The sequence below is a fragment of the Dendrobates tinctorius genome, unplaced genomic scaffold, assembly GCF_039654945.1.
Source record: "Dendrobates tinctorius isolate UK_male_01 unplaced genomic scaffold, ASM3965494v1 ptg000039l, whole genome shotgun sequence".
NCBI classification, from domain to species: Eukaryota; Metazoa; Chordata; class Amphibia; order Anura; family Dendrobatidae; genus Dendrobates; species Dendrobates tinctorius.
Genome location: NW_027361707.1, coordinates 19,543,222 through 19,687,400, shown reverse-complemented (window position 1 = coordinate 19,687,400; position 144,179 = coordinate 19,543,222). Strand labels below are relative to the sequence as shown.

At 43.9% G+C, this 144,179-nt stretch overlaps 2 protein-coding genes and 1 long non-coding RNA gene across 8 annotated transcripts; 2 read left to right on the top strand and 1 right to left on the bottom strand.

Moving 5' to 3' along the window:
- Window positions 1-32,277: 32,277 nt before the first annotated feature.
- LOC141088456 (uncharacterized) lies at window positions 32,278-119,474 on the top strand. Of its 5 annotated transcripts, none has more exons than XM_073574539.1 (21): window positions 32,278-32,430; window positions 39,403-39,475; window positions 43,963-44,114; window positions 53,428-53,581; window positions 57,138-57,307; window positions 61,777-61,930; window positions 70,926-71,104; window positions 71,737-71,887; window positions 82,343-82,387; window positions 89,144-89,191; window positions 91,199-91,258; window positions 93,195-93,254; window positions 94,670-94,729; window positions 95,171-95,221; window positions 97,516-97,629; window positions 108,690-108,803; window positions 109,998-110,111; window positions 114,018-114,128; window positions 115,041-115,078; window positions 116,299-116,365; window positions 118,593-119,474. In XM_073574539.1, the coding sequence occupies exons 2-20, from the start codon at window positions 39,454-39,456 to the stop codon at window positions 116,329-116,331; spliced, it is 1,830 nt and encodes a 609-aa protein (XP_073430640.1). In that variant the 5' UTR covers window positions 32,278-32,430; window positions 39,403-39,453; the 3' UTR covers window positions 116,332-116,365; window positions 118,593-119,474. The 5 variants fall into 5 exon arrangements, with proteins under 5 accessions (XP_073430640.1, XP_073430637.1, XP_073430641.1 ...); XM_073574536.1 differs by having other exon boundaries at window positions 114,018-114,160; XM_073574540.1 differs by lacking the exon at window positions 94,670-94,729 and having other exon boundaries at window positions 114,018-114,160.
- Window positions 119,475-131,602: 12,128 nt separating this feature from the next.
- On the bottom strand, window positions 131,603-132,702 carry LOC141088457 (uncharacterized). The gene is made up of 2 exons (XR_012231956.1): window positions 132,479-132,702; window positions 131,603-132,303 (listed from the first exon to the last, which is right to left on the bottom strand). It is a non-coding gene; the product is annotated as an uncharacterized lncRNA (long non-coding RNA).
- Window positions 132,703-134,959: 2,257 nt separating this feature from the next.
- GRPEL1 (GrpE like 1, mitochondrial) lies at window positions 134,960-142,610 on the top strand. 2 transcript variants are annotated; one of them, XM_073574534.1, is made up of 4 exons: window positions 134,960-135,179; window positions 140,952-141,099; window positions 141,670-141,751; window positions 141,889-142,610. In XM_073574534.1, the coding sequence occupies exons 1-4, from the start codon at window positions 135,106-135,108 to the stop codon at window positions 142,233-142,235; spliced, it is 651 nt and encodes a 216-aa protein (XP_073430635.1). In that variant the 5' UTR covers window positions 134,960-135,105; the 3' UTR covers window positions 142,236-142,610. The 2 variants fall into 2 exon arrangements, with proteins under 2 accessions (XP_073430635.1, XP_073430636.1); XM_073574535.1 differs by having other exon boundaries at window positions 134,961-135,080.
- Window positions 142,611-144,179: the final 1,569 nt, after the last annotated feature.

Here is a 144,179-nt window from a genome sequence, read left to right as displayed (position 1 = left end):
AGGCTCCTTCCAAACTTATAATGCAGCCTTCCTCATAGATTGTAATGTAGCCCCCTCATAGAGCCTAATGCAATCCCTCTCAGAGTATAATGCAGCCTACTCACAATATAATGCAGCCCCCTCAGAGTATAATGCAGCCACACACACAGTATAATACAGCCCCCCAGAGTATAATGCAGCCCCCATACACACATTATAATGCAGCTCCCCACACAGTATAGTGCGGTCCCCCCACACAGTGCAGTGCAGCAGACACACACACACAACACAGTATAGTGCAGTCCCCCCACACACAGTATAGTGCAGCAGTCACACACAATACAGTATAGTACAGTCCCCCCACACACACAGTATAATGCAGCCCCCACTCATAGTATAATGTAGCCCCTTGTTAGCCCCATACTTACCGCTCTCGGGCTCGCGTCCGCCGCAGCTCTCATCCTGCCTTCTGCTCCTCACCTTCCTACTCTGGCGTGCAGCTGCGCGGGCACCCAGCGCATTCCCCCTGTGCCGTCGGCCGTACGCACAGTCTTCTCACGCATGCGCCTTAGGGCCCAGCCGCGTGAGCCCCTGCATCCTTTATCCTGCAGCGTGGCCTGACTCGGTAACACTGCCTGTCCAATGGGGGACAGGCACAAGGTATTTCAGGCCGCCCTCCCTTAGTGGAGGCACCTGATTATCATGTATACTTTACCTATACTTAGGCCCTTTTTTGCTTCTGCCTTGCTTCCATTTAGCTAAGCCTGCTCACTCATTTTGTGTGTCTCTCCGTGTCATTTCAGAGTCAGTTCCTGTCCTCCGTCCTCCTGGTTCTCAGTTCCTCCTCCACCTCCATATACCTTCTGCCTCTGGACCCTCTCCACCTCGTGCCTTCCATCCTCTTTGCCTCCCCTTTACCTACTCCTGCCTTATCCGTTCTCCTCTTCCAGCTCCTTCGGTCTCGTCTACTTTTTGGGGTACCTTCCTCTTGAGCCGACCCCTGGTCCTGACAGCCGTGGTACTCGAGGTCCCTGAGCCTGCCCCTAACGATCCCTTTATAGGGGTTGGTCCCATCTGGTGTACTCACTCGGGGGGAGATTCAGTACCACAGTCCAGAGGGTCCACTCTCGGTACTCGCTGCCTTTGGCGTAACACTTCACATAAACAGTATAGTGCAGCCCCCACCAGAGGCGTATCTAGGCTTTCTGGCACCCGGGGCAAGAATTTGGTTCGGCGCCCCCCCCCCCCCCCAAGTACATATGCGACTTGCACAGTTAGTCATGTACCCACGAGCTGCTCTCCCTAATGCTCTCAATGTTCAGTAAAAAACTGAAAGCAGGAAGAGAGGCTCGTTGTCACAAGACCATAACTATGAAAATCGCATATGAGTGAAGTGTCCGTGTGATGACTACTGGAACCTGTAGAGCTGAATCCTGACATTGCAGCTTCTGAATTCTCACAATGAATGCACTGCACACTTTTAGGATTCTCCCTTGCCGATGTACAGTCATGTCAGCACAAGTATGTGATTTATATACTTCTGGCCACATTCCGACTAGACGTGTCCGGCCTCGCTCCGTTCATTTTCATGGAGTGAGGCCACACATGTCTAGTCAGCATGTGACCGCATGTATGTAAATTTCCGGCACGAGAGAATCCTGACAGCGTTCATTGAGCACTGTGAGAATTCAGAAGTCTGCAGTCACATAGAATGTCTGCAGACTCAGCGCAAACCTGGACAATCCCTTTAATGCTCCTAACAAATAAAAACATGAGACTTGGTCAGTGTCACAAATAACATTTACATCCAGGTACCTTATAGATGATGTCGTCTCTGCAGTCGTTCTCCTTTTCTTCATCTTGTCCAGACCCCGTGATGAGTTTTCTCATCCACAGCCGTCTCTGCAGACTTCCATCTTCTCCGGTCTTCTGCAGCAAATCTCCACACGATGCCCTTAAAGATAGAAGTGTTATTATAATGCTCCCAAATAAAAATATCTGCAATATACTGTCACCTCACACTATTCCCCTCCCTCCTCTAACATCCCTCTGTTCACCATACTGTCTCCTCATATATTTACCCCCTCACTCTCTATACTGTCTGCTCACACATATCCCCGACTCCCCATACTGTGTCCACATACATTCACCCATTCGCACCCCTTACTGTCTGCACCCATCCCCCATACTGTTTCCTCATACTCTTCATTTTGTGTCCTCAAATCTCCCCACACACATTAAATACCATCCCCACTCCAAATCCCCCATCACTAATCCCCCACACACATTAAGTACCCCCCCATCCCCACTCAATAACCCCTCATCCCTACTCCCAAATCCCCCCACACATTATGTACCCCCACTCCAAATCTCCCCACACATTATGTACCCCCACTCCAAATCCCCCCACACATTAACCCCCATCCCCACTCATTAACCCCCATCCCCACTCATTAATCCCCCCACTCATTAACCCCCATCCAACCCCCATCTCCACTCATTAACCCCCACAGTCATTAACCCCATCTCCACTCATTAACCCCCCCAATCATTAACCCCCATCCCCACATTAACCCCCATCTCCACTCATTAACCCCCCACATTAACCCCCATCACCACATTAATCCCATCTCCACTCATTAACCCCCATCTCCACTCATTAACCCCCATCCCCACATTAATCCCATCTCCACACATTAACCCCCATCCCCACATTAATCCCATCTCCACACATTAACCCCCATCCCCACATTAATCCCATCTCCACTCATTAACCCCCATCTCCACTCATTAACCCCCACACATTAACCCCCATCTCCACTCATTAACCCCCCACTCATTAACCCCCATCTCCACTCATTAACCCCCATCCCCACATTAACCCCCATCTCCACCCATTAACCCCCCACTCATTAACCCCCATCTCCACTCATTAACCCCCTTCCCCACATTAACCCCCATCTCCACTCATGAACACCCCCATCTCCACCCATTAACCCCCCACTCATTAACCCCCATCTCCACTCATTAACCCCCATCCCCACATTAACCCCCTTCCCCACATTAAGCCCCATATCCACTCATTAACCCCCATCCCCACATTAAGCCCCATATCCACTCATTAACCCCCATCTCCACTCATGAACACCCCCATCTCCACCCATTAACCCCCCACTCATTAACCCCCATCTCCACTCATTAACCCCCATCCCCACATTAAGCCCCATATCCACTCATTAACCCCCATCCCCACATTAAGCCCCATATCCACTCATTAACCCCCATCCCCACATTAAGCTCCATATCCACTCATTAACCCCCATCTCCTATCTTCGGTGGTTCTTCAGCTCCACAGTGGAGCACACTTACCACCAGGGTTCTCTCTGGGCGCCTGGGAGTGACGTCAGCAGCGTGATCACATGACCTGATCACTCTGCTGACGTCGCTCTGACCCGGCGGTCAGAGCTTCAATTGTACTGGCGTCTATATAGACGCCAGTACAATTGCTGCCTGGGAGTCGGCGCGGCCTCCTTCTCTGCGTCGGCTGTCAGCTTGACAGCTGGCACAGAGAACCGCCGACACACAGGACGGGGGGCGGCAGAAAGCAGCCGCCGGGGGAGAGACACTGCCGACCGCTGCATTAGGCGGCCAGGCGGCCCGACTGCGCCCCCCTGCTGCCTGCGCCCGGGGCAACTGCCCCGGCTGCCCCCCCCTGGATACGCCACTGGCCCCCACACACAGTCTAATGCAGCCCCCTCACATAGTATAGTGCAGTCACCCCACACACGGTATCGTGCAGCAGACACACATGCACACACACATACACACACAAACAATGCTTACCTCTCTTCCTTGTTCCCCTGCTGCTCTGGCTTCTGTAGAGCATCTCTCAGCGTCTCATCCACTCCACTGCTGACACACACTGAGGCAGAAGTGGAGTGACGCTCTCTACTCCATCACTGCTTTCAACTGTATCGGCCTCTAGGCATCTATGCGCGATGCGGGAAGGGGGGCAGCGTGGCGCCAGGCCCCTCTTACTCAGGGGCCCCATAGCGGCTGTGTGGGGGCCCCTGGCGAAACGGCAGCCCTAAGCGGCTGTCCTGTCAGCCTGCCACAAACGCCGGCCCTGCTGGAGGCGGACACTTAGACGCAGTCTTCTATGAAGGGTTCAGATGCAAGTCCCAATCGGACTAGCGAACGTGGAGAAAAGCGCATTGTGAAAGTACCCTAATAAAAACACGTCACCACTTTTGCATTTTTCACCCACTACTGTTTTTTTCTTACAAATACTGATGTAAAATACTGAACGTGTAAACGGAAACCTTCATTTCTCTGCTCCCGAGCTCTCTGCTCTATGGAGGAGATAAAATAGAGGGGGCTTTTAATTAAAGGGCTTTTCTAGGCTTATTATATTGATGATCTATCGTACCGATAGATGATTGATATCATATCAGTTGGGGTCTGACACCCAGCAGTTCAGTTTTTTATTCTCTTCAATAAGAGCTGTGCTGTAGAACCCAAGAACGGACATGGCGCAGTGAACAGAGCTGAAAAAACTGCATTAATTAAGTGTGAGACATGTAATGACAGACAGTGCTCTTCTGATCTACATGTCTTACACAGGTAACACCCCTTTCATCTACAATAAGTCCTGGAGGCAAGTTCTTGGGGAGATCTTTGTCTAGTCCATAGATCCTAACCAGGGCCGGATTTAAGAGGTGGGTGGCCCGGGGCGCATTTTGGAGGGAGGCCCATTTTTCAAGGTGTTGCAAAATGTAATGCAAAAACACAAAATGAAATGAACGCAAGTTTATTTACAAAAATCATTTACACAGAGTAACTCAGGTAAAATGATTCATTTTTTACAATCCAGGCACTTTCCTAGATTTTCGTGCTGCAAAATCACTAATGATGTCACTAAAGTCCAATTCACGCAGTATATCTGACTCGATACTCATGATAGCCAAATTTACAAGTCATTCCTGCTTCATGGATGCCCTTAATCTGTTTTCAACTAATTTGAGTTTTGAGAAGGAACGCTCACCACTGCAGTTTGTTACCATCAAAATTAGATATATCCTTAGAGCTATCTCAATATTTGGGAAAGTGTCCTGCACACCCTTTTCCATGAGAAGCTTGTACATGAAAAGTTCAGTGCTGATATCTTTTGGCTCCTCGTCTGTGAATAAATTGGCTAATATTACAAACTGACACAGTTCATTGATAAATGTAATGTCCAAGTCATCTGAATAAGACCTGACGAGTTGCTCTGCTGTGGCATTAAGCTCGTCTGAAGACAGTTCTTTCAGATGTCTAAAAAAGCTAAATTTGCTTGATATATCTTTATATGCTTGAAGACATTGGTCAAGGGAAGCGATAAACTGATCAATGATAGGCAAGAAAGTTTCTGTTCTGTATTTTTCAGAAGGGCTGAGTTGTACTTCTTCCGTATGGCCATAATCCAATGATTTGAGACACACGTTTCGGCGCCTGTGTCGAGTTATCACCTGAACATACTCAGATGAACCAGACAGCCCTTCGCCTTGTTTCTCATACATTTTGAAGGAGTCACGCTTTGATGCAACATAGTTTTTTAAGCTGGTCAGTGACGCCACAGCAGTGTTTAGTTTGAGTTTTGCGTGTTGTAGATTTTTACTAGTAGCATCTGTTCTTTGCAGGATATCATTCCAGAAGGTGGTGTTAATACCAATTTCAAGCTGATTTATTTGTCTTAAACAGTTCTTCTGCTTCACACAGTACACAGCTTTTTTCTTAAAAGTCATCAGCAATCTGTTTAAGTACATCTTTAATCTGCTGATAGTCATGATTAACCCCTTCCTGACATCCGACGTACTATCCCGTCCATGGGACCCGGGCCCCTATGCCCATGGACGGGATAGTACGTCTACCGCGATTAGCGGCGCCCACGTGGTGAGCGCCGCTGATCGCGGCCGGGTGTCAGCTGATTATCACAGCTGACACCCGGCACAATGTGTCAGGGGCAGTCACGGACTGCCCCCGACACGTTAACCCCTTGCACACCGCGATCAAACATGATCGCGGTGTACCGGGGGTTAAAGGGAAGCATCGGCAGGGAGGGGGCTCCCTCCATGCTTCCCTGAGCCCCCCACGGCAGCGCAATGTGCAGCGCTGCTGCGGGGGGCTCCTTTCCTGCAGGCCCCCGAATCCAAGATGGCGACGGGGGCCTGGAGGAAGCTGGCTTCCTCAGTGCCTGCAAAGCGCAGGCATGAGGAAGCCTTCTGCACTGCCTGTGACAGATCGCTGGGACTATTTAATAAAGTTAAAAAAAAATTAAAAAAAGTGTTAAAATAATTTTAAAAAAAATCGCCAAATAAATTAGAAAAAAAAAAAAAATATTCCCCCAAATAAATCCATTTTTTGGAAATAATAAAAAAACAATAAAAGTACACATATTAGGTATTGCCGCGTCCGTAACTACCCGCCCTATAAAACTGTCCCATTAGTTAACCCCTTTAGTGAACCCTTTAAAAAATAAAAATAAAAAGCGAAGCAAAAAATAATGATTTATTATCATACCGCCAAACAAAAAGTGTAATAACGCGCGATCAAAAAGACGCATATAAATATCCATGGTACCGCTGAAAACGTCATCTTGTCCCGCAAAAAACGAGCCGCCAAACAGCATAATCAGCAAAAAATAAAAAAAGTTATAGTTCGCAGAATAAAGCGATGCAAAAATAATTATTTTTTATATAAAATAGTTTTCATTGCATAAAAGCGCCAAAAACATAAAAAAAATGACCTAAATGAGGTATCGCTGTAACCGTACTGACCCGAAGAATAAAACTGCTTTATCAATTTTACCGCACGCAGAACGGTGTAAACGCACCCCCCAAAAGAAATTCATGAAACGCTGGTTTTTGTTCATTCTGCGTCCCAAAAATAGGAATAAAAAGCAATCAAAAAATGTCACGTGCCCGAAAATGGTACCAATAAAAACGTCAACTCGTCCCGCAAAAAATAAGAGCTCACATGACTCGGTGGGTCAAAATACGGAAAAATTATAGCTCTCAATATGTGGTGATGCAAAAACTATTTTTACAATAAAAAGCGTCTTTTAGCGTGTGACAGCTGCCAAACATAAAAACCGCCATAAATAGTAAATCAAACCCCCCGTTATCACCCCCTTAGTTAGGGAAAAATAATAAAATAAAAAAATGTATTTATTTCCATTTTTCCATTAGGGCTAGGTTTAGGGCTAGGGTTAGGGTTAGGGTAGGGTTAGGGCTAGGGTTAGGGGTGTGTTGGGGTTCGGGTTGGAGTTATAATTGGGGGTTTCCACTGTTTGGGCACATCAGGGGCTCTCCAAATGCAACATGGCGTCTGATTTCAATTCCAGCCAATTCTGAGTTGAAAAAGTCAAATGGTGCTCCTTCCATTCCAAGCTCTGCCATGCGCTCAAACAGTGTTTTACCCCCACATGTAGGGTATCAGCCTACTCAGGACAAATTGCAAAACAATTTTTGGGGTCCAATTTCTCCTGTTACCCTTAGGAAAATAAAAAATTGGGGGCAAAAATATCATTTTTGTGGAAAAAAAATTATTTTTTTATTTTCACGTCCGAGCGTTATAAACTTCTGTGAAGCACTTGGGGGATCAAAGTGCTCACCCCACATCTAGATAAGTTCCTTAGGGGGTCTTGTTTCCAAAATGGGGTCATTTGTGGGGGTTTCCACTGTTTAGGTACATTAGGGGCTCTCCAAAGGCAACATGACACGCGCAGACCATTCCATCAAAGTCTGCATTCCAAAACGTCACTATTTCCCTTCCGAGCCCTGACGTGTGTCCATACAGTAGTTTTCTCCCACATGTGGGGTGTCAGCGTACTCAGGACAAATTGGACAACAACTTTTGGGGTCCAATTTCTCCTGTTACCCTTGGGAAAATAAAAAAATGGTGACTAAAAGATCATGTTTGTGGAAAAAATACAAATTTTTTATTTTCACGCCCGGGCGTTATAAACTTCTGTGAAGCACTGGGGGGGTTCAAAGTTCTCACCACACATCTAGATAAGTTCCTTAGGGGGTCTAGTTTCCAAAATGGTGTCATTTGTTGGGGGTTTCCACTGTTTTGGTACATCAAGGGTTTTCCAATCGCAACATGATGTCCGATCTCAATTCCAGCCAAAAACGTCAAATGGCGCTGCTTCCCTTCCGAGCTCTGCCATGCGCCCAAATAATGGTTTACCCCCACATGTGGGGTATCAGCGTACTCAGGACAAATTGCACAATAACTTTTAGGGTCCTGTTACCCTTGGGAAAATAAAAATTGGGGTGAAAAGATCATTTTTGTGGAAAAAATATGACTTTTTTAATTGTACCGCTGTACGTTATAAACTTATGTAAAGCCCTTGTGGGTTCAAAGTTCTCACCACATATCTAGATAAGTTCCTTGGGGGTCTAGTTTCCAAAATGGGGTCACTTGTAGGGGGTTTCCACTGTTTAGGTACATCAGGGACTCTCCAAACGTGACATGGCGTCCAATCTGAATTCCAGCCAATTTTGCATTGAAAAAGTCAAACGGCGCTCCTTCCATTCTGAGCTCTGCCATGTGCCGAAACAGTCATTCCCCCCGACATATCAGGTATCAGCGTACTCAGGACAAATTGCACAATAACTTTTGCAGTCCAATTTCTCCTGTTACCCTTGGTAAAATAAAAAAAAATTGAACCTGAAGTATTTTTTTTGTGAAAAAAAAGTTAGATGTTCATTTTTTTTTTAAATATTCAAAAAAATTCCTGTGACGCACCTAAAGGGTTAATAAACTTCTTGAAGGTGGTTTTGAGCACCTTAAGGGGTGCAGTTTTTAGAATGGTGTCACTTTTGGGTATTTTCTATCATATAGACCCCTCAAAGTGGCTTCAAATGTGATGTGGTCCTAAAAATAAAATGGTGCTGTAAAAATGAGAAATCGCTGGTCAACTTTTAACCCTTATAACTTCCTAACAAAAAAAAATTTTTGTTCCAAAATTATGCTGATGTAAAGTAAACATGTGGGAAATGTTAGTTATCAAGTTTTTTGTGTGCCGTATCTCTGTGATTTAAGGGCATAAAAATTCAAAGTTGGAAAATTGCGAAATTTTCAAAATTTTCGCCAAATTTCCGTTTTTCTCACAAATAAACGCAAGTTATTTGAATGAAATTTTACCACTAACATGAAGTACAATATGTCACGAGAAAACAATGTCAGAATCACCAGGATCCATGGAAGCGTTCCAGAGTTATGACCTCATAAAGGTACAGTGGTCAGAATTGTAAAAATTGGCCCGGTCATGAACGTGACCTTAAAGACCTTAAAGACCTTAGTAGCGTCAGCTCTGCAGGACCAACACGTTGATGTGACACGTTTGAGAGTCATTGCTGTTGCTGAGTCAATATTTTTCAAGGCCTCAGACAGAAGCTGATGCCGATGTGGAGCGCCCCGCAGGGCCTTAGGTTACTCGGTACCGGGCCCGTTAACTTCAGTGGGGGATGTCACAGTGGCAGTGACCTGGTCCGTGGCCCTGGGCATCCAGTAATAAAATAGAGGAAAGTTGTGTGATGTTGAAGTGTGACGCCACCCGTGGTGTTAGGCAATGAGTGGCCGACGCTGCGGTTTTGGTCCTCTGGGGCTGATGGTGACGCAGCAAAGTATGGTTCAGCTCCCCACGGGTAGAGTGGGGGCCCCAGGGCAAAGATATTTGATTACTGGTTCAGATGACGGTGAATGTTGGGGTGCAGAGAAATAAGAGAAGGACACAGAGAGGTGCAGTTTCTTTACCTTTTACTTGCAAGTCGTTGCAATCCGGGGTACCACATACAGGTGATGGATTGAGTCCGGCTCGCCTGGAGGCATTCAGGGGATCCTGCCAGATGAGGTTTGGGACCTTCCTTCTGCGCTTTGTTTTCGGGTCCCTGCTGTTTGTAACTAAGCTGCGACCCTCTCTTGCGTGATGGTTTCTAACCTGTATGGCAGACAGCGTGAGCCTATATCACAGGTACTGTCCTTTTCACCGTCAGCTCTTGATCTGCTGCCGTACCTTCAGGTGTTCAATGTCCCAAAGAAACTTGCAGTCCCCTGTATTTCCAGATTCGGCTGTCAGGGCATACAGCTCCTGTTCAGCCTAGGACTGTGGCGTCCTCTTTTTATGTCAGCGCTTCGCTCTGGGGTCAGCTATACGCAATTTTAGCTTCCCCAGAGCCTCTTGTTTCCGCTCCTGTCCTTTCCCTCTTCACAGATCAACTCCCTGTCGCCAACTAACTGTCGTGTCATGAGCTCAGCTGCTCTCGTTTCCATGACAACTCCCTGTTTGCTCTCTCAGCTGACTCCTTGCTGACTCACCAACCCCATCTGCTGGCGAGAATTTATAAGGAAGCTCCCCTTTCTGATCTGCAGCAGGAATTGTCATATATATCTGTGTTACCTGGCATGGGGGCCCCCCTCCTGCCTCCAGTCATGACTTTACCCCTTAGAGGGAGGCAATGTCACCCTGACAACCGAACGCTGGGGTGTCACAGATGCATTGAAACTGTGAAGGAGAGGAGCAGCTTTTCAAGGAAGTATAAAAAATGTACAGCGCTTGAGCAGCTTTCTACAGCATTTTTAGCAACCAGATTTAGAATGTGCCGTACAAGGAATCCAGGATGCAAGATTGTTCTTTTCTCTCACTTTGGCTTGCAGGCCGTTGTATTTGCCAGTCATTGCAGATTCATTGTCATAACTTTGACCGCAGCAATTTCCCAGGTCTAGGTCATGTCTCTTCAAAAATTCCAACAAGGCATTGAACATGTCTTGAGCGCTATGACCTTTGTTTGCCATGAATGTTACAAAGCGTTCCACAGGGCAATCTTTCTCTATATACCTCAATACAAGGGTTAGTTGGTCAACGTGAGCTGCATCGGGTGTGGTCCAAAGAGATGGAGTAGTGTTCTGATTTAACTCGAGAAATAATTTCTCTGAGGACTTGTTCGCCCATTACATTGATAATTTCTTCCATAATTGTAGATGACGGGTAGTTTCTATGACCCTTGCCGCGATTGGCTTGAGTTTTGATATGCAATGCAAGAAAGTCGTCGTACTGGGCGATGAGTTCAAGAATGCCCAGAAAGTTTCCATTTCTAGGTGATCCAACCAATTTGTTATCTCCTCTAAATGGTAAGCCACGCTCGGCAATAAACTGAGTAACATTTACTACTCGTTTCAATACTGACCTCCAATAATGCTCCTGAACCTCGACCTGTTGTGTTAGCTCCGTATCAATTCGCCCAATCACTTTTAACCTTGAAGGTAGCTGAACTGAACAAACTCTCATCTTGTCTAATCCGAGGGAGCGATATAGCTGAATAGGTAGCACGGCACACCTAGAAGCTTCTGTTGGGATCGGAGAAGGCTGCCGCATGCCATAAGCTAAGCATTAGGTACAGGTAATAAGGAAGCCTGGCTAGCCAGGTCAGTGGATGTTGGCGCAGGTGCCATGACTCTGCCGCTCTGCGCCAGCCACTGAGATGTAGGAGCATAGCCACGTCCCTACACTTTCAATAGTTTCTCTTTTGTTAAATGTTCCTTAACATTAGAAATGGTTCACAGCAAAGAGAGACGTGTATTTTTCATGTTTCGAGATATTTATCCCTATATTGGTGGGAGGCCCCCGCTTGGTGGATGGCCCAGGGCCCGGGGATCTTGGGCCCCCCCCTAAATCCGAGCCTGATCCTAACAGCTCATTTACATATTAACCCCTTAACCCCCAACGGTGGTTTGCACGTTCATGACCGGGCCAATTTTTACAATTCTGACCACTGTCCCTTTATGAGGTAATAACTCTGGAACGCTTCCATGGATCCCGGTGATTCTGACATTGTTTTCTCATGACATATTGTACTTCATGTTAGTGGTAAAATTTCATTCATATAACTTGTGTTTATTTGTGAAAAAAAACGTACATTTGGCGAAAATTTTGAAAATTTCGTAATTTTCCAATTTTGAATTTTTATGCCCTTAAATCACAGAAATACGACACACAAAAAACTTAATAAGTAACATTTTCCACATGTTTACTTTACATCAGCACAATTTTGGAACCAAAATTTTTTTTGTTAGGAAGTTATAAGCGTTAAAAGTTGACCAGCGATTTCTCATTTCTGCAACACCATTTTATTTTTACTGACCACATCACATTTGAAGCCACTTTGAGGGGTCTATATGATAGAAAATACCCAAAAGTGACACCATTCTAAAAACTGCACCCCTTAAGGTGCTCAAAACCACATTCAAGAAGTTTATTAACCCTTCAAGTGCGTCACAGGAATTTTTTGAATATTTAAAAAAAAAAAAAAAAGACATTTAACTTTTTTTTCACAAAAAAAATACTTCAGGTTCAATTTTTTTATTTTACCAAGGGAAACAGGAGAAATTGGACTGCAAAAGTTATTGTGCAGTTTGTCCTGAGTACGCTGATACCTGACATGTGGGGGGGGGGGAACCACTGTTTCGGCGCATGGCAGAGCTCAGAAGGGAAGGAGCGCCGTTTGACTTTTTCAATGCAAAATTGGCTGGAATTTAGATCGGACGCCATGTCACGTTTTGAGAGCCCCTGATGTGCCTAAACAGTGGAAACCCCCCACAAGTGACCCCATTTTGGAAACTAGACCCCCCCAAGGAACTTATCTAGATATGTGGTGAGAACTTTGAACCCACAAGGGCTTCACAGAAGTTTATAACGTGCAGCGGTACAATTAAAAAATCATATTTTTTCCAAAAAAAATGATCTTTTCACCCCCAATTTTTATTTTTGCAAGGGTAACAGGACCCTAAAAGTTATTATGCAATTTGTCCTGAGTGCGCTGATACCCCACATGTGGGGGTAAACCACTATTTGGGCGCATGGCAGAGCTCAGAAGGGAAGTAGCGCCATTTGACGTTTTTGGCTGGAATTGAGATCGGACACCATGTCGCGTTTGGAAAGACCCTGATGTACCAAAACAGTGAAAACCCCCCACAAATGACACCATTTTGGAAACTAGACCCCCTAAGGAACTTATCTAGATGTGTGGTGAGCACTTTGAACCCCCCAGTGCTTCACAGAAGCTTATAACGCCCGGGCGTGAAAATAAGAAAATCGTATTTTTTCCAAACATGATCATATAGTCTGCAATTTTTTTATTTTCCCAAGGGTACCAGGAGAAATTGGACCCCAAAAGTTGTTGTCCAATTTGTTCTGAGTACGCTGATACCTCATATGTGGGAGAAAACTACCATATGGGCACACGTCGGGGCTCGGAAGGGAAGTAGTGACGTTTTGGAATGCAGACTTTGATGGAATGGTCTGCGGGTGTCATGTGCGTTTGGAGAGCCCCTGATGTACCTAAACTATTGAAACTCCCCACAAGTGACCCCATTTTGGAAACCAGACCCCCCACGGAACTTATCTAGATGTGGGGTGAGCACTTTGAACCCCCAAGTGCTTCACAGAAGTTTATAGCGCCCGGGTGTGAAGATAAAAAAATAATTTTTTCCACAAAAATGATATTTTTGCCCTAATTTTTTATTTTCCTAAGGGTAACAGGAAAAATTGGACCCCAAAAGTTGTTTTGCAATTTGTCCTGAGTAGGCTGATACCCTACATGTGGGGGTAAAACACTGTTTGGGCGCATGGCAGAGTTTGGAAGGGAAGGAGCACCATTTAACTTTTTCAATGCAGAATTGGCTTGAATTGAGATCAGACACCATGTTGCATTTGGAGAGCCCCTGATGTGCCCAAACAGTGGAAACCCCCAATTCTAACTCCGACCCGAACCCCAACACACCCCTAACCCTAATCTCAGCCCTAACCCTAACCCTAGCCCTAACCCTAATGGGAAAATGGAAATAAATACATTTTTTTTATTTTATTATTTTTCCCTAACTAAGGGGGTGATAACGGGGGGTTTGATTTACTATTTATGGCGGTTTTTATGTTTGGCAGCTGTCGCACGCTAAAAGACGCTTTTTATTGTAAAAATAGTTTTTGCATCACCACATATTGAGAGCTATAATTTTTCCATATTTTGACCCACCGAGTCATGTGAGGTCTTATTCTTTGCGGGACGAGTTGATGTTTTTATTGGTACCATTTTCGGGCACGTGACATTTTTTGATCGCTTTTTATTCCGATTTTTGGGACGCAGAATGAACAAAAACCAGCGTTTCATGAATTTCTTTTGGGGTGTGCGTTTACACCGTTCTGCCTGCGGTAAAATTGATAAAGCGGTTTTATTCTTTGGGTCAGTACGGTTACAGCGATACCTCATTTAGGTCTTTTTTTATGTTTTGGCGCTTTTATGCAATAAAAACAATTTTATGTAAAAAATAATTATTATTGCATCGCTTTATTCTGCGAGCTATAACTTTTTTATTTTTTTGCTGATGATGCTGTGTGGCGGCTCGTTTTTTGCAGGACAAGATGACGTTTTCAGCGGTACCATGGATATTTATATGCGTCTTTTTGATCGCGCGTTATTGCACTTTTTGTTCGGTGGTATGATAATAAATCATTATTTTTTTGCTTCGTTTTTTATTTTTTAAGGGGTTCACTAAAGGGGTTAACTAATGGGACAGTTTTATAGGGCGGGTCGTTATGGATGCGGCGATACCTAATATGTGTACTTTTATTGTTTTTTTTATTTCCAAAAAATGAATTTATTTGGGAATATTTTTTTTTTTTAATTTATTTGGCGATTTTTTAAAAATTATTTTTACACTTTTTTTTTTTTTTTTTTACACTTTATTACATTGTCCCAGGTGGGATATCACTGTCCTGTGACAGATCGCTGATCTGTCACATCACAGATCACTGTGACAGATCAGCGATCTGTCACAGGCAGTGCAGAAGGCTTCCTCATGCCTGCGCTTTGCAGGCACTGAGGAAGCCAGCTCCCTGCAGGCCCCCGAAGGTCCCCGTCACCATCTTGGATCCGGGGACCTGCAGGAAAGGAGCCCCCCGCAGCAGCACTGCACATTGCGCTGCCGTGGGGGGCTCAGGGAAGCACGGAGGGAGCCCCCTCCCTGCCGATGCTTCCCTTTAACCCCGGTACACCGTGATCATGTTTGATCGCGGTGTGCAAGGGGTTAACGTGTCGGGGGCGGTCCGTGACCGCCCCTGACACATTGTGCCGGGTGTCAGCTGTGATAATCAGCTGACACCCGGCCGCGATCAGCTGCGCTCACCAAGTGGGCGCTGCTGATTGCTGTGACGTACTATCCCGTCCCTGGGAATTAAGTCCCAGGGCACATGGACGGAATAGTACGTCACATGACAGAAAGGGGTTATTAAAAACATGGATATCTCTGGAATGAGACATCAGATCACAGATACCAAGGTATCATTTTATTCAGCTTCCCATGACCTACAGGCCTATGTAGACGACTTAGGAGGGACAATCCTACTGACAGATACCCTTTATTGGTGTAAATCATCCTTTTAACAATTAACTTCTCTGTGGGTGGGGCTGAATTTTGATTGGCCAGCATTAAAGGTGGTATACACCTAGGTGATATATGCCCATGTGCGCAGGACGTTACTATGACACACCGTGAGGTTATGTACACACATTGAGTATCTGCAGCAGCTAGGAGCCTACCGAAAGTCCCCCGTGTCTGCCATGATTATACACATATGAAGCTAGGAGAACAATAAATAAAAAATGGAAAAACAAATTATTATTTTTTCAATATCCATATCATCCCCTTATATTGGAACATTATTAAAATTCATATATTATATAAGCAGAACAGAAAAAAAATCAAAATGGTAGAATTGTATTTTTTTTGTTCATTTTGTCTTCCAAAACATGGAAGAAGAGATCAAAAAGCTACTGGATGGTAATTGTTATAACTGTCCACCAGAGGGCGGCATAGTACAGAATATGGAATATACTGACTTTTTTTTCTGCTTTTTATGCACATTTTCAGCTGCCTTTTACATTACCAGCTAAGCCTATGAGACGTCAGAAATCTCATGCACACAGCTTGGGTTTTTTGTCCTCAGTATTTTGTGCAATACGTTTTTTCAGAATGCAGCATGTCACTTTCAACATTTTTTCAAAGCTTTTCACCCATTGAAAGCAATGACCGGTGCAAAAAAACACGCAGATATCAGTTTTTGGTGCCATAACCCGAAGTAGAATCAGATTTTTAGGGGGGCACTAAACTTTATCAGCATGCACAAGAGACAAATGTACGCTGACAAAACCTACTTTTTTTTAAAACAAATTTCTTTCTGCCAAGAGAGCATGCTTTGCCTGCAGAAAAAAAAAAACAAACAAAAACCACAATGTTACGAGGCTGAAGTCAGTTTCTTATTCGGCAATTTTTTCTTTTCTGTTTTTTATAGGTTTAACAACAAAAATTAAGCATCACAACAATAAAAAAAAACTGCAGCGAGGCGCCCTGATGAGAATACACTTAACAGCTACAAAAACGATAAAACTGGCACAAAAATGGGAATTAGAGTGGGCACCAAAGGGCATTGAAGAAAGGGTTAATTGACTTTGGACCGCTGATGTCACACGAAGAATACACAGATAGTGATGCCCCGCATCAAACCCAGGACCCTCCAGCCTGGCCCAAATGGGTTCTCTGCATCGTAATTGGCATGAAAGTGGGCAAACAGCCGATTTTCACAGATTTGAATAAGTAACTGATGTTTTTAAGGGGTTAAATGACCTTGGGCCACTAATCTCACACCACCATTACATACACAGTAAGGCTGGAGACACACTAGCCTATGGCAGAGCTGCGGACTTCCTCTGTGAAGCTCCGCCCACTGCCGCACCTCCTCCGGTCAGCTCCGCCTATGTGCATAGGGAGGATGACTGGACAGACATCTGTCTGGGATGAGTTAGCGAATCCTGCTTTGAGCAGGGGGTTGGACCAGATGGCCCAGGAGGTCCCTTCCAACTCTACCATTCTATGATTCTATGACTCATTTGGGTGCACACAATAAATTTTTGCTACAACTGTTGGAGTTTGTACTTTGCCATAATTATTTCTTATTTAACCCCTTACCTACAATGGACGTAATATTCCGTCCATGTGACCCTGGACCTAATTGCCATGGACGGAATATTACATCACAGCGATCAGCGGCGCCCACGTGGTGAGCGCCGCTGATCGCGGCCGGGTGTCAGCTGATTATCACAGCTGACACCCGGCACAATGTGTCAGCTGTGTACCGGGGGTTAAAGGGAAGCATCGGCAGGGAGGGGGCTCCCTCCGTGCTTCCCTGAGCCCCCCACGGCAGCGCAATGTACAGCGCTGCTGCGGGGGTCTCTTTCCCTACAGGCCCCCGGATCCAAGATGGCGACAGGGGCCTTCGGGGGCCTGTAGGGAGCTGACTTCCTCACTGCCTGCAAAGCGCAGGCATGAGGAAGTCTGCAGAACTGCCTGTGACAGATCGCTGATCTGTCACAGTGATCTGTGATGTGACAGATCAGCGATCTGTCACAGGACAGTGATGTCCCACCTGGGACAAGGTAATAAAGTAAAGAAAAAAAAAGTGTTAAAAATAATTTTAAAAAAAATCGCTAAATAAATTAGTTAAAAAAAAAAAAAAAAATATTCCCCAATAAATCCATTTTTTCAAAATAAAAAAAAACAAAACAATAAAAGTACATATATTTGGTAACGCCACGTCTGTAGCGACCCGCCCTATAAAACTGTCCCATTAGTTAACCCCTTTAGCGAACCCCTTAAAAAATAAAAATAAAAAACGAAGCAAAAAATAATGATTTATTATCATACCGCCAAACAAAAAGTGTAATAACGCGCGATCAACAAGACGCATATAAATATCCATGGTACCGCTGAAAACGTCATCTTGTCCCGCAAAAAACGAGCTGCCACACAGCATCATCAGCAAAAAAAATAAAAAAGTTATAGTTCGCAGAATAAAGCGATGCAAAAATAATTATTTTTCATATAAAATTGTTTTCATTGCAAAAAACCAACAAAACATAAAAAAAGACCTAAATGAGGTATCGCTGTAACCATACTCACCCGAAGAATAAAACCGCTTTATCAATTTTACCGCACGCAGAACGGTGTAAACGCACCCCCCCAAAAGAAATTCATGAAACGCTGGTTTTTGTTCATTCTGCATCCTAAAAATCGGAATAAAAGCGATCAAAAAATGTCACGTGCCCGGAAATGGTACCAATGAAAACGTCAACTCGTCCTGCAAAAAATATGACCTCACATGACTCAGTGGGTCAAAATACGGAAAAATTATAGCTCTCAATATGTGGTGATGCAAAAACTATTGTGATGGTTCCCAAGGGTGAACCCACTGGACCGCGGCAAGCGAACCTCCCCTGGGCGAGCGGACCAGGTGGACCACCCCCTATACAGGGAGCGTTAGGGACAGGCCCAGGGGAAACTACTCACCACGGCAGCTGGTACCCGAGGACGGAGGGGCACAACAGGAGATGCAGGGGGCAGGCAGAAGAATGAGCTGGACCGGAACCGGCAGGACTGGAAGCCAGGAACGGAGGCTGAAGGATACAGGCAGGCAAGGCAGGAACGGCAAGACACGGGTCAGACGCAGGCACAGGCTGGACACGGACATGAGATGGCGGGCACTGGGAGGAACACAAGGACCAGGTTAAACAGGGTGCACGAGGAAAGGGAAGGAGCAGCAGGAAATGGCAGGCAGGCTGGGGACAGAGTCACAGTAAGAGACAAGTGACGATCAGGCGGTGATCTGGAGGAAGAGGCTGCCTCTTATAGAGACAGGAGTTCCGGGTCAGGTCAGCAGGGTCAGGAAGGCGGAGAGAAGGCCTGGCTTGGCCTGTACTGGGATCTGGAGCGCAAGGCGCGCATGCGCCCCGGGCAGAACGCCGGGACAGAGCGCGGGGCAGAGGACAGGAGTGCAGGCGAGCGCGTGCCCGCCGCGGGAGCGCGCCGGAGGCGGCGGGCGCTCCCGGAGGCCACGGGCGACGCGGGATCCGACAGAGAGGCGGCAGCAGGAGCCGAACACGAGGCGGGGGCGGCGAGCGCGGAGCCGGCGGAGGCGTAAGCGTGACAACTATTTTTACAATAAAAAGCGTCTTTTAGCGTGTGACAGCCGCCAAACATAAAAACCGCCATAAATAGTAAATCAAACCCCCCGTTATCACCCCCTTAGTTAGGGAAAAATAATAAAACTAAAAGAAAATGTATTTATTTCCATTTTCCCATTAGGGTTAGGGCTAGGGTTAGGGCTAGGGATAGGGCTAGGGTTAGGGCTCAGATTAGGGTTAGGGGTGTGTTGGGGTTAGGGTTGGAGTTATAATTGGGGGGTTTCCACTGTTTGGGCACATCAGGTGCTCTCCAAATGCAACATGGCGTCTGATCTCAATTCCAGCCAATTCTGCGTTGAAAAAGTCAAATGGTGCTCCTTCCCATCTAAGCTCTGCCATGCGCCCAAACAGTGTTTTACCCCCACATATGGGGTATCAGCGTACTCAGGACAAATTGCAAAACAACTTTTGGGGTCCAATTTCTCCTGTTACCCTTAGGAAAATAAAAAATTGGGGGCAAAAATATCATTTTTGCGGAAAAACATGATTTTTTTATTTTCACGCCCAGGCGTTATAAACTTCTGTGAAGCACTTGGGGGTTCAAATTGCTCACCACACATCTAGATAAGTTCCTTAGGGGGTCTAGTTTCCAAAATGGGGTCCCTTGTGGGGAGTTTCAATAGTTTAGGTACATCAGGGGCTCTCCAAACGCACATGACACCCGCAGACCAATCCATCAAAGTCTGCATTCCAAAACGTCACTACTTCCCTTCCGAGCCCCGACGTGTGCCCATACAGTAGTTTCCTCCCACATATGAGGTATCAGCGTACTCAGGACAAATTGGACAACAACTTTTGGGGTCCAATTTCTCCTGTTACCCTTGGGAAAATAAAAAAAATGGGGACTAAAAGATGATGTTTGTTGAAAAAATACGATATTTTTATTTTCACGCCCGGTCGTTATAAACTTCTGTGAAGCACTTGGGGGGTTCAAAGTGCTCACCACACATCTAGATAAGTTCATTAGGGGGTCTAGTTTCCAAAATGGGGTCACTTGTGGGGGGTTTCCACTGTTTAGGTACATCAGGGGCTCTCCAAAGGCAACATGACACCCGCACACCATGCCATCAAAGTCTGCATTCCAAAACGTCACTACTTCCCTTCCGAGCCCTGACGTGTGCCCATACAGTAGTTTTCTCCCACATATGAGGTATCAGTGTACTCAGGACAAATTGGACAACAACTTTTGGGGTCCAATTTCTCCTGTTACCCTTGGGAAAATAAAAAAATTGGAGACTAATTGATCATGTTTGTGGAAAAAATACGATTTTTTTATTTTCATGCCTGGGCATTATAAACTTCTGTAAAGCCCTTGGGGGTTCAAAGTGCTCACCACACATCTAGATAAGTTCCTTAGGGGGTCTAGTTTCCAAAATGGGATCATTTGTGGGGGGTTTCCACTGTTTAGGTACATTAGGGGCTCTCTAAAGGCAACATGACACCCGCAGACCATTCCATCAAAGTCTGCATTCCAAAACGCCACTACTTCCCTTCCGAGCCCCTACGTGTCCCCATACAGTAGTTTTCTCCCACATATGGGGTGTCAGAGTACTCAGGACAAATTGGACAACAACTTTTGGGGTCCAATTTCTCCTGTTACCCTTGGGAAAATAAAAAAAATGGGGACTAAAAGATGATGTTTGTGGAAAAAATACGATTTTTTTATTTTCACGCCCGGGCGTTATAAACTTCTGTGAAGCACTGGGGGGTTCAAAGTGCTCACCACACATCTAGATAAGTTCCTGGGGGGGTCTAGTTTCCAAAATGGTGTCATTTGTGGGGGGTTTCTACTGTTTTGGTACATCAGGGGCTTTCCAAACGCGACATGGTGTCCGATCTCAATTCCAGCCAAAAACGTCAAATGGTGCTGCTTCCCTTCCGAGCTCTGCCATGCGCCCAAATAGTGGTTTACCCCCACATGTGGGGTATCAGCGCACTCAGGATAAATTGCACAATATCTTTTAGGGTCTTGTTACTCTTGGAAAAATAAGAATTGAGGGTGAAAAGATCATTTTTGTGGAAAAAATATGATTTTTTCATTGTACCGCTGTACGTTATAAACTTCTGTGAAGCCCTTGTGGGTTCAAAGTTCTCACCACATATCTAGATAAGTTCCTTGGGGGGGTCTAGTTTCCAAAATGGGGTCACTTGGGGGGGTTTCCACTGTTTAGGTACATCAGGGGCTCTCCAAACGCAACATGGCGTCCGATCTGAATTCCAGCCAATTTTGCATTGAAAAAGTCAAATGGCCCTCCTTCCTACTGAGGTCTGCCATGCGCCGAAACAGTGGTTCCCCCCCCACATATCAGGTATCAGCGTACTCAGGACAAATTGCACATTAACTTTTGCAGTCCAATTTCTCCTGTTACCCTTGGTAAAATAAAAAAAATTGAACCTGAAGTATTTTTTTTGTGAAAAAAAGTTAAATGTTCATTTTTTTTTTAAATATTCAAAAAATTCCTGTGACGCACCTAAAGGGTTAATAAACTTCTTGAATGTGATTTTGAGCACCTTAAGGGGTGCAGTTTTTAGAATGGTGTCACTTTTGGGTATTTTCTATCATATAGACCCCTCAAAGTGGCTTCAAATGTGATGTGGTCCCTAAAAATAAAATGGTGTTGCAAAAATGAGAAATCGCTGGTCAACTTTTAACCCTTATAACTTCCTAACAAAACAAAATTTTGGTTCCAAAATTGTGCTGATGTAAAGTAAACATGTGGGAAATGTTATTTATTAAGTTTTTTGTGTGCCGTATCTCTGTGATTTAAGGGCATAAAAATTCAAAGTTTGAAAATTGCGAAAATTTTCGCCAAATTTCCATTTTTTTCACAAATAAACGCAAGTTATTTGAATGAAATTTTACCACTAATATGAAGTACAATATGTCATGAGAAAACAATGTCAGAATCAACGGGATCCTTGGAAGCGTTTCAGAGTTATGACCTCATAAAGGGACAGTGGTCAGAATTGTAAAAATTGGCCCGGGAGTTAACGTGCAAACCACCCTTGGTGGTGAAGGGGTTAATGGCAAATACTTCCAACAGCTCAGGGGCACTGCGATGGGGAGCCCATGTGCCCCCACTTACGCAAACTTGCTCCTGGGCTGGTGGGAGGATACCGTGGTTATTAGTTATGAGGATGTCGTCTGGTCCCCTAACATTTTGTTTTGGGGACGTTACATCGACGACATCCTCGTCCTATGGGCAGGTGATAGAGAATCCATCAGGTCTTTTGTGGACCTTTTGAATAAAAATGAGATGGGCCTGTTCTCTTACACATGAGATTGGGGGAGAGAGTATTACTTTTTTGGATACCACGATATCAATTGCTGAAGATGGATCCCTGAAAACGTCCCTTTATCGAAAACCTACATCAACTAATAGCCTCTTGAGATGGGAGAGTCAGGGGCGTATCTAGGGGGGGCAGCCGGGGCAGTTGCCCCGGGCGCAGCCGGCAGGGGGCGCAGTCCGGGCCGCAATGCAGCGGTTCAGTGTCCTCCCTGGCCTGAGAGTCGGCAGTTCTCTGTGTCAGCTGTCAAGCTGACAGCTGGCGCAGAGAAGGAGCGCGTGCCGGCTCCCAGGGAACAATTGTACTGGCGTCTGTATAGACGCCAGTACAATTGCAGCTCTGACCGCCGAGCCAGAGCGACGTCAGTAGCGTGGCATGTCATGTGATCACGCTGCTGACGTCACTCCCCGGCGCCCAGAGTGCTCAGTGAACACTCATCGCTGGTGGTAAGTGTGCTCCAATGTGGAGCTGAAGAAACCACCGAAGATGGGGGGTGTTAATGTGTGGCGATGGGGTTAATTTGTAGTGGGGTTAATGAGTGGGGATGGGGTTAATGCGTGGGGGGGTTAATGAGTGGAGATGAGGTTAATGTGGGGATGGGGATTAATGTGTGGGGGGGATAAAGAGTGGGGATGGGGTTAATGGATGGGGGTTAATGTTTGGGGATGGGGGTTAATGAGTGGGGGGGTTAATGAGTGGGAATGGGGTTAATGTGTGGGGCGTTAATGAGTGGGGATGGGGGTTAATGTGTGGGGATGGGGGTTAATGAATGGGGGGTTAAAGAGTGGGGATGGGGGTTACTGTGTGGGGGGTTAAAGAGTGGGGATGGGGGTTACTGTGTGGGGGGGTTAAAGAGTGGGGATGGGGATTACTGTGTGGGGGGGTTAATGTGTGGGGGGTTAATGAGTGGGGATGGCGGTTAATGTGTGGGGATGGGGGTTATTGAGTGGGGGGTTAATGAGTGGGGATGGAATTAATGTCTGGGGGGTAAATGAGTGGGGATGGGGGTTAATGTGTGGGGGATTTGGAGTGGGGGGTACATAATGTGTTGGGGGATTTGGGAGTGTGGACGGGGGATTAATGAGTGGGGATGGAATTTATGAGTGGGGATGGGGGTTATTGTTTGGGGGGGTTAATGAGTAGGGATGGGGTTAATATGTGGGGGATTTGGAGTGGGGGGTACATAATGTGTGGGTGGGATTTGGGAGTGGGGATGGGGGGTTATTTAATGTGTGGGGGGATTTGGGAGTGGGGATGGGGGGGTATTTAATGTGTCTGAGGGATTTGGAGTGTGGATGGGGGGTTATTTAATGTGTGGGGGATTTGGAGTGGGGATGGGGGTGAATGAGTGGGAATGGGGTTAATGTGTGGGGGATTTGGAGTGGGGGGTACATAATGTGTGGGTGGGATTTGGGAGTGGGGATGGGGGGTTATTTAATGTGTGGGGGGGATTTGGGAGTGGGGATGGGGGGTATTTAATGTGTCTGAGGGATTTGGAGTGTGGATGGGGGGTTATTTAATGTGTGTGAGGGATTTGGAGTGGGGATGGGGGGATTTAATGTGTGTGGGGAGATTTGAGGACACAGAGTATGTGTGAGGAAACAGTATGGGAACAGTATGGGGGTTGGGTGCAGACAGTATGGGGAGCGAACGGGTTAATGTATGTGGACACAGTATGGGGAGTCAGGGATATGTGTGAGCAGGCAGTATAGAGAGTGAGGGGGTAAATATATGATGAGACAGTATGGTGAACAGAGGGATGTTAGAGGAGGGAGGGGAATAGTGTGAGGCGACAGTATATTGCAGACATTTTTATTTAGGAGCATTATAATGACAATTCTATCTTTAAGGGCATCATGTGGAGATTTGCTGCAGAAGACCAGAGAAGATGAAAGTCTGCAGAGACGAGATGTGGGTGAGAAAACTCATCATGGGGTTTGGACAAGAAGAAGAAAAGGAGACCGACTCCAGAGACGACGTCATCTATAAGGTACTTGGATGTAAATGTTATTTGTGCTACTGACTTATTCTCATGTTTTTATTTGTTAGGAACATTAAAGGGGTTCTCCAGGTTTGTACGGAGTCTGCAGTCATTCTATGTGACTGCAGACTGCTGAATTCTCACAGTGCTCACTGAACGCTGTCCTGATTCTCTCGTGCCAGTAATTTACATACAGTGGGGAAAAAAAGTATTTAGTCAGTCAGCAATAGTGCAAGTTCCACCACTTAAAAAGATGAGAGGCGTCTGTAATTTACATCATAGGTAGACCTCAACTATGGGAGACAAACTGAAAAAAAAAAATCCAGAAAATCACATTGTCTGTTTTTTTTTTCATTTTATTTGCATATTATGGTGGAAAATAAGTATTTGGTCAGAAACAAAATTTCATCTCAATACTTTGTGATATATCCTTTGTTGGCAATGACAGAGGTCAAACGTTTTCTGTAAGTCTTCACAAGGTTGCCACACACTGTTATTGGTATGTTGGCCCATTCCTCCATGCAGATCTCCTCTAGAGCAGTGATGTTTTTGGCTTTTCGCTTGGCAACACGGACTTTCAACTCCCTCCAAAGGTTTTCTATAGGGTTGAGATCTGGAGACTGGCTAGGCCACTCCAGGACCTTGAAATGCTTCTTACGAAGCCACTCCTTCGTTGCCCTGGCGGTGTGCTTTGGATCATTGTCATGTTGAAAGACCCAGCCACGTTTCATCTTCAATGCCCTTGCTGATGGAAGGAGGTTTGCACTCAAAATCTCACGATACATGGCCCCATTCATTCTTTCATGTACCCGGATCAGTCGTCCTGGCCCCTTTGCAGAGAAACAGCCCCAAAGCATGATGTTTCCACCACCATGCTTTACAGTAGGTATGGTGTTTGATGGATGCAACTCAGTATTCTTTTTCCTCCAAACACGACAAGTTGTGTTTCTACCCAACAGTTCCAGTTTGGTTTCATCAGACCATAGGACATTCTCCCAAAACTCCTCTGGATCATCCAAATGCTCTCTAGCAAACTTCCGACGGGCCCGGACATGTACAGGCTTAAGCAGTGGGACACGTCTGGCACTGCAGGATCTGAGTCCATGGTGGCGTAGTGTGTTACTTATGGTAGGCCTTGTTACATTGGTCCCAGCTCTCTGCAGTTCATTCACTAGGTCCCCCAGCGTGATTCTGGGATTTTTGCTCACCGTTCTTGTGATCATTCTGACCCCACGGGGTGGGATTTTGCATGGAGCACCAGATCAAGGGAGATTATCAGTGGTCTTGTATGTCTTCCATTTTCTAATTATTGCTCCCACAGTTGATTTCTTCACTCCAAGCTGGTTGGCTATTGCAGATTCAGTCTTCCCAGCCTGGTGCAGGGCTACAATTTTGTTTCTGGTGTCCTTTGACAGCTATTTGGTCTTCACCATAGTGGAGTTTGGAGTCAGACTGTTTGAGGGTGTGCACAGGTGTCTTTTTATACTGATAACAAGTTTAAACAGGTGCCATTACTACAGGTAATGAGTGGAGGAAAGAGGAGACTCTTAAAGAAGAAGTTACAGGTCTGTGAGAGCCAGAAATCTTGATTGCTTGTTTCTGACCAAATACTTATTTTCCACCATAATATGCAAATAAAATGAAAAAAAAAACAGACAATGTGATTTTCTGGATTTTTTTTTCTCAGTTTGTCTCCCATAGTTGAGGTCTACCTATGATGTAAATTACAGACGCCTCTCATCTTTTTAAGTGGTGGAACTTGCACTATTGCTGACTGACTAAATACTTTTTTTCCCCACTGTACATGCGGTCACATGCTGACTAGACATGTGTGGCCTCACTCAATGAAAATGAACAGATCGAGGTCGGGCACGTCTAGTCGGAATGTGGCCAGAAGTATATAAATCACATACTTGTGCTGACATGACTGTACATTGGCAAGGGAGAATCCTAAAAGTGTGCAGGGCATTCGTTGTGAGAATTCAGAAGCTGCAATGTCAGGATTCAGCTCTGCAGGTTCCAGTAGTCATCACATGGACACTTCACTCATATGCGATTTTCATACTTGACAACGAGCTTCTCTTCCTGCTTTCAGTTTTTTACTGAACATTGAGAGCATTAGGAAGAGCAGCTCGTGGCTACATGGCTAAGTGTGCAAGTCGCATATGTACTTGGGGGGGGGGGGGGGGAGTGCCGAACCAAATTCTTGCCCCAGGTGCCAGGAAGCCTAGATACTCCTCTGGGGAGAGTCATCATCCGTCTCCCCTGAAGCGTGGTATTGCCAGGGGGCAGTTTTTCAGGTTGAGGAGAAACTGCTCTGACTGGGGTGGCTTTGAGGTACAATCAGGCAATATTTGGGACAGATTTAGGGACAGGGGCTACCCCACTAATGTCATTCAACCTGCGTATAAACTGGCCAGACAGACTGGGAGATCCTCATTGTTGATCCTTAGAGATAGGAAAGATCCTGACAACCTGACTAGATTAATAGGTACGTTTGACAATCAGTCAGGAAAAGTAATGGAGATTCTAAACGAAGCACTGGGCTATACTTAAGACTGACCAGGATATCTGTGGGATGATTTCACCTAGACCCTCAGTGACCTATAGGAGGGGTAAATCTATTAGGGACAAAGTGGTAAAGAGCCATCTTGAACCACATAGGAAGGAGGGAACATGGCTACAAAATAGGCAGGTCGGAACCTTCAGATGTGGACATTGTAGTTTCTGTAAATTTATTACACCTTCTAAAATATTCACCAGTGCCCACACGAATAGAACTTACAAGATGAATTCCTTTGCAAATTGTAAAACTGTAGGGGTCGTTTATTTATGCACATGTTCCTGCCCTCTGGACTATGTGGGTAAAACTAAACATGAGCTCCGTATACGCATTGGTAAAGATTTGGGTGACATTAGGCATAAGAGGGACACCCCATTGGCGCGTCACGTCAACCTTGTCCATGGTGGAGATGAAAAGCAGATTGGATTCCGTGTGATTGAGAGAATTGAGCTCGGAGTGAGACCGGGGGACTGGGATAAGAAAATCCTACAACGGGAGACGCATTGGATTTTCTGGCTCGAATCACAGAGCCCTAATGGACTAAATGAGCAATTGAATTTCACGAGTTTTCTTTAGATGGCACCTGATGGATCCAGCATGCTGTACTTTTCCTCACTACTATGAGCTGTGACATTGTTTCATGATTCATAATATTGCATTAAATCTGTTTTTGTTTGTGGATACATGGATGTGTCTTATGAAGGGGCTAAAAAGGCATTCTTATATTTTGATAGAATTTTATGTGATTAATGTTCCTTTGTGTGGCCATTTTGACCTTCAATGAGGGGATTTTTCCATTTTTTGCGCCCTCATGTGATATCTTTGCTACCTTTTGTGACGTCATTTTACTACTAGATAGAACTCTGAGGAGGTTTTTTGTGTGTAGCAGCTAGGTGTAATACCATGAATATGCCTCTTGGGTTTTTATGTTTTGTTCCCAATTGTGATATTTTGTCACTTTAATATTGGCTGCGTTCCCGTGACGTCACTCTATTATCATACGTAACCTTGATACAGGTTAGTAGCAAGTTGCAATATCAGTAATATGCCTTTTGGATGTTCCTCCCCTTTAACTGACATACTTCCGGTGTTTGGGACATAGGGCACGCCGCATCATGAGCGCGCTCCCCGCTACAGGCGACCGGAAGTGACGGTGCGACTGTGACATGGTGGATAGGAGGCAGAACGCCGTCCATTGAGATTGCGGTTTTCACCACATGTGATCACTGCCTGTCACCGGAAGTGACGTCGCGACTAGGACGCGGTAAATATGAGAATCTGAGACACAGTAAGCACGCCGCACACTGAACTGATCTCTCGGCTGGGGTGATGAGACCCCTTCTTCTCTGCCCCTGATGAACCCTCTGCATCCTGGAGGGGGAAACGCGTCAGGCAGGGCCTCACATCTTCTTATGGCTGATAAGTATTGAGGTTTTTTTTTGCGCTGACAGACTGATGGATGGCAATGTAAATTCTGACTACATGCGGTTATTATGGCATTCTTGTTTGTAGGGAGTGCCTTCACTGCCGCTTTTGCCTTTATTTGGGACTATTATGTCCATGTCATGTGATTAATCAGCGTTTGTATGCCACTTATTTCCACCTGGTGGATTTGTTTATGATGATCTATTTGCAGTGCTTGAATTTTTACTACTATTGCTTGGAACATTGTTTCCTCTCAGTTCTTCCTGTGTAGACGTTTTTTCTGTCTAGGGGGGGGTTTCATATATACAGTCTGTCATTGCATGCAGCATAAGCCCTTTTTACTATGAGATAAGCCATTTAATAAGCTGCAATAGTAAGCATTTTTTACTACGAGATAGGTTTATTAGTTGTGGGCCTAGTGCTCACGGCTCTGCTACGAGATAAGTTTGCACATATAAGAGACGCTATCCAGTCTCTCCACTAGGGTTTTTTTTTTCTTTTTCTGGTATTTATGTGTGTTTTTGTGTTTTTTCTGTGTATCCTCGTCATGGACTAGGGATTTGTAGGATGTTATAGGGTCACCGACGTTGAGCGGGGGCGCCACATCGTCAACAACTAGGGTGCCAACCTCCGCGGCCAGGAAGGGACTTGATAGGGCCAATTAGGACGACTGTAGTTGCCCTGAATATTTTGAACAATTTTCTGCCTGGTGACCTTTTGGTGATTGATTGTTTTGTACCCTTTGAGATGGGATTGTCCAAGATTTTAATCACTGCAAATCTACCAGGACCTGGCCGTCCCTCTAAATATATATACAGGGTGGGCCATTTATATGGATAAACCTAAATAAAATGGGAATGGTTGGTGATAAAGTGGATTGGTCATCGTGGGCCAGCTGAATGGCCACCAAGGTCTCCCGATCTGACCCCCTTAGACTTTTATCTTTGGGGTCATCTGAAGGCAATTGTCTATGCTGTGAAGATACGAGATGTGCACCATCTGAAACAACGGATACTGGAAGCCTGTGCTAGCATTTCTTCTGCGGTGTTGCTATCAGTGCGTCAAGAGTGGGAGAAGAGGGTTGCATTGACAATCCAACACAATGGGCAGCACTTTGAACACATAAGTGGTCATAAACTTGTAAATAACTCATGAAAGAATAAAGTTACATTAAAACCAAGCACACCATTGTTTTTCTTGTGAAATTCTCAATAAGTTTGATGTGTCACATGACCCTCTTCCCATTGGAGAAAATAAAGTTGGATCCAAAATGGCCGACTTCAAAATGGCCGCCATGGTCACCACCCATCTTGAAATGTTTCCCCCTCCCATATACTAATGTGCCACAAACAGGAAGTTGATATAACCAGCCATTCCCATTCTATTTAGGTGTATCCATTTAAATGGCCCACCCTGTACACACACATATATATATATATATATATGATTTGAAGAATATTTCGTTTTAAAATGATAGAGAAATGTTCTAAATCATTTACACATGTAAAAGCTCATGTTAAAATCGCATTGCAGTCTGATGTAAATCGGATGCTAGGTGTGAAAAATCGGATTGTACTCGCATAAAAAACGCATGACCCTCACATGACACTTGTATTACACTTGTCCGACTCTCCTGCATCAAAGTCGGAACGATTTTTAAATCGCTAGTGTGTCTCCAGCCTTAGGCTGGTTTCACACTAGCGTATGGCAGAGCTGCGGAGGGATGCGGACTTCCTCTGTGAAGCTCCGCCCACTGCCGCACCTCCTCCGTTCAGCTCCGCCTCCGTCAGCATGCGGCCTGCGCGTTCCCTCTTTAAGATTGGATACTCAGGCCGTGCCGATGTATGCGGATGCCTCCGCATGCGTCGTTTTGATGGTGCGGCGACCTGCGCCAAACGCATCGTGTTGCATTTTGTTGCGATCGCCGCACCTTCAAAACGGTGCATGCGGAGGCATCTGCATACACCGACACGGCCTGAGTACCCAATGTTAAAGAGGGAACGCAGGCCGCATGCTGATGTAGGCGGAGCTGACCGGAGGAGGTGCGGCAGTGGGCGGAGCTTCACAGAGGAAGTCTGCAGCCCTCCGCAGCTCTGCCATAGGCTAGTGTGTCTCCAGCCTTACTGTGTATGTAATGGTGGTGTGAGATCAGTGGCCCAAAGTCATTTAACCCCTTAAAAACATAGTTACTTATTCAAATGGCCAAAATCGGCTGTTTACCCACTTTGATACCAGTTCTGATGCCCAGAACCCATTTGGGCCAGGCTGGAGGGTCCTTGGTTTGATGTGAGGAATCACTGTGTATTGTTAGGCTATGAGCACACGTAGTTGGAAGTGCTGCGGATTTTTCAAAATCCGCAAGTCAAAATACCTGCAGTTTCACACCTCACAATGGAGAAGGTGTGAAACCGCAGCGGAATCCGCACAAAGAATTGACATGCTGCGGATTGTAACCCGCACGGAAAAATCCACAGCATGTGCACTGCGTTTTTGGTTTTACCATTGCAAAGAATGGTACTGTACAACGCAGCTAAATCTGATGAGGACCCGCAGGGCCAGAAACGCTGCAGATCTGCAGCAGAATCCGCAGCGTGTGCACACAGCCTTAGGGTATGTGCACACATAGTTTTTTGTCTCTGCGGATTTTGTAGAGAAAACCGCAGGAAATCCACAGGACAAAGTGCTGCGGTTTTTCTGCGGTTTATCTGCGTTTTTTCTGCGGTTTTCACCTCATAATGGATGAGGTGTAAAACTGCAGCGTTTCTGCACCAAACAATTGACATGCTGCGTTTTGAAAACCGCAGCAAAACCGCGCGGAAAAAAACGCAGCATGTGCACAGCTTTTTTTTATTTCCATAGGAAATAAAGGTACTGTACAACGCAGCAGAATCTGCTGCGTTTCTGCAGAGCCAAAAACGCTGCGGAAACGCAGCAGAAAACGCAAAGTGTGCACATACCCTTAGTGTGAAATCAGTGGCTCAGTCATTTAACCCCTTAAAAACATCAGGTACTTATTCAGATCTGTGAAAATCGGCTGTCTGCACACTTTGATGCCAGTTCTGGTGCCCAGCACCCATTTGGGCCAGGCTGGAGGGACCTGGCTTTGATGTGGGGCTCCCTGTTCTATATGTCTGCAGTGGGATATCAGTGGCCCAAAGTCATTTAACCCTTTCTTTAACGCTCTTTGGTGCCCACTTTAATGCCCATTTTTGTGCCAGTTTTATAGTTTTTGTAGCTGTTTTTAAGTGTGTTCTCATCACGGCTCCTTGTTGCATTGTGTGTTATTATTGTGATGCTTATTTTTTTGCTGTTAAACCTATAAAAAAAGAGAAAAGAAAAAAATTGCCGAATAAGAAACTGGACGAACAAGAAACCAACTTCAGCCTCGTTGTGAACATACCCTTACGCTGAAAAAAAGCCTCCGAAAATCAGCAAGAACAATCGCTGCTGTCTGAACGAGCCCTTGGGTGTGTGCACACGCTGCGGATCCGCAGCGGATTTGGCCGCTGCGGGTCCGCAGCAGTTTTTGCTGCGGTGTACAGTACCATTATTCCCTATGGGAATAAAAAAAACGCAGTGCAGACGGTGCAGATTTTTCCAATCGGTTTTCCTGCGGTTTTGAAACCGCAGAAAGAATTGACATGTCCGCTGCGGTTTGCCATCTCCTCCATTGTGGAGATGAAAAACCGCAGGGCAGAACCGCAGGGCAGAACCGCAGAGCAATCTGCAGGTAAAACCGCAGGCCTTTTGACCTGCAGATTTACCTGCGGATTTTACAAAATCTGCGCGGCCAAATCCGCAGCGTGTGCACGTAGCCTTCCTGCAGACTGCGGCCGGTGGTTTGTGAAGGGTTTTCTGCAGGCGGGGGAGGTGCACATGGTGGTAGGGAAGGAGGTGTTGATGTGGGGGCTGCTTTCTGTATAGTGATGGAAATAAGGCCGGCAGGACCCCCTCTGTATACACAGGCAGGCTGACACACAGAAGAGACTGAAAGCTGCTCTGGAAGAGAAAAGCCCTGGAGGTCACAGATCTGCTCCTCCCTTCCTGGCTGCAGACACATGACGGCTCTGGAGTTCCCAGGTGTGAGTATACAGCTATATACACTCCTGTAGCCCCCCAGCCGAAGCTCTGAGGGCTTACCTACAATGGTGGTCACTCCTCAGCTGGGGTGTACTTATATTACTGACTGTAAAGCGTGTTGTGGCTCACTGGCAGCGAACATATGTCTTGGGTTGTAACTATAATATTGTATCACTAGAGATTGTAACAAAGAGAATCCTGATTGTTGTGCTTGTATTGTTCCTGTATCTGTGTAGACTGTGGATACATGTCATACCTGATACTATTCTGTTTTTTTTTAAAAATTTTTAATGGCTACGGTCCCACGATGAGTATTTGGTGACATTTTGACATTATCGGCCTATGTGCACACCTTGCGCTTTTTTTTAAGCTGCTGGCAAAAAGCAGGTTTTGCTCATTTTTTTGCCGCGTTTTTATTGTACATTTGTCTCTTGTGCATGCCGACAAAGTTTAATGCATAAAAAAAATAATCTGGTTCAAATTCAACAAGTTTTGGCATCAAAAACGCAGCAAAACCCGATAACTGCTTTTTTTGGGGGGGTGAAAAATGCTAAACACTCTTATGTGCCATAAACTGATCTGCGGTGCGTGTTCAAATCTGCCAAAATGTGCAAATTTTTCCCATATTTGATGTGGAAAAATCCCCAGATAAACAAATGCACAAGACACAAAAACCGCGACAAACACATGTAATAAAAAATAAACACTGTGAAAAACGCATCTAACTTCACATAATAGATGCAGAAAATCTGCAACATCGAAAACTCACCAAATCCTCATCGTGGGAGCTTAGCTTTAGCTAGAATGACGTTATTTAGGTTTGTTTTTTTTTTGCTTTTTTTCTTGTTTCTCAGTACATAACACGTGTTTTTATTGTGGTTTTTGGTATGTCATGTTTTACATTAAGCTGCTTTGTTTTTGATACCTCCTTGTATGTGTCAAAATTTCATTGATTCAGTCGTGTGACTCCGGTCCTGGGAGAAGTTCGGGAGAGAGGTAAAGATAAGCGACGCTTTCTCTAACCCGCAGTCGGGGGGCTCGGAGGTTGGTGCAGTAGAATACGGACGTATTCTCAGAACTGCCCGGCCATACATCTGTAATCCAACATGACATTGTCACCGAGCCTCCGGTAAGGGTACAAAAGAAACTCTACTGAGTGTCAGAGGCGCGAAAGCAACCACCGCAGCTGAGGTGAAACAAATGCTCCAGTTAGGAGTTATTGAGAAGTCCAGGAGTGATTGGGCCAGCCCCATTGTACTGATTCCAAAGACGGACGGATCGGCACAATTTTGTAACGACTTCCGAAAATTGAATGTCCACATTTGACCTTTATCCAATGCCCAGTACTTCACGACACTCGATCTGACCAAGGATTACTGGCAGGTGCCTCTTACAGAGTTGGAGAAAGAAAAGACTGCCATTATAACACCGGAGGCTCTCTATCACTATATCATCTTGACTTTTGGGTTACATGGGGCCCCGCCACATTCCAGAGACTGAAGGACATAGTGGTCGAGCCCCACCGGAAGTATGCGTCACCGTGTTTGGATGACGTTATTATCTTTAGTACCGATTGGCATACCCAATTGTCTCAGGTACAAGCAGCAATGGATTCACTCAGGCTTTATCGTACAAACGGATGCCTCTGAGGTAGGCCTAGGAGCGGTTCTGTCACATGAGGTGAATGGAGAAGAACATCTGAAGACCCTGGAAACTTACCCCAGCAGAAAAAATATTGTAGTGGAGAAGGAGTGCTTGTCCATTAAGTGGGCCTTGGAGTCCCTACGTTATTTGCTCGGGTGACAGTTTCGCTTGGTAATGTACCCTTCACCCTTGGTCTGGATTAGAAATGAAAAGGAGAGGAATGCTCGAATCACCAGATGGTTCCTGTGACTGCAAAATTTTAGCTTCACTGTGGAACAATGGGCTGGGAAGGAGCAAGGAAATGCGGATGCCCTGTCACAGGTACAGACTGGAGCTGAAATTCAGCCCTGGCATTTGACATCACACAGGCCCATGCTGTCCACATCCCGAGCACCAGATGGGATATATTACTAATATTACCCTGGATGGAGGAAAGGAAGATTTACTACAAGATCAATATTTCTAATGATAACCATGGCCTACTGGGGTGAGTGACGGAGTCAGCAACTTTGTGCTCCGTCACAACTCTTAACAGTATGGGTGTCATGAGAACACCAATTCTGTTAACAACACAGTAGCCAAGCGGCCCACTACCAGACAGGCCCTTTTGGCATTTGCCAGAATTGCCAGATGGCCAATCCGGCCCTGACAGGCACCCTTTATAGTGACAGGTGTTCAACCCCACAAGTTTGAGCGAAGTGAGGGGATATGTAAGACAGCAAAGGGAATCATATGCAAGGGTCCTTATGAGCCCCAGGAAGCACATAGAAGCATATTAAAGCTGCTGGAGCGCATTGTAATCCCAGCCGCAGCTATAGTTGCATTGCAAAATAAAAGAGTATGGATTTGGTCAAACTATTTCACTAAGTAAGATTTAAGAAAAACTGACATGGGCTTTTATTTTTGGAGCGATCTGCAGGATGGTACTGTGGTGGGTCTCTCCATCCACTCTGGGTTTTGCGAGTGGCCCATGTCCATGATTCAGAAAAGGTGTGCATACTGACCAACGTGTGACACTTAGACTGGACACGGGTGGACTTCCTTTCACTAAGCATGAGGGTATGTGCACACACTGCGGATTCTGCTGCGTTTCCGCAGCGTTTTTGGCTCTGCAGAAACGCAGCAGATTTTGCTGCGTTGTACAGTACCTTTATTTCCTATGGAAATAAAAAAAAGCTGTGCACATGCTGCGTTTTTTTCCGCGCGGTTTTGCTGCGGTTTACAATCCGCAGCATGTCAATTGTTTGGTGCAGAAACGCTGCGGTTTTACACCTCATCCATTATGAGGTGTAAAACCGCAGGGCAAAACCGCAGATAATCCGCAGATAAACCGCAGCACTTTGTCCTGCGGATTTCCGGCGGTTTTCTCTACAAAATCCGCAGAGACTAAAAACTACGTGTGCACATACCCTTAGACTTATGAAGGGAATTGCTTGCATCTGAAATTTTCAGGGTATGTGCACACGGTGCAGATTCTGCTGCGGATCTGCAGCAAAACTGCAAGTGATGTACAGCACCATTTAAGGCTATGTAAAACAAAAACCGCTGTGCATACGCTGCGGATTTTTCCGCTCAGATTTTCTGCAGATTTAAAACTGCAGCATGTCACTTCATTTGTGCGGATCCGCAGCAGTTTTACACCTGCTCCATTATAGAAATCCGCAGGTGTAAGGCTATGTGCACACGCTGTGGATTCACCTGAGGGTTTTTCCGCGCGGATCCGCAGGTAAAGTGACCTGCAGTTTTCCTGCGGATTTGCCTGCGGTTTTTCCCTGCAGTTTGACACCTGGACAATGGAAGAGGTGCCAAACCGCTGCGGAATCCGCAGAAAGAATTGACATGCTGCGGTTTGTAAACCGCAGCAAAACCGCGCGGAAAAAAACGCAGCGTGAGCACAGCGGTTTTAAAAACCCATAGGATAACATGGTACTGTACCATGTCTGCAGAACTGCTGCGGGGCCAAAAACGCTGCGGAACCGCAGCAGAATCCGCAGCGTGTGCACACAGCCTTATAGGGTCTTCATCGCAAGAATACATGAATACATATGCACATGCTAATCTTTAGTTAATTGACCCCATAAATTTAATTATTTATGCATATATTTTTCTTATTTCACCGACTTAGACTATTTGTTGATGATGGATTACAAAAATATTTAAACACCAGTTGTAATGTAACAAAATGGGTAAAAAGCCAAGGAGGGGGTGTGGGTGAATACTTTCACAAGCCACCGCATGTACAGTAAAATTTCTTGAATATAATATTAAGAGCTAAGGATTCTGGGTTAACAGAAAGTAAAAACACTTTTATGTGAACTTCAGGAGGAAAGTGCATGATCTACTGTTAATTAGACTCAGTTCCTTAGGCCATAGTCAGACGTGTGTCTATCACAGCACGGGTATGAAGAGTGAGGTTGACCTGCAGTTTCGGACTGGGCTGATTATGTCCCACAAGTAGAATTGATTCTAGGGTTCCACACTACGGCTACATGTAAATACCTGTTAGCCGATATCCCCATTAGAGTAGAGTTGTTGCCAAAAAGTTCGATTTTGGTTTCATCTGACCAGAGCACTTTCTTCCACATGTTTGGTGTGTCTCCCCCAGGTGGCTTGTTGCAAACTTTAAACGACAATTTTTATGGATATCTTTGAGAAAAGTCTTTCTTCTTGCCACTCTTCCATAAAGGCAGATTTGTGCAGTGTTGTCCTATGGACAGACTGTCCCAACTCAGCTGTAGATCTCTGCAGTTCATCCAGAGTGATAATGGGCCTCTTGGCTGCATCTCTGATCAGTCTTCTCCTTGTTTGAGATGAAAGTTTAGAGGGACGGCTGGGTCTTGGTAGATTTGCAGTGGTATGATACTACTTCCATTTCAATATGATCGCTTGCACAGTGCTCCTTGGGATGTTTATAGTTTTGGAAATCATTTTGTATCCAAATCTGGATTTAAACTTCTCCACAACAGTATCACCGACCTGCCTGTTGTTGTGTTCCTTGGTCTTCATGATGCTCTCTGTGCTTCAAACAGAACCCTGAGACTATCACAGAGCAGGGGCATTTATACGGAGACTTGATTACACACAGGTGGATTATATTTATCATCATTAGTCATTTAGGACAACATTGGATCATTCAGAGATCCACAATGAACTTCTGGAGTGAGTTTGCTGCACTGAAAGTAAAGGGACCGAATAATATTGCACGCCCCACTTTTCAGTTTTTGACTTTCCACAAAAATTTAAAATAACCAATAAATTTCGATCAACTTCACAATTGTGTCCCACTTGTTGTTGATTCTTCACCAAAAATTTACATTTGGTATCTTTATGTTTGAAGCATGATATGTGGAAAAAGGTTGAAAAGTTCCAGGGGGCCGAATACTTTCGCAAGGCACTGTATACATACACTCATTTTTATATATATATTGATTAATTAAAGGGGTTGCCTGGTCTAAATTGATAAGTTTGCAGTCATTCTGTGTGACTGCAGACTTATGAAATCTCCTCAGCACATGCACTATGCACAGTGAGGATTCACCGGTTTCTGAGCCGGGACCGGAGAGTATGTATGAGTTTTATATATATATATATATATATATATATATATATATATATATATATATATATATATATATATATATATATATATATATATATACTCCCGGCCAGAGCATGGTCAGTGGGCATGGCCTTACTCCATACAAGTGTAAGGAGCGAGATCACACTCTCTGGATTGGAGTTTTTTTTTTTTCACTTCTCAATAAAATCACTCACAAGTGAAGGTTGAAGATTTAGGAAAGAAGAAATGTCATGACCAAACTTCTTACATCGGTGGCTCCTATTAGATCCGCCATGGTATCAGTGAGCTTTGCACTACCAACTAGTGATGAGCGAGTATACTCGTTGCTCGGGTGTCCTCTGAGTATTTTGACGTGCTCGGAGATTTAGTTTGTGTCATCTCAGCTGTATGATTTGCAGCTGCTAGACAGCCTGAATACATGTGGGAATTCCCTAACAAACAGGCATTCCACACAAGTATTCAAGCTGTCTAGCAGACGCAAATCATGCAGCTGAGACAACGAAATCTAAATCTCCGAGCACGTCAAAATACCCGAAGACCACTCAAGCATGCTCGGAAAAACCCGAGCAACGAGTATACTCGCTTATCACTACTACCAACCATTGTGCCACACTTCAGAATAAAAACTGTGCCCGTGCCAGGACCTTAATAGTTTTGGTTTCTATGGCCTAGCAGCTGCATGTAGCTTTATATCATCAAGCACAACGCCAAGTGTAAGATGGAGTGGTGTAAAGCTGCCATCACTTGACTCTGGAGCAGTCAAAACATTTTCTGTGGAGTGAACGGATCATAATTTTCTATCTGGTGTCCCAATACATTTCTATGGATTTGGAATGGGACGTCATCCTGAACTTGGAGAACAAAATGATCAGCGTTTGCATTAAAATCACTCGACTCTTATCTTACACCGGGGAGCAACGGGACTGAATAATAAATTGAACTCCATGTATTGGGACAACACATAGAAAATTGTGATCCGTCACTCCACAGAAAACGTTTCGACTGCTCCAGAGTCAAGTGATGGCAGCTTTACACCACTCCATCCTACACTTGGCATTGATATAAACCTACATAATTGAACTCCATAATTAAATGGGTTGGGACTCAAGTCTGCAGTCACTGCCGACTTGTGAATCTTCACAGTGTGCAGTGTGCGCTCTGTCAGGATTCTTCAGCTACGGGAGCAGGCAAGTCCATGACTGCAAGTGTGTGATTTCTATACATGTGTTCATGTGCAAATCAGACATGCGCTGCCTCCACTCAGTACAAGTGAATTGAGTGGGGCTGGACACATCTAGTTGGAATGTGGCCGGAAGGATGCAAATCACATTCTTGCGGTCACATAACCTCCCATTCTTGGCACTGGAGAATCCTGACAGCACACACACCACGCACTGTGAGGATTCACAAGTCTGCAGTCAGACTGACTGCACACTTGAGTCCCAAGCCTGGACAACCCCTTTAATAGGTGTATCCAATACTTTTCCCATATAGCGTATGCTTCTTACATAATATGGCACTGATCTTCTATTGCGGTCATAACTCAGTTTTTCTGGAATCCTCACTAGTTATTCAGGAATAAGTAAAAGAGATATACCGTAGAATGTATCAATGCATGATCAGGCTGATCAGAATTTGGGCTGAGAACCCGTGTGTCTATTATTTAATTTATTTTTTTATTCAGAATGATGTAATTTATGTAATATACCATGGTAATGATATTACAGATCATACTATCTCATTGTTTCAGATATGACCCTGCAGTCCAATAAATTATGAATACATCAGAGAACTTCCAAAGATGGACACAGTAACTGTATATGGTAAGTGCTTATGTGTCTGTAACTAGTCCATGTATGAAGTGGTGGCATAATTTTGGGACCGCTGGGACTCCCACTATCCTGAGAATGAAGACATGCTGGTTTAGGGATGTCTCTTCACCCCCACCCTCATCATCCAATAACCAAGTGGTGGCAAATGCTATTGCCCTAATACGGCTCCAGTATACACTGTTTGACAGTGACGTCTGATAGGCCCCGATGCAAGATTTGGACTCCAGTCTCCCACCCCCACCCCGGTATACATGTCCCTCATCCTGGTATATATAACCCCTCATCCTGCTATATACAGTGCCATGTAAAAGTTTGGGCCCCCCTGGTCCAAAAATTCCTGTTATTGTGAACAGTTAAATAAGTGGAAGATGAAATGATCTCTAAAAGGTCTAAAGTTAAAGATGACACTATTCCTTTGTATTTCAGTAAAACAAAATATATTGTAAATTTTTTTTACATTTTACAAATTGCAAAAAGAAAAATGGACCGCTGAAAAAGTTTGGGCACCCTGTGTGGTTAGTACCTGGTAGGACCCCCTTTTGCAAGTATCGCAGCTTGTAAACACTTTTTGTAACCAGGGATTTTCATCCATTCTTCCTTGTAGAAGCCATCCTCTTTTCAAATTCAGCTTTTTTTTCAGATAGTGTTATGTTTGCATCAAGAATTTGTTGAAATGTCATTGAATTCATTCTTCCTTCTATCCGATGTTCCACGTGCCGTTGGCTGCAATGCAACCCCAAAGCGTGATTGATCCACCTCCATACTTAATTGTTGGCGAGATATTCCTTTCTCCACACATACCTTTGATCATTGTGGCCAAAGAGTTCTATTTTAACCTCATCGGTCCACAGGACTTGTTTCCAAAATGAATCTGGCTTGTTTAGAAGTTCTTTTGCATACTTCTTATGCTGAATGTTATGGTGAGGATGATGGAGAGGTTTTCTTCTGATGACTCTTCCTTAGAGGCCATAGTTGTGCAGGTGTTTCTGAAAAGTAGAACAAAGTACCACAACTGCAAAATCTTTCTGAAGGTCTTTTGCAGTAAAGTGGGGGTTCTGATTGGCCTCTTTAGCAATCCTACAAGCAGCTCTCACTGAAATTTGGCTTGGTCTTCCAGACCTTATCTTGACCTCCACTGTCATGTTAGCTGCCATTTCTTAAAGGGTACCTGTGACCAGTTTTGTCCTGTGTCAACTAAAACTATGACCTTAATCAGCGCCTGTGCTGCAGTCCATTAATGGTTATATAACCCCATGACGCATGTCACAAAGGGGTTAAGAATGTAGAAAAGCAGTGTGGGGACCCCTCTATTCTTGATAACCAGCCTTGCTAAAGCTGACAGCTCAGGGATGCAGGCCCCAGCTGTCAGTTTTGTCTGGTTAGTTATAAAAATTATAGGGGAACCAATGCTTGTTTTTTTTTTTGTTTTTTTTTATTCATTTAGAGTGCAGGGTCGGCTGATGAATACTCCCATCAGCCGCTGCCTACTCTCACTTTCATTAGCGGCAGCAGGCGTCGCCGATGGGAGCAGTAGTCCGGTCAGCTGACGCCAGTGACCGGAGGTAAATTTGTTACATTTCATTTGATCACAGCTGCGGGCTCACGCTGTCATTTGACAGCTTGGGAATCGCGGATGTCTGACCGGCAAAAGCCGTGTTTTCCGCGCTATCATGCACATGACAGCATGGCAAACACTGGATGTTCAGGCCCCCTATACAAGTGAACGGGGGCTGGGATGGGGTCCTGGTCCTGTTCTGGTACCCACACCCGAACCTTTTGAAACTGTTCGGCCGGACCCGAATGACCTGAACATCCAAGGGTCCGCCCATCTCTAATCAATAGTATAAACAAAGAGTAGACAATTGCAGAAAAATAAGACTCCTTATCAGACAGGGGATCCCTCCTCATACCTTGATCATTTTATTTGGACTCTACTGCTCAAATCTCTCTTCGGTGAAGATTAGTTACCAGTAGGGATGAGTGAACAATCTCCGATAAGGTGTTATCTGAGCATGCTCGTGTGCTGACCGAGTGTCTTCGTCATGCTCGAATAATATGTTTGAGTCCCCGCACCTGCATTTCTCGCACCTGATCGACAGCCACAAAGCAATTCAGGGATTACCTAACAGGCAATTCCTGCATGTGTTGTGGCTGTTGAGCAGCCGCGGAAACTCGAATGTATTTTTCGAGCGCGCCGAAGTCACTCGGTTGGCAAAAGAGCATGCTCTGATTACACCTTATCCGAGCACGTTCGCTCATCACTAGTTACGAGCTCACTAAGGGCTCAGATAAGTAATCGAAGAGAAGAGAAGCTATAGAGTGAGACACACAGAATTATTTTTTCTGAGCCCAGAGCTGGGTACAGGGATACACTACTTAGTCCTGCTCTATAATATCCTTCACCCTGCTGTTGCTTCTAAAGGTGAGCTCCAGAGACATTGGGTGAAATAATTTTTCTTCTAATGTCTTGAGTACAAAAGACATGATAGTAGCTAGTCTGCACCCACCAGCTCAGAGACAACTGACAATTAGAGACTAAGGGCCCAAGGCATAGAGATGTTTTTGCCAGAATTCTGGCAAGAAAATTCTTAAAATGTTGCACAAAAGTTTTGTGAAATTTGCTGTTTTTACGCCAGTCAGTGACAGCTTTGCCAAAGTGGATGGAACTTGGATGTGGTATGGTGAAACCCGCCTAGCAAGATGATAAACATTTTTTTCCAATTCGGTAATTTATGCCAGAAGTGTGTTCTTTTTGGCAGAGTTGTAAGATGCACTTAACTTATTCAAGCGTCATGTGCCTTTCAATGAACTAATGAATTAAGAGCATTTTACTCCAGTAGTTATTTCCTTGAGACTGGTGTGCAAAAAGCTAGTCTTAAAGGGGTTGTACACTACTCGGACAACCCCTTTTTCAATCTATATGTTTGGTCCCAGCAAGGCCTCTTTCACACTTCAGTTTTTTGTGTCAGTTACAATCCGCCAAAAAGGGGGAGATGCGGATCCGTTATTGACTGATGTGAACAGATGCCACAGGATCCGTTTTTTGACGGATCCGCAAAATGAGGAAATGTAAAGGAACCGCTGGCCAGGAAAGGAGAGGGGGAGAGAGAGAGAGAATCCTCACAAAAACGGATGCAACAGACGGCAATCCGTCAAAATCCGCCAATAATGGAAGTCAATGGGGAAAAAAAACGGATCCGCAAAAAAAAAATTGCGGATCCGTTTTTTTCAAAACCTGGCGGATTTTGACTGATTGTAAAAAACGGAAGTGTGAAAGAGGCCTAAGATAACACTTAAGGCCCCGTCACACACAGCAATCTCACCAGCGAGATCGCTGTGTGTGACGGGGATCAGCGACCGCCCCCCCCCGCCAGGTATCGCTGATCGTGCAATATCGGCCTGGGCCGTTTTTTGATCGTTGCTCTCCCGCTGGCCAGCGCGCATCGCTGGTAACCAAGGTAACTATCGGGTAACTAAGTGGCGCGCGTCACTTAGTTACCCGATGTGTACCTTAGAAACCTGCATTCTGGCAACTCCCGGCGCGAGTACGCAGGTTGCTAAGGTACACATCGGGTAACTAAGCGACGCTTAGTAACCCGATATTTACCTTAGAGACCAGCTTCCTCGCTGGTGCTGATCGCTGGTGAAGCTGCCTGTTTGGCAGCAGACCACCGATCATGTAGCGATGCACCAGCGATCCTGACAAGGTCGTATCATTGTTGGGATCGCTGGTGCATCGTTTAGTGTAACGGGGCATTTATATTAGCCTTTAGAGCCAGCAAAGTTCCAGCAGTGTCAACATTGTCTTTCCTAGGGCTTAAGTGCCACTTCACTGTCCCTGCCTTCGGAGTTCGGACAAATTACGTTCATCCAGAGGAAGTGAAATCTGCTGCTTTCTCACTTCTCCTGATGTATGTGATATGACCGAAAGAGAAAAGAGTGAAGCCAGCACTGATTGGCAGCAGGGATCACGTGACGTAATAATGTCACACAAGCTCCGGGAGAGACGATATTGACACTGCCAGAACGTTGCTGGCTCCATGGGTTATTATAAGTGTTATTTTACTGGGACAAACAATGATTGAGAAGGGGTTGTCCGATTAGTGGACAACTCATTTAATAAATCGGGCCCAGAGAATACACAAGGAAAAACAGGTTAAAAATGCAGGATACAAGTCATATAATGGCCAGAATTAGTGTTATTCCTCATGCACATACACAGTACAGCTTATTCTAAAAAGTCACCTGACATGACAGGTACATGTACAATAAAAACAAATATTTGAATCTTTTTTTTTTTTTTTTTTTTTTTAATTTCTCCAACTTCTCTAAAAATGAGACTTTGCAAGCATAGACAAGTGAGGGCAGGAACGGGACAGTGTGGCTGTCAACTAAAGAAAATGAGGCTTGGCAAATAACTCTAATTTAAACACATAATTATGTCTACAGCTCCTAACCTAACATGGTCCTCTCCACAGAATGCAGCCAGGTCCCGGACAATGTAGCCACGGCGGACATCCAGTGGTTTTATGCCAAGTCAAAGGTCCCCATTTGTCTAGCAATAACTGATAGCTTTCACTTCCTGAAAGAACTGAAGGACGCCAAAATCCTGAGCAGAGAGGAGTCGCTGGTAAGAGTAATGATTTATTATCGACAAATGTGATAAATAGAACGTGTTTTCCGAGGGGCGGACATCTCACCATTGGTGCATCCTGGGGCCACTTCTGCCTCCAAAGAAGCAGACAGCTTCTATCAAAGACGTATAGTGTTTTTGCACAAGGACCCTCTTATGCCGGCGTCTTCCCTACGCGTTTCACAATACGTCCACAGTAAGATGCCGCCTGCGGCCGTAGCGTTTCTTCCATCAGCTTTATATTGTGTTTTATGTTTATATTGCTAACTACTATTAGGTTCGCTGTTTACTGTCAATGAATGGAGGTCATTGTTCATACTGAAATTCCTTTTTGAGCCTCATTAAAACATCCATTTTTTTTACTTTTATTTCTCGTTCATGAAAAAAATGAACCAATCCATCAGTGTGCTGGATCAGATTTTTATCAGTGAGTACTTTTTCTCACAAGCAAAAAAAAATAAAAAATCCACTTAGCCGTTTAAGGGTTTATTTTCTCCTTTGCCTCATTGGGGGACACAGGACTGTGGGTGTATGCTACTGCCGCCCAGAGGCTGACACTACGTGAATGAAAAAAAGGTTAGCTCCTCCTCCGCAGTATACACCCTCACCCTGGTTGCCGGCGAGACCAGTTCATGCTTAGTGTCCGTAGGAGGCACACGTCTGGTCTTTTCCCAGACTTTTTTTTTTTCCTCCTTTCCATGAAGATGAGACAGGGGCGACGGGTCCAATCTCCCCAAACCATCAACGGGCAAGCACGTGGAGTGTCGCCTCCACGTATCCTTTCCCGCAACATGGGACATGATGCCGGACTCAGCCCTGACCACCCTGAGGTAGAGAAACCCTAGGCTGTACAGAGGCACAGGTACAGTCCGTGCAGCCCCCGCTGCACCAAAAATGCAAGGACTGCGGTGGTGGAAGGAGGCGGACAGTCCCTCTCCTCATCCCTCGGAGGGAAGATGGAGTTAGGGTGCCTGCACCATCCTTGTTTTTATGCAGCCCCCCTTCCCCCCCCTAACCTGAGGCTGTCAGCTGTAGCATCCAGGGGTGAGGCGCAGAAGGTGGTGGGCTGGGAGGGCTTCTGGAGGTCCCCGTGGCAGTCGGCTGGTGGCCCCTCTTTCTGGCCACACTCCCGGGCTTTTCCGCTAGTACGGGCGCCAGCAGGCGCTCCCAGAGCTTGTGGCGGTCTGCAGCGCCATACCTGGCCCAGACCCCTGCTTCCGGCGGTCCCGCCCTCGTACCCGGGTGGGCACCGAAGATTTAGTCCCCGGACACAGCCGGCACTAGGCCGCGGGTGGAAGTCCCGCCCCCCACGACGCGTCTGCTTCCGGTGGGCCCGCCCCGTGGCCTCGGGTGGGCGCCGGAAATTTAATCCCCACCTTCAGCCAGTGCTAGGCCGCGGGAAGAAGCCTCGCCCCCTTGACGTCACCGGCGGTCGCATCTTCTTCCGGCGGACCCACCCACACGACGAGGAGCACCTTTTTGAAAAGGGAGCAGCTTTTCGTCAGCCTGGACGCCTAAGGGGACACAGGACTGGGGACACAGGAGTGGGGTAAGTGCTACCCCCGTAGGAGGAGTGCCAACCCCTGTTTGTTGGCTTCTTTTCCAGAAGCTAAGCGTTTTTGCTTATCCCCCCCTGCAGACATATCACCTAGCAGGGCCACCATGTCCAGAAAGACTAAGACGCACACGGTCTAATTTGCTGCATGCACCTCCTGTCGGTCCGCTTTCCCACAAGCACAAGGCAAACAAATATGTGAAGCCTACGATTCCGAACGTGCCCAGGAGCCTTCCCCTGTGACCAAGCCCAGTGTGCCTAGCCGGAATGGGCTCTCTCTGTCGCAGTCCATGGCGTCTATTATTACAATGTATAAATATATGCGGGGACAATACAAAGACCTTTCTAATGATCTTTTTACTCTTAGACCTGTGACGGGGACAAGGGGGCATCCTCTACGTCTGGAGGAAAGAAGGTTTAAGCATACTGATAGACGTGGATTCTTTACTGTAAGAGCAGTGAGACTATGGAATTCTCTGCCATATGATGTTGTAATGAGTGATTCCCTAATAAAATTTAAGAAGGGACTGGATGCCGTTCTTGAAAAGTATAATATTACAGGGTATATACACTAGTTTCCTTAATATTGCGTTGATCCAGGGAGCTAGTCTGATTGCTGTATGTGGAGTCGGGAAGGAATTTTTTTCCACAATGTGAAGCTTACTGTTTGCCACATGGGTTTTTTTTTTGCCTTCCTCTGGATCAACATGTTAGGGCAAGTTAGGATAGGATATGGGTTGAACTAGATGGACTTAAAGTCTTCCTTCAACCTTAATAACTATGTTACTATGTTACTTACAAGAGCAACTGAGTCCCTTTGAGCCCCAGACAGGGGCATGGACAGCGGCTCGCCTGTTTTGAAGGGATCCTCCACTTCACAGGAGCCTCCGGCCTGCAGGGGCCACTCTCTCTCTAGGCAGACGCGGGGGAAACGAACCCACACGGCATCTCCCAGTCCGTCTGGTGCCTCGGCATCCATGAGTTCTGCCTCTCGCTCACCTTCACCAGTGGTCGTTGACGATCAAAGCTTGGATTACGACTCGGACGAGCCCCTTGACTTGGATTCTCCGGGTTACCAGGAAACAGTTGACCGCCTCATCGAGGCCGTTAACCATTCCCTGGGGATTGACGATGAATCCACCTTGGCCTCAGGCCACAAGGTGGTATTTAAGCGAGTCAAGCGGCCTCATAGGGTATTTTGCACTCACCCAGAGTTTGAGGACATGGTGCAACAACACAGGGAATGGCCAGACAAGCGTTTCGCAGGCCAGAAGGTGCTTGAGGCAAGATACCCGTTGGCTCCAGATCTCCGTAAAAAGTGGGCTGCCGCGAATGCAATTTCCATTAGGAGGGCTCTGTGGTTGAGGACATGGCGGGCAGACTCAACCTCCAAGAAATCCTTAACTTCTTTACCTTATCAGAGCGGCCGCCTATTCGGTGAGAAGTTAGATCAGCTCATCTCTGACTCCACGGGGGGAAGAGCAGTTTTCTCCCTCAGCAAAGGGTTAAGCAGCCTTTTCGTCACCAGCTTCAGACACGTTTTCGGTCTTTTCGCAACCCCGGGTGGGCTGCAGCGGCCAAATCTGCCGCTTCAGGTAGTCACAACCAGGACAGAGATCGTCAGATCTCATATAGAGCCATCCCGTTGGGGGGGATGTGAACCCATCAGCCCAGATCAAGGGGACCTAGATCCCAAAGATCTTCAGCCAAATGACTCGAGGCAATGTCCAGGCGACACCAGCAGGGTAGGCGGTCGCCTACTCTGGTTTCGCCACATCTGGCTCACTGTCGTACACGACACATGGGTAAGAGAGCTTAGAGTTTGTCAAGCACCCCCCCAGATATTTTTTTTCTTTCTCGTCCTCCCAAAATAGATACCCGGGTAAGGGCTTTATTCAAGGCCATCGAATTGCTCCAGCACAACAGTGTTGTTGTTCCCATACTGGAAAACAAAAGATTTCAGGACTTCTATTCCAACCTGTTCACGGTCCCCAAAATGGATGGGACGGACTATCAGGCACATCCTTGACCTGAAGCTCCTGAACAGACTTGTCAGGATCAGACATTTCCGGATGGAATCTCTCCACTCTGTCATATCTGCCATAGGACGGGGAGAGTATTTGGCCTCTATCGACATTCAAGACGCCTACCTGCACATCCCCATTTTCCCTCCGCATCAAAGATTTTTGCGCTTCGCTATAAACTGCCTACATTTCCAGTTCGCAGCCCTGCCCTTCGGGATAGCCACCGCCCCCAGAGTATTCACAAAGGTCATGGCGGTCGTCATGGCCATCCTGCACTCCCGGAGTATAGTCGCCTTGTCTTACTTAGGCTAGTTTCACACTAGCGTTTGTGAGCGCAGCGACGGCCTGCGCACGGCCGCCGCTAAGCCCCGCCCCCTGCCGCGCCTCCGCCGGTAGCTCCGCCTACCGGCGCATGACGCTGCATGCGCCCTGCGTCCCCTATCTTTATCACTGGGGGCGCAGGCTGTGCGCAGTATGCGTTTGGCGGCGCATGCGCCTTTTTGACGGTGTGCACACCGTCAAAAAGGCGCATGCGCCGCCAAACGCATACTGCGCACGGCCTGCGCCCCCAGTGATAAAGATAGGGGACGCAGGGCGCATGCAGCGTCATGCGCCGGTAGGCGGAGCTACCGGCGGAGGCGTGGCAGGGGCGGGGCTTAGCGGCGGCCGTGCACAGGCCGTCGCTGCGCTCACAAACGCTAGTGTGAAACTAGCCTTAGACGACCTCTTGGTCAAGGGCCCGTCATTTGAAGCATGCGAGGAGAGCGTCAACATCACACTGGATACTCTTTCCTGCTTAGGGTGGTTGGTCAACCTGAAGAAATCATCCCCTGTTCCAGCTCAGAGGATTTCCTTTCTAGGGATGATCTTCGACACCTCCCAAGGGTTGGTAATTCTCCCACAGGCAAGGCCCTAGCCCTCCGGCAGGGAGACCAGGTACTTTGCCAACCAGTCCCTCGTACCATTCGTTTTTGCATGAGGGTCTTAGGGAAAATGGTGGCAGCAATGGAAGCAATTCCATTTGCCCAACTCCATCTTCATCCCCTGCAGCACGCCCTCTTGGCAACTTGGGACAAGAACCCGTTTACTCTCGACCACCGGTGCCGGTTGTCAGTGTAGGTCAGACAAGCACTCAGGTGGTGAACGAGGAGTTCCTCCCTTCTTCAGGGGTAGCCTTTTCCCCCGGACCATTGGCTGGTGGTCACAACCGACGCCATTCTCCTTGGCTGGGGAGCGTTTTTTCGCTACCATACCGCTCAGGGACATTGGTCACCGTGGGAATCATGCCCCCCGATCACCCTTCTAGAGAGACGAGCAATCCGGCTGGCCTTGCAGCATTTCCACCATCTTCTAACGGGCTGCCCCGTCTGGATTCAATCGGACAATGCCACGGCCGTGGCTTACATACATCATCAGGGGGGCACCCGCAGAAGAGCGGCCATGCATGAGGTGGAGCACGTCCTCAGCTGGGCCCAGGGAAACCACTCGGTGATCTCGGCAGTACACATCCCGGGCGTAGAGAACTGGGCGGCAGACTTCCTCGGCCGGCAGGGTCTTGCGTCCGGGGAATGGTCACTACACCCCGAGGTCTTCCGGCAGATTTCCCGATGATGGGGTACTCCGGATGTGGACCTGATGACCTCCAGGGTAAATTCCAAAGTGCCCACGTTTGTCGCTCGATCCCGAAACCCACAAGCAATCGCCGTGGAAGCGTTGGTTCTACCATAGAATCAGTTTCGCCTCCCGTACCTATTTCCCCTGCTGCCACTACTTCCGAAGGTCATCAGGAAGGTCAAGGCAGAGAGGGTCCCAGTAATTTTGATTGCCCCAGATTGGCCTCGTCGGGCGTGGTACGCAGACCTAGTGCAGCTACTCGCCGACATCTCCTGGCGGCTGCCAGAGCGCCCAGACCTGCTCTCCCAGGGCCCAATCTGCCACCAGATCTCAGGGGCCCTGTGTTTGACGGCGTGGCCGTTGAACCTTGGATTCTGACCCAGGCTGGGTTTTGCCAGAATGTGGTCGCTACAATGGTTAGCGCCCGGAAGCCCGCCTCAACACATATCTACCACTACACCTGGAAGGTTTTCTTTGCATGATGTAAGGACCGCGGTTATTCCCTGCTGAGATTCTCCATTCCCAACATCTTAATTTTCCTCCAGAGTGGCCTAGACTCGGGGCTAGCTCCAAGTTCCCTCAGAAGACAGATATCTGCCTTATCTGTCCTGTTTCAGTGCAGGATCGCTACCAATCTGCAGATAAAGACCTTTATCCAGGGGGTCTCCCACTTGGTACCTCCCTATAGGGCTCCTCTGGAAGCCTGGGAGCTTAACCTGGTCCTAAGTGTTCTGCAGGAATCTCCATTTGAGCCACTACAGGATGTCTCTTTGACATACCTTTCCTGGAAGGTGGTGTTCCTCGTAGCTATAACATCAATCAGACGGGTCTTGGAGCTGGCGGCTCTATCTTGCCGAGCTCCGTTCCTGATTTTTCACAAGGATAAGGTGGTTCTCAGGCCAGCTCCCACTTTTCTGCCGAAGGTCGTTTCCTCGTTTCACATTAATGACGACATTCTCTTACCCTCTTTTTGCCCAGCACCCGTACACCGTGTAGAAAAGGCTCTTCATACGTTGGACCTGGTGAGAGCCCTCAGTGTTGTGAGTTCATTTTTCCCTTCACCAGTGAGGTCTGATGAACTCCCTCTTCTGGCGAAGGAAGGTAGTGAGGCTGATTACCAAACAGCTGAGCAGGTAGATGATGACTGGGTCACAGGAACTGATGACTGGATATAAGACGCCCTGCTGCCTTGCTGGTGATTTTCCTGCTGGATTCTTGGAGACCAGTCTGATTTCTGCTTCTCAAAGCTAAGTTTTGCTCTGCTTTTTGTACACTTTAGTTCTGGTTTTGCTTGCCTTGTTTTTTGGAGTTCAGCCATCCCCGGTCGGGGGTGAGCTGAATTCCATTTTTGTCTCTGATCTGTTGATCTCTGGCTCTGTCTTCAGAATATACCTGAGTGCTGATATAGTCTTTTTGAAGCCTAGCAACTTCAGAGCCTGTTTTTCCTATCAGTCTGTTGGTACATTTTTGGATAGGGTTTTTGCAGATTGCTGACAGCAGCTTTTCTATCCTGTTTTATTTAGTTAGCTTGGGCCCCATCATTTGCTCAACCTATCTTTCTATCTGTGTTAGTGTTTTTCATCTTGCTTCACAGTCATTATATGTTGGGGGCTGCCTATTGCTTTGGGGTCTGCTCTGGGGCAGTTTAGATTTCCCCTTTCTGTCTTTAGGCTAATTTAGTTCTCCAGCTGTGATCGAGGGGTCTAGGGCACCTTAGGAACCCCCCACGGCTACTGCTAGTTGTTGTGGATAGGTTCAGGGGTCTGCAATCCGATAGCTGCCAACTTCTCTGGTTTTCTGGACTTAGCTATTATTTTTGTTTTTTTCCTCCTTCGGTGACTCATCCATAACACCTCAGGAGGTACGTGTCACGGATGGCATCCTTTCGTCAGACAGACACGCTGTTCGTGCTCCCCGAGGGTTGCAGGAAGGGACTCGCTGCCTCAAGATCGACCATAGCCAGGTGGATTCGTTTGACTCTTCATGAGTCTTACCGCATCAGAGGCACACCTGTTCCAGCAGGGATCAGAGCACACTCCACTCGGGCGTGGGCACTGCTCGAGCTCTTCGGCACCATGCATCAGCGGAACAGGTCTGCAAGGCGGCAACCTGGTCCAGTTTGCACACATTCTCCAAGCACTACAATGTCCATACTCAGGCTTCAGCAGACGCGAGCCTGGGTAGAAGGATTCTCCAAGCAGCGGTGGCGCACCTTTAGACAGGAAGTGTGTAAAGCTTGGACCGGTGAGTCGACTTCCCACCCAGGGACTGCTTTAGGACGTCCCACAGTCCTGTGTCCCCCAATGAGGCGAAGGAGAAATATGAATTTTTGTGGTACTCACCGTAAAATCCTTTTTCCGGGAAGCTCATTGGGGGACACAGCAACCACCGTTAGCCAATTGGCTCCTTTTTTGTTTAATATGTATTTATGATAGTAGGTGGGTTTTCTAGACATGATGTTACCTGCATTAGGGTTGATTTTATCTGTTTTTTTTTTTTTATCTCCTACTGCTTTTACACCAAACTGGTCTTGCCGGCAACCTGGACGATGGTGTATACTGCGGAGGAGGAGCTAACCTTTTTTTCATAGACTTCGTGTCAGCCTCCGGGCAGCAGTAGCATACACCCAGTCCTGTGTCCCCCCAATGAGCATCTTGGAGAAAAGGATTTTACGGTGAGTACCACAAAAATCCATGTTTTTGTGTGTGAAAAAGTGTATTTTTGAATAACGCTGTGTATTTTAACTTAAAATGTTCTGTAAAATGAGGAAAAAGTTCCAGGTGCAGTAAAATGGTGTGGAAATAAAAGCAAATATTTCCGTCATTGCTTTTTGTGTTTTTATGGGGTTTACTATGTGAAAAAATTCAGATGATTCTCCATGTTAATAAGATTACAGGCGATAGCAAGCTTAAGTCATGTAAAAAACAAATGCTATTAACTTGCAGATATGGAGTCTGCAGGTTAATAGTGTTGTGAAGCTGCTCAGTGCTGGCACTGAGAGCCCCACTGCCAGGAGGAAATGAACTTTATTCCCTCTGGTGGCCTCAGACTTGCAGTCATAGAAGAGTACCGGCACGGCTTCTGTCACCGTGCTCAGTACATGGTGAGCGGCCGCTGTAACCGCACCCCAGCACTAACTGACAGCCAGCTCAGCAGTAGTGCATTAGTACAAAGCCGGCTGTCAGTCAGTGCTGGGGCGCGGTTATAGCTGCCGCTCACTGTGTACTGAGCAGTGACTGAAGCTGCGCGGGCCTATCCCTCTGACTGAAAACCGGGGTGTTGACGGAGTGCAGGGGGAAAAATGCCAATTTCCTCCCGGCAGTGGGGCTCTCAGTGCTGACACTGAGCAGCTTCAGAACACCATTAACCTGCATATTAACCCCTTATCTGAAGCTTAATAGCATTTTTTTTTCTCTCATGACGGGTTCCCTTTAAAAATTAAAATATAAATTTAAAAAATCCCATTTGGTTTCTACCTGATGGTTTTACTGATACCATTTTGGAGCAGTTGTTGATTGGCTGATTGTTTGTTTTTCTTGCATTTTTGGGGGGAAAATGAGTTAGCCATAAAAATACCAATGCTTGTGTTTTAAATTAATTATTGTTTCCATTTTGTCATTTTCTGTGTGGTATAAATTTTTTTTATATTTTATTACTGTGAGCAATTATACCATGTGGGAATAGCAAAAATGTTTTATCCATGTTTTAATTCCGTTTGGGGACAGGGGTGATTTTAAACTTAAACGTGCAGGTTAAATCGATCGTAAGTCCAAGTACCTAAAAGGACTAATAAAAAAGTGAAAAAAAACAACCAAATATTTTTAAGTTTTTGCACTTTTTATTAGTCCTTTTAGGTGACTTGACCCTGCGATGGATTGATCGTCTATACAATGCACTACAATACAACTGGACTTTATAAGAATAACACCATGGCAGATACGGATCACATGGTGCCCTGTATTTCTCACTCAATGAGTGGCGCTATTATGATAAAATAACCAATGTCATTCACTTTACATCAGTTTTATTGTTTTGGCTGATTACTGTATAGACGTCTAGTAAGTTTGAGCTATTTTTCAGTTTAAAGTCAAATATTATTTTCTTCTTTTTGTTGCAGGAGCTACAAGGAGACTGTAGGTCTGACCATCGAGTGGTATATGAGAGCCTCTGCTGTTTAGAGGAAAAGGGCATCAGTCCAGAAGAGTTCTTTGATTTCTTGTTCCAAAAATCCTTTTTGAAAAAGTATCCAGATCTAAAGCCCGTTCATGCAGGTAGGTTATGTAACAAGGTGGCACGTGGTGGTAGTCGTGGGCGAGTTCACAAAGTCACAGTCAGTGAGCACCCCGGCACCTTGTACATGGGGAGATAAGCGACGTCTCAGTCCTCCGGTTCGGTCAGTTATTGTCAGAGGCCTCTCGGCTGCTGTCATGTCGGCTCCTCATTCATAGAGAAAAACCATGTGCACTACCCAAGAAGGTGCCGTGGTAGGATTCCACACCGTATAGCATATAATAGAAAACTAGTCACTCAACTTATGAAGAAATTTTGTTGATTTTTTATTGCAGTCCAAAAAAAACGTTTCGGCCACATCCGGCCTTTATCAATTACAGACTGATTAAACGTATGTGGATTCAAGGAATCTTAGTGAAACATGCAGGATGCGTCTCGGTATATGTGAGCTTGTGGGGGTACTAATGGTTAACCCCAGGATCAGAGGATCGAGGGTCTCAGTGTGTCTGCATGCCAGTTTCACAGACGCAGTATACCACTGCTTGTCTATCATATTCAAGACAAAACTTTTTTTTGGACTGCAATAAAAAATCAACAAAATTTCTTCATAAGTTGAGTGCCTAGTTTTCTATTATAGGCTCCTCATTCATGAGCTCCGCAAATCACTTCAGAGACAGGATCTTTTTCCAACAGATGAACTTTACTAAACAACGGCATATTCATCTCACAGGCAGCACAAGTTAAACACAGAGACATCTTCTTATCTTTCCCTGCCCTCCGGGCAGACTCGGTTCTTCCTGTCAACTCTGTCTATATCCTTGCAGCCTTTGTCTCCCTCTTGTTCAGTCTGTGACCCACTATTGGGACAATCCCTGTCCCTCTTTTGGACAATCTCTGTCCCACTCATGCTCTAGGCACACCAGCTTAATATCGTTTCCCTGGTTCGGCTGCGAGTTATAGGGCAACGGGCTCACCGACTCAGCTGCCTCCTAATCCCAGCCGCTAGCTTCGGATCCTTCCTTGGAACAATTCTTTCTAAGCTGGTGACTGCCTGCACGATTCTCAACCTGGGACCCCTTACTGAAGCAGCTTTATCTCCATGGCCTGTAATACTTTGTTTACACATCCTGCCCTTGGGCAAGGTGCCCGGGCATCTGACAGAACCAGGAAGTGTCTATCCTATACCCCCTACTATGTGCTGCTCTGTAATCCTCCCATCTGCTTAACCCCTATGCTGCCTGTACCTATACTGACACTATTATCCATCCTATGCTCTGTCTCTAAAGTACCCCCCTCTATTCTAACCCCGCTATTACTCTATGCTAACTTCTATACCTAATCCTAAACATATACACAGTACATAGCAGATACATGATATCACAGTACATAAACATTACATTACACGTTATAGCAATGAGGTGCCGCAAGTAATCGTGTGAACAGTGTCCAGGGGAGAGGAGGCACGTGAGTTTCCCTGCCACCTCCTTACAGTTACATCATCTGTAACTGCTTTATCTAGCCATATAAACTAAGGGGGTATTCCCATCCTATTACGACTTGGTATATCGCTACTTCATGATCCATCCCATTCAGGGAAAATCTGGGAAGGATCTGCAGAATTTAAAGGGGTCTCTTGAATCCAGGGCCAGTGTTAAGGGGGAGATAAGTGGGCAATTGCTTATTTGTCCCCTCCCCCTTGGGGGCCCACAGCGCCTAAAGAAGGAGCTACACTGATGATAATGGCATTAATTAAAACTTCTTTTTTTTTTTTTAAATACACATCTTCAGTATCGCTGTGTTCATGAAATCCCGATATATCAAATTATAAAGCAGATAACCCGATTGGTAAATGGTGTAACAAAAAAATGGAAGCAAAACGATTGCGTTACATTTTTTTGGTTGTCACAACATTGCATTAAAATGCAATAAGAGGTGGTCAAAATATTATATCTACCCCGAAATGGTATCAGTATAAACGACAGCTTGGAGCGCAAAAAAATAAACCCTCACACAGCCCAAATCCCCAATTTGTCTAAAACCGGTCCTGCTTGTTTAAGCAAGTTCCTTGGATGCAACATTGAGGAAACAGTTGTACTTAATCAACACTATTTATTTAATTAACAAAAAAAAGGACAACCTATAAAAGTGTCTATAAACACGTCTGATCATTACACTGGCCCTAGTGGGGGTCACTGGTATTTCCTGCTAGGCCACAAGTCCTAGATATGCAAGTCACTGGGTATACAGTGTGCTTGTCACCCTGGCCATCTCTGTTCCCTGAATCACAGCCCCAGCCCACATCCTGTATCGTACATGTACGCTGGAAGTAACGTCCCACAAGAATGGTCCTTTGCTACAGTCGGATCGTCTCTCGAGCCTGGTTCGGATTTGGTCACGGTCTTTATGGCGTTGCTCACAGACTTCTACTGGCACTGCTTACAGACGTCAACTAGCTTTATTCACAGACTTCTACTGGTGTGTAAATTCCCCACAGCTCAGGCCTTCTCTGGCATCTGACCGGACTCTTCAGCAGTGATGGTGGCTGTAAGCCCACTTAACAGTCGCACAACCTATCCTGGTACAGGTTCTGGCGCAAACGGACCCTTCTCGCCCAGGCCTTTCTTAATCCGTAACTGTGACACAGGCATCACCTGACCTGGTGTCATCTTTAAACTCCTGCTACGGGAACTTGGGTTCCCACTATCAAGTTCTTACTACTGTAATTCTTTCTTTACTTTCACTTTTGCCTTTGACCAGCAGATGGCAGTGTTCACATTACTCAACTTGACATCAACTTCAACTGTCTTCTTCTTTCTTGTGCACTTCCTTACACTTGGACCACTCGCTTCCAAATCTGGAGGTATGTAATGCAGGTGATCTAGTGTCTACAAATACCTGCCATGATGAATTCCCATTCGTCAATCTACTCCAATAGGACAGGTGTACAATTCCTGCAGACTGTGCGCATCCCGTTAGACATATCGGCAGGTATCATACACCTGTCCTATTAGAATACAATGCCAATTGTGCATATGTCATGGCAGGTATTGGCAGACTCTGCATCATTGACACTGCTCACCTTCTGATGGTGATGCCAGACAACCAATTACATAGCATTGCCACTGCTGGGGTCCTGGGAATTAGAATTATATTAGGGTGCATCTATATAGAACAAAAATATTGTGGCCGCAAATTTGAAGACAATCTGTAGCAAAAAATGGAAAATTTTGCTGTAGATTTTACCGTATGCATTGCAAATGCCAATAGCAACACAAAACATGATCATGCTGAGGATGTTAATTCCGTACCGCAGGTTAATTCGAAAAAAGCACTAGCAAGTTGGTTGTGTTCGGAACTGGCATAGCAGTGACTAGAGGGAGAGCGTGCGCATATGCTGCCACCTCGTCCTGTCACTGCGGTCAGGCACCAGTTGTAACGGGTGATCGTGGATCTCCTGTTCTAAAATTTGGTTCAGGTGCCAAAGGCGAGACAACCCCCTTGAGCATCTAAGGAGGTCTTAAAAAGGACACTGTTTATACAATCTGAAATTGTTTCAGTCAAATTCATATTAACACTCGTTTGGGATTTTCCCCACAGAATACACAGAGGGAAAATATCGGTACGGCATCCACAGTACGGCTGATACTGAAAAAGATCCGCTGATCTTTGCCCAAGAAAAAGTTCAGATCTGTCTAACTATTACAGATCGATTTCCATTTCTACATGGACTGCAAGATCTTACAATTCTCTCGGAATCCGAGTCTCTGGTAAGATTTAATATTTCTGTATTTTGGGTTTGTTTTTAAGAATTAAGATGATTAACCAACTTCTACAATAAAAAAGTAAAAACAACTGAAAATGTGATCAAATAAACACTATATATGCCTCTTCTTACCCCTGCCGATCCACCGGGGGTGCTCCAGAGGTCCTCCCATTCCGCCCCCATATACAGTATGATGGCCCCACAACTCCCTATATACAGTATAAAAGCTTAAGAGCTCCCTATATATGGTATGATTGTGCCATAGCTCCCATATACACACACATGATCAAAGTTGTTGGTACCCCTCGTTTAATAACAGAAAAGCTCATAATGGCCACAGAAATAACTTGAATCTGCCAAAAATAATAATAAATTAAATATCTATGAAAATGAACAAATGAAGGTCAGACATTGCTTTTCAACCATGCTTCCACAGAATGTAAAAAAAAAAATAAAACTCTTGAAATAGACCTGTGCAGAAACTTTTCGAGGCAATCAAACGATTCCTATATCTGTCAATGAGACTTCTGCACCTCTCGACGTGTATTTTGGCCTTCTCAAGAGCAAACTGCTCCAGTTGTTTCGTGTTTGAAGGTTGCCTTTTCCAGACGGCATATTTCAGCTCTTTCCAAAGATACTCAATAGGATTTAGGTCAGGGCTCATTTAAGGCCACTTCAGAATAGTGCAATGTTTTCCTTTTAGCCATTCTTGGGTGTTTTTAGCTGTGTTTTGGGTAATTATCCCGTTGCAAGACCCATGACTTGCGACTGAGAGCAAGCTTTCTGACGACACTGGGCAGCACCTTTCTCTAGAATCCCTTGATAGTCTTGAGATTTCATTGTACCCTGCACAGATTCTAGACACCCTGTGCCAGATGCAGGAAAGTAGTCCCAAAACATAACAGAGCCTCCTCCATGTTTCACAGTAGGAACAGTGTTCTTTTCTTGATATGCTTCATTTTTCTATCTGTGAACATAGAGCTGATGTACCTTGGCAATAAGTTCCATTTCCGTCTCATCTGTCCATAGGATATTCTCCAAGAATCTTTGTGGCAAGTCAACATATAGTTTGGCAAACTCCAGTATGGCGTTTTTATGATTTTTTTTTCAACAATGGTGTCCTCCTTGGTTTTCTCCCATGAAGTCCACTTTGGCTCATACAACGATGGATGGTGCGCTCTGACACTGATGTTCCTTGAGCTTGAAGTTCACCTTTAATCTGTTTAGAAGTTTTTCTGGGCTCTTTTGTTACCATTCGTATTATCCATCTCTTTGATTTGTCATTAATTCTCCTCCTGTGGCCACGTCCAGGGAGGTTGGCTACAGTCTCATGAAGCTTAAATTTCTGAATAATATGTGCAACTGTAGTCACAGGAACATCAAGCTGCTTGGAGATGGTCTTATAATTTTTACCTTTAACATGTTTGTCTATAATTTTCTTTCTCATCTCCTGAGACAACTCTTTCCTTCGCTTCCTCTGGTCCATGTTGAGTGTGATACACACCATGTCACCAAACAGCACAGTGAGTATCTGTAGCCCTCTGATTCCAAGATTGTAGACACCTGTGATGCTAATTAGTGGACATACCTTGATTTAACTTGTCCCTTTTGTCACATTATTTTCAGCAATACCATCATTTCTGTCCAGGCCTATTTGAGTTTTATTTTTAAAAAAAATTCTGTGGAAGCATGGTTGAAAAGCAATGTCTGACTTTCATTTGTTCATTTTCATAGATTTTTGATTTCTTATTACTTTTGTCAGATTCAAGTTATTTCTGTGACCATTGTGGGTTTTTCTATCATTAAACGAGGGGTACCAACAATTTTGACCGTGTGTATGCAGTATGATGCCCCCGATATACAAATATGCAAATAAAGTCTGTGGAGCCTCATTTAAGAGTCTCAAACACAGGACTAGCCAGATCTTCCTCCAAGGAAGGACCCAGCCAAGGAGTGACTCCTTTCGGAAACCACCATTACCACCATATTAAGTGGCCCTTTAAGTCAATATCCAGCTCTTTACGAGTTTACAGATATGACAAGGGAAATACCAAGGCCAGGTATCCATCCACAGACAGCTGTTCGGGGTGTTGCCCCTCATCAGTGTGGAGTAGGAGTCTTGCTAGGTGGGAGCAATGCCTAGTAGACCAACATCATGAAACAATCACTGACCTCAGGGAGACCAGTCACAGAAAACACTGCGTCAGCCGGCAAAGGCGCTGAATCACAGTGAAAGCCTAGGTGCATTGCTCCCTGGGAAATACGAATATGCAAATAAAGTCCGTGGAGCCTCATTTAAGAGTCTCAAACACGAGACTAGCCAGATCTTCCTCCTGGGAAGGACCCTGGATTTCACTGTGATTCAGCGCCTTTGCCGGCTGCCGCAGTGTTTTCTTTGACTGGTCTCCCTGAGGTCAGTGATTGTGATTGCAATTTAAATCCCCCAGTGACCTATATACAGTATGGGGCCCTACATCCCCCTATTCACAGTATGTTTACCACAGTTCCCCATTATACAGTATGATGCACCCTCAGCTACCTATATATAGTATGAGAGCCCCCTTATTAAGTTATATTTACCACAGCTCCCCTATATGCAGAATTCTCCAATTCACTTGGGCATGCTGATTATCAGCTTCTGGGACAAATCCTTACCGATGACACCACATTACAGTATTGCCTAATCGGTGCTTGGAGTTTATCACAATTTCTGTGTTTTTGTTTCCCATTTCTGATCAATCTTCGCATTGGTGCTGAACTGAACTCATTGCTGAATCCTCTTTAGAAAATGGTCCTGGCACTTGCTGGACTCTCTTGGTCTCCCTGAAACCTTCTCCACAGCAAATTTACCAAGCTCTTTGCTGCTTGTAAGATTGCCTCTAAATCAACCATTTATTGGATTATAAAGCACTTCAATGTCCTGGCCTGTAAAGTCCTTTTGCACTTCAATGTCCTGGCCTGTAAAGCCCTTTTGATGCAAAACAATAACGACTGCACATGTTTCCTTTGAGGTAACGATGATTAACGGAAGAAAACAATGATTTTAAACACCAGCTTCATTTTAAATCAAACTGTCTACCCTTATCACTCTTTCATTCAGAGTGTGTTATATCAGCTGCCTTGTCCCTGCTAACACTTTCTCCTGAGCTAATGTCCAAGAAGTATCGTTTCTCCTTGTGGAGAATGACATGCTAAGCATGCCGAGATGAGGAAACTTAAAGCCGCAATGCTCCTCTGGGTAATATGCAAATTGTCTCTTCAGAGAGGAAGAGGACTAGAACTCTAGTGTCACCTATTGGAAGTAGCAATCCTAAAAGTCAATGTCGACCCTTTAACGAGCCTTGTTACATGACTTAGGATAAAAGCCAAACCAGAATCTCAATTTGCAGACACTGTGTTTCAGGGTACTGCCCCTCGTCAGTGCAAAGTGTGAGATCTGGTTTGGCTGTGTGAGAGGCGTCTGACCGATATCCAAGAAGTATCATTTCTCCTTGCGGATAATGACATGCTAAGCATGCCGAGATGAGGAGACTTAAAGCCGCAATGCTAATGAAAAGATTACTGAAATTATATAAACGGGTAATTTTGTGGTAGGGCTGAAATTCAGCGGCAGTAGGAGTTTTGCGATTTTATTGACAAGGAATGAGTTTGTCATTTTTATGCAATTCTTCTGATCACGGTGCTGGGGTTCTAGATTCAAATCCCACCAAGCGCAACATCTGCCTGGAGTTTGTATGTTCTTTTTGTGTTATCGTGGGTTTCCTTTGGGTTCCCCAGTTTCATCCCAAACACATATGGAAGGGGAATTTTAGATTGTGACCCCCAATGGGGATAGTGATTATAATGTCTGCAAAGTGCAGTGGAATGTAATAGCGCTATATAAAAATAAATCAATAATATCATATTTTTTTTAACCAATAATAAAATAAAAATATTTACTAATACCTATATTATCACTCTTCATAACCATCTTAAATTGAAAATTGCCACTTTAAAAATTAAAGCAGCAAACGTTGTAAAAATAAATAAATAAATTTGCGTCAGTCTCAAAACTTTTGGTCTTGATTACATACACCGCTCCTCATGAATGCAGTGCAAACCAGAAATCCATACGCAGTGGAGCCACCTATTGGTGGTTGCAGAAACCAAAATATTTCTAATTTGCATCAGACAAAGAGAGCAGTATTTCTTTAAAAAAAAACAAAAAAAAAACAGCCACATATAAACATTTTTTTTTTTTTTTTGAGTGGCGGAGGAAAGATGAAAGGCTGACGGGCATTTTTAGATTTGATTTGGAGTCCTATGACTCTTATGTGTGCTACTGGTCAGGGTAGACTATGTACAATATATTAGTGCTACACATTTCGTTGGTGGAAGATACCAAGGAGGAGATGTATCAATGTAAGGAGGTTGTACATAACAAGAAATGGTTTTAGTAGAGAATTGATTTTTAAGACTTGCTATCCTTTACAGAAACTGCAGGCAGACGAGAGGCCGGTCAGTCGTGTCATATATGAATCGCTATCATTAATCGAGAAGAAAGACATGAAATTAAATATAGTATTTGAGTATATATTCCAGCAGTGTTACCTGAAGCTGTATCCTGGTCTACAAGACATACTACAAGGTACTGTACCGTCCATGTTCTAACCATACCTGACATTGCGGAGACGCTACAGGCACCGACAAGCTTTCTTGGTTCCCAAAACTGGGATTTAAGAATAAGCCCCACCATCCTCAAATTCATAAAAACTGTTGGATGGGCAGTCACTTATTCTTTTCACATACATACATACACTGCTCAAAAAAATAAAGGAAACACTAAAATACCACATGCTAGATATCTCTGAATGAAATATTCCAGTTGCAAATTTTTATTCATTGCATAGTGGAATGTGTTCAGAACAATAAAGCATAACAATTATCAATGTAAATCAAAATGAATATCCCATGGAGGTCTGGATTTGGAATGATACTCAAAATCAACGTGGAAAATCAAATTACAGTCTGATCCAACTTCAGTGGAAATGCCTCATGACAAGGAAAAGATGCTCAGTATTGTGTGTGGCCTCCAAGTGCCTGTTTGACCTCCCCACTGTACAATGCCTGGGCATGCTCCTGATGAGGCGACGGATGGTCTCCTGAGGGATCTCCTCCCAGACCTGGACTAAAGCATCCGCCAACTCCTGGACAGTCTGTGGTGCAACGTGACGTTGGTGGATGGAGCGAGATATGATGTCCCAGATGTGCTCAATTGGATTCAGGTCTGGGGAACGGGTGGACCAGTCCATAGCTTCAATGCCTTAATCTTTCAGGAACTTCTGACACACTCCAGTCACATGAGTTCTGGCATTGTCCTGCATTAGGAGGAACCCAGGGCCAAGCGCACCAGCATATGGTCTCACAAGGGGTCTGAGGATCTCATGTCAGTACCTAATGGCAGTCAGGCTACCTCTGGTGAGCACATGGAGGGCTCTGCGGCCCTCCAAAGAAGTTTCACCCCACACCATTACTGACCCACTGCCAAACCAGTCATTCTGAAGGATGTTGCAGGCAGCAGATCGCTCTCCATGGTGTCTCCAGACTCTGTCTCATCTGTCACATGTGCTCAGTGTGAACCTGCTTTCATCTGTGAAGAGCACAGGGCGCCAGTGGCGAATTTGCCTATCCTGGTGTTCTGTAGCAAATGCCAAGCGTCCTGCACGGTGTTGGGCTGTGAGCACAACCCCCATCTGTGGACGTCGGGCACTCAAACCATCCTCATGGAGTCGGTTTCTAACCGTTTGTGCAGACGCATGCACATTTGTGGACTGCAGGAGGTCATTTTGCAGGGCTCTGGCAGTGCTCCTCCTGTTCCTCCTTGTACAAAGGCTGAGGTAGCGGTCCTGCTACTGGGTTCTTGCCCTCCTACGGCCTCCTCCACGTCTCCTGGTGTACTGGCCTGTCTCCTGGTAGCGCCTCTGGACACTACGCTGACAGACACGGTAAACCTTCTTGCCACAGCTCACATTGATGTGCCATCCTGGATGAGCTGCACTACCTGAGCTACTTGTGTGGGTTGTAGAGTCCGTCTCATGCTACCACGAGTGTGGAATCCCAACCAACATTCAAAAGTGATCAAAACATCAGTCAGAAAGTATTGGTACTGAGATGTGGTTTGTGGTCCCCACTTGCAGAACCACTCCTTTATTGAGGGTGTCTTGGTAATTGCCAATAATTTCCATCTGTTGTCTATTCCATTTGCACAACAGCATGTGAAATTGATTGTCAATCAGTGTTGCTTCCTTAGTGAACAGTTTGATTTCACAGAAGTTTGATTTACTTGGAGTTATATTCTGTTGTTTAAGTGTTCCCTTTATTTTTTGGAGCAGTGTACATACATACATGCATACATACAGTTTGGGAAATAAGTATTTGATCCCTTGTTGATTTTGTAAGTTTGCCCACTGACAAAGACATGAACAGTCTATAATTTTAAGGGTAGGTTAATTTTAACATTGAGAGAATATAAAAAATAAAATCCAGAAAATTACATTGTATAAATTATATAAATTTATTTGCATTTTGCAGTGAGAAATAAGTATCTGATCCCCTACCACCAATTGAGTTATTGCTCCTACAGACCAGTTAGATGACATGGGCAAGACCAAAGAGCTTTCTAAAAATGTCAGGGACAACTGGTCTGTAGGAGCCAGAATTCTTAATGGTTGGTAGGGGATCAAATACTTATTTCTCACTGCAAAATGCAAATAAATTTTTATAATTTATACAATGTGATTTTCTCCTTCGCCTCATTGGGGGACACAGATACTGTGGGTGTATGCTTCTGCCACAAGGAGGCTGACACTAAGTGAAAAAAAGAGGTTAGCTCCTCCTCCGCCGTATACACCTTCGCCCATATTGCTGGCGGAAATCAGTTTTTTGCTTAGTGTCCATGGAGGCACACGTCTGTTTTTTTTTTTTTTTTTTTTTTCGTCTTTTTCCATGAAGATGTGACAGGGGCAATGGATCCTATTGAAAGGGTCCGATTTCCCCAAACCAACAACGGGTGAGCACGTGCAAGTGTCCCTCCACGTATCCTCTCCTGTGTCGTGGGACACAATGCCGGACTTAGGTCTGATTACCCCTAGGTATTGAAACCATGGGCTGTACAGAGGCACAAGACTAGTCCGTGCGGCCCCCACTGCTCCACCAATGCTAAGACTGCGGTGCTGCAAGGTGGCGGACAGTCCCTCTCCTAACCCCCTGAAGGGGTTAGATGGAGCTAGGGTGCCTATTTTATCAAGGCCCCCTCACATACCTGCGCTCAGGCTGAAGAGGATCATCAGTGAGGAGAGGGTCTGGGAGGGCTCCTGCGAAGATCTCAGGGCTGGAGCCCCCAGCCGGCGGAGGCCACCGGCCAGGCAAGGCTGAGGATGGCTGGATCCGGCAGGCGGCGCCACGCAGTTAGTGGCACCATGTTTTTTGTGTACCCCCGGGTCGGGTAGGGGAAAAATTGAGGCCGCGGCTTCAGCCAGAGCTAGGCCACGGCCGGAAGTCCCGCCCCTGGGGCGTCACTTCCGGCGGCCCGCTGGCGGCAAAGAAATTTAGGCCCCGGCTTCGGAACGCGGCTAGGCCGCAGAACGGAAGCAGCGCCCCTAGAGCGGTTTTACATGCTGGCTCCCACAGCTGGACGGGGGGCGCAGGACTGGGGTAAGTGCTGCCCAAGAGGCCACGCTACAGGGAAATCGAGGTGCTAACTCCTCCCCACATCCCCAGCAGCGGACAGATACAGCATGTCCGAAAAGGTAAAGACGCACACGTTCTTTTACGCTGCATGCATCTCTTGTCGGGCTGCGTTTCCGCGGGCGCAGAGCAAGCGATTATGCGAAGCCTGCGAATCCGAACGCGCCCAGGAGCCCTCCCCTGCGACCGTGACCAATGTGTCAAATCCCCCGGAGTGGGCCCTATCACTGTCACAGTCCATGGCGTCGCTTTCGAGAGCAATAGAGTCCCTTCAAGCCCCAGATAGGGGCAGGGACAATGGCTCGCCGGCCTTAGAGGGAACCTCCACCTCACGAAAGCCTCCGGCCTGCAGGGGCCGCTCTCACTCTCTCACTCCAGGCAGACCCGGAGGAAACGAATCCACACGGTGTCGCCCAGTCCATCTGGTGCCTTGGCATCCGTAAGCTTTGCTTCTCGCTCCCCGTCACCAGTGGTTGATAGCGAGCAGACCTCAGATTGCGACTCAGACGAGCCCCTTGACCTGGACACTCCAGGGTCACGTGAAACAGTGGACAGCCTCATAGAAGCCGTCAATCAGCCGTCAATTAGACCCTGGGGATTGAGGATGATCCCTCAGCGGCTACGGGGCATAAAGTGGCATTTAAGCGAGTGAAGCGCCCGCCCAGAATTTTTTCCTCTCACCCGGAGTTTGAGGACATAGTGCAGCGGCACAGAGAACGTCCAGACAGGCGTTTCTCAGGTCAAAAGGCACTCTAAATAAGGTATCCGTTTGCTCCGGACCTCCGTAAAAGATGGATGGAATCCCCGATGGTGGATCCTCCAGTTTCGCGCCTAGCCACTAAGACCCTGCTATCCGTCCCTAGGGTTTCCTCGATTAAGGATCCCACGGATCGCCTTATAGAGAGCTTAGCTCGCTCAGTATATGAGGTGTCAGGGTCAGCACTCGCTCCCTCGTTCGCAGCAACTTGGGTAGCCAAGTCTATGATATCATGGTCAGAAACATTAAACAAGGTCGCGCAGGAGCAGGATCTACCTGCAGAGATTTCGGAGGTCACAGGTCAGATGGCGATGGCCGGAGACTATGTAATCAATGCGTCTTTGGATGTGGCCAATTGCTCGGCACTTGCTGCTGCTAATGCAATTTCTATCAGAAGAGCACTATGGTTAAGGACATGGTGAGCCGATTCTTCTTCTAAGAAGTCCTTAACTTCTCTGCCTTATCAGTGCGGCCGCCTATTTGGGGAGAAGCTGGATCAACTTATCTCCGACTCCACAGGAGGAAAGAGCGGGTTTCTCCCTCAACAAAAGGTCAAACCGCTTTTTCATCACCCGTTTCAGGCACGTTTTCGGGCCTTTCGCAACACCGGGTGGACGACAGCGGCCAATTCCGCCGTCTCAGGCCGCCCCAACCAGGATAGGGAGCGGCAGGTCTCATATAGAGCCAACCCATTGGGGAGAATGTGTACTCAGCAGCCCAGATTGAGGGGATCCAGATCCCAAAGATCGTCGGTCAAATGACTCGAGGCCTTTACCAGACGACACCAGCAAGGTGGGCGGCCGCCTACTCTGGTTTTTCCACGTCTGGGCCAATGTCGCTCACGACGCATGGGTAAAGGAATTGGTGGCCTCAGGTTACGAAATAGAATTTGTCAGATGCCCTCCAAGACGGTTTTTTCTTTCCCGGCTTCCCAGGGTGGATGCCCAGGCAAGGGCTCTATTGGGAGCCATCAAATCACTCCAGCACAACGGAGTCATTGTTCCAGTGCCGGAACACGAAAAAAATCAGGGGTTTTATTCCAACCTTTTTGCAGTTCCCAAAAAGGACGGGTCTGTCAGGCCTGTTTGGACCTGAAGCTTCTGAACAAATTCATCAGGATCAGACATTTCTGGATGGAGTCTCTCTGGTCAGTCATATCGGCCATGGAGCAGGGAGAATACTTGGCCTCAATAGATATCCAGGACGCATATCTGCATATACCCATTTTTCCTCCTCATCAGAGGTTTCTACGCTTGGCCATCAGCTATCTACATTTTCATTTCGTAGCACTACCCTAAGGGCTAGCCACGGCTTCTAGAGTGTTCACAAAGGTTATGGCAGTTGTCATGGCCATACTGCATTCTCGAGGCATAGTCGTCTTTCCTTATCTGGACGACCTCTTATATACGGGCATGCGTGGAAAATGTCAATATCACGCTAGATACTCTTGCCCGTTTAGGGTGGTTGGTCAATGCGAAGAAGTCATCCCTTGTGCCAGCTCAAAAGATCTCCTTCCTAGGAATGATTCTCGACACTCGCCGATGATTGGTAATTCTCCCTCAGGAAAAGGTGCTAGCGCTCCGGCAGGGAGTCTGGACACTTCGTCAACCAGTCCCTCATACCATCCGATCCGGGATGAGGAGTCTAGGGAAAATGGTGGCAGCAATGGAAGTGGTACCGTTCACCCAGTTCCATCTTCGCCCCCTGCAGCATGCCCTTTTGTCAGCTTGGGACAAGAATCCCTTCACGCTCGATCGGCAGTGCCGACTGTCCTTTCAAGTCAGGCAGTCGCTCGGATGGTGGTTAACCAGTTTCTCTCTGACCCAGGGGAAACCTTTCCCCCCCAGACCATTGGTTGGTGATGACAACCGACGCCAGTCTCCTCGGCTGGGGAGCGGTGTTTCACCACCACACGACCCAGGGACGGTGGTCGCCATAGGAGGCACGCCTCCCGATCAACTTATTGGAGATATGAGCATTTCGGCTGGCTCTACAAAAGTTTCATCACTTTCAAGCAGGCCGCCCTGTCCGGATTCAATCGGACAGTGCCACGGCAGTGGCTTACATAAATCACCAAGGGGGCACCCGCAGCAGAGCAACCATGCGTGAGGTGGGGCACGTTCTGCAGTGGGCCGAAGCAAACCACTCGGTGATTTCGGCTGTCCACATCCCGGGCGTGGAAAATTGGGCGGCAGACTTTCTCAGCCGGCAGGGTCTTGCGTCCGGAGAGTGGTCTCCACATCCCGAAGTCTTCCGGCAGATTTGTCCTATGTGGGGAACTCCGGATGTGGACCTGATGGTGTCCAGAGTGAACGCCAAGGTGCCCACATTTGTCGCTCCGGCCAGGGACCCGCAGGTAATCGCTGTGGACTCGTTGGTCCTGCCATGGAACCATTTTCGCCTCCCATATCTATTTCCCCCGCTGCCACTACTTCCGAGGGTCATCAAGAAGATCAAGCCGGAAGGGGTTCCGGCGATTCTGCTGGCCCCAGACTGGCCCCGTCGAGCGTGGTACGCAGATCTAATGAAGCTGCTCGACAACGTTCCTTGGCGTCTGCCAGAGCGCCCAGATCTACTTTCTCAAGGGCCAATTTGCCACCCGAACTCAGGGCCCTGTGTTTAACGGCATGGCCGTTGAATCTTGGATTCTAACCCAGGCAGGGTTCGGGGGCAAGTTGGTCGCTACAATGATTAGCGCCCGGAAGCCTGCTTCAACACGAATTTACCACCACACCTGGAAGGTGTTCTTTGCTTAGTGTCGAGGCCACGGTGTTTCTCCGCTGAGATTCTCGATCCCCAACATCTTGACTTTTCTCCAGTCGGGCCTAGACTCGGGCTTAGCCCCAAGTTCCCTCAGGAGACGAATATCGGCCTTATCCGTTCTGTTCCAGCGCAGAATTGCTACCAATCTGCAGGTGAAGACTTTCATCCAGGGAGTCTCCCACTTGGTATGTCCCTATAAGGCGCCTATGGACGCTTGGGACCTTAACCTGGTCCTAAGTGTTCTACAGGAAGCTGCATTTGAACCGCTTCAGGATATCTCCTTGAGGTACCTTTCCTGGAAAGTGGTGTTCCTAGTGGCCATCACTTCTATCAGGCGGGTTTCAGAACTGGCAGCCCTATCCTGCCAAGCCCTGTTCCTCACTTTCCATAAGGATAAGGTGGTGCTCAGACCAGCACCTCCTTTTCTGCCGAAGGTCATGTCCTCTTTTCACATTAATTAAGATGTTGTCTTGCCTTCATTTTGTCCAGCACCGGTGCACTGTGTGGAAAAGGCTCTTCACACGTTAGACCTGGTAAGAGCCCTCCGGAGGTACGTGTCGAGGACGGCACACTTTCGTCAGACAGACAGGCTGTTCTTGCTCCCCGAAGGGCGCAGGAAGGGACTTGCCTCAAAATCGACCATAGCCAGATGGATTCGTTTGACTATTCAGGAGTCCTACCGCATTAGAGGCGCGCCGATTCCAGCAGGGGTCAGAGCGCACTCTACTCGGGCAGTGGGTGCTTTGGCACCAGGCTTCGGCGGAACAGGTTTGCAAGGCAGCAACCTGGTCCAGCCTGCACACATTTGCCAAACATTATAATATCCTTACTCAGGCCTCGGCGGATGCGAGCCTGGGTAGAAGGATTCTCCAAGCAGCGGTGGCGCACCTTTAAACAAGAGGTGCATGTAGCTTGGATCGGTGAGTCAATCTCCCACCCAGGGACTGCTTTAGGACGTCCCACAGTATCTGCGTCCCCCAATGAGGCGAAGGAGAAACATGGAATTTTGTGATATCTCACCGTAAAATCCTTTTCTCCGAGACGCCCATTGGGGGACACAGCACCCACCCTATTAGCCAGTTGGCTCTTGTTTTGTTTAAATTTATATGCATTTGCTAATTTGATATAAGGGTGGTGTTTTGGACATGTTGTACCTGTATTAAGGCTGATTTTGTTGTCCTCCTACTGCTTTGGCACCAAACTGATTTCCGCCCGCAATAGGGGCGAGGGTGTATACGGCGGAGGAGGAGCTAACCTCTTTTTTTCACTTAGTGTCAGCCTCCTAGCGGCAGAAGCATACACCCACAGTAACTGTGTCCCCCAATGAGCGTCTCGGAGAAAAGGATTTTACGGTGAGTTATCACAAAAATCCATGTTTCTGGATTTTATTTTTGATATTCTATCTCTCAATGTTAAAATTAACCTACCCTTAAAATTATAGACTGTTCATGTCTTTGTCAGTGGGCAATCTTACTAAATCAGCAAGGGATATAGATTTCCCCCACTGTGTGTGTGTGTGTGTGTGTGTGTGTGTGTGTGTGTGTGTGTGTGTGTGTGTGTATGTATGTGTGTGTATATATATATATATAATATATATATTACAATATTATATGCAAAAGTTTTAGGCAGGTGTGGAAAAAATGCTACACAATAAAAATACTTTAAAAATTAGTTTAAAAGCAACCTGTCAGCAGGATTGTTCTCAGTAACCTACAGACACTGTCAGGTCTGCGCCTTTGTACTGATTAAAATGATACCTTGATTGATGAAATCCGTCTTGTGGTTGTTGTTTAATCTTTATTTTTAATTTTGAGTTCATGATATGCTCGTGCTCTGGGGCGGCCTGTGGGGGGTCTTCATATGGTGCTCTGCTTAGGTATTCACCATTATGGCTTCTGACAGGTCACTGACCCCTCACTGCCCCATAGTTTACATAATGAATATTATATATTTAAAAAAAAAAAAATCACCTTCTGCAGGCAAGCACTGCAGCATGATTGCATCTATAATGTGTATTTAATTATTATTTTTGATGCTATACACTTAAAAAAAAAAAAAAATCAAAATTGCCTCCTCCAAGATGGCACCTGCCTGCGCAGCAGCATCTGTCAGACCGCTGATAGATGCTACTCCGCAGGAGCGGCCGGAACCATCTTAGTGGAGACAATTTAGGGAGCTTAGCAGAAACCCATCAGGTTTTTAGATCCTTGGAATCCATGTTTTTAAAGATTTTCCAATCAATTTTTGATATATTTTATTCATTGTTGGATAGATGTGCGGATTTTTTTTTTCCTCTTCACAATTCCCTAATCGTTCAGATACGAAAACCTGGGTTCACTTTGATAAATGAATGACGACCTTGCATCTTACCCCGCAGAACCAAATGGAGAGTATGCACCATTCAATGGAGGACAGTACCCGTCCTTTAATATCGCCACGGATCTACTTGAATTCTTCGAACACAATAAAATATATATATGTGAAGCTATAAACGAGCGTTTTCCTTTTCTACATGGATTACATGATTTTGAGCTGCTTTCTCACATACAGTTGTTGGTAAGTTGATATCTTTTCCTTAGGACTATTTGGATTTAGAGACAAATACCCAACGGGGACTAAAGAAAGCTATTTTGTCCTCCCATCGGGTGAATGGAACCTTATGGATATGCTCGGGGCTTTTCCTAAGCGTACATCACAATCCTCACGGACCGATATCGGGCCAATATCTGTGACTGTGATGGCCGTCAGTCCACGCACCTCTAGAATAGTTTGCCATTTGCTTACACCCTTGGTTGGAGGGTGAGATCCCAGTTAACTGCATGGCTTATGTACAGGTTCGGACTGGCCCATAGGGTAACAGGGCAATCCCCTGGTGGACCCCAATCCCTCTGTATGGACAGTACTTGACAATAATTCACTTGATTCACTCTGTACAGAAAAATCAGCATCTCATTCATTATCCAAACTGCCCAGTTTATTATTATATAGAGCTATAGGTACATTTATGAATGAGGATAGTGTAATATTTGTATGCTGGTGAAAAGTGCGCCACCCCAAAGTCAATGTTACTGGTGGGCCAATGACACCCCAGTCCGACACTGCTTATGTATATAGAATTATTTTTTTTTCTTGGTTTCTGAAAAGCTTAAATCCTATAATTCTTACTATGAAATAATGTTTCGTTGCAGAAACTTCTGGCCGATAGAAGGTTGACCAAGGAGGTGCTATATGACGCGCTGTGTGACATTCAGGACATAAGGGACGTTGAAAGCTTTTTTGCCTACCTCTTTCAAGAATTCTACCTCAAGCAGTACCCCAAGCTCCATACCATCCTGAAATGTAGGTCACCTGTTTACTACAAAAGTATCTTGGATTTGTACAACTATTTGCATGCTGCAACTATTCGACGTAGGAGTTGAGCAACTTTGAAAACGGACTGCAATTTGGTGTACGCAGCTCCTACGCAGATCTATGTGCATCCACGGTAACAGACTACAAACCCTGTGTGTAGTCTGACCCTACGGTAAAGTTATCTGCCTTCTCCTCCATTGTCTAATAAGTCTGTAGCCTGAATACATGATCGCAGAATGAGACCACGCAATGGCTCTGTATATTTTTGCAACCATTTCTTATTCTCATGCACCTAAGCTAAAGAAATATCAACTTTGTGAATGATATATATTATGTTGTGCATACAGCTCCTCCGCAGTCCTATATTTCTACATGGTTACAGACTAAAACAAGGTCTCTAATTATCCGATAGCATAGTCGTGAGTTACTTCACTTATTCTACCCAATCTTCTTATTGACCACGTGTTAAGATGATCGCATAACAGCAAGTTGAGGATCCAAGAAAAGCACTTCTGAGCATCCGCGCTGCTTTAGTGATAAGCATTCTTCAGAAATCCATATAAATCTTTCAAGTTCTTTATTATATGTACTACAGAAACTACGCGTTTCGAGGTGACAAACCGCACCTCTTCTTCAGGTTCCAGTACAGAGTTGTGATCGGTCTATACAAATGACAGCTTTATATGCTGTGTGGGCGTAACCCCCCGTTGTGAGAGAAGGGCGTCAACCTGCACATGCTGCACATAAAGATATTTGAAAAAGACAAGCAAAGTGACATATATATATAGAAAAACATATATTCCGGATAGTGGTAGTATTGTGTATCCTATTCAGACAATCAATACAATAACATGGACTTTTATAATTAAATAAAAAGAAATATGTGAAATGTGTAGAACACAAAAAAAAGGGACCAAGAGAGGATAAGAACCAGTTTCATTTGTGGTGAGTTTGAGACAAATGTCTGGCGGTTTCACCACTGAGCTATCATGAGTGATGAGCTACCAGTGGTGAGGAGTAGTGGAGAGTAATTACTCATTTGATATAACTAGTGAAGATAGAGTGTGCAAAAAGTTTCCTTTCACCAATAGTAGTGATAAATGGGAGTGTATAAAAGGAGCTATATTTGGAGAAATTATGTATTTTAAACGGATGGATTTTTTTTTTTTTGCCATTCACATGGCAGATCTATGAAAGGACTAGAAGCATATTGCCACAATTCCCAGTGTGCAAATATGCGAGTGAAAAATATAAAACCAAAGTGTTTAATTAAAAATGTGTTTTAAAATTATTTAAAAAATTATTTAAAAAAAATTTTGTGGGTAAGTTTTTAAATCCCAAAAACCAACTGAATGAAAGGACTGATACAAATTAAAAACAAATGTATTTAAAAATGAGAATTAGCGGTGAACCCAACTGTAATATAATTATGTCCACCAGAGGGAGTAGTGCTGAGTGAACTAGAATGACCCAAGGGATCCCTGAGGTATATCCCAGCCAAGAGCGTAGTAGGGGGAAAAAAAAAAAAAACATTAAGAAATGTATCTCACGTAGCATATATTATTTTCTCATAAAACTTCTTCTCAATTCACCAGATAAAATATGAGGATAATTTAGTACACTTTAAAATTTTTTTACAAATAAATTAATATATTAAATATACAGAAAAATATGAAAAACATTCCTCAAGGTAAGAATTATATAAAAATATCGCATATTTCATTTAAACCTTTTGGATTAATAGTATCGAGTCGATAAATCCAATAAATTTCTTTTCTACTAAGTTGTAGAAATCTATTCGGAGCATTTTCAGGTATATGGTCAATGGGAAAAAATGTTAGAGAAGAAAAATCATTTTTATGATGTAGGGCACAATGTCTAGAAAGTCCATGTTTCATATAGCCAATCCTCACGTTGTGCCTGTGGGAGTTCATCCTTTTTCGAAAACACTGAGTAGTTCGTCCCACGTATTGTTTTCCACAAATACATTGTATTAAATATATAATAAAACTTGATTCACAAGTGAGATTGGCTTTAATAGTAAAAGTTTCACCTGTTGATGTTGAATTAAAAAGGGTTTTTTTATGACCAATGCCCCTACAACACAAACATTTCTTTTTCCCACATCTATAAATTCCTGGTGGTACTGCAGTTTTCTTTTTAGTTGTCACAGAGATTTTTTGTCCTCTCCATCTACTCGGAGCCACAAGGTTTCTAATATTGGGTGGTCTCCTGAAAGTAACACCTGGGGTTTTCGGTAAAATGGTTTTTAAGATGGGGTCATTTAAAAGAATGTGCCAATTATCCTTTAAAATTTCACGCATTTCCTTATGGTATTTATTAAAAGTGGTAATAAAATTAAGATTAAAACTGTCAGTATTAGTTTTAATCTTTTTAGCTAAAAGTGATTTTTGATCATAATTATTTTGCACATGACCCAGGGATTCCTTTATTAGTTTCTTAGGATATTTTTTTCCTCAAATCTTTCTTCTAGTATTTTAGCTTGGTTTAAAAAATCAATTTCAGTTGTACAATTTCTCCTAATTCGTTTAAACTGGTTCACAGGTATGTTTACCAGCCATTTGTTATAATGGCCACTGTGGTAATGCAAGAAGCTATTCGCATCCACTTTCTTAAAGTATGTTCTTGTATTAATTTGAAGGTTTTCAATATAAATATTAAGATCTAAAAAGTTAATTTCTTTCTCATTGTGGCATGGAGAAAAGGACATCCCCCAATCATTATTATTCAGATCTATGACAAAATCCTCAATATTCCCTTTACTACTGTCCCATATTATGAAGATGTCATCAATAAAACGTTTAAAAAATTTTATACAATCGTAAAAGCGTGATTTATAAATAAAAATCTCTTCAAATCTCCCCATGAAGAGATTTGCGAAAGTTGGCGCCACTTTTGACCCCATTGCCATTCCCTTCTCTTGGTGATAGGTGTTTTTTAAAAAAGTAAAATAGTTATTCTTAAGAATAAAAAATAATCCATCATAAATAAACCTCTTTTGTGCCACTGAAAAACATAATGATAAAAGCTTGTTAATCCCAATTCATGTTGAATATTCGAGTATAGGGCTGCTACATCTAAGGTAAAAAATTTATAGGATTTTTTCCATGTAAATTCATTCAATAATTCTATAAGATGAGATGAATCCCTCAAGTAGCTGGGTAAATTGGTCACATGTACTTTCATTAATTTATCTATATACTCTGCAAGATTACTCGAGATGGAGTTTATTCCAGATATTATCGGACGTCCGGGGGGATTGTTAATATGTTTGTGTAATTTTGGGAGGTGATAGAAGAAGGGTATGTTAGGGTTTTTTATTTTCAGAAATTTACTTTCTTTTTCATTAAATATTCCTTCCTCAGTCCCTCTTTTTATTAAATCCGAATAGGTTGTTGTTAATTCAGTTGAAGGGTAATTTTTTACAACACTATAAAAATCTGGATCCGATAAGATACGGTTAGCTTCCTGGCAGTATATATCATAGTTTTGAATCACTATACCTCCTCCCTTATCAGCAGGGCGTATAACAATGTCTTTATTCTCTAGAAGATCCTGAATGGCATTTTTTTCCCTCTTTGTTAAATTGTTTTTGTATCTATTTTTTATTCCAGATTTTTTCAATCCCAATTGTTTCATCTCATTAAGAATGATATCCCCAAATACAGTTATATGGTTCCCTTTGCTTTCAGTGGGGTAAAAACCTGATTTGGGTTTTACCTCAGCATGTGCATTCACTTCTGGGTTTTCATGTGTTGGTACCTGTTCTAATTTGTTAGCGGTTTTGTTTTTATTCATAATGAAATGTCGTTTCAAGGTAAGATTTCTTAAAAAGTTTTGAATGTCCAAGAAAGTGTCAAAATCCTTAGGTGTGTACGTTGGACAATAGGAAAGTCCTTTGGACAACACCTGTTTTTCTAATGGTTTTAGAGCATAGGAAGAGAGGTTGAAGATGTTTGATCCATTGTTTTTTTGTTCGGATCTATTTTTCCTCTCTTTACTACGATTTTTTTTTTTTTTTTTTTCTTCCTCCCCCCCTGCAGCCTCTATAGGGAATTTTCTCTTTTTTTTTTTTTACCAGAAAAAAATCCTCAATATTATTTTTCTTAGGTATTGCTCCTGGCAGGAACGGTACTAGGCACTCAGAATTATTTCTACTGTTATCTATGACAACAGTGTTTTGGCTCTCACTCGGTTGTGTATTTTCATGTAGGGAGAGATCCAGTAAGTCTTCTACCTGTATTTCATCTAAATTAATCAGATCAGAGGAAGTACTGGGGATCTCACCTGGATTGAATAATGGCATTGAGAAAGAAGTAGAGATTCTCCTATTCTCCATATACTGTTTTTTTAAAACCTCAAAATCTTGGGTTTCAAATTCCTCTATATTTTTATTCATATTACTCTCAATGATATTGAAACCATTCTTTGGTTCCAAGTTTTTCCCTTTGGATTTTTCTCTTATATCAGGTTTTTCCTCCTTTTTAGCAGTTGATTTTTCAGACTTTTTATCAATTTTTTGTATAATTCTTTTGCCGTTTGTATTATTCTCCACTCCTTTTTTAGAGGGTTTTTGCTCTATAGATTTTTTAATAACTGGATTTTTTTTCCTGACATTTTTCTGAGTTTTTTATTTCTTTTTCTTTTATATTATTTCTATTAGAAAATACTCTATTTCTCACAAAGGGTATAGGATTTTCTCTATCTGTAATAAATTTAGATAGCCAAATTATTTTAAACGTTTTATTGATGACATCTTCATAATATGGGACAGTAGTAAAGGGAATATTGAGGATTTTGTCATAGATCTGAATAATAATGATTGGGGGATGTCCTTTTCTCCATGCCACAATGAGAAAGAAATTAACTTCTTAGATCTTAATATTTATATTGAAAACCTTCAAATTAATACAAGAACATACTTTAAGAAAGTGGATGCGAATAGCTTCTTGCATTACCACAGTGGCCATTATAACAAATGGCTGGTAAACATACCTGTGAACCAGTTTAAACGAACTAGGAGAAATTGTACTACTGAAATTGATTTTTTAAACCAAGCTAAAATACTAGAAGAAAGATTTGAGGGAAAAAAATATCCTAAGAAACTAATAAAGGAATCCCTGGGTCATGTGCAAAATAATTATGATCAAAAATCACTTTTAGCTAAAAAGATTAAAACTAATACTGACAGTTTTAATCTTAATTTTATTACCACTTTTAATAAATACCATAAGGAAATGCGTGAAATTTTAAAGGATAATTGGCACATTCTTTTAAATGACCCCATCTTAAAAACCATTTTACCGAAAACCCCAGGTGTTACTTTCAGGAGACCACCCAATATTAGAAACCTTGTGGCTCCGAGTAGATGGAGAGGACAAAAAATCTCTGTGACAACTAAAAAGAAAACTGCAGTACCACCAGGAATTTATAGATGTGGGAAAAAGAAATGTTTGTGTTGTAGGGGCATTGGTCATAAAAAAACCCTTTTTAATTCAACATCAACAGGTGAAACTTTTACTATTAAAGCCAATCTCACTTGTGAATCAAGTTTTATTATATATTTAATACAATGTATTTGTGGAAAACAATACGTGGGACGAACTACTCAGTGTTTTCGAAAAAGGATGAACTCCCACAGGCACAACGTGAGGATTGGCTATATGAAACATGGACTTTCTAGACATTGTGCCCTACATCATAAAAATGATTTTTCTTCTCTAACATTTTTTCCCATTGACCATATACCTGAAAATGCTCCGAATAGATTTCTACAACTTAGTAGAAAAGAAATTTATTGGATTTATCGACTCGATACTATTAATCCAAAAGGTTTAAATGAAATATGCGATATTTTTATATAATTCTTACCTTGAGGAATGTTTTTCATATTTTTCAGTATATTTAATATATTAATTTATTTGTAAAAAAATGTTTAAAGTGTACTAAATTATCCTCATATTTTATCTGGTGAATTGAGAAGAAGTTTTATGAGAAAATAATATATGCTACGTGAGATACATTTCTTAATGTTTTTTTTTTGTTTTTTTTTTCCCCCTACTACGCTCTTGGCCGGGATATACCTCAGGGATCCCTTGGGTCATTCTAGTTCACTCAGCACTACTCCCTCTGGTGGACATAATTATATTACAGTTGGGTTCACCGCTAATTCTCATTTTTAAATACATTTGTTTTTAATTTGTATCAGTCCTTTCATTCAGTTGGTTTTTGGGATTTAAAAACTTACCCACAAAATTTTTTTTAAATAATTTTTTAAATAATTTTAAAACACATTTTTAATTAAACACTTTGGTTTTATATTTTTCACTCGCATATTTGCACACTGGGAATTGTGGCAATATGCTTCTAGTCCTTTCATAGATCTGCCATGTGAATGGCAAAAAAAAAAAAAAAAAAATCCATCGGTTTAAAATACATAATTTCTCCAAATATAGCTCCTTTTATACACTCCCATTTATCACTACTATTGGTGAAAGGAAACTTTTTGCACACTCTATCTTCACTAGTTATATCACATGAGTAATTACTCTCCACTACTCCTCACCACTGGTAGCTCATCACTCATGATAGCTCAGTGGTGAAACCGCCAGACATTTGTCTCAAACTCACCACAAATGAAACTGGTTCTTATCCTCTCTTGGTCCCTTTTTTTTGTGTTCTACACATTTCACATATTTCTTTTTATTTAATTATAAAAGTCCATGTTATTGTATTGATTGTCTGAATAGGATACACAATACTACCACTATCCGGAATATATGTTTTTCTATATATATATGTCACTTTGCTTGTCTTTTTCAAATATCTTTATGTGCAGCATGTGCAGGTTGACGCCCTTCTCTCACAACGGGGGGTTACGCCCACACAGCATATAAAGCTGTCATTTGTATAGACCGATCACAACTCTGTACTGGAACCTGAAGAAGAGGTGCGGTTTGTCACCTCGAAACGCGTAGTTTCTGTAGTACATATAATAAAGAACTTGAAAGATTTATATGGATTTCTGAAGAATGCTTATCACTAAAGCAGCGCGGATGCTCAGAAGTGCTTTTCTTGGATCCTCAACTTGTGATACATAGTGGACGCTGTCCACCTGCACGAGCTCTGCAGCAGCTATATGACTGCAACAAACGTTGAGAGTGGTTGTGTCTGAACACAACCCATAAAGGGTGAGTACTCCAGAGTACTTTTATATTTTGTTTGATTTATACCAGGTGAAGCCCTATGTCTGCGCCCCCGCCCTTGTTTTCTCTTACGCATAACAGCAAGGGTATTTTTTAAGGCAGTAACCATGGACAAACACAGGTCCGTAAAGGAGCTGCATACACCAAGCATTAGAACCTTTTTTAAGGCTTCGTTGAATATTTTAGATTTTTAGATTGTTGCAAAAGTATACGTACCCTTACAGAGAATCTGTCATCTTCTTTAGGCCTCCTGAAAAACAACCATCATGTATTTAATTCTTTACAAGTCGCTTTATTGTCTTAGTGATTGTGCATATGTCAAAAATCCATTTTATACCTTTGGTCGCAATATTCTAATACTGGGTGACTAGGTATAGGAGAGTTACTTTCCCCAGACTAATCGTGTTATCAGGTCCCTGCGACATCAATGCCAAGTCTTTGCAAATCTCTGCCTCTCCGACAATGGGCAATAAGCCGGGTCTATGCCCTCTGACCTAATTGGCGCACTTTGCATGCCCAGGGGGGCGTCGGTGATGAAGGACTTAGCCAACCATGAGGTTTGCAGAGCTGGCGGTGTCCTGCGTCATCACTGCTTCCCTGTGGGGAAGCTGTCAGGTTCCCTTTAATAAAGCTGAGTTCAGGAAAGCTTATGAACAAAAAAATTGTCTCTTTTAGCATCCTGGAAAAACACGGTTTCTTATCTTTATGGTGATTTTTTTTCTATGTGCTGAATTCTCATCTATACTTTGTATATACATCAGTTTTTGACATCCGTATTACTAGTTTACATCTGTAAGGAGCCAGAGGGTGCTAGGCATGGGTGAGCCGCTGCTCCGTGTCACCCTGGCACTTTACAGGAAAATCGTGTCCCAGTTCAAATGTGCTGTCACGTGTGGGGTGCGTTACTCGCTTACAGGCATCGACTGTCTCCCAAGTCTTCCGGGACGGGAGCTGCCACACATGAATCAGGGAACACCCAGTTTGTTTACCCGACAGTTCAAGTACATTAGATTGTAACACGCAGTACCCTCTGTTTCTTGCTTCTATAATACAGTACGTTTCTAGCTTTTCTTTCCGTCTTACCTGGACTATCCCTATGTTCACTGATCCTGTCAGCCCCTGGGATTCCCAGTCCAGTTCCACTGTACTCTCGAGATCCGTTACCTTCCCCACACGCGGTTCCACATCCACCTTGCTCTGTATGGAAGGGGTTAAGGTGCTATGGGCACCTGTATCAAGCCGTATGCTTTGGATGTTGCAGTGATGTCCACAGGGGATGATGTGAGGCCTCATGCTGCCCAAAACAATGTTTTCGCCTTTGCTATCAACCCACCGCCCCTTGATCTTGACCTTCTCACTCTAGCTTATGAACTCTCTTCAAACATGAAGCGGTCCTTTTTACCTCGCCTTAGCACCTTCCCACTGTGGGCTAGTCCCAAACATTAACTGTATCTTATCCTATTGTCATCATCTAACTACAGTCACTATCTCCTGTCCTAAATACTAATCTATGTCTTGCCCTATACTTATTCTGCACAGTAAACTACTCACACTACGTATATTCTTTACATTACCTATACATTACCATATCACATTATATGAAAATTTCCATTATATGACATAACTACCCAATATATATATTTATATATAGATTTATGAAAATGCATGACATTATTCACATGATTAGTGTCTTCAAGGGCCGGAATGCAATAATTCAGTCCACACCCTCTTGCACATTTGCACCAAAAAGGCCCAATTTCAATTTCCTATCTCATTTTTTTTAAATGGATTACATTTTTTTTTTTTTTAAATGTCTATGGCGGGGTCTTTATTTTTTTTGCTCTCCATTTAATTTGATGACTAAGTCTTGTCTGGAAATCGGACTTTTGATTGGTGCATCGTGCTATTATTTTTCGCGCAGTCCCTTCTGAATTGTGTAATTAGATTACTCATAGACAGAAAATACATTGCATTTGATCAGTACAGGCACTGTCACGGTTGATTTTTTTTTTTTTTTTTTTTTTTTAAAGGGGTTCACCACCAGTTGTTGAAAACTGGCCAGATATAAGGGCCATACTGGCAAAATAGTTCCCATAAGAGAAAAAGGACTCCGACCCGCAGGTTGAGCATAGGACTCTTAGAGACTGGACTGTAGGGCTGGGTTGCGGTGAAGTGAAAAGGAACGGTAAATATAGAGAATAAGCAAGGAAAGAAAAAGGAATTGGAACTGTGTGGGAAAAGCTCCATACTGTGAAGGAAACGTTCAAAAAGTTGTGTACCCGCTGTCTACTGTATATTATCTTCACCAAGTTCCTGTTCAGTAAAAAGTTTTATTTGTGACTGGTGGTCTCCCTCATTGAACCGTGAAACATCAGGTCCTGGCCAATCAGCAACATTGGTTACATGTGGCCTGCACGGGCGTGACGCCCCATAGCACAAGTTGGCACACCCTGCCAGGACGCCCACCTTTATGTAACTTGTCGGGGGCATAAGAGATGAGTACTTCGCCCACGGCTACTGCCCCGTGCCATGTTCCACTGCTCTCGTGGACTCCGCTGGGAGAAACACTAGTAAAATTTGTGCACATTCAATTTTGATGTCTATTTTCATAAATAATAATAATAATAATAATAATAATAAATTTTATTTTTATAGCGCCGACATATTCCGCAGCACTTTACATTTCAGAGGGGATTTGTACAGACAATAGACATTACAGCATAACAATAATCACATAGATCATAACAAATACCAAGAGGAATGAGGGCCCTGCTCGCAAGCTTACCGTCTATGAGGAAAGAGGTAGACACGAAAGGTGGGTGGTAACAGTTGCCCTGATTGTATGGACCAGCCATAATGTTAAGTGTGTAAATCAGTTGAGAGGAGTTTAGAAAAAGACAAGAGTTATAACCTTGCAGTCAGACAGTCATTGGGAGCTCACCGACACATTCTTAGATAACTCATTCTGCAACCATCCATAGACAATGTAACACAGGGGTTAGAGAAGGAAAGCTGTGCATTTTTTTTTTTTTTTAACAAAGCCCAATTGCAAGAAAATATATGTATTTTAGCATTTAATTTTTTAAAAAAAAAAGTCCCCGAAGGTGGATTACTGTAGTAATTAAAAGGAATGAATTGTTTTGTAAGCAATTATTCATATTTCTGCATAAAGTAGAAACCATGCAAAATGCCTAAACGTAAGTCACATGTTTTGTAGGTCTAAACGCAGCGTTGACCTTGGATGTCTGTCCGCCTACTCCAGGTATTTACCCACAAATCGCCTACTCTCCCTTACTGATCTATCTCTGAGCACAAACTTACAGATGTTCTATGGATGCGAAACGCAACGTCATTTCGAAGTTCATTTTACAAAGGAAAATCATGACCTATTACCGATTCCATGGCTGTCAAACGCATATACCATTGCGTTATTTTATGCTGCTCAGAAAGAGTGATGGCCGCCGTGATGGACTTGTGTGGAGCGTTAATTCCTCAGCAGGAGAAATGTGTCTCAAATAACAGATTGCTGGAAATTTCCGAATTTTTTTTTAATAACCTATTTGTTTAACCTATTTTTAAAGGAGTATTCTCAAGTTTGAAAGTTATTTCCTCCACGGGATAGGGGATAATCTCCTAATCGCTGATGGTCTGACCGCGTCAACGCCCACCAATCCCAAGAACCCAATGTTGTGGTGATTGATCACGAGTAGTGTTGAGCATTCCGATACCGCAAGTATCGGGTATCGGCCGATACTTGCTGTATCGGAATTCCGATACCGACTTCCGATATTTTTTCAATATCGGAATTCGGCATCGGAATCGGAAGTTCAAAGTTGGTTGACAGACTGACGTCATCATGATGCGCGGTGTGTGCGCATCATGATGCGCCGTCATTTCGGGCCTTCCGGGGGTCTCTGCCGGCCTGCCGGGGGGCTGTGCTGGCCTGCCGGGGGGCTGTGTGGACTGCCCGGGGTCTGTACCGGCCTGCCGGGGGGCTGTGCCGGCCTGCCGGTGGTCTGTGCACCCTGTGGGGGTCTGTACCGGCCTGCCGGGGGGCTGTGCCGGCCTGCCGGTGGTCTGTGCACCCTGTGGGGGTCTGTACCGGCCTGCCGGGGGGCTGTGCCGGCCTGCCGGGGGGCTGTGCTGATGTCCGGGGGTCTGTGCAAGCATCGTCCGATGGGACTACAAGTCCCATCGGGCGATGCCTGCTACCATGACAGTGATTGACACATTAGCCAATGATGGGACAGTAGTAGTCCCATCATCCGGCTAATGTGTTAAATGTTAAAAAAAAAAAAAAAAAAATACTACATACATACTACATGCATGCTACATACATACTACATGCTACATACATACTACATATATACTACATACATACTACATACATACTACATGCATGCTACATACATACTACATGCTACATACATACTACATGCATGCTACATACATACTACATGCTACATACATACTACATATATACTACATACATACTACATACATACTACATGCATGCTACATACATACTACATGCTACATACATACTACATGCTACATACATACTACATATATACTACATACATGCTACATACATGCTACATACATACTGCATGCTACATACATACTACATGCATGCTACATACATACTACATGCATGCTACATACATACTACATGCATGCTACATACATACTACATGCATGCTACATACATACTACATGCTACATACATACCACATACATACTACATACATACTACATATATACTACATGCATGCTACATACATACTACATGCATGCTACATACTACATACATACTACATACATGCTACATACTACATACATACTACATGCATGCTACATACATACTACATGCATGCTACATACATACTACATGCCACATACATACCACATACATACTACATACATACTACATACATACTACATGCTACATACATACTACATATATACTACATGCATGCTACATACATACTACATGCTACATACATACTACATACATGCTACATATATACTACATGCATGCTACATACATACTACATATATACTACATGCATGCTACATACATACTACATGCTACATGCATGCTACATACATACTACATACATACTACATGCTACATACATACCACATATATACTACATACATACAATACATTCATACAATACATACATAGACATACAGTACATATAACATAGAGTAACATACTTACCAATACTTGTCACATTGTTCCCCGAAGCCATTGTCTTTTCCGGAATAAATATTAACATAACAAACCACAAAAATACTCACCCACGATCCGAAGCAGTCCACGAGTGTGTCCCACGACGATCTTGGGTAGAGAACGGCAGCATCAGATGATGCTGCCGTTCTCTACGGGCTGCAGGAATCCAATGACGGAAGGTAGGTATCCTTCCGCACTGTATTCCTCCGCCACTTAAAAAAAAAAAAGTCCCTAGTCTCACTTTATGCCATTGCTGCGTGGGAAATTCCCACACAGCAATGGCATAAAGTGAGACTAGGGACTTTTTTTTTTTTTTAAGTGGCGGAGGAATACAGTGCGGAAGGATACCTACCTTCCGTCATTGGATTCCTGCAGCCCGTAGAGAACGGCAGCAACAGCTGATGCTGCAGTTCTCTACCCAAGATCGTCGTGGGACACACTCGTGGACTGCTTCGGATCGTGGGTGAGTATTTTTGTGGTTTGTTATGTTAATATTTATTCCGGAAAAGACAATGGCTTCGGGGAACAATGTGACAAGTATTGGTAAGTATGTTACTCTATGTTATATGTACTGTATGTCTATGTATGTATTGTATGAATGTATTGTATGTATGTAGTATATATGTGGTATGTATGTAGCATGTAGTATGTATGTAGTATGTATGTAGCATGCATGTAGCATGCAGTATGTATGTAGCATGCATGTAGTATATATGTAGTATGTATGTAGCATGTAGTATGTATGTAGCATGCATGTAGTATATATGTAGTATGTATGTGGTATGTATGTAGTATGTATGTAGCATGCAGTATGTATGTAGCATGCATGTAGTATATATGTAGTATGTATGTGGTATGTATGTAGCATGTAGTATGTATGTAGCATGCATGTAGCATGCAGTATGTATGTAGCATGCATGTAGTATATATGTAGTATGTATGTGGTATGTATGTAGCATGTAGTATGTATGTAGCATGCATGTAGTATGTATGTAGCATGCATGTAGTATGTGTAGTATGTATGTAGCATGTAGTATGTAGCATGCATGTAGTATATATGTAGTATGTATGTAGCATGTAGTATGTATGTAGCATGCATGTAGTATATATGTAGTATGTATGTAGCATGTAGTATGTATGTAGCATGCATGTAGTATGTATGTAGCATGCATGTAGTATGTATGTAGCATGCATGTAGCATGTAGTATGTATGTAGCATGCATGTAGTATATATGTGTTATGTATGTGGTATGTATGTAGCATGCATGTAGCATGCATGTAGTATGTATGTAGTATGTATGTAGTATATATGTAGTATGTATGTAGCATGTAGTATGTATGTAGCATGCATGTAGTGTATACAGTGCCTACAAGTAGTATTCAACCCCCTGCAGATTTAGCAGGTTTGATAAGATGCAAATTAGTTAGAGCCTTCAAACTTCACACAAGAGCAGGATTTATTAACAGATGCATAAATCTTACAAACCAAAAAGTTATGTTGCTCAGTTAAATTTTAATAAATTTTAAACATACAAGTGTGGGTCAATTATTATTCAACCCCTAGGTTTAATATTTTGTGGAATAACCCTTGTTTGCAATTACAGCTAATAATCGTCTTTTATAAGACCTGATCAGGCCGGCACAGGTCTCTGGAGTTATCTTGGCCCACTCCTCCATGCAGATCTTCTCCAAGTTATCTAGGTTCTTTGGGTGTCTCATGTGGACTTTAATCTTGAGCTCCTTCCACAAGTTTTCAATTGGGTTAAGGTCAGGAGACTGACTAGGCCACTCCAACACCTTGATTTTTTGCCTCTTGAACCAGGCCTTGGTTTTCTTGGCTGTGTGCTTTGGGTCGTTGTCTTGTTGGAAGATGAAATGACGACCCATCTAAAGATCCTTGATGGAGGAGCGGAGGTTCTTGGCCAAAATCTCCAGGTAGGCCGTGCTATCCATCTTCCCATGGATGCGGACCAGATGGCCAGTCCCCTTGGCTGAGAAACAGCCCCACAGCGTGATGCTGCCACCACCATGCTTGACTGTAGGGATGGTATTGTTGGGGTCGTATGCAGTGCCATCCAGTCTCCAAACGTCACGTATGTGGTTGGCACCAAAGATCTCGATCTTGGTCTCATCAGACCAGAGAACCTTGAACCAGTCTGTCTCAGAGTCCTCCAAGTGATCATGAGCAAACTGTAGACGAGCCTTGACATGACGCTTTGAAAGTAAAGGTACCTTACGGGCTCGTCTGGAACGGAGACCATTGCGGTGGAGTACGTTACTTATGGTATTGACTGAAACCAATGTCCCCACTGCCATGAGATCTTCCCGGAGCTCCTTCCTTGTTGTCCTTGGGTTAGCCTTGACTCTTCGGACAAGCCTGGCCTCGGCACGGGAGGAAACTTTCAAAGGCTGTCCAGGCCGTGGAAGGCTAACAGTAGTTCCATAAGCCTTCCACTTCCGGATGATGCTCCCAACAGTGGAGACAGGTAGGCCCAATTCCTTGGAAAGGGTTTTGTACCCCTTGCCAGCCTTGTGACCCTCCACGATCTTGTCTCTGATGGCCTTGGAATGCTCCTTTGTCTTTCCCATGTTGACCATGTATGAGTGCTGTTCACAAGTTTGGGGAGGGTCTTAAATAGTCAGAAAAGGCTGGAAAAAGAGATAATTAATCCAAACATGTGAAGCTCATTGTTCTTTGTGCCTGAAATACTTCTTAATACTTTAGGGGAACCAAACAGAATTCTGGTGGTTTGAGGGGTTGAATAATAAATGACCCTCTGAATAAACTTTTCACAATTTAAAAAAAAATTAAACAACGAAATAACATTCTTTTTTGCTGCAGTGCATTTCACACTTCCAGGCTGATCTACAGTCCAAATGTCACAATGCCAAGTTAATTCCGAATGTGTAAACCTGCTAAATCTGCAGGGGGTTGAATACTACTTGTAGGCACTGTATGTAGTATGTATGTAGCATGTAGTATGTATGTAGCATGCATGTAGTATATATGTAGTATGTAGCATGTAGTATGTATGTAGCATGCATGTAGTATATATGTGTTATGTATGTAGCATGTAGCATGCATGTAGCATGCATGTAGTATGTATGTAGTATATATGTGGTATGTATGTAGCATGCAGTATGTATGTAGCATGCATGTAGTATATATGTAGTATGTATGTTGCATGTAGTATTTATGTAGTATGAATGTAGCATGTATGTAGTATGTAGTATGAATGTAGCATGTATGTAGTATGCATGTTGTATGTATGTAGCATGTAATTTTTTTTTTTTTTTTTTTTTTTTTTTACATTTAACACATTAGCCGGATGATGGGACTACTACTGTCCCATCATTGGCTAATGTGTCAATCACTGTCATGGTAGCAGGCATCGCCCGATGGGACTTGTAGTCCCATCGGACGATGCCTGCACAGACCCGCGGAGCCTGCACAGCCCCCCGGCAGGCCGGCACAGCCCCCCGGCAGGCCGGCACAGCCCCCCGGCAGGCCGGCACAGCCCCCCGGAGCCTGCACAGACCACCGGCAGGCCGGCACAGACCACCGGAGCCTGCACAGACCCCCTGGCAGGCCGGCACAGCCCCCCGAAAGGCCCGTACAGACCCCAGAGAGGCTGTACAAGGGCAGGAAAGGGTTTTTCTTATTCCGATACCGGAAGTCCCATAGACTTGAATGGGACTTCCGGTATCGGAATCGGCGATACCGATACTTTTTTTAAAGATCGGCCGATACCATCCGATACGATACTTTGAAGTATCGGACGGTATCGCTCAACTCTAATCACGAGCACTCTCGCTTCATTAATTCTTAAATATCGCCAAGCGTTGCCACTCAGCTGGTCTTCAGCACTGCCATAAGAACTAACGAAGCTGCAGTGTGCATGATGACCACCGCTCCATTCACATGCAGGGCCGGCCCGAACGTATAGGCGAACTAGGCGGCCACCTAGGGCGCCGACCCAACGGGGGCGCCAGAGAAAAAGTAGAAAAAATTATAAAAAAATCTTTTCAAAAGGCAAAAAGTTTTAGGGATGGAAAGAAAAGTGTACATATTTAAGGGCAAATATAACGCAAGAGAGGTTGGTTGGGTTGGCAACAATTTCAATAGAATCTGAAGTTGCTAAACAGATTAATCTCGGTGACTTAGTGTCATCCTTTTAAAAAAAAAAAAAGGCAAGGAAACAAAAATAATTACCTATGGTTGTTTTTGTTTTGTGTTATTGATTACTTTGTATATATTTGTCCTATACAACTTCTCAGAAGATTAAAGAGTTAGGAGAGAGTTAATTAATCATTGTTGTTGTGGTTTATTTTGCTCCTAAATTTATATCCCAAGTTTTCATCTACTGCCAAGAATAGTAGGGGCGCAACAAAATAGTTTCGCCTAGGGCGCCGTAATCTCTCCGGCCGGCCCTGTTCACATGGGGCCTGTTTCTAGGATTGGTGGGGGTTCCATTAGTGATCTGGAAGTTCTCCTTCATTACGTGGATAACCTCCAAATTTCAGAATACTCCTTTAAGTCCCATCTCACCATGAGTGATCCCAACCCACAGTCCGGCGTCGTCTACATAAACCCTGCCCCTTGCTCTGTCCCACAGTAACTCAGAATTTGCCAAGATTGTGCCTGAAAAATTGGGATAGTCCCATCAAATGTGGAAATGTTGGCAGCTGCACAATCTTCTGATCATTTTGTATACAACTTATATCTACCCTTACACTTTTCAAAGCTGTAATATTAACATTTTAATATTCTCTTTTTAGTATCCCGTTCAATTAAAAGCACTGAAGCATCCAAGCGACCAAGCGCAGGTTTTTATGTCACCTTATTTATTACTGTCATTGACTTATTTCCTTATATTTCATTATCGCCTTCACAGCAGACTCTACAAAAACGTGGCGGACAGAGGAAACTCTTGCGCAAGAACTTACATAAAGACTGAATTCCTGCTGGATTTGCCATATTCACTTGGCATCAATTGTAACCATAGATCTCCATTCCCCAAACCTGAGGCTGAAAGAGTGTCCTTTTGGCCTCCGTTTTGGCGATCAAGAGTACTGACTTGCTGCCACTGCCGTATCGAAGCATTGCAGTATATTGTACAAATGATATGAAAACTCCTGGAAAGAATAAAAAAAAAAAAAGTGAAGACAAAAAAATAGTTTAAATCGCTCCCTCACTACCAACTGAAAAATGAAAAAAAATATTTTAAAAATAAAACTATTTGATTATCGCCATATCCATAATAGTCCAATCTATTAAAATATAAAATTATTATAAAATTATTTAACCAATACGGTAAGCACCATAAAGTGAAATCAAAATGAGAATTGCTAGAATTTGCGTTTTCTTTTTTGTTTTTTTTTAGGGGGGGGGGGTCGCTGTACCTCCCCCAAAAATGCAAACTCTGTACAGTTCCTCAAAATGGTGCTAATACAGCTGGGAACATAAAAAAATAAGCCTTCAAACAGCTCCATCAGAAAAATTAAAATGTAACGGGTCTCTGAAAATGGCAACACTAATCAAAAATAAACATTTTTTTTTAAATTATTTTACAAAGGTCAGAATTTGACGAACACCATAAAATCATATGCCCCAAACAACGACTGGATAGCCCTTCTTTTCACTAGTTCACCTCACTTGAATTTTTTTATTCCCTCCCATATTTTTAGTATCATATTATTGTTGTGGCACGCAAGCTTATTAAATTAGACTAGTATGAAAGTTGTGCGAAAAAAAGGTGATTTTTTTTTTTAGTTTTTCAGTTAAAAATTATCTTCCCCTTGATAATATATATATATATATATATATATATATATATATATATATATATATATAACATCCTCTGACCTCCTATACTTCAGCTGTGAAATTCCTAAATGGCCGCTGCTTGCCCTGCCCTCATCTTTTATAGTGGCTCTGATAGTCACCCCTGATTGATGGCGATCAATCATGTGAGGTGCTGGCTGGAAGGCATTATGGGTATGCCTATGAGGCTGCACCTGGCAGATGCAATCTACAGCAGTGTGTGAAACGGTGATGGGCATTTTTAATTTTTTTTGTTTTTGGTATTTAATCTCAAATTGGTCAGTATTCAAATTCTGAGTGGATCAATTCAATAATTTCTAATATATAGAAAATATACACTGCTCAAAACAAAGGGAACACTTAATCAACAGAATATAACTCCAAGTGAATCACATTTCTGTGAAATCAAAATGTCCACTTAGGAAGCAACACTGATTGACAATCAATTTCACATGCTGTTGTGCAAATGGAATAGACAACAGATGGAAATGATTGGCAATTATCAAGACACCCTCAATAAAGGAGTGTTTCTGCAGCTGGGGACCACAGACCACATCTCGGTAACAATGCTTTCTGGCTGATGTTTTGGTCACTTTTGAATGTTGGTTGTGCTTTGACACTCGTGGTATCATGAGACGGACGCTACAATCACTACAATCCACACCAGGGGCTCAGGTAGTGAGGTAGTGCAGTTCATCCAGGATGGCATATCCAATGCGAGCTGTGGCAAGAAGGTTTGCTGTGTCTGTCAGCGTAGTGTCCAGAGGCTGGAGACGCTACCAGGAGATGTGGAGGGGGCCGTAGGAGGGCAACAACCCAGCAGCAGGACCACTACCTCCGCCTTTGTGCAAGGAAGAACAGGAAGAGCACTGCCAGAGCTCTGCAAAATGACTTCTAGCAGACCACAAATGTGCATGTGTCTGCACAAACAGTTAGAAACCGACTCCAGACACGGCTGTTTTCTCTATTAATCAGATCTTATTGTAATTTAATATTTTTTATATTTGCAGTGATGGTGAAAAATGAAACTATGGAAGAATTTGAGCAGAGCTCCCCTGAACCATCCACAGGTAAATTCCCATCAGTAAATGAATCTTCAAGGCTAAACCAGGCTTCATCTATGTTATATTCATATAATAACTCAAGTCATCTACAACCATACAGACACGTATCCCAGGGCACAATGTACAATTTTTAACGGGGGCTTATCATCCAAAAATGACCTTTTCTTTAGTTAAGGTTTTTGTGTTAAATCTAACTATTTTTTGGGTGAGGTGTGGACAGGGTGCAATTTTCCCCTCCATTTCACAATCTATATTAAAATACAAAAAAATATACATTTTACATTTTTCACATTGAGGCTTTTTTAGACTCTAAGGCCCCGTTTCACTCAGACTCTCTTCTCATGCGCCAGTCTTAATGATGGTCATTCAGGAATATGATGCGCACGCCACTTAATGAATTTGGTGCATCTTATCGGTGGTTGTGCACCTCAGTGCTGCTCATCAGAAATGTTACTCCAGGCAAGGACTGGAGTTAATTTTACTTATGTGGTGCCATTAATTTCACAGCACTTTGCAGACGTCACCATCTGTCCTCATTGGGGCTCACAATGTAAATACTCTTTCAGTTTGTCTTTGGAGTGTGGGAGGAAACCAGAGGAAACTAATGAAAACACGGGGAGAGCATGCTAACCCGGCTGAACTCGCCAATATCGATGGGTTTGGCCAACACTCTAATGTGCACGGGGGCACCAACGAAACGACACGGGAGATGTCAACTGGGCATGTCCAATTTTAGACTGCTGATTAGAGTTGAGCGACTTTGGTCAGATCGGGTTTCATGAAACAAAATTTGTTTCAGATGAAACTGGTCCGACTAGGGCAAAAAAAGTCAGAGTTTCGTCCGAAACCCGACCCCAATGCAAGTCAATGGGGAATAAAAGTCGGCATTGAGCGGATGACATTCATCCACTCAATGCCGACTTTTATTTCCCATTGACTTGCATTGGGGTCGGGTTTCGGACGAAACTCTGACTTTTTTTGCCCTAGTCGGACCAGTTTCATCTGAAACAAATTTTGTTTCATGAAACCCGATCCGACCAAAGTCGCTCAACTCTACTGCTGATAGCTTTGTTCTGTCGGAAAAAGGCCACCGACAGACCTCTCTGCTGGCGGCTTTATCATTAACAAAACAGGAGTATTCGACCGATCGATTTGTAAAAAAAAAAAAAAAAAGGGCTGCTGGCCGAAAAATCGGCCAAATCATTGTTCGGCTGATGGCTATCTAATGCGTATGGCTGGCTTTACTGACCTTTTATAATCTGTAAGATTGGTTTGATCCCTCAGAAATCTGTACAGATGAATGCAGTGTAACTTCCTGTTATTTCAGGCAACAAAACATGAACATTATCCACAATAAACAGACCCTGACCCCATCTTTTCTATTGAAGCATCTAATGAGTGTGTGCAAAGGTCATTATGAAGGGAGGGGGAGCTTCATTATGAAGGGAGGAGGAGCTATGACATTGCCTATTGTGATTGGTGGATCCATTGTTATGAGCTGCGCATACAGGTGTCACTTATTATAATTCTACCTCTGCTGATAACAAGCCTGCTGAAAACTCTTTCAGGAAATAGGAGTCTAAAAAATCCCCAGTGGCCAGTGCAAAAAATTGAAAGACTATTAAGTTTTCTTTTTTTTCAATAATCAAGATTGTGATATGGGGAAAAAAACATTGCGTAAATATTTTTTTAGAAATACACAAATTTTTTTTTCTTAGACTGTGTCCAAGGAAAAAAAATCAGACATGTGCAAAGCCCCATAGAATAACATTGGTGTGAGTGCGATATTATGTTTTGTCGAATTGCACCCAGGAGGGAAAATATGGTCGTCTGCACAAGCCCAACATACCCTCAGTCGGATTCCTGCACATTCACAAAGTATTCCATCTCCTCACTAGCTTGTAGAACTTATCTTGTGTCATTAGCTTTCATTCTGTTGCAGTGTTATATGGAGATGAAACCAATGACGTCGAGGACAATGATTGCAATGAGTCTTCCAGAGGTAGATATTTTCTCTTTTATGGGTTTGTGGTTGCATTACTTTGTTTTTGCAGCAATTAAAACAATGTAAAATTAATCATAAAATCCTAGAATGTTAGAGTTGGAAGGGACCTCCTGGGCCATCTGGTCCAACCCCCTGCTCAATGCAGGATTCACTAACCCATCTCAGACAGATGTCTGTCCAGCCTCTTTATGAAGACTTCCATTGAAGGAGAACTCTCCACCTCTCGTGGCAGCCTGTTCCACTCATTGATCACCCTCACTGTCAAGAAGTATTTTTGTAATATCTAATCTGCATCTTCTCCCTTTCAGTTTCATTTCATTGATTCTCGTGTTTCCGTGTGCAAATGAGAATAATGATGACCCTCTACACTGTGATATCCCTTCAGAAGATATTTGTAGACAGCTATTAAGTCTCCTCTTAGCCTTCTTTTTTGCAAGCCAAACATTAACAGATCCATTAACTGTTCCTCGTTGGACATACTTTGCAGTCCACTCTCCATCCTGGTAGCTCTTCTCTGAATTTGCTCCAGTTTATCAATATCTTTTTTAAAATGTGGTGCCAAAAACTGAACACAGTATTCCAGATGAGGCCTGACCAAGGAGTAGAGGGGGGATAATTACTTCACATGATCTAGACTCTATGCTTCTCTTAATACATCCTAGAACTGTGTTTGCCTTTTTTGCTGCTGCATCACACTGTTGAATCATGTGCAGTCTGTGATCTATTGGTATACCCAAGTATGTTTCACACGTGCTGTTGCTTAGTTCTATTCCTACCATTCTGTAGATGTAATTTTTGTTTTGAATATACAACCAACATTTTTCTGCTAGAAAACATTTATGCATAGTTATTCCTAACATTGTAATTTACCAGCTATCCACCAAATAGTTGATAATTTGCTGATCCGACCACTTGGACTATCGCCAATCCCCAAAACAATTCCCCATTTGAATGAAGCACTGAGTAGTGCAAGCATGGCTCGGCTCCATCAATTTTCTTTGGGACTTTTAGCCACAGCCATGCAGCCACGGCGTCACTCATTGTCTGTATTCATCTCTCACTGTCATATCACATACTTTCGCACCCATGCCCTGGAAATTAGGCAGAACCAGAAAGCTCCTTTTTGGCTAATATGATAAGACCAATACTATTCATAACCCAGCCTTTTTGGAGATATTGAGACATTTTATTGGATATTGCTGGTTTCTTGGACCGACACTTATTTCAATCACTGGCATGTCATTCTACATTTGGATGCAGTGGTATTGCAGAAAAACTTGGATCATTATTTTTTGGACAAAACCGAATGAACTCCTGTATGATTCAGCATTTATTTTACTATTTATTTTGGACCTACATGTGTTTATTTTATAATGTTTTAAACTACTGTTTTTTATTGTCTGTTTTTAAAGTGTCTGAAAAAGAAGAATCTCTAGCCCTACCTGAACCGGACTTCATGGATCCTGCCCCCAGTTAGTACTACAACACTGGGGCTCTTGACTACCACAGGAGTAGTGTTTTTTTTTTTTTGTTTTTTATCTGTCTCCATTTGGGTCATTGGGATTCCCAACTCCACATTTAAGGTCTCGGTGGTTGTCTCCATCCATCTTCTTGTTAGTTATCTCATTCTTCACTTACCTTCCTAATTGCATTTTCTATTGATCCGGATCTTCCTATTACGAACGATCACGAGCGATCACATTTCCGAAAAACGTATTACATAACATTGCTCCAAAATCCTACCCCCCTCCAATAGACTCCAGAAACACCTACTGACAGTTGAGTGGTGGCTTCATTCATGGTTTTAATTTTTGAGATTCTGAGATGGTTTTTTTCTTTAGTACTATAGATGTGGAAATAATTTGTGTTTGATATAATATTTTGCATTAATTTTTTTGATACTTGATTTACAGTGATCCCAAATGATGAAACTCGCAAGCAGGACTCTGGTGTACTGCTTACAGGTACGGTATTTATATTCACTTCAATCTTAAAGGCTACGTACACCTTTTTGAACATGTTTTTTTTATTGTTCATATGTCAGAATGCAAAATTATGCAGATTTCCAAATAGTCTTCGTTAAAAATTGTTTTCTGCTATCTCTAACAATGAGAGCAGGCTCTGCAGCGGACAGTGTCTTCTGCTATCTCTAACAATGAGAGAAGGATCTGCAATGGACAGTGTCTTCTGTTATCTTTTAAATAATAATAATCTTTTATTTTTATATAGCGCTAACATATTCCGCAGCGCTTTACAGTTTGCACACATTATCATCGATATCCCCGATGGGGCTCACAATCTAAATTCCCTATCAGTATGTCTTTGGAATGTCGGAGGAAACCCACACAAACACGTGGAGTACATACTCTAAGGCCGTAGTCACACTACCGTAGAATACGGACGAGTGCTATGCGAGAAAACATCACATAGAACTCAGCCCAGTGTTAATCTATGGGGCAGCTCACATCACCATTTATTTTCTCGGGTGGATTGTTGCCGAGACTCGCCAATGCCAGCCTATGGGTGCAAGAAAAAAAAGTCGCAAAGCACTCGGACCATGCGAGTGCTGTCCGAATTTTATGCACCGGTGTCCTTTGAAAAGTCGTCAATTCATGTGCCGCATACAGTAAAATCACACTGACAGGTTAGACTAGAATAGATAGAATAGATATATACACATAGAATACATAAATATATAGATGTCAGTGACGCACACATATATATGTATTTATATTGCATAGATACATAGATGGAAGAAAAACCGGCAATTCATCTGCCATGTTCTGTAAAATCACTGCAGGAGCCGACAGGATAGAAGAGATGGATTACATACAGTAAATACACATAGACTAGATATATAGAGGTCTGTGACAAATACATTTAGTACAAATTACTGAACATGTATTTAATTAATAAAAGATTATTTTTCGGAAAAAAATAACTCACTTCAATGTGACATCGTTCGTTGGCCGTGAACTCGCAGGACCTTTTTGGCTGCGCGAGCAGGAGAACTTTCTCTGATTTTTCTTTTTATAGCTATATTTTTGAGTAAAATGTAAATTGCTCTTTTATTCTATAAACTTCTGATAACATGTCTCCGAATTTCCAAGCAATAAATTTTGTATCTTTTTTCTGACAAAGAAAAATGGTCAAAATAAAAAAAAAAAACAAACAAAAATAACCCAGTGCTTTCAGACCTCAAATAATTCAAAGAAAACAAGTTCATAATCATTTAGAAACAACAATACTAATGTCTTAACTCAGGAAGAGTTCAGAAATCAATATTTTGTGGAATAACCATGATTTTTAGTCACAGCTTTCATGCGTCTTGGCATGCTTTCCACCAGTCTTTCACACTGCTTCTGGCGCAAACATTTAAGCAGTTCTTCTCTGTTGATGGCTTGTGACTATCCATCATCCTCTTGATATGATCACATCTTCTTCAATGGGGTTCAGGTCTGGAGAATGGGCTGGCCATGACAGGGTTTTGATGTGGTGGTCTCTTAATTTTTGCCAGAGCTGTATATATATATATATATATATAGCCTGTAATTTGCCTCTCCATCCTTAGTGATGATTCCCTTTCCAATCACAGCGGCTTGTAACACGAGCCAGCAGGGAGCCTGTTGTTCCTTCCGCTCATCGACGCACCCGAGACATGATTGCAGGGCGCCGATGGGTTGTCATGATAGCCGGGGGTCTTCTGATGACCCCCCCCATGTCTGTCATTACAATCCTCCTGTTAACGCTGGCCCGTTGTCAGTGTCAGTAGGAGATTAAATACAAGCGATCAATCGATCACCGCTTATTAAATTCAGTAAAAATTGAGGATAAAATGTTTTTTTCAAAAATGACATTTTTTTAAACAAGTTCATATCAGTCTCGGAAAATGATAACACAAGCAAAAAAAAGTTTAATTTTTTTTTTTTTTTTACAAATTTCTGATTTTTTTTTTCACCCCAAAACAATTGTGGAATTAGAATTACACTTTTTTTTTTACAACTTTTCTCAGCCAATTTTGGGGGTTTTGTGTGAAATTGTGTCCAATTTGCCTTTTATTCTCGTTTTTTGTAATTGCAATATTTGTCTGGGAGAAAAACGTTATAATTTCAAGGGTGCCAAAACTTTTGCCCATGACGGTATATCATTTATTGTACGTGTGATGGTGAATAATTTGAGTTCTAGTCTGTATTTGTTAGAGGAAGTTTTGTTTTCAATTTTGGATCGATTTATTGACCTTCACTCTGCAATTCCACAGGTTCAGACGACACGTTACCAACTCCAGTCAGAAGATGCAGATTGCAGCCTATTAATTATTCTGAGCCGCCGGATCTTGACGTGGAAGTCAAAGATGGAAAAATGAAACGCAAAGGTTTGTATTCTGTAACTGGTAACTGAAGAAGACGACAACAACAACTTATTTATAAAGTGCAATGTTCCTAAGTATTCTAGAAATCCTCTATTTTAACTTATTTTGAAGACAAAAATGCCATAAGTTACTGAGTGAGGGTGCTTTATGTGGACATTCTGAACCATTCATATGCTCACATTGATCACCTTGAGGCCTCCACATTGAGGCCCCCATCATTTATGGTCCGGATCAGCCAGAATTCTCTTGATCCGAACTCAACGGCCTCATGTATGAATGAGTTCGGGTCTGGAGACTTTCCGCGGTCAGCCCGGATGGTGCGTCTTGGACTTGCACCACCCATATCAGCCAGTTGTGTGTGATTTTGCATTTTAACACCATTCATTCTAAGGGTATGCGCATATGATGCCATTTTCAGGCAAATTTTGCTCTGAAAATCACCTGAAAAAGCGCTAACAAAACGTTCAAAAGAACGTACATTTTGCATTTTTATATAAGATCATATGTTAAGTCTTTTACCCGCTTCAGGTTTCCAAAGACATCGAATGGTTAAAAGGTATTTTCCAGTCTGAAGACGTGCCATACTTTACAATACGAAGTCCATCGGAAGGCCGGGCGTCTATTTCAGTGTTATTCCAGTGTATTTGTTTGAAAAACCACTAGCGGTTTCTTCATTGTTAAATGTAGTTTAAAAAAATGCATAAAAAAAGTGATCAGGAAACAAAAAAAAAAAATGCTTCAGGGTAAAGAAAAAAAAAACCTGCATCTCCTGAAGCCTGTTCCTTGTGAAAAACTCGGTGGGTTAAAAAATATTTGTCTAAATGGGTTCTTTTAGTTATACATTCCAGAAAGACTGTTGGTGGGATCTAATAAAGCCGATGCTTCTTGCATATCGAATGGCCGAAATTCCTATTTATGTCTAATGGAGGGATAAAAAATATCATAGGCCAAATTTCCATTCTTAAGAAAAATAAAATGTTGCAAGATCCATTCATTTAGACGTGTTTTTCGGTTTTATTAAAAAAAGGCATCTTTACTGTTTTGCTGTCCATTATTGGATGGTAGAAAAAAAAAGATAGTCTGTGATACCTTGGTTGATGAAATCTGTCTTGTGGTTGTTGTTTAATCTTTATTTGTAGTTTTCAGTAAATGAGATTCTCGTGCTCCGGGGCTGGGCTGTGCAGCCGCCTCGCACGGTCCCGACTCCCCAGACCTCCTTCCCTCTGCTGGGGGCCCACCCCGCCGCTCTTCCCGACACCTGAAGCATGCATGTGGTGTTGGCCCGCCGCTTCTAACCCAGTGCGATGTCCTCCTCGAGCATGCCATCCTCCCTCCTCATCTTACAAATTACTTCACCCATCCGGGGCCTGTCTCCTGGTCCTCCTCGCTGGCAGTGGGGATCCCTCCGGCCCGGGCGGCGGCGCTGCTGGATTGGCACGCCGCCTGGGGGTACCACGTGCTCGGCGTCTTCTCCGGCGCCATCTTGGATAAAGTGAGTGGAGATGCTGCTGCTCTACATGTGCTACCCTACCTAGTGACTGCTCAGTATAACTGCTACTAAATAAAGGATTCCTGAAAAGCTCCTGGGAGAGGGACATCTAGTATGACCGCATTTTAAATCAGTTCCTACATATAAAGTCCAATTTGTTAGATACCATCATTACTGCTGTTTTATGGAACTGTGGCCTTTTCTTCTTTCCGTGGGAGCTTTGTGTATGGATCACACAACATTAAAAAGGAGGTTCCTGTAGGCCACGATAGTTTTCCTGACGTCTGTTTTGGCTGGTCACGGGAGGGACGTTGGGACTATCGCCAAGCACATTGCCTACCAACTACATAAACTTTCTCCGGCTTGCTAGCTTGGGATATATGCGGCACATGTACATCACTCCTTGCCTTCCTGAACCCTGTCGTTTAAGACTATGATGCCGTAGCTGAACTATAACAGTCTTCCTACTCTTCAACCCATTGCGACTTGTAATCTATTATTCTGATAATCCCACCTGTTGCCCGCCATCCGGCTACCTCCCTCCTGATTTGGGGGGGAGGTGTAATGGACAGATATCTAACAAAACTTCAAACAGCGAGATCTACCCTGTCAAAGGTGCCGCCGCTACCCAACACACGATCTCCAGATCTCCACCCACAATGCACAAGAGCAAACCCGCCTTGAAACCACCTAAACACTCTGCTAAAAGCTCACGCCACTAATCAGCTTCTCCACTGCCCGCATCACAGATGGAAGACAATCTGTCCCCGCCGCAACTCTCCCCATCATTGAGTTGCTCTGATCCCTCTATGCAAGACTCTGCACAGACAACTCTGGTGGCCCAAGATGTCTCTAAACTAAAGAGGCCACTGTTTGACAAAAGATTTGATGTCCTGCATGCCTCCATAAATACAGCCATGGCCCAAATTGCCACTAACTCTCAAAAAATAACAGAACTGGAAAATAGAGTTTAGTCTGCTGAAATGGAGCTGGCAGGATTGCGGACCTCTCTCCAGCAAAGTTAGACCTCGGAGTGGGAGATGCGCGACAAATTGGAGGACTTGGAAAACAGACCGCCGCAGCAATCTACGCTTTGTGGGCATGCCAGAATCAGTGGGCGGGGAACGTCTCATGGAATATCTTACCAAGGATCTCCCTACCGCCCTACAACTGGACCCTGTCGACAGCTCAATGATCATAGAGCGAGCACACAAAATAGGCCCCGAAGGCCTACCCAGACTGGTGGAAACTCCAGGTCTTAAGGGCATATCGTCGACAACGAGAACTGGCAATCCATGATTCTAAAATTCTAGTCTTCCAGGACTTTTCGGCAGCTGTCACCCAAAAGCACAACACATTCATACCTGTTTGTCGTCTATTGGTCGAAAGGAAGATTAGATTTCAGCTGCTATACCCAGCCAAATTGAAAATTCAGGATGGAGACCATGTATCTATCTATGAAGATTCAGAGTTGGCATGCAAAAGATTCCAACGCCCTGGTAACGTCGCAGTGGGATGATTTACGAAACCTGTTATATACCGTATATACTCGAGTATAGTCCGAGATTTTCAGCCCATTTTTTAAGGCTGAAAGTGCACCTCTTGGCTTATACTCGAGTCATATACCGGGGGTCAGCGGGGGAGGGGGAGAGTAGGACTGTCAGATTATACTCGCCCCCTCCTGGTACGGTCTCTACAGACCATGCTTCTCAGATCATCTCCGGCGCCACAGCTCTTCCAGTGTTCAGCGGTCACGTGGTACAGCTCATTAAAGTAATAAATATGCGCATATTCCTTATTTTAATGAGTGGTACCACGTGTCCGCTGAACACTGGAAGAGCTGTGGAGCCGGAGAAGCAGTGACTGCAGAGACACGCCAAGAGGGGGTGAGTATGACGGGGGGGGAGCATATGCAATATTAACCTGTCCCTGTTCCACCGCCGTGCCCGCTCTGTCCTCTGCGTCCTCTGTCTGTGACGTTCAGGTCAGAGGGCACAATGTCGTAGTTAGTGCTCACCCTCTGCCTGAATAGTCAGTGACAGAGGATGCGGAGGACAGAGCGGCGCATAGTGGTGAATATTGCAGGTGCTGAGGCCCTGAGCCAGAGGCGACACCGGCACCTGACCCCCATAGTGCGCCAGTGTCCCCGCCTGCTCAGGACACCGGCACCTGGCCCCCAGCGACGAGAGGTGAGTGTCATTTTTTTGTATTCGCAGCAGCAACATATGGGCCATATTCTATGGAGCATCTTATGGGGCCATAACCTTTATGGAGCAGCATATGGGGCATATTTTATGGAGCATCTTATGGGGTCATAACCTTTATGGAGCAGCATATGGGGCATATTTTATAGAGCATCTTATGGGGCCATAACCTTCATGGAGCATCATATGGGGCATATTTTAAGGAGCATCTTATGGGGCCATAACCTTTATGGAGCGCCATATGGGGTATATTATATGGAGCATCTTATGGGGCCATTATTAGCCTTTGTGCAGCATTATATGGGGCATATTTTTGTATGGAGCATCTTATTGAGCCAATCATGAACTTTATGGAGCATTATATGGGGCTCCTGATTCAATATGGATATTCAAAAATATTGTAACCTACTGATGTCTCAATTAATTTTACTTTTATTGGTATCTATTTTTATTTTTGAAATTTACCAGTAGCTGCTGCATTTTCCACCCTAGGCTTATACTCGAGTCAATAAGTTTTCCCAGTTTTTTGTGGCAAAATTAGGGGCCTCTGCTTATACGTGGGTCGGCTTGTATTTGAGTATATACGGTATGTTATTTTTCACTCTAAGAGGACTGTTGTCTCTGTTATAGTGTTCTCTTTGGTGATGGCACGGCACTCCTGGTATATTCCTGGCGAGCTCCCACCACTGATTGGTAAAGTTAACTAAGTTGTTTGTTTTTTTTTTTGTTCTCAGTTACCTCTTTCTTCTTGTGTTTCCCCCTTCTTAGATCAGACATCAATACGTATGGGACCCACCTTTAATGACACCTTTAACCCCTTCGCGCCGGAGCCCATTTGCGTTTTTGCGTTTGTAATTCACTCCCCTTCTTCCCAGAGCCATAACTTTTTTTTATTGTTCAGTCAATATGGCCGTGTGAGGGCTTTTTTTTTTACGGGACGAGTTGTACTTTTGAACGACACCATTGGTTTTACCATATCGTGTACTCAAAAACCGGAAAAAAATTCCAAGTGCGGTGAAATAGCAAAAAAAAGTGCAATCCCATAGTCTTTTTTTTTTTTTTTTTTTTTACCATGTTCACTAAATGCTAAAACTGACCTGCCATTATGATTCTCCAGGTCATTACGAGTTCATAGATACCAAACATTTCTAGGTTCTTTTTTATTTAAGCGGTGAAAAAAATTCCAAACTTTGTAAAAAAAAAAAAAAAAATTTGCGCCATTTTCCGATACCCATAGGCCGTAGCGTCTCCATTTTTCGGGATCTCTGGTTGGATGAGGGCTTGTTTTTGCGTGCCGAGCTGACGTTTTTAATTGCCAGTTATTGCATTTTAACACAATGTCGAGGCGACCAAAAAAACATAATTCTGGCGTTTTGATTTTTTTCTCGCTACGTCGTTTAGCGATCAGGTTAATCCTTTTTTTTATTGATAGATCGGGCGATTCTGAACCTGGCGATACCAAATATGTGTATATTTGATTTTTTTCATTGTTTTATTTTGAATGGGGCAAAAGGGGGGGTGATGTGAACTTTTGTATTTTTTTTATTTTTTTACATTTTTAAACTTTTTTTTTTTTAAACTTTTGGCATGCTTTAATAGCCTCCATGGGAGGCTGGAAGCTTCCATAGCCCGATCGGCTCTGCTACATAGAGGCGATGATCAGTTGTATTAGCTGAATTATTGCATTGCTATGAGAGCCGACCACCGGGTGACGCTCATAGCAATCTGGCATCAACTACCATAGAGGTCTCAAGGAGACCTCTGGTTGTCATGCCGACACACCACTGACCTGCGATTACGTGACGCAGGTAACCGGTGAGCGTATTTCCGGCCCGGGGGCTGGAAGCACTTCTTAAATGCCGCTGTCAAAGTTTGACAGCGGCATTTAACTAGTTAATAGCCACGGGCGGATCGCGATTCCACCTGTAGCTATTGCAGGCACCTGTCAGCTGTTCAAAACAACTGACATGTCTCGGCTTTGAGGTGGGCTCACCGCCGGAGCCCACTTCAGAGGGGGAGTTGCAACATGCGCCGTACCTGGCAGAGTCAGATGACTTTAAAATCTTCCTCAAGTCTCAGTGGAATGACTTTCTAGATGGCAACGTCATCCTTGCTGATGATGTCCCTGCTCTGGGCCACTTCTAAGGCTGTTATGAGAGGCCTTATGATTAGTTATCTGTCAAGTAGGAGGAAAATGCATAAAAATAAATTTGATGCCTTGCATGCCTCCCTCCTTCAAACTCAGAGAACACTTGCCCTGTCCCCTTCCCCTGATGCACAGCAAGCTTAGTCTATGGCCAAACATCTCCTGGACTCTTTCATACATTCTCAGTTGCATTGGCAAATTCAATAAACCCAAAATAAATTTTACCGCTGGGGAAACGGGATGGGCAAATTACTAGCTACCCTAACCAAAAATAAACAATCCTACAAACCAATTATTAAACTAAAGAACCCTGCAACAGGCTTACAGGTGACTAGCCATGAAGAGATCACACAAATTTTTAGTGACTATTATGAAGATCTATATATAGAGCCTCCCCTGCCAATCCCCCCGCAATTAACTCCTTCCTGAACCTTATTAACCTGCCATCACTGAGTATCGACCAACAAATGATGTTGGACTCGGAGATCACTGAGGACGAGGTAAGACAGGCCATATCAGGCGCATCTAATGGTAGTACCCCGGGAAATGATGGTTTCTCTGCGGAATACTATAAGATTCTCTCCCCTGATTTGGTACCCATTTTGACTAATCTCTTTAACGAAATCTTTCTCCAGGGAACTTCAATCAATTCACAGATTTGTGCACAATAGTCATCCCCAAGTCTAACAGAAACCCACTATTGCCACAATCCTATCGCCCAATCTCGCTCCTCAACCACGACTATAAACTTTTGGCCAAGATCCTGGCTAACCGACTGCAGAAGTTGCTACCTGGCCTCCTATGTGAGGCTCAGATAGGATTTACCCAGGGACAGATCAGTGTGGCAAATATACACATGACGGTCGCAGCCACGGTCCTGACTCAAGATGCATCGAGACCGCCTGCAATGCTGTTGAGTCTCGTTGCCAAAAAGGCCTTTGATAAAGTGCTATGGCCATTTCTATGCGATGTTCTGAGTAGGGGAAACTTCGGTCCAAAGTTCCTACAATATGTCCAATACCTCCATGCAGACACTTATACCCAGGTGTTAGTCAATGGGATACGATGCACCAACAATTGATCTTTTTCGGGGAGTTAAATAGGGATGTCCTCTGTCACCCCTCTTATTTAATCTCTCTATAGACCCCTTACTGTGCCGTTTATTGCAGACCCCTACCTTTTGAAGGGCTTACGACGAGTACTGGAAAATTGAAAGTAGCGGCATTTGCAGATGACATTCTGCTGGTGGTAACCAACCCCAGAAGGGTCTTACACCCTCTTATACAAGAGCTGGAGTTCATGGGAGGCTTGTTGGCCTATGATATCAACTGGGATAAAATGGAGGTGGTGATGTTATGGGGCCCCTTCAAGCCTCTGTGGGCATCAAGGTTCCCGTGTCTATTTACTAATGGCTCACTGAAACATTTGGAAGTATAGTTGACAAAACACCCAGCCAAATTATACAAAACTAATATAAAATCGTATCTTAAAAACTTAGACTCTACCTTAATCAAATGGAAAGATTTTAACTTTTCATATCTAGGCAGAGCCAACCTAATTAAAATGACAGAATTTCCGCGTTTCTTCTACACCTTCCATACTCTCCCAGTTTATCTAGCCCCTGAAGAGGAGAAGCGGAATAACTATCTATACCGCTCATTCATCTGGGAGGGAAAAAAGCCCCAATAGCTTTTAAAATACTCCTACAATTGAGGGGAATCGGGGGGACAAGTTTCCCTGACATTAGACATTATAACCTGGCATCCTTTTTCCGGGTGGTGGTGGACTGGCTGAGAGGAACGTCTTATTATGCCCAATATGACCAGGAGTGCTGTCTTACCCCGGGACTAGCTCTCCCTGCCCTTCTACATCTCCATTAAACTGAATTACTGACTGAAGTGCGAGCTAATCCACTCTTAATATCTACTTGGAGGGCATGGCAGAAACTACATCGACATTTCCAGCTCTCTTTCTGGGTTCTCTTCTTTTCCCACTTATTGGTAATCCCCACTTTCAGGATAGACACACCCTGTCTTCTACCAGTGGTACAACATCTCTTAAGCACTTAAGGTAAAAGCTAAGTAACAAAAGTACTGACACATCTTTCTGAATATCAATGGAGACCTTCTGTGATTAAATGGTTCAATAAATCTTACTCTCTATCTGGTCAAATAGCCACTATTTACAAATTCATCCATGTAGCCCTGGATTATGAACAACTCCAATTTCCACTGAAAAATGGCAGATTGAAGACCCCAGCTTGTCCTGTAACATCATTCTGAAAGCTCTTAGACCAGGCCCACAAATTCCTCCCTTCAGCCTGTTTTCTAGAAATGAGATTGAAAATCTGACTTGCTCCTACCTGACCCCACAAAAAGGTCATAGAATTGGGCTGTACACAAATTCTAAATGTTTTAAATGCCATTCCCCAGATCTCAATCTGTTTCACTGTTTGTGGGCATGCCCGATCATTAGATTATTTTGGGAAAGAATGCGGCAATACACCACTACACACCTGACAAACTTAGTTCCTGACGAACCCTTATGGGCCATATTTGGATACTTAAAATCAGATGACTACACTTGTTCACCAGGTGCCCGTAAACTACTGCATTTGGTGGCAGCAGCCGATGCTAAGGCCATTTTACAGACATGGATCCATGATCATGCTCCTCCTTTCAAAATCTTTCTAGAGGAGCTGTCGTACTTGCTTCAAATAGACTGGGTTGAGGCCTCTTTACAAAAAGAGGGAAGGGTGCAGACCTTTTTCGAAACTTGGGAAAGCTTCATCTCGATTCTCCCACAACGCATCCAGAATGATATCAAGACCTGTTTTCATCCGACGGTCTGGTACCAGGAGCGACTACTACTGGGGGGAGGCACCTGTCTAATGATGTCTCTGGGTGAACCGCTGCAAAAAGACATTTCAGGGTGTTTGGGGTGTACTTTGGTGTCGCCTGAACTTAAAATTGGACAATTATGCTAAATATCTGATGGATTAACACTATACTTGTCTCTGACATGCTTCCCTCCCCCCTTTTCTCCCCCCCAACCCAGTTTTTAGGGTTTGTCTTGATTTACGGTTCTATATACCAATGTCACCTCTAATGATGATGTTTTGATATATATGCCTCAAACATTATCTGCATTGATATATGTATGTTTTTGCATTCAAAATAAAGTATGGCTCCTAGACAGGCAGGCCTGCACTCCCTTTCAGTCAACTACCTGTGTTACTTTCCTTAATTTTTTGTACCAATATTACAGTATGAAACTGATGTTTGCACCATCTGAGTATGGCTGGAAAAAAAAAGGAGCCATGGGTTACTGACTACTGGTATATATTATTTTATTATATTCCTTCTATTTATGCTCTCTGTGCACTTTACTTCTAGATATGCTTGTCCATTAAGACTTTTTGCACTATGCAGACTATATATATGGGATTCTTATTATATCTAATCATGTCACTTGGTCAGTACTGCCATCAATGATTTTTCTTGTACTGTGGTTTTTGCTGTTGTTCTTTGGTTTCCCCTATCTTTTATGTTTTAACATCATGATTCAATAAAACTTCATTCTTTATCTTTGATTCTTTTTGGTTTATTCACATATTTTGTGTAGATTAAAAAAAAAGGTGTTGCATGAGGTATCAGGGCTCCTTTAACCACCAGGTCTTCATTGAAACTTCAATTCTTAACTGTAAATGCTGGCCCAGACCCTGATATCTCATGCCTGGGCCATGGCTGACTGCTTCTGCGTCATTATGAAAGGTTCTACTGTGGGTTAATTGATCACTCAACTACTTGTGTTAAGATTTGTAGAGACACAGGGTTAGTGATTGCTCTTGTCCTCTGGCCCAGCTGTCTGTAGAAAGGCGCTCTCTCCCCATGGGCAGAACACTAAGACAACACAGGGTGAAGGAAAAACAGTGTGACAATAATTTATTGAACCACCATATAGAACAGCCCTAGCAAATACCCAAGATGGTCCAAATTAGAGTCTTACCCTTACGCTGACTCGCCGGGAATAGAGCTGCTACCAGGGCCGACTACCTACACCAGTGGCTCCCTGCTTTTGGCGGGCCCACATAGAGAGGAGATAGCAACAAGTTTAGGAAGCTGACAGCCCATTGATGTATGAGGCCAGGTGACTTGATTGTCCCAACCTGGATTCTCTAAACGTCTTTGAGGGTTCAGTGAGGGTCAATGAAGCAGCTCTGTATTTCTTGAGTTGGAGCCATGAAGCCATGGTTACTGTAATGTAGCATTTCTCTAAACACAGGCAGATCCTCCTTTTTATAGGTCACAACTTCTCATTCAGGCATTCCACCACAGGTTTGGGGTAAGGTGGTAGGAGGCCATCCCTCACTGCTGGAGTGTTCAAACATACATAGATTGTCCTTCATATTTGCAGCGTACCAGTGGGTCATCAACATATTAACAAACATTCAAACATTGTGTCTTTGTTTCCCAAAGATAGTAGAAATATAGCAGCACTGCAATACTAGGACAGATACAATTGCTAATCAGCAGCCAGTCAACAAATGGCCGCCATTCCACATTAATTCAGTGACCATAAGAGTCAACATTCATTCTCACATCAACTCTAGCCCATGTCCTAGGGCCTACTGAAATAATACGTCTGGATAATTCAGATTAAATGATGTGTCACCACACTATTCTTATATTTTTTTACCAATAGTTGTCTATGAAACTGATGTTTGTGCCACCTGAGTGTGGCTGGGAAATGAAAAAAAAAAATTGAGCTGTTGCATGAGGTATTAGGGCTCCCAGCTAAGAAGTCTTACACAGCTCCCTTAACCACCAGGTCCTCATTGAAACCTCAATTCGAAGCAGTAAATGCTGGGCCAGACCCTGATATCACATGCATGGCCTATGGCTGACAGCTGCTGGGCCATTTGCAAATTTCGACTGTGGATCAATTGATGCCAGTTTCCATGGTGCCTGCCCCTAATTTTAGATGTTTGGGAAGCTTTTTGTCACCCCTTAAGGTGTTGTGTACACGTTTGGTTTGGCCTCCCGTTGAATCTAATTGCATTCGGGTACGTTCGTCGAAGATAGTTGGCGAATGTCTATAATCGTTCGGCAAATCGAACCGATCCGAACCTTGAAATGTTTGCTCCTCGCTAATCAGGATCCAGTAACTAATATTAATCATGTGCTAATATTGAAATATTTTATTCTTTACCTACATCTTAAAGTTCTAGAACAATCAAAAGGTCAAAAACATAGAAGAAGAAAAACCCAGCAAACCAACAACGCTTTCTTTACACAGAGCGGAATTCATCTAAACGACAAATACGAGGCAGTACGAGGTTTGTGCCTAATTTCTAACTACAGAATAAACATCAATTTACAAAGTATTAATAGTTGTTACATGTCACTTATGGGTTGTCCTTATTAAGACCTCCCATTATTAAAGAGAATGTGTTATCAGAAAATAAACTATTGCTAAATTAGGTTGTTGTGCTTTAAATGTATTTTTTTTGTACAAAGTTTGCCTTTTTTTAAGCTTAAGATCCGTATTAAAGATAAAAAAATTAGTAATTTTGCAATTTTCACTCGGGCATTTGGGATGTTTTTAGACTTTTACTTCCTGGAAGAGTTTTCAGCAGTCTCTTTATCATCACAGGTAGTATTACAATTATAATAATAATTTTTATTTCTATAGCGCCAACCTATTCTGCAGCACTTTTACAATGACAAGGGTCAACACTTCTACAACATATTATCTACTATTTACAGTTGTTGATATCACAGCTCACCTTCTCCCCCTCACAAAAACATTTGCACACACTCATTAGATGCTTCATTGTGGTTAATGTACATGTAAATTTCCTGAAAGTCAGAGTCTAAAGAAGCTTCAGTGGCCAGTGCGAAAATTGCAGGATTTTTATTTTTAATACAGATTTTGATATTAGAAAAAATAATTATTAAAAATTTTAAAAAATACACAAAAACCTGATTAAAACAATTTGTCGTTTACTGATGACGACACATTCTTCTGACATATCTTTTTTTTTTTTTTTTGCTAAATACATGCATTCTCCATAAAATAATGTATGTTTCATTAGGAATTTCTGTGCATTTCTTTTGTTATTCTGCTTGGAAATGTATGAATGAATTAACAACTGTGTATTACAATCCCGATTGCCTCCTCTTGACATTATCAGCAATGATTGGCCAGTTTCTTAGTGTGTATGGACACGTCCTTCTGACAAAAAGTGTCATAACACCCAGTTGCATGAGAGAGAAAAAAAAAAATGTTTCAACAAATACCTAAGTTTGACTGGCTCTCAGGAAAAGGGGGTTTCCTACTCCAAAAATAAAAAATGTAAATTAAAAAAATATATATATTGTTTGCAGAAGTCCAATCTTTCCAAATATAAAATTATTTACCCGTAAGCAAATGATGAAAAAACACCTGCCGGAGTATTCCGAGAGGGGCATGTGGCTCTTTCGGCACCAGCATGGAATCCTAAGTGATGGTGCTTTTTCTTATTGCCCAGTGATAAAACCGGTGTCGGTAAAGGTGGAGTTCCCCAAACAAGTTTTCAATGAAAAATTTCGAGTGCGGTGTGGTAAAAAGATGGGAATCTTCAAGAAGTCACTCTGGACTGGAGGTGAGTGTACACGCTATCCAACTACATTTTTGTTTTATCACCAAGCCGTAACTCTTGCGTCCATTTTTCACATTTCTGATCAAACAAGGTATTCTATGGATTTTTCACAATTTTCCATATGTGCATTTGTAATTCATTACAAGCGAATTAGGAGACATTTACACTCTTCTGTATATACGGTAGAATTTATCTGCATGGAAAATCCGCATTGCCTGTGACTTCTTTGGGTAGAATTCATGAACCCCTTCACGACATATGACGTAAATATACGTCGCATCCCTGCCAGGCCCGCATTTTTCCCTGCACATGATTTAATCGGCTGTCGTATGCCTCTAAGGCTATGTGCACACGTACCGGAACTCTCGCGGAAATTACCGCGAGAATTCCGGAATTCCATTCCGCGGGAAAATCGCATTTTAAATTCCCGCGATTTTCCCGCGGAAAAACTAGCATTTTGCAAGCGTATTTAGCTTGCAAAATGCTAGCGTTTTCCAAGCAATCTGTAGCATCGCTTGGAGAACTGATTGACAGGTTGGTCACACTCGTCAAACATAGTGTTTGAGTGTGACCAACTTTTTACTACTGAGGCCGCCTATGCGGCATCAGTAGTAAAAGATAGAATGTAAAAAAAAATAAAAAATGGTGTTATTCTTACCTTCCGACGTCCCGCGCATCCGTTCCCAGTAATCCTTTGCAAAAATGCCCGCGATGACGTCCGTTCTCGCGGGATCGCGATGTCTCGCGGTAATTTGCGATGACGTCGCGCGAATGACCGCGAGACTTCGTGATCCCGCGAGAACGGACGCCATTGCGGGCATTTTCGCAAAGGCTTACTGGGAACGGGAGCGTGGAGAGAGGCGGGAATGCTGCGCGGGACGCCGGAAGGTGAGAATAACAATATTTATTTTAAATTCTATTTTTTACAGGGATATGGTACCCAAAGCCCGGAGGACAGTCTCCTCTCCTCCGGACCGTGGGTACCATCCGCAATTGTTCTGCTTACTTTCCGCATGGTGTGCACAGCCACATGCGGGAAGTAAGCGGAACAATGCAATCCTATGGGTGCGGGATCGCCGCGATTCCGCAAATTAATGAGCATGCTGCGTTTTTTACCGCAAAGCAATTCCGCCGCGGTAAAAACCGCAGCATTAGCACAGCACTGCGGAATCCCATAGGAATGCATGGGATGCTTATTTTTCGTGGCAAAATCGCGCGGTTAAAACCGCCGCGGAAACGCGAAAAAAACGCCACGTGTGAACTCAGCCTAACAGCTGTAGGTGGAGCGGTGTTGCTAAATTCCGCTCTCAATCTCTGCCAGCAGCGTTTACATGCAATTGCGGGGTGCCGATGTGTTTCCATTACAGTCCGAGGTCCACTGAAGACCTCTTGCCTGTTATTACGGTCCTCCTTTGAATGCCGGCTTGTGGCTGACGTTCATAGGAGATTTCTGCTATATGTAGCAGTCCTGAAGCCCTGCTATGTATAGCACAAGGGATCAGACAATCACAGCTTCAAGTCTCCTAAGGGAACTATTAAATGCAGTAAAAAAAAAAATATGAAAGAAAATTAACACAAAAGTTCAAAATCACCCCTCTTTTGCCCCATCAAAAATAAAACAATTTAACAAAACATGTTATTTGCATATTATGGTGGAAAATAAGTATTTGGTCAGAAACAAGCAATCAAGATTTCTGGCTCTCACAGACCTGTAACTTCTTCTTTAAGAGTCTCCTCTTTCCTCCACTCATTACCTGTAGTAATGGCACCTGTTTAAACTTGTTATCAGTATAAAAAGACACCTGTGCACACCCTCAAACAGTCTGACTCCAAACTCCACTATGGTGAAGACCAAAGAGCTGTCAAAGAACACCAGAAACAAAATTGTAGCCCTGCACCAGGCTGGGAAGACTGAATCTGCAATAGCCAACCAGCTTGGAGTGAAGAAATCAACTGTGGGAGCAATAATTAGAAAATGGAAGACATACAAGACCAATGATAATCTCCCTCGATCTGGTGCTCCACGCAAAATCCCACCCCGTGGGGTCAGAATGATCACAAGAACGGTGAGCAAAAATCCCAGAACCACGCGGGGGGACCTAGTGAATGAACTGCAGAGAGCTGGGACCAATGTAACAAGGCCTACCATAAGTAACACACTACGCCACCATGGACTCAGATCCTGCAGTGCCAGACGTGTCCCACTGCTTAAGCCTGTACATGTCCGGGCCCGTCTGAAGTTTGCTAGAGAGCATTTGGATGATCCAGAGGAGTTTTGGGAGAATGTCCTATGGTCTGATGAAACCAAACTGGAACCGTTTGGTAGAAACACAACTTGTCGTGTTTGGAGGAAAAAGAATACTGAGTTGCATCCATCAAACACCATACCTACTGTAAAGCATGGTGGTGGAAACATCATGCTTTGGGGCTGTTTCTCTGCAAAGGGGCCAGGACGACTGATCCGGGTACATGAAAGAATGAATGGGGCCATGTATCGTGAGATTTTGAGTGCAAACCTCCTTCCATCAGCAAGGGCATTGAAGATGAAACGTGGCTGGGTCTTTCAACATGACAATGATCCAAAGCACACCGCCAGGGCAACGAAGGAGTGGCTTCGTAAGAAGCATTTCAAGGTCCTGGAGTGGCCTAGCCAGTCTCCAGATCTCAAACCTATAGAAAACCTTTGGAGGGAGTTGAAAGTCCGTGTTGCCAAGCGAAAAGCCAAAAACATCACTGCTCTAGAGGAGATCTGCATGGAGGAATGGGCCAACATACCAACAACAGTGTGTGGCAACCTTGTGAAGACTTACAGAAAACGTTTGACCTCTGTCATTGCCAACAAAGGATATATCACAAAGTATTGAGATGAAATTTTGTTTCTGACCAAATACTTATTTTCCACCATAATATGCAAATAAAATGAAAAAAAAACAGACAATGTGATTTTCTGGATTTTTTTTTCTCAGTTTGTCTCCCATAGTTGAGGTCTACCTATGATGTAAATTACAGACGCCTCTCATCTTTTTAAGTGGTGGAACTTGCACTATTGCTGACTGACTAAATACTTTTTTGCCCCACTGTATTTGATATCACTGCATTCGTAAAAGCCCGATCTATCAAAATATAAAGTAAATTAATCCGACCGGTAAATGGCGTAACGAGAGAAAAAAAAAAAAAAAACAGATTTACTTTTTTTGGCAGTCGCAACATTGCAATAATACGTAATAAGAGGCAATCAAAACATCATATCTACCCCAAGAGTAAAAACATCAGCTCGGTGCCCAAAAATTTTTTTTTTTTTTTTTTTTATAAGTTCTTGAATTTTTCTTCACTACTTAAATAGAAAAAAAACTATACATGTTTGATATTTGCGCACTCGTACTGACCTAGGGAATCATACTGTTAGGTCAGTTTTACCATATAATGAACATGGTAAATAAGAAACTAAAAAAAAAGATTATTTTTGCAATTTCACCGCACTTGGAATTTTTTTCTTTCTCGGTTTCCAGTACACTGTATGACAGAATGAATGGTGTCATTCAAAAGTACAACTTGCTCTGCAAAAAGCAAGCCCTCATATGGCCATATTGACTCAAAAATTAAAAAGGAGAGGAAAAACAAAAACAGACAAGGAAAATCATCATGTCATGGTTTTGCTCTTTGTAATAGATGGGAAAACTTTTTTTTTTTTCTTAAAAGATCATACAGCCGATGTGTCGTAGATTTTCAAAGTGAGTACACCTGCCTCATTTGGTCCAAAAAACACACTTATTTAATATAGCAGGCAGTCTGTAATGTTAAATCTGGCGATAGATCCTATTTAACTACCATATATGGAATTATTGCCGGACGTAGATGTCTATGTACATACTAGGATTTCACCCATCCTATTTCTCGTTACAACTGTAGACTCGGCCAAAGATCTGTGCATTCGTTGCGAAGAGCAGAAATTTTCAGTAATCACTTTTGAAAAATATGGAGGAAAAGCATCGAGCAAAAACTGGAAGAAATCTATTCAATGTGAGGAAATCAAATTGGAATGTTTATTTAAGGTATAAGTCATTTTGTATTTTTGGAAAAATCTGTTATAATTCTGCATCCTATGAGGTCATAGTTAGGCTGGTTTCACATTTGCGTATGGTCCTACATCCTGTGGAAGGATGCCGACTTCCTCTGTGAAGCTCCGCCCATGGCCGCACCCCCTCTGGTCAGCTCTGCCTCCGTCGGCATGCGGCCTGCCTACCCTATCTTTAACATTGGGTACGCAGGTCGTGTGGATGTATGCGGATGCCTCCTCTTGCGTCGTTTTGATGGTGTGGCGACCTGCGCCGAACGCAAACAGCAGCAGACACTAGGAGCGGTCACCATGACTTAGCGGTGGACCTGAGCAGGGTTCTAAAAGGGTGAAAAAGTGCATTTCCCTAATGTGAACTGTGCTATACATTAATGGTGTTAATAATATGTGTTGTTTGACAGTAGGGAAAATTAGAGTTAATGGTTGGGACTAGCCCAGAGTGGGAGAAGCTAAGCTGAAGGGACAGATTCACTTTTGGACATCAGAAAAGGCTCAGAGTGCGCAGAAAGTCTGATGTGAGCAGTGCCGCATGACGAGGGTTTCCTGAATGAGAGAGGAGACAGAAGATAGCGAGATCCTAGAGGAGAGTAAGAGAGAGAAGTGATCTGTAGGAGATTGGTCTTGGGTCAGGAAACCTAGCAGTACGGCTAATAGGTAACGGGCCTAGATGGGACAGAGTACGTAAGACGAAGAGAGTGCCCCTGGCGGGAGTTCCAGAACGGCAGTGACAGAGGAGATGAGTACTGGCCATACTGGCACAAGTCTTGTTCTCGCACCATTTTAGCCTACTGTGTAAAACTTTTGTGCCAAACTTTTACTGTAGACGATAATTAGCCTTGTCACTTTTTCTTTAACAGGCTGGAATCCTAAAAGCTCCCTCTTGGACAAGAAAAATGTAAGTGAACCTTAAGTGATTGCTCCAGTTTTTAACCCTATAAAATTAACAAATGATGTACAGAATGCAATCCTAGGCATGTCCCAGTATGTCATAATTGGGGGGAAAGGGGGTTCATGAGAATCGCTATGATGAAGGTTATTCCAAGCGCATGTCTGGAGATCTCCAAATAAGATGTGAATGGTGCTCCAATGCCAAGACTTTAAAAGGTGCAGTAATACTTTATGGGGCCACACACCTATCTTGTGCCATTGAGTATCCAGCGTCTAATTGTGTGTCCATCCCCTATAGCTACCCCCCCTCCCCCTCCCCCTCCCCCTCCCCCTCCCACCCCGGGCCACACTGATTTAATCGTCTTACATGTCTGCAGAATTTTTATATTGTTGGGATTCAATTCTGAGGTTGCTGCCTTTTGTCACCCCAGGGTATGGGATATTTCCTGTCTTTTGTCACCCCGGGGTATGGGATATTTCCTGTCTTTTGTCACCCCGGGGTATGGGATTTGATTCCAGGGTAGCAGCAAGGGCCTCTTTTATGCTTGGTAGTTCTCTACTAAATTCTCGCATTTCCTGCCGTAATTCACGGGCCCAGTCTGGTTCAGCATCGAGCGCTCCCGAGGCGGTTACTTCTTGGCTTTGGACCACACCCGCCACAGTCGGGGCCTCTTGTTCTTGGACATTAGCTTCTGCTCCGACCTCGAGGAAGTTCATGGTGTGATTGTATCATAAACGTTCTTTCAGGGCCTGCCTCATGTAAGTGTCTCTAAGGCCTGCAACCAACTGATCTCTCAATACTTCATCTAGGGCGCCTTGGCCATATTTACCACTGGTTTTCTTGGTTATCTGGGCCATTACTTCCTGCAGAGCATTCACATATTGAGTAACTGTCTCTCCCTTTCTCTGAACTCGATGAAAGAGGCGAGTGGGTAAATTACCTAAAATCGGTCGTGTGAACGTGCATGTCCTCTTGATCACCATATCGTATCATGGTCTCGTGGTTGCCTAACATGACTCTGTCAGGCCTCTCCATCCAAAGGCTAACTCTGCCTGTAAAGCTGGTGTCATAGGGTACATACGTAATATACTTCTCAGACGTTCAAACCCAGACGTTCATCATTACATTGTCTCCCATAAATTTTGGTATGTCGCTGAGCATAGATCTGAATGGAATGCTTCCCCTGGTGTGTCCGATTTCAGATTGATTCACCATTTCTGCACTAGATTGTTGCATCCTGCCGACTACACCAAATGTAAGCAAGTGATCTGAATACAACAGTGGAGACAACAGGTGGGATCAACAATCTACTTTATTTAAGAACAATATTCACAGTATCTTTTACAGGGAATTACATGGATATAGATATATTGGTTAGTACATTACAAGAGATATGCGTTCGAGATCAGTTCGGGCTCTACAATCCAACCTTGGTCTAACCGGGAAGAGGGCAAACGCCGTATTTAGCGGAAACAGTCTCTAGGGCACTCTTGCAACTTTTCGGGCCCTGACAAGGTCTAATAACGCTTTCTGGGCCACTTTAGCATCAGTCGGACCCCGTCTCATCTGTAGTCTCTCCCCTGCCGACACCCGGAACCATGAGTCTCTGCTGAAAATAATGGACCATCCCACACGTCTCCTCCTTGTTGTCCGGCCCAGGCTCGGGTCTCTGGCCACGTATCCCAAAGGTTTCTTTGGTACTTGACCACCGACAAAAGTCTCCTCAGTCTGTATCGATGGGGGCTGGTTCTCGGCTATTGACCAACGTCATCTGGTTTGGGAGCCTTGACCAGAGTCGTTTGGGTCTTCGGTGCTTGACCATCGTCGTCAGAGTCTGAGCTTTGCTGGTTCACACGGCTTCGGCCAATGTGTAACGGCTGCTGGCGCTGCAACAGGACCAACTGTCACTTCCTGTGGCACCCTCTTCTTGGCCTGGCCAGGCCTTTTATATTTAGCCTCTGGTGTCAGCTGACCTAGTGTCGTCCTTTAAACTCTTCCCCTGTGGACCATGTACTTCCTTCTTGGTTCCTGCTAACAGAATTCTCTCTATAGAATCTTCGGTCCAGTGAGCGGTCCGATCAGTGACTGACAGCTCTCTCTGCATGCACATTTTATACAAAGAAAGCTGTCAGTCACTGATAGGACCGCCCACTGGACCCAAAATCCCAGAAAAATCAGAGAATTAAATCATGATAACTCAGGTTACACGGAGACTTTAATCACAAAACTGTATGTCACTCTGCTCAGCTCCCCCTGATCTATAACATGTTCCCTGCAGATTGGATGGCATTTTCATGGTGACAGGTTCCCTTTAAGCATCTCTGCCATTGTAATGAACAATTCAGACTCAAGGCTAAAAAGTAAAAAAAAAAATAGAACAAAAAAAAACTTGATAAAAATTTGAATCCTCCTTTTTCTCATCCAAAAGGAATGAAAGAAGTATCTTTGGTATCACCATGTCCGTAAAAGTCTGATCTATCAAAGTATAAAATAATTCAACCTGTAAGTTAAACACTATGCAGACACAAAAAAAACCCTCAAATGCCAGAATTGACGTTAATTTTTGTAGCTGTCCTTAAGGCTATGTGCACACGTGTGCAGAAAATTTCTGCATAAAAACAGGACTCCTTTCCAGAAAACACGCATTTTTGCCGCGATTTTTTCCCGCGCATCCCCAGACACATTAGAAAATAGCCAGAAATGCTGAATTTACCACAAAATTAATGAGCATGCTGCGTTTTTTTTTTACCGCAAAGCATTGTTTTCGCGGTAAAAAACGCATCAATATGCACAAAAAGTGCAAAATTCATTAAAATGAATGGGAAGCTTCTTTTAAGCGTTTTTTGAGCGGATTTTTTGGTACATCTGCGGGAAAAACGCAAATAAAAACACTGCGTGTGAACACAGCCTAAAAAAAAAAATGAAAAGTGGTGAAAATTTTATATGTACCCCAAAATGGTGTCAATAAAAGTGGCAGCTCCTCACACAGCTCCAACGGAAAAATAAAAATGCAATGAATTCTAGAAAATGCCGACACAAAACAATTTATTTATTTTTTACAAATTTTTAAATTGAAGCCACCAAAATCATAATAAAAATAAGTTTGGTATCGCTTTAATTGTACTGACCTGGGGAATCTTTTTTTTTTTTTTCATTTTTGGCTGTGACATTCTATTTTCGAGTTTTGTTTTTATGGAATTCATTGTGCAATTTAATTTATTTTTTTTTCCAACTTTTCGCCCCACTAGGATTTTTTTTCCCCATTTTTTTCAATTTATTATATGGTAAAGTGAATGGTGTCATTCAAATCTAGAACTCGTCCCACGAAAAAAAAAAAAAAAATCCCATGCCTTCACTCAACTATGTCAATGGAAAAATAATTAAGTTCCGCATTTTGGATGAAGAAGAGGAGGAAAAAAAAAATGAAAAACGAGACTAAGAAATGTCAGAACATTTGTTACATTTGCCACATCGCGTGATACTGACTGATATATAATATATATGTCTTGTATCTATCCAGGAAACGTGCCAAGAGCGAGGATGCAACATAAAAAGATGGCGGACCACAGTATTGGCACAACCACATTGGCCGTTTTGAGACGGGAAAAGTGATAACCAGCAACTACTTAAGAGATTTTATGTTTAATAAACCTCATAGAATGTCTAAAAAGATATTTTTTGATACCTGAAAAGATGTATATGCAGAGTATTTCTTTTGAATATTGAAAGAGATTTTTATAGTCCATGTCCCGTTTCTTTTATATTTCTGTCTGCAGCACCTTTACTGTTTCTCAGCAGCATTGAAGGGTGTTTGTCCGGCGCCACTCATTTCCGTCATTGGGAGATGTCGTATCTATGATGCATGCGCACTACTGATTGTGCACCCGTTCTTGCAGGCATCTGTAGACGCGACGTCCTTGGCACTGTTCACACCACCTGTTGCAGAAATGAGTAACCCCGTACAAACTGGACCATTTGGAACATTCCCTAAAATATTTTTTAGTTTCCTGTATTTTTATTTCTGTGTTACAAAGCACTGTTTTCATGTTCACCACCCAAATGTAAAAAAAAAAAAAAAAAAACGCACAAAAAAGCCACTTCCTATTCTTACCACTAGGGGGCGATATGTAAAAAAATAAAATTAAACACCTTTTTCAATAATAATATATGGCCAGGATCCCTACTTCTGGTAAAAGCAAGCAGAGATCTTTTTTAATTACATTTGTGCAGGGGAAAATGATTGTATATAGACTGTAAATGTGGAACAGGAATTTTTGGTTCTTTATTACATTTTTGTACGCTTGTTTAATATATAACACCTCATTTATCATGCTGTGCTCCGTAGTATGATTTAGTTCTGCTTTACAGGTCACATTGGAATAGAATAATGTCTTGCAATTTTTATCTGGGTTGTTTTGTATTCCATTTTCTTTTGTAATTTATAAAGTTTTTTGTGTTGTTGTTTTTTTTTTATTACAAGACATCTGTGTACAGAATTTTATTTCAGATTTTGAGTCCACTTTGCAATACAGGTGTTTTATCCTTTAAAAAATATTAATTATGCTCTAGCCACAAGTTAGGTGATAAAGGAATAATAGCTGTGGAGCTGACAACTGGGACCCCCCTTCATCACGAAAATGGGGACTTAAAGTTCCCTGTGTGAATGGAGTAGCTAGTGAGCATGTGGGACCACTTATTTATAGTGAGTGGGGCCACACAGGCTCCCTTCTGCATGATTCACAAAAGTGACTTTGTGCCTCCATTCTCAGGATCAGTGGGGCTCCCAGCAGCTGGTCCCTCAACAATCTATTATTATTATTATTTATTTATATACAGTTGTGGCCAAAAGTATTAACACCCCTGCAATTTTGTCAGATAATACTCAGTTTCTTCCTGAAAATGATTGCAAACACAAATTCTTTGGTATTATCTTCATTTAATTTGTCTTAAATGAAAAAAACACAAAAGAGAATGAAGCAAAAAGCAAAACATTGATCATTTCACACAAAACTCCAAAAATGGGCCAGACAAAAGTATTGGCACCCTCAGCCTAATACTTTGTTGCACAACCTTTAGCCAAAATAACTGCGACCAACCGCTTCCGGTAACCATCAATGAGTTTCTTACAATGCTCTGCTGGAATTTTACACCATTCTTCTTTGGCAAACGGCTCCAGGTCCCTGATATTAGAAGGGTGCCTTCTCCAAACTGCCATTTTTAGATCTCTCCACAGGTGTTCTATGGGATTCAGGTCTGGACTCATTGCTGGCCACCTTAGAAGTCTCCAGTGCTTTCTCTCAAACCATTTTCTAGTGCTTTTTGAAGTGTGTTTTGGGTCATTGTCCTGCTGGAAGACATATGTCCTCTGAGGGAGACCCAGCTTTCTCACACTGGGCTCTACATTATGCTGCAAAATTTGTTGGTAGTCTTCAGACTTCATAATGCCATGCACATGGTCAAGCAGTCCAGTGCCAGAGGCAGCAAAGCAACCCCAAACCATCAGGGAACCTCCGCCATGTTTGACTGTAGGGACCGTGTTCTTTTCTTTGAATGCCTTTTTTTTCTCCTGTAAACTCTATGTTGATGCCTTTGCTCAAAAAGCTCTACTTTTGTCTCATCTGACCAGAGAACATTCTTCCAAAACATTTTAGGCTTTTTCAGGTAAGTTTTGGCAAACTCCAGCCTGGCTTTTTTATGTCTCGGGGTAAGAAGTGGGGTCTTCCTGGGTTTCCTACCATACAGTCCCTTTTCATTCAGACGCCGACGGATAGTACGGGTTGACACTGTTGTACCCTCGGACTGCAGGGCAGCTTGAACTTGTTTGGATGTTAGTCGAGGTTCTTTATCCAACATCCGCACAATCTTGCGTGGAAATCTCTTGTCAATTTTTCTTTTCCGTCCACATCTAGGGAGGTTAGCCACAGTGCCATGGGCTTTAAACTTCTTGATGACACTGCGCACGGTAGACACAGGAACATTCAGGTCTTTGGAGATGGAATTGTAGCCTTGAGATTGCTCATACTTCCTCACAATTTGGTTTCTCAAGTCCTCAGACAGTTCTTTGGTCTTCTTTCTTTTCTCCATGCTCAATGTGGTACGCACAAGGACACAGGACAGAGGTTGAGTCAACTTTAATCCATGTCAATTGGCTGCAAGTGTGATTTATTGCCAACACCTGTTAGGTGCCACAGGTAAGTTACAGGTGCTGTTAATTACACAAATTAGAGAAGCATCACATGATTTTTCGAACAGTGCCAATACTTTTGTCCACCCTCTTTTTTATGTTTGGTGTGGAATTATATCCAATTTGGCTTTAGGATAATTATTTTTGTGTTTTTTTCATTTAAGACAAATTGAATGAAGATAATAATAACAAAGAATTTGTGTTTGCAATAATTTTCAGGAAGAAACTGAGTATTATCTGACAGAATTGCAGGGGTGTCAATACTTTTGGCCACAACTGTAGCCCCATTGATTCCATTGTGCTGTACATAAGAAGGGGTTACATACAAATTACGGATATCACTTACAGTCATGGCCAAAAGTTTTGAGAATGACACAAATTAATTTTTACAAAGTCTACTGCTTCATTTTTTTCTAATGGCAATTTGCATATACTCCAGAATGTTATAAAGAGTGATCAGCTTAACAGCAATTACTTGCAAAGTCAATATTTGCCTAGAAAATTAACTTTATCCCCAAAACACATTTCAACATCATTGCAGCCCTGCCTTAAAAGCACCAGCTAACATCGTTTCAGTGATTGCTCCATTAACACAGGTGTGGGTGTTGATGAGGACAGGGCTGGAGATCAATCTGTCATGATTAAGTAAGAATGACACCACTGGACACTTTAAAAGGAGGCTGGTGCTTGGCATCATTGTTTCTCTTCTGTTAACCATGGTTATCTCTAAAGAAACACGTGCAGTCATCATTGCACTGCACAAAAATGGCCTAACAGGGAAGAGTATCGCAGCTAGAAAGATTGCACCTCAGTCAACAATCTATCGCATCATCAAGAACTTCAAGGAGAGAGGTTCCCTTGTTGCCAAAAAGGCTCCAGGGCACCCAAGAAAGACCAGCAAGCGCCAGGACCATCTCTTAAAAGTGTTTCAGCTGCGGGATCGGGCTACCAGCAGTGCAGAGCTTGCTCAGGAATGGCAGCAGGCAGGTGTGAGTGCATCTGCACGCACTGTGAGGCGGAGACTCTTGGAGCAAGGCCTGGTCTCAAGGAGGGCAGCAAAGAAGCCACTTCTCTCCAGAAAAAACATCATGGACAGACTGACATTCTGCAAGAGGTACAGGGAGTGGACTGCTGAGGACTGGGGTAAAGTCATTTTCTCTGATGAATCCCCTTTTCGATTGTTTGGGACTTCTGGAAAACGGCTTATTTGGAGAAGACCAGGTGAGCGCTATCACCAGTCTTGTCTCATGCCAACTGTCAAGCATCCTGAAACCATTCATGTGTGGGGTGGCTTCTCAGCCAAGGGAATGGGCTCTCTCTCAGTCTTGCCTAAAAACAGCCATGAATAAAGAATGGTACCAGAATGTCCTCCAAGAGCAACTTCTCCCAACCGTCCAAGAGCAGTTTGGCGATCAACAATGCCTTTTTCAACATGATGGAGCACCTTGCCATAAAGCAAAGGTGATAACTAAATGGCTCAGGGAACAAAACATAGAGATTTTGGGACCATGGCCTGGAAACTCCCCAGATCTTGATCCCATTGAGAACTTGTGGTCAATCATCAAGAGACAGGTGGACAAACAAAAACCTTCAAATTCAGACAAAATAAAAGCATTGATTTTGCAAGAATGGACTGCTATCAGTCAGGATTTGATCCAGAAGTTGATTGAGAGCATGCCAGGGAGAATTGCTGAGGTCCTGAAGAAGAAGGGTCAACACTGCAAATATTGATTTGCTGCACTAACTCATTCTAACTGGCAATATAACCTTTTGTTACTCATAATATTGTTGCAATTATATTTCTGTATGTGATAAAAACATCTGACAAACACACATGAAAACCAGGGGGCAGCAGATCATGTGAAAATATATTTGTGTCATTCTCTAAACTTTTGGCCATGACTGTACAATGAACAAACTTACAATGACAGACTGATAAAGAGGGGAGAGGACCCTGCCCTTTCGGGCTTGCATGCTACAGGATCGTGGGGAGGGAGATATTAGGTTGGTGGGTTGCAGCAGTTCCCGTGTTGATTGAGGTGATATCTCCGGTAGTGGTGAGGAGGTAGTGGGGTCATTGCAGGCTGTATGCTTTCTTGAAGAGGTGGGTTTTCAGGTTCCGTCTGAAGGATCTGAATGTGGTTGAAAGTCGGATAAGTTGGGGCAAAGAATTCCAGAGGATGGGGGCTATTCGGGAGAAGTCTTGGAGGCGGTTGGGTGAGGAGCGAATAAGTGTGGAGGAGAGAAGGAGGTCTTGGGAGGACCAGAGATTACGTGAGGGAAGGTATCGGGAGATTAGTTCAGAGATGTATGAGGGAGACAGGTTATAGATGGCCTTGTAGGTCAGTATTAGTAATTTGAACTGGATACGCTGAGGGAATGGGAGCCAGTGAAGAGATTTGCAGAGGGGAGAAGCAGAGGAGTAGCGAGGAGAGAGATGAATTAGTCAGGCAGCAGAGTTAAGGATGGACTGGAGACGTGCGAGGGTGTTAGCAGGGAGACCACAGAAAAGGATGTTGCAGTAGTCAAGGCGGGAGATGATGAGGGCGTGCACAAGCATTTTAGTAGATTGAGGGTTGAGGAAAGGACGGATTCTGGAAATATTTTTGAGCTGGAGGTGACAGGAGGTAGAAAGAGCTTGGATGTGTGGTTTGAAGGACAGGGCAGAGTCAAGGGTTACTCCGAGGCAGCGGACCTCCGGTTCGGGGGAAAGCGTGATGTCATTAATTGTGATAGCTAGGTCAGGTAAGGAAGATCTGTGAGATGGAGGAAAGATGATGAGTTCAGATTTATCCACATTGAGCTTGAGGAAGCGAGAGGAGAAGGGGGAGGATATGGCTGATAGACACTCCGGGATTCTGGACAGCAGAGAGGTGACGTCTGGGCCAGAGAGGTAGCTCTGAGTGTCATCAGCATAAAGGTGGTACTGGAATCCATGGGACTTTGAGTTGACCCAGGCCAAGGGTATAATTTGAGAAGAGTAGGGGTTCTAGAACAGAGCCTTGGGGGACTCCAACAGAGAGAGGGTGGGATGAGGAGGTAGTATGGGAGACGCTGAATGTGCAGTTTGAAAGATATGAGGAGATCCATTCTGTGGATAGGTGATAAATATTGTCTATGGAACAACCCACTAAATATGGTTCACCAGAAATGTAATAAAATGGCACCCGTCACATAATTCAAACGGCAGTTGTCCTAGTCACGTTTCAGGATAGGCTGCAGTCTGAAGAAACCCAGCTCCTGATACCTGTGTCTCCACTGACAGAGGAGCAGTATCATAAGCACATAATTTGCTTAAAAATACATGAAGGACTCCCAGACTATGAGAAATAAGAATCTCTGGTCTGATGTGGCGAAGATAGAACTTTTTGGTGATGATTCTAAGCGGTATGTACGGAGAAAAACAGGCATTGCTCATCACTTGCCCAATACAATACCAACAGTGAAACATGGTGATGGTGGCAGCATCATGTTGGGGGGGGGGGGGGGGGGTTTCAGCTGCAGGGACAGGATGACTGGTTGCAATTGAAGGAAACAAATGCAACCAAGTACAGAGATATCCTGGATGAAAACCTCTTCCAGAGTGCTCTGGACCTCAGACTTGGCCGAAGGGTCACCATCCAACAAGACAATGACCCTAAGCACAAAGCTAAAATAACAAAGGAGTGGCTTCAGAACAACTCTGTGACCATTCTTGACTGGCCCAGCCAGAGCCCTGACCTAAACCCAATTGAGCATCTCTGGAGAGACCTGAAAATGGCTGTCCACCAACACTCACCATCCATCCTGATGGAACTGGAGAGGATCTGCAAGGAAGAACGGCAGAGGATCCCCAAATCCAGGTGTGAAAAACTTGTTGCATTATTCCCAAGAAGACTCATGGCTGTACTAGCTCAAAAGGTGCTTCTACTCAACACTGAGCAAAGGGTCTGAATACTTATGACTGTGATATTTAAGTTTTTATTTTTTTTTAATAAATTTGCAAAAATTTCTACATTTCTGTTTTTTTCAGTCAAGATGGGGTGCAGAGTGTACATTAATGAGAAAAAAAATGAACTTTTTTGAATTTACCAAATGGCTGCAATGAGTGAAAAATTTAAAGGGGTCTGAATACTTTCCGTACCCACTGTATATAGTATGAGTTGTCAAATGATCCCATGATCAGGTACTACCTTAGATGGACTAAGAAAATACTGTAAAAAAAAAAAAAATTAAAAAAGTTTTACAAAATAAGTTTTTACATCATTCCCATTTAACAAATTAAAAAATAAATTGAGAAATTTAAAAAAAATATAGTTTGCATCATAATATGCATGGATGACTGTACTATCAAAATGTTTTAGCATCCTGAAAAAAAGTAGTTTTTCAGTTGCCACACTCCCAATCCCCCCACAAAAACATTCAAAAGCTATTGAAATTTCATATGTACCCAAAATGGTATTAATTTAAAAAAACGTAGGTTTTTCCACTTTTAGAGAAGTGGTGCCCAAATATTTCTTTGAGCTCAGAGATTGGTTGCAGCGATTGTGTGAGCTGTCAATGAAATGTCACCTCTGCGGCCACAATACTGTGATCTACAGTTAGGTCCATATATATTTGGACAGAGACAACATTTTTCTAATTTTGGTTCTAGACATTACCACAATGAATTTTAAACAAAACAATTCAGATGCAGTTGAAGATCAGACTTTCAGCTTTCATTTGAGGGTATCCACATTAAAATTGGATGAAGGGTTTAGGAGTTTTAGCTCCTTAACATGTGCCACCCTGTTTTTAACCCCTTCCCGACCCATGACGCCTACGTAGGCGTCATGAAAAGTCGTGCCCAAATGACCCATGACGCCCCCGTAGGCGTCATGCTATAAATAGCGCTCCTGCGAGTTGGGTGACCGGGGTCAATGAAAGGTCACCCGACCAGCACACAAAGGACCCTTTATGCTTCACGGGGGGGGTGGCTTAGCCCCCACGCTTCTACGATCGCTCTGATTGGCTGTTGAAAGTGAAACAGCCAATCAGAGCGATATTGATGAAATATTACTAAAATTTGATGAAATATTACAATCCAGCCTTGGCCGATGCTGCTGTAGCATCGGACATGGCTGGAGACACTAATTTAACCCCCCCCACACCGGCTGGCGGGGGCGATCGGCCCCCGCCACAGACTGACAGCAGCGATGGGCCGCTGCTGTCACGATCTGCCCCCCTCCCCTTCCCTCCGATCCCCCCCGCGGTACCTGTCACATCCTGCTCCCGGTGTCCCGCCATCCCCCCTGCATGGGCGCCGCCATCTTTGAAAATGGCGGGCGCATGCGCAGTACGATTGTAATATTTCTCCAATTAAATTTGGTGAAATATTACAATCAGTCCATGGCCGATGCTGCAATAGCATCGGTCATGACTGGAGACAGCAATCAGACCCCTCACCCACCGACTGATGGCGCCGATCGGCTACCGCCACCTTCCTTCCACTCCCCCCAGCCTTCCGATCCCCCCCCCCCCAATGGCCCCAGTATCTCCTGTCCCTCTGGCCGTCCCAGTGTCCTGCGTCATGGGCGCCGCCATCTTGGAAAATGGCGGGCGCATGCGCCGGCTGCAGATTTATACATTTATTTTGATCACTGTGAGAAACTGACAGTGATCAAAATAAAAAAAAAGTAAATAAACCCCTCCTTTATCACCCCCATAGGTAGGGACATATAATAAAATAAAGAAAATATTTTTATTTTTACATTAGGGTTAGGGTTGGAATTAGGGTTAGGGCTGGAATTGGGGTTAGGGCTGGAATTGGGGTTGGGATTAGGGTTAGGGTTGGATTTAGGGTTAAGATTAGGGTTAGGGGTGGGTTGGGGTTAGGGTTATGATTAGGGTTGGGGTTAGGGATGTGTTGGGGTTAGGGTTGGAGTTAGAATTGAGGGGTTTCCACTGTTTAGGCACATCAGGGGGTCTCCAAACGCGACATGGCACCACCATTTATTCCAGCCAATTTTGCGTTTAAAAAGTCAAACAGTGCTCCCCCCATTCCGAGCCCCGACGTTTGCCCAAACAGTGGTTTACCCCCACATATGGGGTATCAGCGTACTCAGGAAAAATTGCACAACAACTTTTGGGGTCTAATTTCTTCTGTTACCCTTGGGAAAATAAAAAATTGGGGGCTAAAATAATTATTTTTGTGGAGAAAAAATGATTTTTTATTTTCATGGCTCTGCGTTATAAACTTCTGTGAAGCACTTGGGGGTTCGAAGTGCTCACCAGACATCTAGATAAGTTCCTTGAGGGGTCTAGTTTCCAAAATGGGGTCACTTGTGGGGGGTTTCTACTGTTTAGGCACATCAGGGGCTCTGCAAACATGACATGACGCCTGCAGACCATTCCATGAAGTCAGCATTTTAGAACGTCACTACTTCCCTTCCGAGCCCCGAAGTGTGCCCAAACAGTGGTTCGCCCCCACATATGGGGTATCAGCGTACTCAGGACAAACTGGACAACAACTTTTGGGGTCCAATCTCCTGTTACCCTTGTGAAAATAAATTGTGGGCTAAAAAATCATTTTTTGAGGAAAAAAAAATATTTTTTTTCATGCCTTTGCGTTATAAACTTCTGTGAAGAACTTGGGGGTTCAAATTGCTCACCACACATTTAGATTAGTTCCTTGGGTGGTCTAGTTTCCAAAATGGGGTCACTTGTGGGGGGTTTCCACTGTTTAGGCGCATCAGGGGCTCTGCAAATGTAACATGATGCCCGCAGACCATTCCATCAAGTCGACTTTTCAAAACGTCACTACTTCCCTTCCGAGCCCCGACGTGTGCCCAAACAGTTGTCCCCCCCACATATGGGGTACCAGCGTACTCAGGAAAAAGTGGACAACAACTTTAGGAGTCCAATTTCTCCTGTTTCCATTGTGAAAATAAAAATTAGCGGGCTAAAAAAATCAATATTTTTATTTTCACGGCTCTGCGTTATAAACTTCTGTGAAGCACCTGAGGGTTCAAAGTGCTCACTATGCATCTAGATAAGTTCCTTGGGGGGTCTAGTTTCCAAAATAGGGGCATTTGTGGGGGAGCTCCAAAGTTTAGGCACACAGGGGCTCTCCAAACACAACATGGTGTCCGCTAACGATTGGAGCTAGTTTTCCATTCAAAAAGGCAAATGGCGCTCCTTCCCTTCCGGGCCCTGCCGTGCGTCCAAACAGTGGTTTATGACCATATATGAGGTATCGGTGTACTCAGGAAAAATTGCCCAACAAATTTTATGATCCATTTTACCCTGTTGCTCATGTGCCATGTGAAAATGAAAAAAACTGAGTCTAAAAGAAAATTTGTGAAAAAAACTTTTTTTTTTAAGGCTCAATTTGTGAAGCACCTGGGGGTTCAAAGTACGCACTATGCATCTAGATAAGTTCCCTGGAGAGTCTAGTTTCAAAAATGGGGTCACTTGTGTGGGAGTTCCAATGTTTAGGCACACACGGACTCTCCAAACGCGACATGGCAACGCTAAATATTCCAGCATATTTTCCATTCAAAAAGTCAAATGGCGCTCCTTCCCTTCTGAGCCCTGCCGTGCGCCCAAACAGTGGTTTATGACCACATATGAGGTATCTGTGTACTCAGGAGAAATTTCCCAACAAATTTTAGGATCCATTTTACCCTGTTGCCCATGTGAAAATGAAAAACCTGAGGCTAAAACAAAATTTTTGTGAAAAAAAAGTACTTTTTTTTCCTACGGATCAATTTGTGAAGCACTTGAGGGTTCAAAGTGCTCATTATGCATGTAGATAAGTTTCTTGGAGGGTTTAGTTTCCAAAATGGGGTCACTTGTTGGGGAGCACCAATGTTTAGGCACACAGGGACCTTCCAAACGTGACATGGCAACTAATAAATGTTTCAGCATATTTTCCATTCAAAAAGTCAAATGGCGCTCCTTCCCTTCTGAGCCCTGCCGTGTGCCCAAACAGTGGTTTATGACCACATATGAGGTATCCGTGTACTCAGAAGAAATTGCCCTACAAATTTTAGGATCCATTTTATCCTATTACCCATGTGAAATTGAAAAAAAATGATGCTAAAAGAAAATTTTTGTTGGAAAAATTAAAATGTCCATTTTTTCCTTCCATGTTGCTTTAGTCCCTGTGAAGTACCTGAAGGGTTAATAATCATCTTGAATGTAGTTTTGAGTAGCTTGAGAGGTGCAGTTTAGAATGGTGTCACTTTTGGGTATTTTCTGCCATATAGTCCCCTCAAAGTGACTTCAAATGTGAGGTGGTCCCTAAAAAAAATGGTTTTGTAAATTTTGTTGTAGAAATGAAAAATCGCTGGTCAACTTTTAACCCTTATAACTTCCTAACAAAAAAACATTTTGTTTCCAAAATTGTGCTGATGTAAAGTAGACATGTGGGAAATGTTATTTAGTAACTATTTTGTGTCACATAACTCTCTGGTTTAACAGAATAAAAATTCAAAATTGTGACATTCAAAATTTTCGCCAAATTTCCATTTTTTTCACAAAGAAACGTAAAAATTATCGACCTTAATTTAACACTAACATGAAGCCCAATATGTCACTAAAAAACAATCTCAGAATCGCTAGGATGCGTTGAAGCGTTCCTGCGTTATTACCTCATAAAGGGACACTAGTCAGAAATGCAATAAATGGCCAGATCATTAAGGTCAAAATAGGCTGGGTCATGAAGGGGTTAAAGGGACCAAAAGTAATTGGACAGATTAAATAACTGTAAATAAAATGTTAGTTTCTAGCACTTGGTTGAAAACCCTTTGTTGGCAATGACTGACTGAAGTCTTGAACTCATGCACATCACCAGACGCTGTGTTTCCTCCTTTTTGATGCTCTGTCAGGCCTTCACTGCGGTGGTTTTCAGTTGCTGTTTGTTTGTGGGCCTTTCTGAAGTTTAGTCTTTAACAAGTGAATTGCATGCTCAATTGGGTTGAGATCAGGTGACTGACTTGGCCATTCAAGAATATTCCACTTCTTTGCTTTAATAAACTCCTGGGTTGCTTTGGCTTTATGTTTTGGGTCATTGTCCATCTGTATGCAAATTGCCTCTTCAGAAAGAAAGAGGACTTTTACTCTACAGCGCCACCTATTGGTAGTAGTGATCCTACAAGTCACAATCAACCCTTTAACGAGTCTTGTAATATGACTTAGGATACAAGCCAAATCAGAATCTCAATTTGCAGACACGGTGTTTCGAGCTGTTGGCTCTCATCAGTGCAAAGTATGAGATCTGATTTGGCTAGGTGAGAGGCTCTGGACTAGGGTCTAAGAGGTAAGGTTTCTCCTTGCGGAGAGTGACATGCCAGCTGTGGCTTGTCAAGGTAAGGAGGCTTATTCGCCGTGCAATGCTCCTCTGGGAAAATAATATGCAAATTGCCTCTTCAGAAAGAAAGAGGACTTTTACTCTACAGCGCCACCTATTGGTAGCGGTCCTACAAGTCACAATCAACCCTTTAACGATGTCCATCTGTAGTATGAAACGACGACCAATCAGTTTGGCTGCATTTGGCTGGATCTGAGCACACAGTATGGCTCTGAATACCTCAGAATTCATTCGGCTGCTTCTGTCCTGTGTCACATCATCAATAAACACTAGTGACCCAGTGCCACTGGCAGCCATGCATGCCCAAGCCATCACACTGCCTCCGCCGTGTTTTACAGATGATGTGGTATGCTTTGGATCATGAGCTGTACCACGCCTTCACCATACTTTTCTCTTTCCATCATTCTGGTAGAGGATGATCTTGGTTTCATCTATGCAAAGAATGTTCTTCCAGAACTGTGCTGGCTTTTTTAGATGTTTTTAGCAAAGTCCAGTCTAGCCTTTTGACTCTTGATGCTTATGAGTGGCTTGCACCGTGCAGTGAACCCTCTGTATTTACTTTCATGCAGTCTTCTCTTTATGGTAGATTTGGATATTGATACGCCTATCTACTGGAGAGTGTTGTTCACTTGGTTGGCTGTTGTGAAGGGGTTTCTCTTCACCATGGAGACTATTCTGCGATCATCCACCACTGTTGTCTTCCGTGGGCGCCCAGGTCTTTTTGCATTGATGAGTTCACCAGTGCTTTCTATCTTTCTCAGGATGTACCAAACTGTAGATTTTGCCACTCCTAATGTTGTAGCAATTTCTCGGATGGGTTTTTTCTGTTTTTGCAGCTTAAGGATGGCTTGTTTCACCTGCATGGAGAGCTCCTCTGACCGCATGTTTCCTTCACAGCAAAACCTTCCAAATGCCAGCACCACACCTCAAATCAACTCCAGGCCTTTTATCTGCTTGAGAATGACATAACGAAGGGATTGCCCACACCTGTCCATGAAATAGCCTTGGAGCCAATTGTCCAATTACTTTTGGTCCCTTTAAAAACAGGGTGGCACATGTTAAGGAGCTGAAACTCCTAAACCCTTCATCCAATTTTAATGTGGATACCCAAAAATGAAAGCTGAAAGTCTGAACTTCAACTGCAACTGAATTGTTTTGTTTAAAATTCATTGTGGTAATGTCTAGAACCAAAATTAGAAAAATGTCTCTGTCCAAATATATATGGACCTAACTAGGTAGTGCGGGGATTGGGCGCTGGTGCACAAGAACGCTCTGATTTTATTTTCCATTATAGGCAACTCTTGAGGTCCACGTATAGGAGGGGTCTCACTGTGCTGCTTTTATGGCCGAGTCCTCCTTCTACTACAGCTGTCAGAGAGTTTAATGCCGGCTGGTGACAAGAGGATGAAAAATTGTCCGCTTTTAATCCAAAAAAGAAAAAAATTGGACGATTTTCAACTAATTTTAATCAGATTTTCATCCATGTGCCGTCGGTGTGTCCATTTTTTGAACGTGCGCGTGATGCTGTGTGCTATCCATTTTCATACAGCAACATTAAAAAATGTAAGTGATCAAACACAGTTTCCTAGGTTTATAATAGAAATGTATCCGTATAAATCGGATTCTACACGTATGTTCTGTGTGGGATCTGTTTTTGTTTTTTGTTTTTTCCACCCACCCATAGAGCAGAAGCTATTTTCAGGAAAGCTGGACTTGCTGAAAAAGAAGGAATCAACATTGCTGGATTAATCATCAACCATCTTAAATACGCAGACGATACCACATTGACGGCAGCGAGTGTAGATGGAATGAAGGACTTATTACAGAGAGTCAAGATGGAAAGCTCGAGCATGCGACTGCTACTCAACACAAAGAGGACAAAGATACTGACTACTGCCAGGTGTGACCAGGACACATCTGAGATAGACGGCGACAAACTGGAAGTTGTGAAGGACTTCAACCTGTTCGGATTGATGATCACTCAAGAGAATAGCCTTGGGAAAATCCAAAAAGAAGTCAATGGACAAGGTCTTCAAATCAAGGAACATTTTCATTTCTGTGGCAACACATGGATGCAAAACCTGGAAGATAAAGAGACGAAACAGAAGAAGAATTGACGCCTATGAAATGTGGTACTGTAGCAGTGTATTGTATGGAGGGCCATGGGGAGGGGGGTGCAGTGTATTGTATGGAGGGCCATGGGGAGGGGGGTGCAGTGTATTGTATGGAGGGCCATGGGGAGGGGGGTGCAGTGTATTGTATGGAGGGCCATGGGGAGGGGGGTGCAGTGTATTGTATGGAGGGCCATGGGGAGGGGGGTGCAGTGTATTGTATGGAGGGCCATGGGGAGGGGGGTGCAGTGTATTGTATGGAGGGCCATGGGGAGGGGGGTGCAGTGTATTGTATGGAGGGCCATGGGGAGGGGGGTGCAGTGTATTGTATGGAGGGCCATGGGGAGGGGGGTGCAGTGTATTGTATGGAGGGCCATGGGGAGGGGGGTGCAGTGTATTGTATGGAGGGCCATGGGGAGGGGGGTGCAGTGTATTGTATGGAGGGCCATGGGGAGGGGGGTGCAGTGTATTGTATGGAGGGCCATGGGGGGTGCAGTGTATTGTATGGAGGGCCATGGGGGGTGCAGTGTATTGTATGGAGGGCCATGGGGGGTGCAGTGTATTGTATGGAGGGCCATGGGGGGTGCAGTGTATTGTATGGAGGGCCATGGGGGGTGCAGTGTATTGTATGGAGGACCATGGGGGGGTGCAGTGTATTGTATGGAGGACCATGGGGGGGTGCAGTGTATTGTATGGAGGACCATGAGGGGGTGCAGTGTATTGTATGGAGGACCATGGGGGGTGCAGTGTATTGTATGGAGGACCATGGGGGGTGCAGTGTATTGTATGGAGGACCATGGGGGGTGCAGTGTATTGTATGGAGGACCATGGGGGGTACATAATACTATGTGGAAGGTTATGTGGATATTGTATATTACACTGGTATATACAGTATATTATACTGTATGAAGGTTTTTATGGGGTCCATTATGCTGTGTGGAGGGCCATTATACTACACGGAGGGCTGTGTGGGGGATACAATTGGGGGATCATACTGGGTTGGGGTCACCATACTTTGCCTTGGGAGTTGAGGTGGGGTACAGTAGTCATTATAGGGACTAATGTGGAAAACTTCACCATAGGGGTATCAACCAGTGTTTGGGGGGCACTTTTGGTGGCATCATACTTTATGGGGAGGAATCTAGGGCTTCAGCAGGAGGAAAATTACTATGTAAAGGCTTGAAAGTTGGGAGATATGCTCTTGTGTGACCCTGACACTTATTGGGGGAGGGGTTAAATGATTTCTATGTACACCCCTGCTCACATGGCTATATTGACTGAAAAATAGAAAAGTTATTGCTCTGGAAAGAAGAGGAGCAAAAAGTGAAAATGCAAAAATGGAAAATCCCAAGGTGGTGAAGGGGTTAAAGTTTTCCCCTTTTGCAGGCTCTTTGTTTCCTGCACATTCAATATCAATGTTGTCTGTGGTCAAAAATCAGCTGAGAGAACAGAAAAAGACAGATACAAGAGTAAGGCCGGCCACACACATTAGATGGCCGTCGGACGCAGAGGAACGATGCTTCGGCCGGCAGCCATCACAGCCAACTCTCCTGTACACAGGTGCACACCTGTGCTCTGCGCAAGAAAGCTGCCGGAACAGGCTGCCGTCTTATCTCATGGAGAACGATGGGATCGGCAGCCCGAAATCAGACATGGGCGATCGGCATCTCTCCCAATGATCAGTCAGTCTGCCTGCACCCCCATACACGAGACTGTTGGCTGAACCCCTCAATATCGGACTTCAGAAACGCTCCAGAATTAGCTCACTGATGGATTCTCAGTTGACCCATTCCGCAGCCAGCAATACAGGGCACAAAATAAGTAGAAAAGTTATTTTAGCCAAAAATACATGCATTTAAGTGAAGAAAAAAGTCCCCATTGGCTGACATCCCCTTTAAGGCTAAAGCTACCGTGGACTTTAGCCATGAAGCCAGTAGTGTGGAGAAAGATCTCTCTTTGTGCAGCAGCTACATTACATGTAATGCAGATCTTGGCGAAAAAACTAACATACAGTGGAAAAAAATGTGAGAAAGCTTCTGGAATACAGCGATAAGAATATAACCTGGAGCCGGAAAGCTGCGCAAACAGTGAGACTGAGGCGTCCAGGGCTGCACACACAGCTTTTATATTGCAGGGAATTACATGCGATGTCATCGCAGGCCCCGCCCACTGTCGTCTCCACCCAATCATTGCGCGTCCTCCCTCTAAACCTCATAGGTGACATTTCAACTCTTCTACAACCTCTCTTGACTAGGTTGGCAGCATGACCTTGTTCCTTCTGCGCACGCGCAACACATCGTCCTGGCGTCTGATTGGCTGAAGTAGTAATTTTGCTAGGTTAGGGTGTGATGCGGCTTGTCCTCTGCGTGGCGTGCAGTGCGCGTGAGTACTAAGAGGGGGGTCAGACATGGCGTCCAGGGGCCTGCGGATACTGGGGCATAACCTGAGCTCGGTGCTGCGGACACACAGGGCGCCGCTCCGGTAAGAAGGAAGACACATTGCCCGCTGTAGTCGCCTTACTAACGTGCTTATTCTCTCTCCGCTATGCTTGTAGTGTGCATGGAGGCATGCTGGGAATAGTAGTCCTCCAGGGTCAAGTCGCATGCACCTGTGCTGCTCACCTGATAAAGCTCCGAAGAACTATATTTATTGTTTTCTTATTAGTCTTACACAGGACTTAGGTATGCAGAAGAGAAAAGGGCAATGACAAGCTCAGCTCTGCTACATCTGCACCGTGTGTAGCGATGATGACCCATTTATTTGTAAAAGAAAAAAAACAGTTTCTATTTTTTTTTAATAGTAAAATGTTGTAGAACTTTCCACCCCCGTCCCTTGTAAACTGTGGCGTCATCACGATAGCGGCCTGTACTGGAGAAGCGGTGAGTTTCCAAATTACCAGCGCGTTTAGGATTTTAGCAGCAGTGACTGCAGGCAGGGCCGGTGTAACAGACCATAGTATTGCCCCCTCCGGAGCGTCCCCCCCCCGGGCCGTGCCCCCTCTGCTGCGTCCCCCCTCTGCTGCGTCCCCCCCCCCCCCCCCGGGCCATCCCCTCTCTGCCGTGCCCCCTCTGCTGCGTCCCCCCCCCGGGCCGTGCCCCCTCTGCTGCGTCCCCCCTCTGCTGCGTCCCCCCCCCCCCCCCCCGGGCCATCCCCTCTCTGCCGTGCCCCCTCTGCTGCGTCCCCCCCCCGGGCCGTGCCCCCTCTGCTGCGTCCCCCCTCTGCTGCTTCCCCCCGGGCCGTCCCCTCTCTGCCGTGCCCCCTCTGCTGCGTCCCCCCCCCCCCCCGGGCCGTGCCCCCTCTGCTGCGTCCCCCCCCCGGGCCGTGCCCCCTCGGCGTCCGTTTGATTATCCCGGGTGTATTATGGCATCGGAAATTTCGTAGCCCCTTATGCCAGACTATACCCCCTTGATATCAGCAGTGTTGAGTGAGATACACAAGAATTTCCTAATTCTGCCACATCGTATTGTGGGGGTTCAGGTTTGTCAGGTAAGTTATACTTCAACCAAAATAACTTCAGTCAGTACGAATATTAGCCCGTGGCCCCCGGCGCTGAGCTGCTACTTGCCATTGGCAGAGTCTACACTACCCGGCCTTCGGCATGCCGGAGGCTGTATAGTATAGGTTCGTGTGGCGGCTCACTGAGCTGCAGAGCCGCCTCCATTCATCAGATGACCCCTCGTCCTTGGACACTGCTGGTATCTGGTAATAGTTTGTGCTTGTACAGGGTTGCATCATCCCTCAGTTTTGGCCGTTTCCTCACTTTTCTGTGAGCTCCAAGGATACAAACATTTGTATAATATCCCAGTGTATTGCTTTATGGCCGGAGGCTCATGGACATCACTACGTCCTATTAAATTAAATATTTAAACCCAATAAAAAATGGAAAAGCTAGACCCATAATAAACTATGGCTACATTTTAAATACCTTATAAAACTGGGAAAACTTATTGACTCGAGTATAAGCCTGGTATGCATGGCTCCTCATCCCTGAGCCTTGCCTGCATGGCTCCCATGAGAAAAGCATGAAAAACCCCTATTTACCTTTCCTACGCTCCCTTGCAGTATCTTGTTAGAATTTTATAGGCTGAACTGGATGGACTAATGTCTTTTTTCGGCCTTACTATGTTACCATGTTACTATGTTCCAGTTGCCAGCAGCTCCTGTGGCCGAGTGATCATGTGTCCCTGCTCATTAACGGAATGAATATTCACTTCACTCCACACCTATGGGCGTGGAGAGGTGAATATTCATAACTCTTAAGTAGCGTGCACCCGTGGAAGCCGGCAGCTGAGGCTGACACTGTGTGCTCTATAAGAGAAATTTAATATTCACTGCCAGTACAGTGAATATTCATTTCTCTTTAGCAGCGGGCACAGGTTTTAGCTGCAACCGCTGGCTCCTGCTGACTGTGACCCGCTGCTCCCCTTCTCCCCCCTACCCCACCGTCTTCTGGGACAATGACTCGTGTATAAGCCGAGGGGGGGTGTTTTCAGCGCAAAAAAAGTGCTGAAAAACTCTGCTTATACTTGAGTATATACGGTAGCTAATTTCTGGCAGTACCAAAATAATACATACCGTATATACTCGTGTATAAGCTGTGAGTTTCAGCACATTTTTTGGGCTCCAAGTCCCCCTCTCAGCTTATACGTGAGTCATATACCGGGGGGGGGGAGCGGGGGTGTCAGAGACCATACTCTCCTCTCCTGGCACTTCTCTGCAGCCCCTGCGTCTCCCTCTGCTGTCTGCTTCCTGCATTCAGCGGTCACGTGGTACCGCTCATTAAACTCATGAATATGTGCATATTTAATGAGCGGTACCTCATGACCAGCTGAATGCAGGAAGCAGAGGGAGAAGCAGGGGCTGCCGCTGCAGAGAAGACCTTGCGCTGGGAGGGGTGAGTATGACGGGGCAGAGTGATATTCGCCTGTCCCAGTACCTTATTTTGACTTTTGCCACCACATATCTATACAGTGGGATGTGTTGCAACCTTCATTCGGGGGTATACTGTACACTGTGAATTGTTCCTGAATAATGGTGGGTGAACCTGAACGGTAAAATTCGGGATCTGTACTGCGTACCTAGTGTCAATGCACAGACCCTGAACATGGACTCCGTGTTACTGTTCGGTTTCGTCAGCCCAAACAAAGCTTGTTGAAATCCTGCAGCACAGCCAATCAACAAGCTTTTCCTGTGTGGGCACTTCCTGGCCCATCGCAGCTATGTCAAGTATTGGCATGGCTATGATTGGGAGCACTGTGTGAAAAATAAATAAATAATTAAATAAAATAAATAAAAAAAAAAGTGTGGTTCCCTCTATTTTTGATAATGAACAGCTGTCAGCTTTGTCTTGGCTGACTATCTAAAAATAGAGCGATCCCCACGCCATTTAAGAAAAATAAAATAAAAAAAAATGATTAAACTTTTAAAACACATCATGAGGCACCCCCCCCCATTTTTGATAACCAGCCAAGCAAAAACAGACAGCTGGGGTGACACTAATAGGCTGGGAAGTGCCATGAATATTGGCCCCCTTTCAGACTAATAACATAAGCTCTCAGCCGCCCCAGAAATGGCGCATCCATTAGATCCACTGATTCTGGTGTTTTGCCATGGTGCGGTGGCAAGTGAGTTAATTGTTGTGGGATTGATGTTCACTTTGTAATGTCAGCTGACCTCAAGCCCAGGGGTTACTAATGGGGAGGCGTCTATGAAACGCCTCCATTACTAACCCCGTTATCAAAAGCGTGAAAGACTAACATAGAAAAGTTATTTAATTGAACAAAACACTCCCTGACAAATGCCCTCATTTACGCATTTATTAACATAAAATTAAAAATAAGAAATCCAAGTAATCACCTGTCCTCAGATAATCCATAATAATGAGGTGCTGTGATGATCACCCCAACTGTCTGCTTTTCCTCAGCTGGTTGGTAAAAATAAGGGGGTCCCCCACGCCATTTTTTTAAATTTATTAGTTAAATACATGTACAATAAAATACGCACTGCATGAATGATTTCACTGACATGTCTTAAGGGGCCTTTACACATAGCGATATTGCTATAGCGTTGCCGATTTTGTGACGCAGCAGTGATATCGCTATGTGTGATATTTACCTCCGACTGGCTCCCCCGCTGTCTGTCGCTGATCGCGCAGCTCCATTTCTCATTGGGTGCTTCCTGCTGGAGCCGACGAGCGACACGTGGACGCGGGCGGGAGGACGTCAGAATCACCGCGTCTGAAAGGTAAGTAACGACCGCTACTGCGTCGCTACATCGCTGTGAGATCTGCCTGTTTGGCAGCTCACTAGCGACCATTTAGCGATGCACCAGCGATCCTGACCGGGTCGTATCGTTGTCGGGATCGCTGGTGCATCGCTAAATGTAAAGGGGCCTTTACTATGCACAAGCTCTGGCTGGAGAATAATCTAATCAGCATACACTTCCTCCTGCTGCTATCAGCAAGACCACTTGTATGTTGATGAGAGTAGTAGTCATCAGCTGATGCCACACTGGCTGTAACCTTTTCACAGCTGGTCACAACTGCTGGCTCATTTGAATGGGGTTTGGGAACACGTTTGGCTACCTACCATTCTGTTACTCAAACCTAACTTTTTTTTTTTTTTTTTTTATAAAGTTCCGACGGACCCGAACATCCACAGGTTTGCCCATCGCTATTCCTGACTTACACTTTGGGAATAAGACTATAGGAAAACATGCCCAGTTTTTGTAATGTATCTCAATTCCTCACCATTTTCTGGAACTCTGTTGCCAATAATTGGGAACATTACATACCTAAAATGTGTAAGCAGTGCTCTGAGCTGAACGGCTCATACTCCGGCCCCATACCTCCTATCTACATGTACTTTTGTATTGAGTGAGGCTGCACACTTGCAAGAAAGATGGTAAAATTGGCTTTATTGAGAACATAAGTGTTGAACAAAACAAAAACACAGAGTGACTGAAAACAAGCAGGAAAAAGGGAATTATATACAAATATATTGCTATATATGCATATACAGTCATGGCTGAAAGTGTTGGCGCCCTTGAAATTGTTCCAGAAAATGAAGTATTTCTCCCAGAAAATTATTACAGTCAAGGCAGCCAGTGCCAGAGGCAGCAAAACCTCCCCAAAACATCTTTGAACCTCCACCATCTTTCACTGTAGGTACTGTGTTCTCTTCTTTGTAGGCCTCTTTCCATTTTCAGTAAACAGTAGAATGCTGTGCTTTATCAAAAAGCTCTATCTTGGTCTCCTCTGTCCACAAGACTTTTTCAGAAGGATTTTGGCGTACTCAAGTATATTTTCTGGTCTCCTGCCATAGCGATTCATTTCATTCAAATGTTGACTGATAGTTTGCGATGAAACTGGTGCACCCTGAGCGTGTAGGACAGCCTGAATTTCTTTGGAACTTGATTGCTGCTTATCCAGCATCCGATCTATCCTGCGTTGCAACCTTTCATCAAATTTTCTCTGCCGTCCAGGGAGAATTAGCTACAGTGCAATGGGTTGTAGACTTCTTCTCCGTGTTGCACACCATGGACAAAAGAACATCAAGATCTCTGGAGATGGTCTTTTAATCTTCAGAATGTCAATATCATTCACAGCGCTGTGGGGTCGATATGCCAAGTTTTCAACTCTTCAATTTCCCTGACTCCGACTCCACATCACTGGTCACTACTGAGCATGTACATAAAGTGCAGTTCTCCAGTCCTCAGACAGTTCTCTTCTCCTCTCTCTGTTCTCCATGCTTAATGTGACACACACAGTACAAAGATTGAGTCAACTTCTTCCCTTTTTATCTGGTTTCAGCTGTGATTTTCATTTTGTCCACACCTGCTACTTGCCACAGGTGAATTTGAAAAAGCATTACATGCTTAAAGCAAAGCTGTTTACCCACAATTTCAGAAAGGCGCCAACAATTTTGTACGGCCTATTTTTAGGGTTTTGTTTGAAATGATGTCCAATTTGCCTATGCATATTTCGTATAAGAGCCTGATGAGGAATATGACTTGTCCTAAAGGCCTAAACACTTGTACCCAAAGGCCGGACAGCCCCTTTATCATAATGGTAGCAGAATTGTCAGTTTATTCACTCATTTCCAGGAGGATCACAGTGTAGAAACCTCATAACGCACCATTCAAATGTTGCAAAATAACTTCATGGTAAATGCAGGAATTTTTAGCAAAAATGGCCATTAACACTATAATGATTGGGTCTGTCAATAACCCAGATTCTGCCTTTTTGTACATTAGGACGTGTCCACAATTGATGTGCACAGCGGCTCAGCAGCCAAACAACCCGGAGGGCGAGGAGGAGAAGGGTAAAAAGAAAGGAGAGGAGAGCGCAGAACAGCTGAGCGCAGAGAAGGCAAAGCTGGAAGATCAAGTGAATGAGGTTACGGTGAGTGAGAAAAGAACAGATCTGCTGAATCCTGGTCCAGCCGCCATGTCAGTAGTCTGTTTCCACCAGATCCGAGCCATGCAAACCTCCAGCTACCTGCATGATGTTGAATCTCCGCCACCTCTTCTGATTCGTAGGCTCTGCGTGATATTATGGACGCTCCTACTAATCAGAAGAGGCTCCAGGGATGCCGGCAGGTAGGAGAAAGTTCAGAGCTCTGGTCAATTTTGATCATCTCCATCAGCAACCTGTGGCTTTTTTGGCTCTTTTGAAACTACATCTCACAGCAGGCCCTGACAGGGGAGTACAATAGGTTTCTGACCCCTGTGTGTATTTTCTGTCTCTAGCGCCACTTATAGCTGAATTTTTGTAATGTCAAACGAGCCATGACTTGGTGTAGGTATCCTTGAGATCATCTGAGATTTCCGAGGCGGTGGGTACAGCGATGAGCGATCACTGTTTGCATCCAAGCCTAAATAGTCCCTTTCGAGGCCGGCAGCATGGCTGACATGGGAACTTTTCCTTTTACCCTGGGGTGAAGTTTCCTAATAATTGTCTTTCTTTCTCCAGGATAAATACAAGCGGGCCTTAGCAGATACAGAGAACCTGAGGCAAAGAAGCCAAAAAATGTTGGAAGATGCAAAATTGTACGGTGAGTAGCTAGCATCGTCTGTCACCAACATAACTGGCCTTCGCTTTGTTCCCACGCTGACATTTATGCTACATCCTGTAAATATAATGGAGACTGATTTATTTTTTTTAAGTATTTTTATTTCCTTTTACCTGAAGGAATACAAGGATTCTGCAAGGATTTACTGGAAGTGGCTGACATCTTGGAGAAAGCGACTCAGAGCGTCCCCAAGGAAGAAATCAAGGATGAAAACCCTCATCTGAAGAACCTCTACGAAGGGTTGGTGATGACTGAAGTCCAGATGCAAAAAGTGTTTAAGAAGCACGGAGTAGTCAAGCTCAATCCAGTGGGTGCAAAGTTTGATCCGTACGAGCACGAAGCCTTATTCCACAGCCCGGTGGAGGGCAAGGAGCCTGGCACAGTAGCCTTAGTCACTAAAGTGGGCTACAAGCTGCATGAACGTACATTGAGGCCGGCCCTAGTAGGAGTTGTGAAAGGAACATAAGTCGGTTTTTAATATCCACGTTGTACCGTCCGTCGCTAAGCAGAGGAGTATTTTATTAGATCATTCCACCAATCCCGTTTTAGGAATATTAATGCCCCATCAAATTAGGCAGGAAAAGGTTAATTTCCCAGGAGAAAAACTGATGAGTATCATATACCAAAGGCAAGAACTGGGCTCTGCCAGCGGCGACTTTTACTGAGACTTTCATTCCAATACTGTGCTCCTATCGGACAGCGGATGATCCTGACGGACTGAATGTTGCATATAATTATGATAATGTCTGGTCGGTATGCTGCAGGGTTACCACCTATTGGTTCTCCTGCAGTGCGTGTTTCTGGGATATATTACCCTGAATAAATATTTTTCACAATATGATTTATTAGCGCTATGATCAAGATGCTTACTCTGCCGTTCTCTTCTCTAAAGACCAATATCTACATCATTACGGGTGCAGACAGAGGGCCATATTTCTCGTGCAAGGATTGCAGTGCACGGCCCGGCCCCCTCTCCTGACCTTGGTATGACTTATTTCTATGCAGCTGTCACACTTGGGACAGGAGGGCCGACGGTGAGTCAGAGGATTGCGAAGTGATCTTCACATGAGAAATACGGCCGTCTGTCTGCTCCCTTAATGTTAAAATTCTGTTCTGAGAAATTTCCTAATCTTTAGTGATGAGATCCATGCACAGAGGTAGTTAAAGGCATAATAGACACATTCACGGCTTTTTTTTTTTTTTTTTTTTTTTTTATACACGTAAAGAGTGTGCCGGGTCTAGAGTGACCAGTTTTTGCTCTCATTTTATTCCTGCTGCTCCTCAGTCTTCTGTTTTTTAAGGGGCGTGGCTCACGGTGTACTAATGCAGAGCAGCCTAAAGACACGCCCCTGAGGATCCTGTGAGCCACGTCCTTTGTTCTAAAAAAAATAAAAACAACAAAATGAACACTAAAAAGGGTTGTCCTTATTCAGTCGCCCAACTGACCGTGCATTTCTTCTTCAGCCGCCCCCCAGTTCATCAGGATGCCCATGTGCAGGGTGGCCACACTGTCCAGCAGGGTCATGGCTGCGCCGCTGTCAGTGCCCATGTTTCGGGTGTCTGCGTCTCCTCAGCCGCCGTGCAGTGTGTGGAGCTCCGCCTGCGCTCTCTATGTGGTGCGACTGCTGCAGTGCAATAACTCTGTATCCGGCCAGCTCTGTGCGAGAAATGATGTGTAACTGTGCCTCTCCACCGGCAACGCTGCGGCTACATGTGCGCCGCACTGCCTGCTACAAGCTGCGTGCGGCTGTCCGTGTACAACAGCGCCACCTGCCGCCCATGTCTTCGAAGTATTGTTTTTTTATTTACCATGTTCACTATATGGTAAAACTGACCTGGGAATAGGATGTTCCAGGTCAGTACGAGTATGCATATATCAAATATATATAGTTTTTCGTTTTTATTTAAGTGGTGAAATAAAATCCAAAAATTAATAATTTTTTTTTTTTTTCCTTTTGGTGCCTTTTTTTTTTTTTTTTTTTTTTTTTTTTTTTTTAAGACCCATAACATTGTCAATTTTCAGGATATGGGACTGTATGACGGCTTATTTTTTTGTATCCTGATACAATTTACTGACACCATTTTAGGGTCGGTATAATGTTTTGATCACCCCTTATTGCATTTTTATGTATGAGGTGACCATTAAAGGGTATATCCTGGACTTTAGAAAAAATAAAAAAAAGTATCTACAGGTGCTTCTCACAAAATGTATTTTATTTTTTCAATACAAAAAGTGAAACTCATATATTCTATAGAGCCATTACACACAGAGTGATCTGTTTCACGTGTTTATTTCTGTTAATGTTGAGGATTATGTCTTACAGCCAATGAAAACCCAAAAGTCATTATCTCAGTAAATTAGAATACTTTATAACACCAGCTTGAAAAATGAATTTAAAATCTGAACTGT

Excerpts from the sequence above, each read along its gene's own strand:
- GRPEL1 (XM_073574534.1), top strand. The coding sequence starts at position 135,106 with ATGGCGTCCAGGGGCCTGCGGATACTGGGGCATAACCTGAGCTCGGTG. Across the intron at positions 135,180-140,951 it reads ACACACAGGGCGCCGCTCCG|GACGTGTCCACAATTGATGT; the intron begins GTAAGAAGGAAG and ends TTTGTACATTAG. Across the intron at positions 141,752-141,888 it reads GGAAGATGCAAAATTGTACG|GAATACAAGGATTCTGCAAG; the intron begins GTGAGTAGCTAG and ends TTTTACCTGAAG.
- LOC141088456 (XM_073574537.1), top strand. The coding sequence starts at position 39,454 with ATGGACACAGTAACTGTATATG. Across the intron at positions 39,476-43,962 it reads GGACACAGTAACTGTATATG|AATGCAGCCAGGTCCCGGAC; the intron begins GTAAGTGCTTAT and ends TCCTCTCCACAG. Across the intron at positions 108,804-109,997 it reads CAAATACGAGGCAGTACGAG|TGATAAAACCGGTGTCGGTA; the intron begins GTTTGTGCCTAA and ends CTTATTGCCCAG.